This window comes from Anopheles ziemanni, chromosome 2 (assembly GCF_943734765.1).
Source record: "Anopheles ziemanni chromosome 2, idAnoZiCoDA_A2_x.2, whole genome shotgun sequence".
NCBI classification, from domain to species: Eukaryota; Metazoa; Arthropoda; class Insecta; order Diptera; family Culicidae; genus Anopheles; species Anopheles ziemanni.
The window spans coordinates 78063682-78207860 of record NC_080705.1 but is presented as its reverse complement, the minus strand read 5'-3'; the positions used below and the strand labels follow the sequence as shown (position 1 = coordinate 78207860).

At 44.5% G+C, this 144179-nt stretch overlaps 3 protein-coding genes across 3 annotated transcripts; all 3 read left to right on the top strand.

The window, feature by feature from the left end:
* Positions 1 to 35474: 35474 nt before the first annotated feature.
* On the top strand, positions 35475 to 37987 carry LOC131281546 (mitochondrial potassium channel ATP-binding subunit). Its single transcript, XM_058310889.1, is given in 4 exon segments — positions 35475 to 35539; positions 35614 to 35983; positions 36046 to 36143; positions 36203 to 37987. Coding segments are annotated over 4 exon segments (2184 nt in total). The 3' UTR covers positions 37854 to 37987.
* Positions 37988 to 40067: 2080 nt separating this feature from the next.
* Positions 40068 to 112980, top strand: LOC131283141 (tyrosine-protein kinase Src42A). Its single transcript, XM_058312717.1, has 9 exons — positions 40068 to 40476; positions 50143 to 50237; positions 106252 to 106373; positions 106450 to 106613; positions 111735 to 111903; positions 112001 to 112159; positions 112247 to 112415; positions 112498 to 112664; positions 112747 to 112980. Exons 1-9 carry the CDS (start codon positions 40201 to 40203, stop codon positions 112953 to 112955), a joined length of 1530 nt encoding a protein of 509 aa, XP_058168700.1. The 5' UTR covers positions 40068 to 40200; the 3' UTR covers positions 112956 to 112980.
* A 3559-nt stretch (positions 112981 to 116539) lies between these two features.
* Positions 116540 to 120628, top strand: LOC131282975 (GPI ethanolamine phosphate transferase 3). Its single transcript, XM_058312533.1, has 3 exons — positions 116540 to 116738; positions 116810 to 119857; positions 119925 to 120628. Exons 1-3 carry the CDS (start codon positions 116562 to 116564, stop codon positions 120117 to 120119), a joined length of 3420 nt encoding a protein of 1139 aa, XP_058168516.1. The 5' UTR covers positions 116540 to 116561; the 3' UTR covers positions 120120 to 120628.
* The last annotated feature ends 23551 nt before the right edge of the window (positions 120629 to 144179 follow it).

The window sequence follows — 144179 nt, the reverse complement described above, 5'->3', positions numbered from 1 at the left end:
CTGAAGTCGAGCTACGCCTAATGGAGGACGGCGTGTAACCCGACCCGCGGCGGTGGACAGGCAATACAGGTTGACACGAAATGGCTGCCCGATCTGCACGAACTGCGAGTAAAAGTGGTTCCCCGTGTCGTGAACGGGAGGCAAATCGGGTCTAACTAATAGCGTACTATATTGTTTTTCTCCTTCCCGTTGGCAATCGTGTTTCTGTTGAATCGGATTTTGGCGACAATAGACTCAATTTGTTTCATATAAACTAACTGATCATTTTCCACCCATGTATCTATCCATCGGATGAACTAAAGCCGCTCAAGCACCCTCGAGAATGAATTATGGATCGTATTCGACGACGAACGTCTAATATGTGCAGACAGAAACTCAATGAAAACGAAATCGTGAACTGATCCGGGGGAGGATCAAGTACGGCAAAAGGTTGAGGCTCCAGGGCTTCTTGTACATAGGTAGCGATTTGTTTCTAGTTTTACTTACCGTTTACCCACTGAAGCGCTAGTGAACTGGACTGCAAATGAATCAAAGTTTGGTTTATTTCTTCCCACTAAACCCATCCATTTTTCTCTAATAGTTTATTTTTAAAACCTCACGAAGTGGATGGCCCAAGAAGAACCGACCGGGCGTAACAGGATACGCGCAAAATAAATGAACCGACCTGGAAAGCAATGCCAAACGGGGGGCAAAAATGCGCGTGCGGAAAGTATAAAGCGCACCGTTCGGCACATGTAAATAAAGCGAGAGCTTAAAAATTTAAATGAGTTGCATTGGAAAATTTTCTACCGGTCCGGCGGATGCATTGTTAAAGCAGGACACACCGGGCTCGCGATTGCCGAATGAATTAATCAAACATGACTTTGTGTGCACGGTGGCACCGGGATTGCACATGATCCGTTTCATTTTGTTTTTAACCCCGCCCCCCCTTTTGTCGTCACAAAAATAATGTGCAAAATGAAACAAAAAAAAGGAAAAGGCTGCTTGCATAAGCGCTACCGTTTGGGGAAAACTATGGAAACGAAACAAAAGAATAAAACTGGCAAGTTAATCATTGAACAGTGTACTAGAGACGAAAAACGGGAAACAATCGGAGGAAAAACTCACTCGGACAAAAGTATGAATGGAAAATTGAGTGCAGAACAAAAACAGGTGAAACCGAACGCATACACAACAATATACAAATTAAAGCAAAGATCAATGGAGGAAACGCACAAACCGAACCGAATGGGACACAATTTTGCAAATGGTAAATTAAACGCTGAAAAACGTTGGTTGGGAAAACGAGTGTGCGTGTCTGCCATGCTGATATTGGAAAGTCCTCGGGCGATCCGGGAGAGAGAAGGAGAAGCGAGAGACAAGGCTCAACCCCGAATGAAACATTCATTTTTGCAATCCATTTCCACTGTCATGCATTCGAAGAGAGTGCCCTTCCGGATGCTTGCGAAAGGAAAACACATCGAAATGAAAATTCCATTCCCCCTCCCTTTTCCACACCCTCTCCACTGCCACCCGGAACACACATATGTCCACTTAATTCACCGAAATTTGTAAATACACCTTTTGTATCCTTCCATTAACCTTTCGATGTACGGTCAGTTGAATGATTCCCTTCCCAACGCCGACCTTATACCACCCCCGTCCCCCGTCGGAGCGTCCTGGAGCGAGCTGATGAACGAATCAACACAAAAGTGCATTAATAATGCATCGAGCCATGGCCACACGCTCTAGGGTGGAGTGGGGCGGAAAAACCAACCAGCTTTCAATAAGCCAAACAAGCGGTAAGGTCAGATAATGAACCGGAACGGCTCACTCACTCATGGACACACGGACTCGTTCACGCATTCCAATCAGCATTTTAACAAAAAGCGGCTCGATCGAATGGAGAAAGCGAACAACGGAGCGTGGTGGTGGGAGGAAGAAATGGGAAATTGCACACACTCCCGCCAGCCAAACGGGTCGGTTGCACTTGATTGTCCTTCTCGATTAACCCCGGTTTGGCGCACGTTTCATGTTGGGAGGGGTGGAAATTTGGATGCGCACTCTATTTTCTTAAAACTGTACACGTTTATTCAGCTCAACAAACTAGCGATGATCAAAGAGCGAAGTGGAACAAAAACTTGCTTTTGCTCGGATGCAGTTTTACAAATTTTCAATGTTTTTTTTATTTTTCCCCCTCACTCCAGGACGCAAACGCATTGCATCCTAAAGGTGCAACATTGGAATTGTCATGCATAATATTGGCTTTGGAAAACTGAGGGCCAGCACCCTGCTGCGGTGGACAATGTTCAAGAGTGGTGGATAATTTTCCATAATTGGAGCTTATCGCAATTAAACAACCATTAGTTTTGTTAATGGCGAAATACGTGTACGTGTACTGTTTTAATAACGGGCCCAAACTTTTTCAACTCATAACAAACATCCCCTGAATTATTTTTTCCTTGCTGGATCTTGAAATTGGAGCTTTTGAAATGAGCCCGTATCTATTAACATTCATCGGGAAAAAATTATATGAACTTTCTTCAACAAAGCTTCCATAGTTTGTTTTGGTTCTTGTTCAGGATGCAGAAAGTAATAACTGATTTATAATATTAATCTTAATATTATTTCAAGTTATGTAAATTGTTCGTTGAAGAGCTGTTGGCTTTTCTTGTTTAAAAATATATAATACATTATCGTTATTTAATGTTGTCAATACAATGTTTGGTAAACTTTTGACAAACCCGGTCATTTTGTATTTTTAATCGTTACCAGCATAAAGTAAAAATCAGTGGCTTTAATTTTGGCACCCCAAGCAAATGAGAACTTTCGCCATCAGCAACTCTTTGTTTCCATTGCATGAATAAAAAAAAGCCAAGTGGGGCAAACCAGTGCTTCCCCAAATGATCTTACCTCTCAACCACCCCAGTACCTTGACGTTTCTGCCCCGCTGTTGCTACAAAAGCGCAACAATAAAATACGGTTTATGAAAAGCTCTTCAGAAGTATAATGCACTGTTCGCTTTTTACCTCATTTTCAACCCATCGCAGTAAAAACCAACCCGAGGACCGATGGAAGCAAAAGTTGGAGCAAAAGTTGACTCTGTTGATAAATTATGTGAAAACGTTAAAGCTTCATTTCATTGAAAAAAAAAAACTCGCTCCATCAAGCGTCCCGCTGGGAGACCGCTTTGAAGCGCTTGAGAACGAAGCCAATCGAGATGTTTCCCATTTTCACTGCGTGCATTGACTTGCGATGGATGCTTTCAGACACCATCCGGTCGTTGAATTGTTTCCCCAAACCGAAGGGCAAGACGCAATACCGCCGGATCCGAGTCATTTTCGAGCGAAAAGGAATGAGTTTTCCTTCACAAACGGGAGCGTCGCTATAGAAATAAGTCTTCGTCCAATGCAAATTCCTTCCTTTGAGGGACTCGACGTAGCAACTGAATAAATGCAAACGAAAATGCATTTGCATTACTGCTCACATTTCGCGGGGGCATACTCAACCGGTGGGAATTATGGAAATGCTAAACTTTTCCGCTCGACAACGGGGCACAAATGCTGCTGGGAAAGTCATGAAACTAGAGTGTCCTTTTCTTATTTGTTTTTTTCCAGCTCGAAAGTTGCACAAAGGATGTATTTATGATTTTTTCCACACACGATTGTTCTCAAAATCTCAAAAATTTCAAACTCACGCGGAATCAAACGAGCTGTAATGAATGAAGTCCAGTTCACCAGCGGAATGGGAAGCGAGTGAAGGGATCGAATTAAAAAAAAAAGTAAACGATTTGTTTCCCATTGGGTTCCACTAGCGGGAACGGTTGGGAAAAGTATATCCTGTAAATAGTTATCTAAGGGAAATAATATTCCCGTGATTCAATAAAATTAATTTCAAAGAGCCGAAACACACTTCCCGATCGCTCCACGTTATCGAAAACATTTTGAACCAACCAACTGTTTACTTCTGTTGGGCAAAATAAATTAATTTTTTATCTATTGGGCAAAATAAATTAATTCCTACTATTTGAAGTTACTCACCTTCAGTTTTTCACTAGTGTAAAAACAGATACTAAACACGAAAAGTACATCGTTGCCCCTTCTTTCGTGTTATTTTCCGTTTCTTGTTAGATAACGTAACTTGAGAGATAAGGAGAAATTAAAGAAATTAGTTGAAGATAAAATAATAAATTTGTTGACATACCCTGGTGAGTCTAGCAGCAAAACCGTGTCTTTTTCGTCCGAGGACGTAGAGCACAGGAAAACGAAACCTATGTGGAGAAAACAAACGATCAAAACCCGAGACGCAAACATGTTCGTCGAAAATGGAAAAAAGGGAAAGGAGGCCGAAATAGAATGAAATACAAAACTGTAATATATTAACAATACATTAAGTTTGATTGTGCAAACTGTATGCACGGACGAAAAAGCAAAAACAAAACACTCTCTTGGCAGTGAATAGCCATCGATGGGAACGATGAGGAAATACTTAGAAGAATAATTACACCTAACGGTATTCACACAGAATTCATTACGAAACAAGAAATTGTAAAACATAATAATAATAAAACAAAAAACCACAGAAACTAACAAAATGAGCATCTCGTGAAACACGAAACATGTGAAAAGTAGCTAATTCTCTATGAGCAGCAAACTATGTTACTTGTGGTGAAAAGAGGAGAGGGATAAAACTCTTCTCCGAAACTAGCGATGGGAAGCAATGACGTTGGCAATGAGGTAGATTAAAGTAAAATAAAGAAACTAGTAAAATTGTGAGGATTGCTGTGAGCGGTCGATCATATGGCGTCGGGAATTGGAGGGTAGGAAACGAACAAAAACAAACAAGGTGGAATTTCAGCGCAACCCGTTCCGAGGGTTTGTTGCATTTATCACAGGAATTTAATGTAGAGAACAAATAATTTGTAGCGAACCGCAACACTATTGCCACACGTCAATCTACGCGACCGTGTAACCAACCATCGGCCATTGGCTTCGGGAGGCCACTTTTCCCCCCCGGGGCGGAAAGGTTGTACGAGCAAGCGATTGTCCCAATCCCAATCGAATCTGGTGTCGCGCGGGAACCAAAAAGTAAAAACAACACAAAACAAAACAAAAAAAAAATCGAACGAAGATAAATCTTAGGCACAAACTCACTGTCACTGAATTTGTTTGAAACAAACAAAACACCCTAGAGAGCAACGCAAATGGAAGCATGGGAAAGCCGGCCGACGGGGCAGAAAAGGTGTGTGTGTGTGAGCGCGAGGCAACCGACAGGAAAAGCAAAACAACAAAATCAGATTAAAAAAGAGTCTAATAAAACTGAACTTTCTTTTCGTATAAAATAATACAACGGTTTTTAGCGACTATTGTTTGTGTTCGGAAAGAAAATACTGGAGTTCCTTGTGGTGTAGCAATAGTAGCATATGATCTATTTTGCACACTACCGTTTATTTAGCAAATTTAGAAAAAAAACCTCAGTAAAACAAATTACATTTACCAAACCTATAACTTAACCTAACAAAACTTATTAGCTTATCTCCTATTGTTAGAAACACTTTTGCTTCTAACGCCAGCTGTCAATTCGTCTAAGAACAGACAGCCTGATGATATTGATAAGCCAAAATGGAACTTCATCGATCAGCTGACGGATCGGCTGATCGAGAGGAGCGATGACCCTTGGGGGGTTTAAATAGGGCTTTTGGCGCGATGACCGATTATTGTGCAAACATTACCTGTAGAATAAAGACTAATTTTTTGGTTCCGCGCCACAGCGGATCCTAAGGAATTCTTTTTCTTCTCTTCTCTTTGCACAACGTTGGAACAGTTTCCAACACCTATGCAAGATAAGTTGATTTATAAAGTTCATGCTACTAAATTCGCATTTGTAATAATTGTTGTAATTCAAATTTTGTAGGATCTTGCTTATTACAGATAAATTAGTTCTTACATGTAATGACCGTGTGCTGTACTATGGTGGTAGATTGAGAATTATTTTGAAAATCATGTTCCTTTTTGTCAGCAGTTTCTCATTGAATTTGAGCACAATTATTCCAAACAGGAGATGCGCAGCTAATAATGGGACGAAAAGATGTTTCTGTTCCTTTTGGTATCCTTTTTTAGTCTTGTTTCAATTGAGACAATATTGATGTTGTAATAAGATTGTCTTAACCAACAGGTGAAATGAATCCATATTTCTTTTTTTTTATGAAATGTGCATCATTCTTGAAAATCTCTTTTGTCGAAACGTTAATATTCCGAGCGATGTAATTCTTTAATAAAAAGATACATTGACACAAGGAACTCAATCTATCTTTCCACTAATCCGTTTCTTTTAAATGGGTAACATAAACGTAAAAGAAACTAGTACGGAACCAGATTAAAATATACACAAAGACATTCACCACAGCTAAAACCCCGTGAACACAATTTGCGTTTCACCCATCCATAATTCCATCCGGCCGCAAAAGTTTGCTCTAAATCGCAATCCTTCACCGTGTCGTGCTGCAAATCTCCTGACGCAATCTACAATGCCAGTTCCCGCTATCTACAGCGGAAAGCCGCTGTATTTCGCCAGTGGCGGGTGGGGCGGGGGAGGAGGTAAAAATCCCAAGCTTTCCTTCCCCCAAGACGAAAGTTTTTCCGGTGGTCGTTGGCCCGAAAATAACTACCGCAAATGAAATATTCGTCCGTCGTAAAAAAAAATAAAGGAAAACGGAAGAATGTGTGCATTGCTATTTTTTTTTCTTTTTTTTGCTGTTCTTCTCGTATTTCCCCCGGAAGTTGTTCATCGTTCATCGTTCCTCATTTTCCTTCGTTACGCCCGACTGGGTGTCGTCCATTGGTACTCAACGGGGTCTTTTTTTTCGTCTCTCTCTCTCTCTGACTCTCAATCCCTCCGAGCCCAACTGGTTGCCCTGGTTAACTGGTTGCCTTTTTCCCACCCGGAAAAATTCCACCCGTGCCACAACTACATTGTGCTTCGTACAAGCACAACTTTTCGAGAGGGAGGTAAAAAAAAGAGGTGTGTGGTATCTCGAAAGGCTTCCATTATTCGTATCGTCACGCGCGTGAAGAATGTCACCGACAGAGCAAGAAATTGCGCCACGTCGAGGCTGTCAATTACAAATTTACAAGTGTTCCACCGTTGGTGGCGTTGACACCTTCTGCCCCGGAGCTTCCGAACCGTCCTCCACCCCGTCGGTGGTTCCTGGAACCTTCCGTTCAAGGATTGAAATGCGCCCGACGAAAGTTTTTACGATCCCCATTTCACCTGATTACAACGCAAAGCCGCAGCCGCTTCACTGCGAGAAACAAGAAAAACCTACCACCCCCTGTTGCACCCCCTCCTCTCCGGTGAGCAAACGTAAGGGGTTCGGACGAATTCATTTTCGAGCAGTTCCATTAAACCGAAATCACTCCGCCGAGATTATGCTTAAGCCTTTTGTTTTTCTCCCTTTTTTACTTCAGGCCAGCAGCAGCAGCAGGAGCCACTCAACCAAAGGCCAATTTTCCTCCCGGCGAAAGCTACGGCCGGTTTGTGAAGGTGTTAATTAATTTTATTCATTTTCGACCCCTCCTGTCCACCCAGCAAACACCACTCCACTCGACTGCCAATGCTTTTCCAAGGAGAGAGCGCACAAGAGGAAGTGAAGGAGGCAGAGAAAACCCCGGAATCCGGTTCCGGTGTAGCGATGCACGTTGTTTCGTCAGGAATGTTGATTTTTGACATGTCGACCGGTCGTAAAACATTGTGGTCAAGCATTTGCTCATCATCGTCCAGGAATGGGTGGCCAAACGGGGGTTGAAAGCTGTTTCGTTTGTGTGTGTGTATGTGTGTGTGTGTGTGTGTTTGGAAACCTTGCTTAGGATGGATTATATGCAATGGTCGGAGGTAATGAGTTTGGCAAATGTTTGCACAGGCTGCAAGATATACTGAGGTAAGCAAAGAGTCTGAAAATATTTAATTTTTTTAAAACGACCTCTTCTCAAGCAAATATAGCACATTAAATTATATTCGAAGATATTTTGAAATTTAATCTTTCAAGCTCTTCTTTACAACAAAAAAGTTTTTTTTAACTTTTAAAAATATTACAGGAATCCTGGTGAACCTTCTCACAGTCCTTTGCTGTTGTATTAAACTTATGTATTTATAATTCTGTCTCAGGAAAAAAATCAAATAAACTAAAAAACGTCCGATAAATTTAGGAACTTCACTGTAAACGAAATGATGCAACACAGATACGTAAAACTTGGCCCCCTGGACGTAAAACTCACATATAAAATAGAAGGAACTACGGCTCCGTGCAACTTGATTAACAGGTAAACCAGGCCGATAAGGTTGAGCCGGGGCTGAAACAAGAAGCAAATCCTTTCCAAACCAGCCATCTTATAATGCGAGAAAGAAATAAGAATGGTGCCATAACAAAGTCATTGCAGGACATCATACAAATGTTCGCTCAAAGTGTGTTTATTATAGTGACAATTTTTTAACGTTATTTTTTTATAGGTGCAATATTAAACAAGATAAAATGTGGGGTTTTTCAAAATTTAAATAACTGATTGGATACCTGGTAAAATTTACCGACGGAAAAATGAGCTGATTTTCCCGTTTTTATTTTAATTATTTAATTCTTTCCCCTTGCTCCCGGGTCGAATGGTCAAACCGTGTTGCTGACAGCGGTGCATCAACAACAATTAACACGACTGACAGAACAATTTGCGCACGTTACATGACACATCGGTTGTTTGAAGTGGTTTTTGCTTCCGCACGGCAAAACGGAGCCGCGAGGTGCACCGAAAGTTAATTGCATTTTTTTTAAACGCGACTGCAAACGATACGGTGACATAAATTAAATTATTGGGTTGCGAAGGAAGTTATTAAAAATATGTTCTCGTTTCAGTAATAAAAGGCAACTTTATTTTGTAGGATCAATAAAAAAACTGGGATTAAAAAAACAAGAGCTAACCACTAATGGAAAGAAACAAACCACGCAACCTTGCCTTTTTTCGACAGTGTTTGAAATGTTATATGAAAAGAACGTAATTATGAGAAGATTAATAGCAAAAGGCTGTTTGTAATAATGATCATAAAACATTGCTCGGAAATACTGGAAACAATCATTTGCGTAACATATTTTTCCGGCCTCTCACCCAGTGAGGATTTTGCCTTCTAATTGTTGGAAATCTATTAAACATGGTGCGACTCGTTGGTGGACATGCAAAAAAAAATGCTGAAAAGTAAGAAAAGAGTCTTTTCATCTGAGATTAAAATACACATCAATCTGGAAAGATCCCAACCGTTGCACAACGTGTTGAAGATTGGTTGATTTGACTAATTAGTTAACTTATTCCTTGACCCTTCAAATGATTCTAGTTCACCAACTTAATGTAACAGATGCACCTACGGGATTCAGTTCGGGGTAATTTCTGATAGAATTCGCTTTCCAACCGAAAGGCGTCCCATGGGACGAGAGTACGAGCTGTGGAAGACTCATTCATGAACGATATTTGCCGTTCGAACAGTGTTCAAATGGTTCCGACTCTACTGTTTTATTTCGCGTTCGATTGCCTCAAAGTTTCAAAGTTTTGATTGCACCCCGTGTTCATGCAGTGCTGGTTCGGTAGTTTTCCCGAGTCCCGCACACCTCAAAATGGAAGAAGTACTCACTTTCGTATCCGACCATGCGAAAACCCATCACATACTTCATATCGGGTTCGCAAACTTTTCCCATCGAGCTCGGAACCCCTTCGGCCATTTTGACCATTTTCTCACGGTTCAGCTGCACCGGCCGGGGCAAACCTACAAACACTCCTCCGATGGAACGATTGTGGGAGAAACGAGCTTTGTTGAACAGTTAGACATGGCAGACAATCATCCCTGCATAAAGTGCGCTGTCTAAAAGTTTGGCCAAAATTAAACAAGGCACACATTCAGAACGTAAAATTCGGGCCGCACCGTGGAAGCACATTTGAAAATCCAATTAAGTAAAGAGAAATAAATGTTCTTCCCCATGACGAAGCATGTTATATTCATTCATTTTTGAATAAATATTGCAAAATAGTGATTAAAAATCAAATTTGTTCGAGCCGTATTGGTATGAATACTTTTTTATGTTTAAAAAGGAACAAGTTTTTTCAATTAAGTAAGTAGATATGATTCGATCAGATTGATCAAATTTATGCATTTGAATCCCAAACCCGGAGATAACAAACTCGTAGACAAGATAGTTTTCGATTCGATTAATCTCTTATAGTCCTTGCGGATGGCACTAGAAATTGCAAATACGGAATGGAACTAATCGTTTGAGAGAATTCGACAAGATCAAGGTGGAACTTAAAACGTTGCTATATTTGCATGAAACTTATATCTATCTCTATTTCCCCTTTTCACTCTTTTCCCTACCTTTTATTCAGTTCCGAATGGGGATCGGAAAAAAACTTTACTCTAAACTGCTTTGGCCACTACTTCTCGACCTCCTACATCTGTGAGACAAACTTTACTTGCACAAAGAAAACCGTTGCGAGCTCTTGTTTCTTGATGCACTTTGCTGTTGCACCGAAACTCTAGCATCAGCTGGGAAATCTAATTTTCCGAGGCTTTCATGTGCCGGACCAAATGTGACACTATCCAATTTGAGACGACTTAAGTTTAAATGTGGGGCACCGGCACTGTTTATGAACCAATTTCATTCCGATGGGGGAATTATTGTCACTAGACCGAATAACATTGGATTTTTTTCTCTTTTTAATGCATTCTTGTATAAGTAGAATTACTTAATTTATTATTTATTATTTATTATTGAATCCAAAGTTCAACTGTAATGGTGTAAATTTGCCACCTCTTTTCGGCAATAATGTACCTAATTGGTATCAATTGTAATGCCAGAAATAATTTGATCAGCAAAACTTCACATTCCGTTTAAAATCATTGCATTCAATGAACCCGTTAACGCATTTTTTTTATAAATTCCCTAGTAACCTGGTATCTATGTTTTTTCCCCCACTCTTGACGTTTCCATGACAAGTGGTTTCCATCAGCAAGGAACAAAAATAAAACATCAACGGTAGTTATGACAGCAACACAAACTACGGGAAATATGTCCGAATCGATTTGGGGGACTCACCTGAAAAACAAATCCCAGATAAAACCACCAACACCGACCCACCAGCGGTGTAATGAATATTCACCGTGACTTTTCGCATCGATTTCTTTATTTACACAGTGTGACATTTCTGGAACCTATCACGATGGCCCGCTCGCAATGGAAAAGTAAAATATAACCTCCACCATTCCGTTCGAGGCTCCTCCCTCGTCCTTGCTCGTCCTTCCTGGAGTCCTCCTTTCCACCTCCACGAATCCTGAGTGAGAGTGGAGCATAAAAGAAAACACCACGAAACTCCCTGAAATCAACATCCATAATACGTGCCTCATCCGCGCTACAAACACTGATCCGCCGTCGGCGGACGCGTGGAAAGATTTATTTCTTTCGCCTTTGCCGCGTTTCCGATTTTCGTCCCCCTCCAAACGCCCACCTTTCGCTAGCTTTTCGACCCCCGGAAATGCCAGCGGCACACATCGTACACACGCATGCAAACACACACACACACGCAAGACGCGTGCGAACCGAGATGTGCTGTTAGAATTTGAATACATCAGAATAATATTACGCGCGACATTCATAATGTGAAATATATAGCTGTCATAATTTCCCGCGCACTGCTGACTGATAAGGAAAGCCATTTTCTTCTTCCCCAGCCGACCCCCAACGCGCCAAGGCTTTGTTTTGCATGCCTCCGTCGGGGAGATTCTTTTTACTTTATTTAACTTTTTTTATTTTTGCTTTCCCCCTTCCAGCTTTTCATGCCATTTTGGAACGGCTTTGCGGTGAATACGGGCACATAGGATTTTTAACACTCCATCGGTGGATTTGGGGGTGTATGTTTTTATTTATTTTTTTTTCGTGACGCCATTTTTCGTTGCATATTTGATCCGTCTCATATTGATTCTACGCGTTTAAGTTTTTAATTTCATCTTTCGGTTGGCTCGCTTTCGGCGTAAGGATTTCCGCTCCGTCAAGAACGTGCGCACGAAATTACCGGGAATATACACATATTTTTCCGAAGGCACAACTCGCACTGCCTACACCCACACACACAAGACACCCTGGCAAAAAGGTAAAAGCCTGCCAAAGTCACACAAGAAAGCGAATGGGAAAAAAAAACGGTAAAGAAAACGGCATTGTGCCCGTTCAAGCGAAAAGAAGAACTTTCCTCGAGGCGATGTTTTATGCGTTTGGTGAAGGTAATGGGGACGGTTGGCTTTTTTCGCATCCTCCCAAACACCTCTTCTCGCTATGTCCCTATGTGTACGATTCCGTATACGCCACGGTTTCAAGAAAACGGTACGACAGACCCCTCCGTCGCACTGGCGGAAGTTGTTAATTAGGCAATGTTTAATGATGGATTTGTGTTGCCTTTTGCTTTTCCGTTTTGTCGTCTTGCTCCCACCCGTTTTGTCGTGGGCTTTTGGGAGAAATTTTATGGACCGGCAGGTACACCGGAGGACAGCCCGTCGTTACCCGGACGGCGTGAGATGAAGTGTCCTCTTGCTTGCCTTTCTTGGACGAGCTGAGAACGCGCCCGTCCTGACGGCGTTTAAAAGCCGCCTTTGCCGTGTGTTTCACTACTAATTAAACTCAACTTACTGCATATTGTCTGGTGATATTTTAAACATGCTCATTAAGCTAATGTTATAGCATAATTATCCGGGCTTCCATTGAGTGTTCTGCACGGTGTATCAAAGCTTGAAGGATACAATGTATACACAAGAATGTAATGGAACAGGTTGTGCTTCTTGATTCATGACTTTAAGTGGATTTTACTGGTGGAATTTTGCTTACTCGGTTAAGTCAAACTACCTAAATAGAGTAGACTGAAATTATATTTCTTATAGCAGAAAACGAATTCTTTCCAAAGTGATATAATGATTGATTTATTTCGCAAACCGTATTTTCCCAGCTATTTTCCAACCCACGGTAGGATAAACTTTTTCCATAAAACACTGTTGTTACTATAGTGCGATAGTTGACAGGTTTAGTGCCACTTAATTGGCTCACCCCTGTGCAGAGTTTTACTTCCCACATTTTTAGTAAAGTCTTCCACCAACTTCTTCTTCGTAGCCAAAACCGGTGCTACGTTTGATTTCTATTTAGATTTTTTTCTCTTCACCACGCCTCGATTGCTTTTCTCGAGGTTTCGTTTTCGTGAATATTCGCTAGCGGCACGCAAAATTCAAATTTATTTTTTCCCGATGCCATTTGACGCTTGTTGGGAAAACGGCTCGAAAATCGGCGGTCGGGGCGAGGAGCAAAACCGAACCGGAAATGTACCCCCAGTGCACTATGGAGCGAAAAGAGCAAATTGCCGGGATAAAATTCAGAATCAAATGTTTTGCAATTTTTTCATTGTAATATCGTGTAATACTATTATATTACACGAAATTATGATGTTTCGGGACAATCCCGCCAGGTGGCGCTGCAAAAACCTCATATTTTTGGAATTTTCTATGGGTGCATTATTTTTTAATTTTTTTTTTTATACTAACTTAAAGATTTTTTAAAGTTTGATATAAAACAAACTAAATTTACTACAAACTTCCATTCAAAATATTGTCATCTGGAATATAATTGATATTCAAAGCATCTAACGCGGACATAACGTCTCCTAACGAAGAGCTACTATCTGAATATTCTGAACTTGTACCATCATCTTCTTGGGTTTGAATTGGCAAGGGACTGTTACTATTTGAGGAGCTGTAATCTACGAAGAATGTTTTTACTGCGTCTGGGTATGGAATTTGTTTTTTATTTTTCAACGATTTAGCCAGAGATATTGTTGAAATGTATGGATCGGATGATTGTAATGCTCTCATAAAAATGTCTTTAATATTGAATTCTCGTGACATTTTACGGGCGTGTTCTCTTCTATCCCTTCTGTATATTTTATTTCTACCTTCTGCTGCTTCCTCTCATAAGGATCCCAATGGAGCTGGGGCATTTACAATGATTTCACCTACATGCGCAAGAACTTTATGGACAGTGGAAGGCATTTTGTACCAATTGTAATGATGTATGTAAAACTTGTATGTATCTTTGCAATATAGACTAATAGTTTTTGGATTTAAAGGCTGTGAACAGTTGATGGCTATTAAAATATTTCGAAACCTTTCTATGAGTTCTGTTTCTATTTGCAAAATATCGCTCAATTTTTCTATGTTTGAAAAAGCCCGACGACAAACATTTCCCGTCGTACTATTTCCACCCATTTGCCTTGGTTCATCTACTTTTACACCAAATTCCTTGTACATCTTTTCCAATACAATTTTTTTTCGATCATTGTACATGCTTTTAAAATTTTTAGTAACCTTCCATTTTTTAAATTCAATTCTGTACGAAATGTGAAGCAAGCATTCGAAAAATCTGATCCAACAGTGCAGTGGAGATATTCCATAAGATAAATTCTCAGGAGTTGGAATAAATCCATTTTCTAAGTGCTCTACACTGTTCATTTCGGTTGGTTTTGCACCACATATACAACATGTTTGCATAGATAGAGTGTCGGTTAAATATGCCAAAATTTTTCCATCAATTAAACTCATGTAAAATGAATAGTTTACCGTCACATTACTTGTTTCATTTAGCTGAATTGTATAAGGAACTAACCTGGTTATTTGGCTTTTGATTTCGTCTACTGTTTGTAAAACTTTTTCTTTTGACTCTTTCGCAAACTCGATCACAATTGGCCTGCAAAACCTAACACTTTGAGGCATCAAGTTTATCCAGATGATATCTGAATCGTCACTGATGAACGAAAGACGGATAGGCGTTAATGCCGATACTAATAAATCACTGTCTGATGCAGTATTTTCTCCGGAACCATGAAGCGGTTGATTGTAAATGCTGTGTCCACTAGATCCGTCAATGCCCCACGAGCACAATAATACGACGCTTAGTGAATCACACAAAGAAGATGAAAGGTGTCGCAAGATTTCTGCCTTTTGTATTTCAATTATTCTACACGCAGTGTGATTAACCAACTCTTGTAGATTAACTTCAGCTTTTGTTTCACTAATAGAAATAAAATCTTCACTTGGTGCGCAGGTTTTTTTAAGTTTGTTGATTTGGTAATATGACGGAAAAACTTTTTTTGATACTTTATGCAAATCATTATACTGGGATTTTGAGAAACTATTGTCTATAAAACATGCCAACGCTTCTTCGGCAGATACTAAAACATCACTTTTGGTTGTCATTGGCATAACACTTGAAGGATTTTTCAAAAACATGTCTATCATACTCATCAGCCTTAACTGCTTTTCTTTAAAAGCTAACAACCTCACTGAGTATAATTCCTTTTCGAGATTGCCGTTGATATCTGTCTCTTTGGCCACACTTCGACGTTTATTCCTCACGCAGAGATCATTAAACTCTTTTTTTGGCCGTCCACGACTTTTGTTTTCCGTATAGGCACTAATGTCAAATGGTTTGTTCAACCAGATTTTCGAATCCTTTTGAAAATTCTTCGAGTTTCTAGCACATTTCTTCAATCTAGCCTTGAAACTTTTTTCCAGTATCATCAACTTATTAGTCACTTTCAATTTATCACACGGTTTGATGCTTACTTTACTTTCAATGAACTGTAAAGCATACCCAATGTTTTCCTTGCAAGAAGCATTGTTTTTCAAAACGTTTATGATATCATTGATTATAAAGGAACCCATCGTGAAATTATTAAATCAATCTCAGATAGATTATTTACTTGAAAACTAAAAAAACGTTGTTCGTTCTCCAAGGAGCTTTCTGACAATTGGTGTTTATGCTGTTCAAGGTAAAGCTTGAATGATGTTTTTATAAACGAACGTATGTTATATATGTATCTTTTCAAATGCATACCGCTATGGTATGCCGTTCGAAGGTCAAAATTTTAACATCTACCTTAGCTGTTACTGTATGGTTAGGGTATATTGTTTTCAAAAGCAAATATTATCAAATATTTGTGTTCACTTCTATGAGTTATCCACCCACAATTAGCGGCGTTTTACCATTAGGGTAGAAAAAGAGTGACAGGTATATCTACCCAAAATTCACGGCTTTTACAGGTAAGGGTACAAACAGAACAAAGTGTTAGTGTAGGGTACATTTATTATTATTTATTATTTTAGTGTAGGGTACATTATTCCGAGGAATTTTGGGTATAAAAAAATGGGTTTGTGAGCTGTAGAACAAGTAAAAGCGACCTGATACATTCAAAGCAAACCAAACCAAGTTTCATTCTTTGCCAGTGACTTGGCTTGTCTTTCCCCTTTTATGTGATGTTCAATCACTACCCTGTTTCACATTTTTCATTGAATGAGAATTTCAAATTTGAATGCATTGAATGAGAATTCATATTTCTTACCACACATGATGCTGCATATGGCATGATGGAGGCGCCTAGTAGCTGATAAACTATAAGCTTCACATCTAAAGTACAGAATAACGTAAAGATGCGCGCGTATGCGCAAAAAAAACTATCATTTATTGTTACAAAACATTCTAGGCTATAAGTGGGTATGCATCATATTACAATCTTTCGCAATCCTTAGCGATGGCATAAGGTTAAAAACAGAAAATTGAAAAATTTTCCGGGAGTTTTGCGAAACAATGCTTAATATTTTGTGACATTCAATTTCAATTAGCTTAAACTGTCAATAATTTTAAAGCTTGATAATAAACCTTTCCAAAACTGTGCTTGGAATCCGATTCCGACCATTATTATAGGAGTTACAGACCTTCAAAGTTGATGGATTTTTTTCAATTTTTCACGCAATATTTTCACAAATCTTGACTTTGAGAGGCTGTTTCTCAGAACCTGGAAGAGCAGAGGCTCTAGTTTTTGGGTCATTTCTTAGTTTCATCTTGTAGTTTAAGAAAACATGTCTCTTTTTTCTGAAATCCAAAAATGAATTTTTGATTTTTATCCCGGCTTCGCTCCATCGTGCAGTGCCTGGTGGCATCGTGCGGAAAATAATGGATCGAGGCGGTGCGGGTGAGAAAATTACCACCACCAGGTGAGAAAATACCATTCCCGGGGTGTGCTAATTATAACTTTATTACTTTTTATTTCCCTGCGTAGCCATTTGCCTGCCAGGGAGGAGGGTATCGGATCGAAGAATCACTCCACCTCGCGGACGTTCATGCTTACCGACAATCCGTAAAAAACAAAGCATAAGTCAAGGCCACTAAAGCATCGCCTGCTATGTGGGGTTCGGGAACAAAGGGCTTTGAAAAATCTATTACTGCAGCAATCGGTTGATCGAACCAAACGCAAATGGGGAAAAAGCGTTTTCGAATGGCACCATTAAACAAAGCGAGGGTTCCATACTATTCCTTTTAAAGAACCTTCACTGCTCACGAACAGGCTTGACCTTGCTCTGGTGATTTATTGGGCCATATTTTACTTTATGGAAAGGAAGTATGTTTCTTTTTAGCTTTTCGTTTGCTTCTCTTTCGCTGTTGAAGATGAGTAGTATCTTCCTTTGCTGTAATCACGCGCTAACAACTATTTTCCTCGTCCGTCCAATTACGCACCTACCATCCTAATGAACCCAGCATTGTGTCATACTGCTTATCAACGCTAAACGCACGTGTTCCGTTGATCGGATTATGTAACGATGTGATCGTGCATCTTGCCGTCAATCGCGAACCAATAGCCTTGAGTAAGACAGCTTATCTCACGGCTTGCTATTCAATTGGCAACAACGTCACAAACTGCGGAAGTGAGTTGCGAAGGTGAAATGAATGTGATGAGCTTTCTTTTGCAATACTTTCGAAATCATTCTCCAAACATCCATCACATCCCACCACATCATCCATGCGGTTAAAGGCAGGAAGTTTGTGTACAGAATGTACTGATATTTGCGAAAGAAAGGAAGGAAAAACATACACACAGTTCCGTCAGAATATTTATTTATTCGAGGGGATCAGCGTGACTGAGCTGGAGGATAAGTTATTTGTCCCGGCTCAGCACTTGCCAATTGCCGCTGATTATGTTCAATTGTTCCACATGTCGAAAGATTCTCTATCCATGTGCGTAAGCGTACGAACAACGCTTATACACTGTTTCATCATTGAAATGCTACTTAATTAATTCAAAATTACCTTAGTACGACTGATAAATAAACTGGTTGTTTCAATATTCCATCCTACCAAAATTAAATTGTATTTAATTGTTTCGTAAGCATATTATCAGCTAACACGTCCAATTTTTACACCAACAAAAGTAAGGTAGAAAATATATAAGCTCCTAAAAGTCATTAAAAATACATTGCGTTACACATTCGTTCTCCGGTGACGCACATCGCACTTGAATGCTATTTCTATTCATTCACAGAAGCAGCTTCGTATGGCGAGCAATCAGGCACCCCGTTGGGTAGCGTTCTTTCCATCTTCCTGTCAGATGCAGCACATCTCCAGCACCACCAACGCCGCTTCTGCTCCTTGCGTCGCCTCACCGGACCGCACGTTTGGCTACCGTCAATCTGGACCGGTCCCGAACACACTTTATTAGCTGATCTTGTGCTTGCCCACCGCTCAATACCACCCGGGTGGGGTCCGGCGCCGTGACTGACTTTTCCGAGAAAGCGAAACTCATGCACGAGTACATCTCAATCGCACAAACAGTAAAAAGAAACGCCGTTCAACAGTCAAACGCCAAACCGGATCGGACGCGAAAGGCAAAGGTCAAGAGCAGCTCGTAAGATAGTGGCACACAATCACACATACACAAACACAGCAGAAGAAGCGAAAAGAAAACAACTGACTCTGCCTAGTGAATCAATGATTTTTTTTGTTGTTTTCGTCGAGAAGAGCTTCAGAGTAATTTATGCTTTGTACCGCCAGCGAAAGATGGCGTTGGTTTTTTCTTTTTTTTCTTTTTTGGTTTTGTGCCCTCACCCTGCCATCAACGTTCCATTGCCCCATTTCAATTCCTTCTACGCAAATACGCAAGGGAACGCCAGTGCAGGTCCCGTGGCCCTGAAGAGCCTTGAGGGGAACTTAATTAAATTTCCTTCACTCGAGCAAAGAAAGTGATGGAGCTAAACAAAGCGATGGAAAACAAGAGACCACTAAAACAAATCCTGCCACGAAATATGATTTTTATTTTTGTTTGGTTTTATGTTTTGCTTTCTCTTCTACCAAAAAGTAAAGCTCCCCCAGCGGGAAGCTTTTTAATTTTTATTATTCGACTCGTTTGCGTTTCGCTTCGATGACGCAATGCGTTTCCCTTTTTCCGAAGGTACGGTCCAGTGAGTCATTTTGTTCGCTTCACTAACAGTGCCGTTTAAGTTCCGATAACACATACACTGCTGCACCGTTTATCGAACGAACTCATAGTCTAAGGGTAGGTTCAGACCACTTACCTCCGTTTTTCCGCCTAATCTGCATCCTATAATTTGTTTTATCAGTTCCTTCTTTCTAAAAAGGCGCAAACCCGCGTTGAGCGTTGATAAAACGAACGAAATTTGGCCTTTTCGAAGGTGCGCCTTTTAAAATGTTAATCTTTTCCCCCTTTCCGCACCGGCGTTGGCCCAAAATATGCAAAAAAGGAACAAATTGCTTTAAAAGCGGTCTCACTATGGCCGGAATGATGAAACACGAAAATCACAATTCAATTCCGTAGGGGACAGTTTTAATTAAAACGTCAAGCAACATAATCAGCATCCAGCGAACCGGTGTGAGGCTAGGAGAGGACGCTGTGTAGTTCTTTTTTTCCGATGGTCACAAAGCAAAAAAAAATCTGTCCGAACCACACCCTTGAGAGCGTTTTCCCGAGCTCTGTGTTTTTTTCCCCCGCTCGGGATTCTATTTGTTTATTTCGGCTTCCATTATATTGCCTTTTCTTTCGTTTACCATTACTGGGCTGTTTAATTTTTACCTTACGTATATAATTATAATTTCCCAAAGATTCTTCGCCTCGCGGAATCAGAGATCGCCAACGGGAGCGTAAAACGTCCATGGCGATGACAGGAGGGAAAATACAGCAAAAATCACGACAATCACACTCCCGCCACCCGTGGGCTTTTTCCCTCCCCCCGCCCTAAAGATCCCTAAAAACTCAAGAATAGTCGCCTCGGCAGAGAGAAAAACAAGGTAAAGAAATTCAAAAAACAGACCCCAACATTACACACTCACTTGGAAGACGGACAACCATCGAGAAAAAAAAACAAAACGGCGAATTCAAACACAACTTTCCCATGCAAACCGAAACCATGACTCTGTCCGCGAAGATAACTAGGAAAGGAATGGAGCTTTCTGGTATTTCCTCATTTTTCCCGCGTGCAAGGGTTCGTTGCAGCAAAGAAATAAAGCATATAAATAATTGAAGGAAACACCAGCGACCGACCACGACCGATTGCTGTGCCGGGAATTGAATCAGAAACTTTCTAAATTAGCATAAAATAAACATTGAATGAATGAGCATGAACTGAAGAAAAACTATCTCACACACCTAAAGACACAAATCAGAATGGGCGACGAGAAGCATCGCAGCGTGGAATGCAATTAAATGTTCTATCTGCATACCCAACTGCAACGGGCGGCTCAATCGAAATGGTTATGCCATGTGGTTTGTTGGTCCTTTGCCATCCTTTCAGAAGCGAAGAAAGACGGGGGAAGAAAAATTGATCTCATCGGAAGTCACTTCCATCGCAATGTAAAATTGTGGAACTATCGCCTGAGAATCGGTCCGTTGTGACGGGTCATTTTATTACCGTCCGTCCTTTTTCTGCTGGCGAGACGAGATAAAGCCATTAGCAATTTGATTGCATTACAGTCATCACGGAAACTTATGATCATCCGTCCTGAATGTTTGCAAAACGAACTGGATCAAAGTAATTATGATTTTAGAATGGAAAGTAAAATGTCAATACAAAAAGGTAAAATTACCTTGGATAAAAATCGTAACTCTCTTGTATAAGTTTGAAAACATGCACTAAAATAACCGGTAATGTTAAACACGATTTGCATAAATGATATTAGATTTACAAACTTACAAATATTTACTTCATTACGTTCCTCATTCCTTTCAATCGTACGATTTAGTTTCTTCCGATAGCAAACATATCGTCAATCTTGAATCACAAAAAAACGTCTAAGTGTTAGCAGCAAACAAATGATCGGATCATAAACTGTTTTTGATTAAAACAACTTTCAAACAACAACCATCGACTAATGCTAACTGCTCATATTTGTTTGCCGCCTTATTTTACGGTAAGGAGAAAGTACGTTCCCAATTACTTCAAATACAAAACTTGGCTCAATAAAAATCGAATCGATCCTATCGCTTGAACCATATAATAGAGTCACGAGGTTTTGTGTGATCATGGAGTTTTAAAACCTTTTTTCAATTCATGTAACCGAATTCCGATTCATAAATACACATTTTTTAATTCAATTTGCTTTCGAATTACAAAGCATTGTTAAAAAAACAACAAATCCTATCGAAACAAGAGAGTAAACTTATATTCATTTTAATCTTTTGTTGTTGTATAACACCAGATAATGAAAGCTATTAAAACTATAGCTCCATGCACCTTAGTATATCACATTAACATAAAAACACTCATCCAGCTCCCGTTCTTTGGGTGAGGAAAAACCGGATCAACACTATGCGAAGTTTTAATTGAATCGAGAAGCGTGGGTAATAAATGATATTTGTATCACTCATTTTCGTACCCCCCGCTGGGAAAGTTTTTATTTACAATTTCCTTCACTTTCCGCGCGAACGAAACGTCTTCCACCATTCGCCATTTGGCACTCTGGATTTTTCTTTGATCGTCGTTTCCCGCCGTGCGCTTGCGATTCCAGTGGCTCGGTGCAATTTAATGAGTTCTGGCGTCTGGGCTCACTGGCACCGGATCACGCCGTTTGCTTGCAGTCAGATTTGCAGTACGTCGGAGTGGGACAAATGCGTACCAAAACAGCAGGAAACGTCAACGATAGAGAAAGATGGCGCAGCTAAATGAGGCAGCGAGTTGAAGATTTATCTAAAACAAACCGTTTCTCACTTCATATATCTTTTATGTTTCTACCGACTGATTCCCGCATGTTTATGGGCCCCTGCTTGTGCTGCCTTCTTCCAAGCTCTTCTTTACGTTTTTCTTTTTTTGCAGCCCCCCGAGAGTACTGTTTCTCTTGCACTACTTGTTTTTTGTGAATTTTCTTTTCTTTACTTTTGCGGCACCCTTTTCCGCCAGCGCCGTATGCAGCGTCCCACCCGGGACATTTTCTTAAAAGGACGATGAAAATGGGGGGAGTACGGAGGGTAATGAAAGCCAGCCACTGAATGGCACCAAGACAAACGCGGCAAGTTGCAGGCTGCAGGGCGAAAGGCTCAAAGCTCCACTGTTTGGACCGAAAAACCGCACGAATCCATTGGTGTTTGGGAAGCTGCTTTTTTATTACTTTCCTTCCTTGGACGCGCAAGCTAGGCCGGGGGTAAAAAGTGGCTTGGAAAAGCTACGAAAAAGCGCCCCCGACCTCCCTTCCCCCGGGAGCCACCAGCAACTGCCGAAAAGAACCGCAGCATCGGAACGCCTCGGGCGGAGCGCAATAATAGAAAACTGAAACAGCAGCAGTAAGCATTCGCTGTGTAACTTTCAAGAATACTCGTAAGAAAGAGGCACACCAACCAACAGCAACAACGCTCGGTGAGCTGAACAAAACCAATGGGAAAATGGAAAATAGAAGATGCGAAAAACACACCAGAAACAGTTTCAGTGCTTGAAACAGAAGAGTACCTAATTGTTCGGAATTAATTCATGCCAAGTACGGGCGCGAGTACTGGATTTTGTATTATGGTTTTTTTCTTGTTGTGTTGTTCCCCCCGGGCGTTTTTCTCGGTAACACACAAAACGATGCCTTGCTCCACTTTCATCACGCCTTCGTTTTTGTTCTTATTTCACATGTTCTTGTGTTTTGTTTCATGTTGTTTGTGTTTATTTGTATGTTCGGTCGCCCAAGATGCTTTTATCGAAATGAGGCTACATTTTTCACTCCGCGGCTTAGGTGGGGGAGAAGAGAAAAAACGGACGAAACCAACCCCATACCCATTTACCATTTCGATGGCTTTCATCCACCAGGATCCACCCCTCCCCCTTCTGCGAGGGTTTTCTGCTTTCTTGCGCGCGGGTTGTTTTGCGGAGGTTTAGGCAATCACTTCCAAGGGATTAGACACACAAACTCTCTCTCACACACACACACACACACACTCGCTTCCACATACCCACGCATGTTGAGACGTAAAATTCTTCAAACCGTTGATGCTCGGGCTCGGTAAGCGGGCATGGCAATTAATCCAGGAAGAGGCACATTAGAATTATTTAATTGGTTGCGATGGAGATAAGTCTTCGGAAAATCCTTCCCCACCGTTGCGTGGGATGGGAAGGCAGTGACTTTGAAAATGCTTTCATGTGATGGCGTTCTTAAAATATTCACGCACCACGCACGTCACACTTTCCACACCGCACGCGCTGTGGGTAAGGAAAGTTTAGATTGAAAAGTCATCCCACCCAACAATTGGTGGAAAAATCATGAATTTTGCTTCCATCATTCGGTCCGGGAGACGAAAAACTATCCCAACCGAATAGCAAGGATCACTCCCGGTTCGGTTTGACGGAAAAATGGTAAAACCAAACCATCGAACCAAACGCGCACCAATACGCTCACTTTTCGCTGAGTAATGGCCATTTGCGAAGCATCGAGGGCGCGACCCGGCTCGGCTCGGACATCACATCAGAGGGCAGGGAAAAAAAATACACCCCAGCCCAACCCAGATTGGTTTCCCATCCGTCACCATCGACGCCGGCCCATGGCACCGGAAGGATGATCCCGATTGCTCATGATGGGTGACACTGTTTAAAAATCGCCCCGAGAAGATCTTTATCTGGCAGGCTTTATGTATGTGCAGCACGGAACCCAAATGCACACGAAAACCCAGTGCATGGCTAACCGAATTTTTTTGTGAACATTTTCATCTACCATTTCCCTTACCCGGCATTTGCATTTAACTCCTTTCTCCCCGTGAGCTGATCCAACGCCGGAAGGACAATTGTTGCCCCGAACCAAAGCTGGAATGTGCTGGTCGAGATGGCTCCCTGCCAGCTAGTGTTACCATTCCAGGAGTCGGGAAAATCTGACACTACCATCCGTGTGAGTGCGTGTGTGTGTTCGCTTGTTAGCCTTCTCGAAGGTTTCTCAAGGGAGGGAGGACTCTACCCAAAATGAATTGTGAAACAAACGTCCTTTGCTTACACTAGTACGCGTAGCTAAAGAACTCAAAAATGATATTGTATTTATTTTCCAGATCAAATGAAAACATGGTAATGTTGTAATGGTTTATGTGTTACAATTTTAGAATCAAACAATAAATATTCTATGCGTAGCTAACCAAAATTTAAATCAAACAAATGACAATTGGAAAACAAGGCGGATACAAGGCGAAAACGGTTGGATTATGAACATTTTGTTCGTTTCCATTATTTTAAAGTACATGTTTGTGACTTTTTACATTATTAAATATGACTTTCGTAGTTTTCAAAAACACTTTTGATACCCTAAAAAATAATTGTATCTTCTTTTGAGTATACTGGTATGACTTTAAAAATAAAGATGATTTCGGTTTAGATACACTTCAAATTAGATTTTGTATGCTCGTGGCGTATCTTTACTTTCAGCGTCCGCTCTGTAACTGTCCCTTTCCGTGACTGTTCACTTGCCCGGTGGCTTCCGAGCGATATTACTTTCCTCTTCACTCCGTCCCTCGATGGTTGGTAATTCAAAAGCGAATTTTGGTGACGGTGCAGAAAACTGGGCAACGGACACACGATCTCATCCTCGCGTCGGTCCATTCGTCGGAAAGAGGAAAGCATAAAACGCGTGGGCTGCCTCCATGTGTGTGTGTGTGTATATCAAAGTATATGCTCCGGTTATGTGTTATTTATTTTACTGTATTATATTCATGCAATTTATGTGAAACATATGGAAATTCCTCGACAAAAAAGTTCCACCATCGAACGGAGAGAGAAAAGGCACGGTGGACCATAAAACGCCGGCCATCCGAGCGGGTTTTGGTCCAGCCAAGGGTCTTCCAGGCTGACCCCAACACCAACGCCTTGCATCGACATCCCTACAGAACGGCGTTGCGCAGACTAACGCTTTCCGATGGACGATTACCCGACCGGACCTTTTTACGAGGTAGGTGCCGAGGCCGAGGCCGAAAACTGCTGTCCGCTTCGTCAGCTTACGATTCCGTTTGGCTTCCCGCCTTCTGCCTCCCCCCCAGTCGGTCAGACCTTCCCCTGGAAACTACCCGTTCTGATCGTTTGGATTCATTAGGGCTAGTGTTCCAACAGTAACGCATGACATTTCCAATCGAAACCGAAACCGGCTTGCTCGTCCTTTCGGTTGTCTCTGCTTTTTTAGGTTTTTTTAGAAGCGTTCCGTTCCTCACTCATTGTTTTGTTTTATTTTCTTCCATCTTTTTTTTAAGTCTCCTTTCCGTCACGTACCTCGCACTCGGTTGAAGAAGATGCCGCTGTCGGAAAGGATCATCCATTCAGATCGGATCCTCGGCCGGCTCGGAAAACACCCCCGGTTGAGCTATTATTACCATGTCACATCCCATGTGAATTGAAACTCCGTTCCCGCAAAAGGCGCCCGACACGATGTTCCACACCCGGTTTCGAGTCTCTCGGAAGAAGAATGGTTAACGTTTTGGTTAGGAAAAATTCTCCGTTCAAACAATCCCTGCAACGGTGACGGAAACTGTTGAGATCAATTCTAGCGTTGAACTCAGATGCAAATCGGGAGTTCGTTCGACCATTCGACGAGGAGGGAGTGCATTTTTCGGAGCACTACAGGCCGAAATTTACCGACGGACCTCCACACCACAAGCGCATTCATTTTTCGTGTCGCTCAGAGTCCCATAATTTACCGCCACCGAAAGGTACTTTCTCACTCGTTTGTGATTTCGCTTGTATGTGTGTGTGCCGGGTCCTTTCACTTTTCGTCAACCACAGAAAAGCTCGTTTTCTGTGGGGTAGCACGAAACCGGCCAGTGGTTATATTTTCCTGAATGGTTGAAGATGGAGAAAACCCCGGTTTTCAAGGATTTATTTCCTCACGGAAGAAGGAGACATACGGAACTTACGGTTCGCTGCTGGCTGAGATTAGGAAATCCGGCCGGGCGCGTTTTACCTTTCGGGTAAGGGCTAACCATGAAAAGCATTTTATCGTAAATTGCAACTCCAAAACCCCGTCGACTCGAGTCCAGCTGGGAGATGACTTTTAAGTAGTATAAATCTTTCGAGAGAAATACGGGATCCCGTTTCTCATAACCCCCCCGAGCCGAAGCTCAATTACGTTCGGAATTGTAGTGAAAATACATCTCGCAAATCAACTTTTTTGGAAAAGCGAATAAAAGGAATGACGGATGGGTTTTCCGTTTGTCGTCGAAAGTGCGGTCATATTTTCTCTCAATAATGTCCTTTTGCAAAATAAATGAACTAGAAAATGGATAAATTGAGCATCCTGCTTATTGGACATTAATTTATCATCCCTAATGGGGTTCGGGTAGCCAAACATTATTTAATTTCCCGACGGTATCTCGACGGACGGATAGAAGGATGGCGTATTTCTGGGAAGTGGGATGCTTCTATAAATTTATTCATTCATTCCTTTCAAACATTATGCTTTTTTATGTTTTTATTACATTTTTATTTTTACCAGTAGTAGTAATATTCCTTTGCCTAAAATAGCGCTAGGGCTCTATGACGCCAAGTCCAGGATTTTTTTGTTTTCACAGAACCAACCTTAGCTCATCGTTTTACGCTTTTCTCGATCCAAAAACCCCCTTCAGTCGAGTTCAAACCAAACCCTCCGCTCCCAACACGAACCAATCGTTCGATGTCACTGGCCTGTTAGTCACCGGAAAACAAAAATGCCTGCCTGCTTGCGTTATGATATGGCAACCGGCACACTGCCGTGATTGTTTACTTTTCCTTTTTTACCACCACCATTGCTTAGCCCAATCGTCGGAAGTCATGCGTCTGGTAAACCGGGAGACGCCACACCAACGTCCACCGTCCGCTAGTTGCACCGAACGTGTTCAAAATCAATAAAAGTACGCTTAACATTCGGTTGACGCAGGAGTTTGCCGGAGCCGGCAGGGAGAGTCATTGAATGAAGGGAAAAACTGTGAATGTCTATGCAGCATTCGTTGCTGCAGTGGATGAAGCTTCCTTTTGTTCTTTATTCTTTCTGTTATGCTCTATGTTAAATGCTCTACTGCTTTGCCTTAACAACATCACTGATCAATCCTAACAATCGCTCTGGAAAGCAGCAAAACTGATTTCAAGAAATATTTCTTAGAATGTTATATAAATTCCATTAATTGTTGGGAAGTAGCATTATTGTTTCTTGTTTTGTTTAAAAATTGTCGAACTATCCAAAAATATAATTTAAGCTTAACTTAAGCCCGTCCGGAAGCATCGAAAAGCTCCTATCAAAACATTTCCATGGCATGAAAATTAATTGTTCTAATATTTTCCCAAAATCGCTTCAAAAAACTATCTTCATTAACCCACAATAATAATATATCAAATCAATTTAAACATACAAATACCTCTTTGTGGAAAAGAAAAATTAAAAAGTATTCCCAGAGCAATGTACGATACAATGTTTAACAGATTTACATCATAATAGCCACAACTCGCGAGCGATCAAACTGACAAAACCCGCTCCGTATCCAAGAAATATGCTTACGAAACCAAATTGACACATTTTTCAAATGCCTTACTTGTATGATAGATTGTCCCGGAGGCGGCTAACAGGGCACTGAGTTCATTCGGCGTAGTATTTGATTTTGTGTAGGAAATTCGTGTAAATTCAATGCTGGAATTCTCCACTATGCAGCGACGAATCGTTGGCATAGTTGCATCGGAACCGGACAATATGACATAATTCCGTAGAATTTCATGAAATTGTGTCATTTGGTGGTTGGCTGGAAGAGGAAACAATGCTACACGGCACGAGCGTGGGCGTTGTTCAATGACCGTTGAGCTGTACGTTGAAACAATGAAACCCCGGCTCCATTGTTAACCGGAGGCGTTGGATGAACGATTAAATTGATCGAGCTAATGAGATAGATTGGCCTGCAGATTGTGGGTTGCATAACAGTAGCATATAATCGAAGCAATTAACCTCCCAGTAATTCATAAATAATAACGCCATTTATTTGATGCCAAGCGATGCCTCAGACCAGTGAGAAATAAAATACACTTAAAACGATTCGAGTAACAAATGTACTCTCTGTATGACAAGCATGAATTTGAATAATCGATGTATTGTTAATCTCTTGTATAAAAGAAATGTGTACAATTAGTACTCACGGATCCTCTCATGTGTGCCGATCAGCTTTGAATGTTTCGCAAATTTATTTTGTAATAGCAGTTTCAACATTGCATATCAATAAAAAACACCCAAAACGATTAAAACACGCATGCATCCAAACAGATTATTCAATGAAAAATCTGAAGTATGAATAATTTTATTTCTCTTTTTCATTATCAAATCAAACGTAATGCAAAATGCGGCAGAGCCCAAATCATGAGCTTGTACGAAACGTTGCTAAGCTCGGGTAAGCCTCGGCACAGTCGACGATAAACCGGCATTCGACGAACGATGTCAGTGTCACCAACTGTGTCTAAATTCACCAAAAACGGTTACATCAACATCGACCGACTGGTACTTCTAACATCCCATCTAGCACATGCTTTTTTCTGGTGAAGTGTGAAGTACCTCCGATGCAAAGCGGAACAGTCTCAAACAAAACCAAAAATTCCTATCCTTTCCCCGAATCGAGTGTTGAAAGGCTCGCGGGCCGGAACAAAGGCATTATTAAAATTTCATCGGGATCATGCGCTGAAAATATTCATTACAATTTATGATTATTTTCCAATTCGCACAAATAGAGAGTACTTGATAGGTTTTTTGGCGCTCGCAGCTCGCCGTCGGCGGGGGATGACGGCCACGTGCACGGGTTAGGATGAATAATGGAACAAAAACAGACCCCCCAGCAATCCCACCGTGGACGGCGTGGTGAAAAACTGTGTAGAAGTTACTGGCACGAGCGAGTCAAACCGCACGGTTTCGCGGTGAAAAAACCGCACGAAACTACACCACGGGATGGAAAGTGAAAAGTCGATCCAGGCAGAATTGCGTCCAGCTGACGGTGCTGTTTTTAGCTGAGTGCAAACGTGCACTGCTGGTAAAAGATGATGGAAGTGCTTTCTTTTTTTATACATTTATCCGCAGAATCGACTGTTTGATTGGTGAAAGCTTAGCTATTCCGATGCATCAACTTGGAGAGTGTGTGCGGAAGGAAGCGATCAAAAGTGCATTCGTAGTTGAGTAGAAGAAGAGTAAAGCGATGAAAAAACTATATCATTAAATCAAAATGTGCTTAAAACGAGGCAAGCTTTAGAATTGCAGAAAATAAACGAATTTTCCGGATATTTTTAATAAGTGCAATGATCTTATCACTTAACCAAAATCCAACCTAAGACCATACTCTTTAAGGTAAAGATAGTTTTCGTATCTTTTACAACATATTTCAATTTAAAATATCGTTTTCTTTGTACGTTATCTTTCATAACAGTTAGGTAAGGTTATGTTAATACCTTTTTTGATATCAAAACTTTTGCAGTTTCTTTTCTATCTCCACTGTTTTATAGTTCCACGAGCCTGCGAACTTTTCAATATCGACGACGAGTGTTGAAACCTACCTTCTAGCTTACGGCACGTCGGTGAATTCCAGCATGTTTGTTTAACCACCGTTGAACCTCCATCAGCTTGATTGGGCAAACTGGTTGGAGGCGAGAAAACGATAACGCACAAGCGCGCACCGATGGTCGGATGCATGAATATTTCGAACTTTCAACCGACCTACTTCATTACGGAAAATTATCGCCTTTCTACAAGACCGATGCTGCTGTCCGCCCGCACACGCACATCTTCGCCGAACACTCCTCAAATTTGCTGCGTGCAAAGTCAACCAGACGAGCCAACTTTATAATTGACACGTTATTGCCCTAACCGCAACCCATGGGCCGAACACGATCACGCATTTTCCTCCCCACCCATCATGGGAGCCATCGCCACGTCGCAGCGAGCCGTAATATATTGTCACATTATAATATCTATCGTTCGCCGGAAAATTACGATCCCGTCGAGCCAGCCTACTCCGCTACCGCCCACCGCGCCGGGTTGTTTTGCGCCCCGTCCCGTGAGGATGGTTCCGTGTGGCCGGACGACCCTACTCTTTGCCCCTAGCGCCATTCAATCACGGTAAAATCCGACACACACATACTTGGACTCACGGCTGCCCGGGTGAGTTCTTGTGATTGTGGTCCCAGTTTGCACCAATGATAAACGGCTTGCTCGAACATTTTTCCAACCGTCTTACCACCATCTAGTATGCAGTGCTTTCCCTTCGGCTCTATCCTTCTCGCTTGCACTTCGGCCCGTTGCCCATTGTTTCTGTTTCCCTCAACGTTGACGTTAGAAAGCGGGCGAGAGAGAAAGAGAGAGCAAAATATATTCAACTGACTTCCTATTCATTCCCGTGCACCCGTCGACGGATGGAGGCGCCTAGTGGCCGGTGGATGTGATGAGCCGGATGGAGGCGCCCAGTAGTGGGTGTGAGAGGCATTCATTTTCCGTACAATCATCCGCCAGCCGGTTCGGGGGCAACCTTCCCGCCAGGGAGCAGGCAGCATGGTGTGGTCTTCCGTCTTCACGGTTGAAGAGTCAACCGAGCGATTCACAACCGTCCAAGTTGACGAGACGTTGTCGGGAGTGCGTGCGTGTGTGTGTATTTGTCCGCAGTCATATCCGGCCAACATCGATCGTGCAGACGCACGAGATGGTATTACCATTATTTTCCACTTTATAGCGCGCCAGTACGCAACGTTCCTCGAAGCAAACTGTCGAGTGACGCCCGAGGATCGCTTGCTCCTCCGCCCCAAAGGCCATCAAGCACTTTCACTTCCTTTGGAGTGTTTTGCGTGCTCCACGCTCGCCATCGTTAGCGGCATGACAAAAGGCGTTCGGACCACAGAAACGCCCGTTTTAACTGAGGCTGCTTCGACGCACCAGTCTCAGCAACGGCTCGGTCAATACCGATCGATTGGTCGACTAATGGGCGAGCACTTACTAACGAGGCGGATTATTTCGCACTTAATAAATATAAATGGCTTTCGAAGACACTATTCTTTCCAGCTGCATCGCGTACCAGCATCTCACGCGAAACCGAGCACAGCTTTTATCACTTTTCGAACAGTATGCGGTGAAAGGAATAAGGGGTGGTTCGAATGGGCGATAATTCCTTTTTCCTTAGCGCATCGACATTAAAACACTGCGGCAACGTTCAGTGCACAAAGAATGACAGATGATCGAATTAATCGAAAGAAAAATTATTAGTTCAATTCGGAAAGAAGCCGGTAATAACTGAGATAAATGCAATCGCCATAACAGCTCACGTGAGAGACGTTTCATATTTACGCAAACAATGCGTATTTGCGGAAAAAATCATACGCCTGTTGAGTTTCTACTATCTTAAAATTTAATTTACATGGTTTTGAAATTTGATTAAACTGAAGGTAAATATTTATAAAGGCAGGTATTGTTATTTATTAACAAGTTAGTAATGAATTGAATGCAATGGATATAGCACAATGTCAATATTGTCCATTGAAGTTCCATGAATTCGAATAAAACCATATTCGCGGAGAAACCACCAACTGAGTGGGGAGACTAAGCATGTGAAGTTTAAACAATATTTTTAATTCAATTATGCAATATCTTTACACACCCATTCGTATGAAATAAATCTTTCGATCAATAAAATTGTTATTTATTGCTAAAAGTTTTTAGGGCTAAACCTCAAACGGTGGTCGCAGTGGTGAGCGTGAGCCAGCCGTTAATTTCGGCTACGCAATCAATCTAGGGGTGCGGTATGAGGGGGGCCCAAGGGCCCCCCTTATTTCTCAAAATAATAACAAACTCTCTTTTTCGGTAGACCTAGCGCAGTCCGCTCGTTGCGCTCGCTGCGGGCGCGCCGCCGTTTCCGTGCGTTCTCACTGTCAGCACTGCAAGCACCGTTTGAGGTTTAGCCGTTTTTAGTAATGGTAGCTTCATAATAGCTTCAGTCTATTTTAATATTTAAAATTAAAAAACAACTTAATGACAGGCCAATTACAATGTAAATGTAAATGGAGATTTGCAAAAAGAAACCAATACAATTTAAATTCTAGAGTTCTACATACTGCTCGAAGTTGTGTTGAGTTTGATTTTAGAAAGCATCACCTTTTTCTCCAGCAGAACGGTGGCAAACAAGTTTATCCAAACAGACACAACTATCTTGTAAAACGCTGCAGTAGAGAGGTCCAACTAACAGTGGCTTTCAGAGACGGTCGATAGCGGTATTAGTTCTGTGTCCAACCGTCCCAGAACATGGGTTACAACTTTAACGCCACTTTGTAGCCCTGTGGGAAGGTGACGATTGAAAAGAGGTTTCTCAACGTACCTTTGGGAAGCAGTTTTCTCTAGCCTGGTAATGGAGACAGATTTGTACAGCATGTTATCTTTTTCTATCACTGTGAGGTGAGAAACAAAAGGAAAACTTTTTAAAGTCTGACACTTGGCTTTCGCTTGCAATGTCTCGTAAAAGAACGCGACATATTTGTAAGAGTTTTTATAAACCATATTTACCAACTATTTACCGATTCAACTGACCACAATGTGCGAATTTAAAATCCAATTACGTTACACAATTTGCACCCCGCTGCATACGTAAAGAAGGTATTGTTCTTATCACCAATTTAAATACCAAATAAATCATCGACTGTAAGCTCGATTATCGGCGTGGTCTCGCACTCACAACAAAGCAAAACCCCGGACGGAAGCAGTCGAAATGATCGTTATTAAATTATTGTCGCGTGAAATTGTCCATCCGCATTACATACACTTTCCGTCTTTTATGTCCATCGTGGGCGAGCAGAACATAAATAAAATGAAAATAATATCGGGCAAAAAGAGCCGTTGCCCAATTCAAAGCGTAATCGGAAAATGATCGAAGAGAAATATAGAACCACATGCATACACAATGAACGCCCTTTTTACCAGCACACACACACACACGAACAAAATGGTGCCGGCACAGTTCTAGCCTCACTTCACATTCCCGAAACCGTATCCCGGGTTGCGGCATTGTCCCGCATTCCACAAAATCGGAAAATATGTCAATTTGAAATGTATTATGAATATTTTCATATCATTTCATGCGTATCGAAATTGTTTGCTCGCGTACGCGTGACGCGTAACGGTTTTCCTGTGACACCACCAACACCACTACCACCCGAGTACTACCTCGTGGCCACTTTCAACAAACCGAAAGCGAATATGCAAATGAAAAAAGAAGAGACCGTGCATCGCTGGCAAACTTACCAATGCGCCCGTGCGTCCTGTGTTTAAATGCATTCCGAAATCGGTTACTGGACCACGTGGGTCCAGTGTAATCGCCGGAGAAGCGGAAATGGAATGGGGAGTCCAGTGCACGCGTCGTCCTAGCGATGCCCGGCGGACAGTGCCACAAAACCACAAAGGCCGTGTGTCAACGTGCGGTCCGTTCCCGCAGCCATGACCAACAAAACTAACATATAAACATGAGAAAAATTTGACCCCACTACTCGGTGCTTGAGCGGTAGGTGCTGGTGGTGGGGAGAGGAATGCACATCGAGTGCACACAGTCTACAGGTCGGGACGGTTTTGCATGCGTCCCCCGTGGGGATGGTGCAGGCCGACTCGCATGTGTACCCATAATGCACACCCCAAACCACAGCCGGCAGCATTCGAGGCAGTTCCCGATGTGAGACAATAATTCTATCTCTAACCCGCCTCCACCACACCCTCGCCCCGCGAACGCCGGATGTCCCATGAGTCTGGTTGCTCCGATACGGAACCCCTAGGGGAGCACACAGACATGGCTTGCTGTGTGTGTATGTTTGTGGGGGTGCTGTGGGTGCGTAAGCTCGCGAAAGCCCGATACCGGAATGCGAATGCTGACCAGGTTTTTTGGTCAGTTGTTTTATGTGAATTATTATGGGAATTTATTTAATTTTGCTAGACCGAAGGAAAAACATGAAACGCGTCATCCCCAACGAAATTTCCAGCATCCAGTCCCTTCCGGCTTTTGCGGGGCAAGTAATGGGAAAGTGAATATTGTGCAATTGAATTTAAGCACCCAGGATTGCTAGCCGTGGGCAAAGCAGTTCATTCCGCACTGCTGACAGGAATTTGCCCAATATTAGATACCGACACAGATGTACGGTGCAACTGTTGTAATTATATTTAGGCTCTAGTACCGGCCGTTGCTTACATGAAAAAGTTATTGTTATTTTCCGCTTTGTTGACAGAAGTGCAGGAAACCATAGACGTTATGAAATTATTTAAGCTTCCCTTCGTATGTTTTTATTAAGCCTTCTCTAAGGAATATGTACTCATATTATTATTTGATATCTTAGAATTTTTTTATTAAAATAACATTAATTGCAACTTACTACAGCTAACGGTCGATTTATAATATTTAAACTGTACACTAGCGCTAGTAGCGATCGGTCATAGAAGCTCACCATGATGGTGAATGCCACAATTAGTGATGGGGAAACTGAATCCCTACAGGGATTCGAACCTTTCGATTCAAATCCATTCTGAGATCCGGATCTTCGAACCCGAATCCCAATCCGTCATATCGTACATGCTCATCTAATGCCGATTTTTCATATGATGTGTTACTTTAACAATTGTACAATCAATGGTTGAATTGGTCCAAAGGCTAAATCGAGCTTGTGAATGGTCCCCAGGACCATCTGGATCGCTATCGCTATCCGCTCCCAGGGGGAGCTGTTTCATTTCAGTTCCGAGGAAACTGCCCACCACTACGCGCACAATTTGAGAGCGAAAAGAGAATTGAAAAATCAAATCATTGTGAGTCGATTCAAACAGTTAAGGTTCAAGTCAGAATCGAATCAAATCGAGTACCATACCAATCAAATCTGATTCGAATCCTAATTGAATCAAATCTTTAGAATCTGTCAGATGGGATTCGAATCTTTAGAATCTGTCAAATGGGATTCGAATCTTTAGAATCCGTCTAGGGAGCGAATCTTCGAATCTTTCGAATCCTGATTCTTCCAACACTACTATTCATAAAACGTAAACAATCCAACCGGCTGTGCAAGGAAGTCGTGATTCTGTTTCTCGGTTTCTTCGGGTTTCCTCGGTTGATGCCGCCAGAAGGCATTGGAAAACCAGAAAACCGGCAGAGGTGCCTCAAGGAATAATGCTTAAGCTTTTACTTACCCCAAACCGGCAAAGCTGCTGGCAAGGATTGGTACGGTAAGTTGCGTGGCCGGCAAACTGTTAACGATTGCATAACCTCGAATTGGTGTTTTTTTCCTTTTGGTACAACCCGAAAACAGATCACCGTACAGTACGGACAGTAAGCATGCGTTGCTGAGGAAAACGATCCAGTCCTTTGGTGTGGGAAAGTCGAGTTTTCTACAGACAACCCGCGGGAACAGTTTGCGGTCTCCGCTAAGATCGGCACACACCGTAACAGGTGGTACGTCTTCCCGTGGCTCACGAGTGGTACGGGTTCTGCTTGGAGGCACCGGAGTTAGTCTAACGTTGGGCTACCAGTACCGTCGGTGGTTTGTGCACTGCGAGGCATCCGCGAACCGTTTGGCCGGCCAACGTTACGCGCTTGAAGATGAGCGAGTTCGGTTTGATTGGTGGAAATTTTGGCGTTACCTGAAGCATCACTTGGGAAAGCTGATCGGTGCGATTTTGGTGAGCTCAAACAGCGTCTTGGAAGTATTTCATCTGTTAACAATGGGTTATTTTCTTTATAGGCCGCTCTTGCTGTAGCGTATTTTAACATTCAAATACCAAACCTTCTTGGTGTGCTAGTTAACAAGCTGGCTCGATATGCTGGAAGTAGCTTGCAGGAGTGAGTAACTAATTAGTGAGTTAACTACCTTTCTTATAATTCATCCCCCGCATTTTCAGCATCGATACGGCAAGCTTTTTCCGTGACATGCGAGGACCCGCCTTCCAGTTGTTTGGAATGTATCTGGCCCAATCGGGATTCACCTTCCTTTACATCCTGCTGTTGAGTCAAATTGGTGAACAGATGGCTGCTAGCATACGGCAGGACCTGTTCCGTCAGATCATCATACAGGATCTGGAATTTTTCGACCACAATCGAACGGGCGAACTGGTCAATCGATTAACTGCCGACGTGCAGGACTTCAAATCGAGCTTCAAGCAATGCATCTCGCAAGGACTTCGAAGCTTCGCCCAGCTTGTAGGCGGTGGCATATCGTTGTTCTGGATCTCGCCGCAACTGGCCAGCATTGCGCTCGTTTCGGTACCGGTGGCTGTGGTGATGTTTTCCCTGCTCGGCCGTTCGCTACGCCACTTGAGTAAGAAATCGCAAGCCCAGTCGGAACGGGCCACGTCGGTGAGTGAGGAAGCGCTGGCCAACATTCGGACCGTGCGAGCAAGCGCTAGTGAGTACAGCGAGGTGGAGCTGTTCCGTGTGGAGACGGACAAATCGGCCGTACTATCGCAGCAGCTTGGAGGTGGAATTGCCGTGTTTCAGGCGCTCAGCAATCTGTGCCTTAACGGAATGGTGTTAACGACACTCCTGCTAGGTGGACATTTTATGTCGGCGAACTCGATCAGTGCCGGTGATCTCATGGCGTTCCTCGTTGCGGCCCAGGGCGTGCAGAGGTCGTTGGCCCAAGGATCAATCCTTCTCGGCTCGGTCATTCGGGGAATGACGGCTGGTGCGCGAGTGTTCGAGTATCTCAACCTGGAGCCCAAAATTGACCTGAAACATGGCCTCACCATTCCTGAGGAAAGCCTGCGCGGAGAGGTACGCTTCGAGGGCGTAGAGTTTGTGTACCCCACGCGACCCAACCAGCGGGTGTTGCGTGATTTCAGCTTAGTCCTCCGACCCGGACAGACGGTGGCGCTCGTTGGTGCGAGTGGCAGTGGTAAATCGACCGTGGCTTCACTGCTGGAGCGATTCTATGAACCCACGGGGGGACGCATAACGATCGATGGGTACGAGCTGGCACACATCTCCCCCAGCTGGCTTCGGGGCGAGCTGATTGGATTCATCGAACAACAACCGGTGCTGTTCGGGACGACAATCTATGAAAATATCAAATACGGCCGACCGGGGGCAACTGACGAGGAAGTTCTCCAGGCGGCCAAGCTGTCACAGTCGCATGATTTTGTCAGCAAACTTCCCGACGGCTACGATACCATGGTTGGCGAACGAGGCATACAATTGAGCGGTGGTCAGCGGCAACGAATTGCGATCGCGCGGGCCTTACTCAAACAACCGACGATACTTATACTCGACGAGGCGACCAGTGCCTTGGATGCGGCGAGTGAGGCGGTCGTACAGAGCGCACTCGATGCCGCCGTCCTCGATCGGACAACGCTGGTTATTGCCCACCGATTGTCCACCATCCGGAACGCGGATGTTATTGTGGTGCTAAATCAAGGGCAGATCGTTGAAGTGGGCAACCATGACAGCCTGATCAAGCAGCGCGGATACTATTACGAGCTGGTCAAGCAACAGGAACGACAGCAGCAGCAGCAGCAGCAAGATCAGCCCTCAAAGGACTCCAGAGTGTACGGATAGATAGGAATGTAATTTATTGACTTGTCGTTCTTTCGCGCGCGATAGAAAAACGTGTTATAGACTGTAAGGGAGTGGGAGGGAATTTAGGCTTTAGAAACAAATTAAAAGACAAATGTTATCAATAAAGCTTTGAACGCGGGACTATTTATTGCCAATGGAATAATTTACTAATGGTTTTGTTTATAGCAAATTCGATTTGAGGGGTAAATTGTAGAAATTAGCTAAAGGATTGAAAAGTTTTCAACAGATTTACTATTTCAACGATGATTTCAAATCGTGCCCGAGGTGCTTGAAGCTGGTTCAACTAACCTTGGTAATAAGGTAAATATTATGAGCTGTCATGTTTGACGTTTGACGTCGAAATGGCGTTTGCAAGTTCGTCGAAAAGATTCAGATTCAGTTCTTGATCAGTCGTCGGATAGTTGATTTCATGTGAGGTGGAGCAGCGAATTACCTGTGAATCAAGTTTGCCGTCCGTCGATTGCGGGCAAGAAAGCCACATCAGGTAGGAAGGCCGCAGCAAAAGGAAACGAAACGCAGTGAAGAAGATGTGCACAAACGTGAGCAAAATCCACAACAAGCAAAGGAAAATGGGCGATTGTGGCTGGCCAGAAGGAAAGCAAATCAATTGTGGTGGCGGAGTGCACAAGTGAATGTGTCGCCATCGTCGTCGTGGCTTCTGGTGCTTATGTTGTGGATTGAAATCAGGTGTGGCTAGGAAAACGGGAATAATTTCCCGTACAACGAGCGGGTGGTGCCTCTATGTTTAGGATGCTGTGCGGTAGTGGTCTCTTTACAGTTGCTGGAATGCAATTGTGCACCAGTTGCGTGAGGGAAACAGTAAAATGCAGCAATTGATTGGTTCATGTTAGTTCAACAAACATGAAGGATAGTGAATGCCTGTAAAGAAATCCTACCGTGATCAGTGCGTGCGTTTGTGAAAGGGCACAAGAAAATGTATTGCCCAAATCGAGTTTTTTTTATTTCGTGTATGCTGTTGGACAGTGGATGGTCCAAACGGCTGAGTTTGACCATTTATCGTACCGCTCTGATTATTTATCGTAGAGAGTCATAATTTTGTTTGAAAGCTTGTGCCGTACAAGCAATTAAATGTTTTTTTCTCATTCACGATAGCAATCGATCACTATTTTGGTGTTATTTTTATTTTTGTTTTATTCAATGTAGCGACATCTGTATTCGCAAGTGAGAACTCATTTTATACACAGTGAAGTACGAAAAGTCACTTTTGCGAGTCGCAAACTGCTCGCGGTGAATGTCGCTAAACAGAACAGCAAACTAAACTATCGTGTCAAAAATAATTGTAAAAAAACAAAGCAGTCTTGAAAGGTATCTTTCCTCGAGTTAGTCCTTTTAATTCGCAACAACCAGCATGGAAAAATACGAAAAAACATATTCAAAACGTTATTTCGTCCAGTGACAAAGCATAGCTGGAAGTGTTTAAAGTAGAAACCGGCCAATTGAACGCCAACAACCCGAGGTTCAGTGATTTCATCCGCGCCAGATATGGATGGTCAAGCAACAGGCAAAATTGCCCTGCAAATTTTCTAGATTTATTCTTCAACTTCATCAGTTAACCTTGGAAAGTTAACAGCGAAATCAAAGTTCATCAATATTTGTTGTATTCGTTATGCTACAGATAACGATTTCCTGGAACTATGCTATCGCGGTCGTATTCGAGATTTGGTGACACGCCTAATGCTTGCTAGAAGTGAACGGCAGTACCATTTTTGTTCCCATATTTGTGAAAGGATTTCCTTGTTGTGCATTGTTTTCCTTTTTCGTTGTGACGTGCGGTTTTTTTAGTGCTCAAAAGTGATCCTGAAAAACAAGGATAATTGGTAGTAAACTGTGTGCACTATTTTAAACTAGTGGTCACATAGTTTACAGCTTATTAGTGACATATCTCTATTAGTGGTTGAATAACAGTGACGCGATTATTGGTACTCCAATTGGTGGAATTTGGTTTATTTTACGTGTTTCTATTTTTGGTGTATCTTTTTCGTCTAGGCAATTCAACGGCGTCGTTAAAATAGTGTAAAAGTAAAGTGTCCGAGTGTGTCTAAAATATTTCCCACCCGAAAACCAAGCAGAAAGGGAAAAAAAATCAACAGTATCAATGTAGCCACTGTGTTATTCGTTGTTTTAACAATCCATGCATCGCAAGTAAAGTGTAGTGATTAGGAGGAAAAGAATTTGGTTGCGGCCAGTGTGTGTGTGAGTGTGTGTATGTTTTTATTTGTTTGTTCTAAAAGATAGAAAAAACACCCTACAACCGAAGCCAGAAAGTGTTCCCGATTGTTGGTCGCGCGAGAAAAGTGCAGCCAGTATGGGCAACTGTTTCAGCAGTACGGCCAAGGCCGACCCGAAGGACCCGATCGGACCGGGCCCGATCGATAGCGAGCCGGTGCTGGCCGGCAATCCGGTGGCCACGCCACCGCAGGAGCAGCCAAACCGCCAACCGATTCCGGCCCTGCCGGATCCGGGCAACGACGCAATCAGCACTGCCAAAATATTCGTTGCCCTGTACGACTACGATGCGCGCACGGACGAGGATCTTAGCTTCCGCAAGGGCGAACATTTGGAGATTCTGAACGATACTCAGGTAGGTCCGTGGCCAGGAAGGTAAATGAGGTCACAGTGAGTCCTTTAGCTGGTTCTGATAAGTTTCTATGATAAGTTGCAGAAAGCTGTTGCATGTTCAAGATCGTTGTTATGTTCAACCATCTGGGAAAGGAATGCGGGAACGAAAATCATCTACAGAACCTCCTCTAAACACGGTCCAACAGCATAATAAAATTGACTACTTGTACAAGGAGGGAAAGTGAAGGTAGGGAGAAGACGATAGAGCAGAAGGAAAAGAATTCGACAAAACCAGACGAAAACAAACGGGAACAAACACAGATCCACGGGACCCGAAACACAGGCTCCGCTTGTGCGGTTTCCCTTTTTCTATTCCTTCCTTTCGGTCGGCCTCGAACGACCCAACAGAGGACCCGCCGTCCGTCGGGGATGTGTGTGGGAAATTTTTGGGCAAACTGGCCCGAAAGTGGGAGCGAAACGGAGACGGACGGCGGCGGTTCGGGTTACGATGCTGGTAATGTCCAAAGCCTATGGGCGATCAAAACATACATCCACCAGCATACAAAAAGGGCGTCTGGTTTGTGGGACGTGGATTCTGTTACTCAATGGCATGGCACGACGATCCGCGCACACAACAATCCCACGATCGACGGATTCGTCGTATGGTACGTACACCACTACGGTACATGTTGGTTGCGCCTATGTTTATGTTGTGTGTGGTATGCTTTTCCTGTTGTTGTTCCTTCGTTCGACCCATCCCCCGGGACACGGGGTTGGCAGGTCGAACGATTTTTGATCCGTCATTTGAAGCCCTCAAAACGATGCGTCGAAAACGGGTCATAATTCGATGTCGGAATGCATGTTTGATGTAGTTTTCATTCCATCAGGGTGTTTCTATTTTGTTTTATTCGCGGACAGAACGGTTGCCTTCACTGTCCGCGATCGAGCACACTGCTGCACGGAGAACCCGGAACCAACGCAAAGGGAAGGGTCACAAAATGATGCAACGCTGGTCGACTCACAGCAACATCTGGTTCCATTTGGTGGCTAATTTTATCCCAGCAACAGAATAGTTGCTCGCGACGGAACCGGGTGTGGTGACTTGATCTGGTTTCGAGGAAGTGGCGCACCTCTTTCACCTTGCCGTCCACCCTTGGAGGGCTACTGGAATTCCAATCTATTCCATTTTTTTCCCCACCACGATGTTACGATTGTTGTGATGAAGGTAATTACGGTCGGTACAGGAATTTCTCCCGTTTGTTGCGCCACACAAGACGGATGTTAAACAAGACGCGCTTCTTCTTTCGCTTCAAGTTTGTGCCCATCTTCTCCTTCCATCGATCGCCGTTGAAATGTGGTTTGAATTTTACCTTAATGTACATTTAATCATCCCATGGGCACGGGTTAGACAAAGGGAACCATTATTGTTACCACGTTTTTGGCCCGGGATAATCTGAGCTAATGAAATATTTTACCATCATTACTGTTTACCCACCGATCGCACCGAGCGCACCGGTTTGTAACAATCTTTAGCGATTTATGGGTTTTCAGTTGCTCTACGATTGGTACGATTTGGAAATCTCAGTCCCCGTCCTTCGTCTCACCCCGCCTAGTAGCCTCCTGTTGGGGTTTGGTGTGGTGCATTTCGAACCGTTTTCACCGCGTCTCGATTTCGTGTTGGTAAACGGCCGTGCCATTATTTGCCGTTGTCGTAATGTACGTACGTACGAAAGCTCTTCTCCCCGCGACGGAAAGCGAAAGTTGCTCGCTGCAAATCGCGTCTCGCGATATGTATGTTTCGATTCCGACACGCTTGAATGCCAAACCTCCTCTAGGGCACAGCACCGATCGAACTGCTCGTGGTTCAATGTTGCCGCATACTCAACTCTCTGGTCCATGTTGTTGCCGTTGTTGATATCGGCACGCTCCACGCGCGTCTAATCGCCAGGTCTTTTTTGCTGATAGGAGGGAGCTCTGACCGGTGGGTTTCGGGCCCGTGGTGGCAGTAGTGGTGCAGTTGTGCCAGGTGGCGCCAATTACTACGAACCCATTTTCGCGCTGCAATCGTGGCAGCAACCGTGATCCAACAACTTCGACAGTCCATTAACATTATTAGCGGAGGCTAATGAGAGTGAAGCCACCGACGGGGGGAGGGGGGGACCGGCCATAGAGGAGCCTTTCTCATCAGCGAAATGGAGAGTGTCCGAGCGTCTGTTGGAGGGCTTTCCGTACATCTTCCAACAAAGTCAGGCCAGAGCGATAGAAAGTAAACTTGGCGGGGGAAGCTTTTCCGGTGGTTTTTTTTTTGTTGAACCATATTTTCTCGGGGCCAATACGCATTTCCCATGGGACGCTTGTTAGATTTCCTGAAGATGAAAATCGGTAAGATAAAGAGGAGATTAAGTACGACACTGTGACACAATGTTGAAATTACTCATAAGGTGATTTCTTGGTGAAGATTAAAATGAAATAATGTGCCTTTTATCGGAAGTCCTGGTTGGTATTTTTTTTATCAATTAAAACTCTCACCGATTACGATGTCAAACATGAATCAGATAAAAAAAGACCCGGACGATAAGTTGATAGAATGTCTGCATCGCGTAAATTAGATAAGAAACATTATGTTCCGCAGCGTCACGAGATTTAATTGTGTAGGCTTTTAAAACTGCTTCAAACATTTTCGGGCGTGTGGTTCCTTCATTCATGCGAAATATCGTGACAACATATCGGAATAGACAAGCATTAAATTTCTTATTCTTTGTTTCGTCAAATAAAATTCGTCTTCTCAAAATGGTTACTAATGAATTGCAATCGTATCCGTCTCATGTTTGAAATCATTTCGTTCAACTGTTAGTATAACTTCAACACAGACCAAATTCGATACGAAAACCGTGGCTTCGTGATGTTTCCATACTGTTGGTCCATTTTCCGGCCGTAGATAGCGGAGACGGAAGGCGAGCAAGGGAGCAAAACAAAAAAAGAAACAGAAAACAAATTTGTATTGTTAGCGAATGCATCCGTGTCTTGGCATTATTATTTGTTGTCTCCGGCCGGGTTTGCGAGCGAACGAGTGTTGCGTGCATGACGAACCGTCCGCGATGAGGAACTGGGCCGTTGCGAAATAGTGCTTTGAAAAACGCGAAAAAACAGCAAAACACCCCGTTGCTGGAGCTGTCAAAATTATGGTCTGTGATTTTTTTTTTTTTGCAATAGGGTAGTTCCAGGTTTAGCTCACAGCAGCGGTCTGTTGCCTGTTGATTATTCTTTAGGATTATTTTAAACTATTTAAATCGTATTTTGTTGTACCAGTTAGTACATCTTGGTGATAGAACATTGTTTTCAGTGTTCGTTTGTATCAGTTTTGTATTTTTTAACGCTACTTTTATCTTTCTAGAGAGTTTTGTAACGATTACTTATGCTGTTTCTCATTCGCCGATTTGTATAACTCAGCAACAGCTCGACATTGCGGGGAAAGCATATTGAAGATACGCTGTAGTGCTTTATGGCGCAAACAATCAGGATAATCAGCTTCGGAGCGGGCAACAAAATGGCAAGATTGTTTGCAATCAGTGGCATCGTCAGTTTGTTTGAGACCATGAGCCGGCCATGATGATGGGTGCAACCCATCGACATAAGTTCGTAAACCGGAGTTGGGTTCTTCTTGGCTGGCCACAAATCACGTGCACACGTACACGATGCGCTGGCTGGTTGGTGTACCGTGCAATGAACCACAAGTATATTCGGTGGGGGAATCCGACGTGCGTGTGTTCAACCCACCGACCGAGTTTCTCTCCGGGGGGATGTTGGTGAAAGCATTCTGGGAAGAGACAAGACTCATGGTGACGCATTTTACTCACTTTTTGCTACTGTTGCTGTAAGACTTACGAGAAGAATGTTCGTTTTGATTTTTTTTTATGTGATTACAAGAAGTTGTATAAATTATACCAGCTTACCAGTTTAAGCTACTCTACGTATTTTTTACCAAAAAACAAAATGCTCGACTTGCTGGGGAAGCCAATAACATCACCATAGACATCGTAGCTCATAACTACCGCACTTCACCCGACAATGGTTTTGAAGAGCTAAGAAAGTTGGAAAAATAAAGCAGCAGCATTGGCCAGGAAGCGAAAGTTGTTCGCGCCACAGTGGGTGAGGAAAAGACGCCTTGCCGGGCGATTTGGTGCTCGTTGAACGGTGTGCGATGTCCTCCGACTGATCGTGCGGAAGAAAGCGGAAGGGCTCTCCGGACGATCGGCCGGCGCATGATTGACCGTTTCGTGGCCAATCCGTTTATCATCGCGCTTCGCTGATCCATCCGCCGCCCGGTCGAGAGATGATGGATTGAGGCTCCCTGGCTTACGGCTCACTGACTCGTTGATTGCTATGCTCCAGCATAGCATTTGGTGTGCTCTTCCGTGCGGCAAAAAACTTGCAACTGCATCACCACCACCACCACCACCACTACTACCACGAGCCTCGTTGATTAGATAATGGTGGTTGACGTTCAACGGTGATCTAAACTATGGCGGATCGCCGGCGCACGGACGTCATTGGCCGACATCGGAAGTGTCTTGATCGTCATTTTATGAAATGCTCATTAACTTTCTCCCCCGTTTACGTTGGTGGGTGCTTTTTTATTTTTACTTTTTCATGTAAATTTCTACATAAAAAAGGAAGTATTTATTATAGCGCTTTTGGTCGCATTTTTCCACGTTTTTTCGATAAACACCCCTGTCCCGTGATACGTCGCTTGTGCGGCGACATTGTTTTATTTGCAATGTTCTAGACACGGCGTAGAGGCTCGAACAAGACGAGGGCAAAGGGTTTTTTTATCTCCATCGTTCTAACTGATTGTGAATGAACGAACATTAAATATCTAATGGTGGGAAACAAAAGTTGACACGCGACGAACACAAAACTTCAACGTGTTTATATCATTGCCCTACTAACAACAGTAAACCGTTGAAAACGATAGGAAACTCGTCGCTAGTCGAAATCTACTCCGAACTCTAGATGGAAATAACCCATTCCTAGTCATGCTCGACAACGTGTCTAAGGTTAGAAAGGTTCGAGCTAGAGCTACTGATCTGTGAGGGATTATAATCCATTGCAAAACGTGACAATACGACAAATCCCTCCTGAATGTGGTAAGATTTTAGTCTGTCTTGAGTAAGTAATGTGAATGTTGATTTCGAAATCTTGCGAATAGATGAATAGACTCGAGTTGCTCGCGAATAGATAGATCGAGTTGATAAAAATAGTTACAAAGATATTTACGGTTTATTACGGCTTTGATGAACACAGTGAATAAGAACGTTAAATTAATCTCACATAATTCGTTGTCATTCCTTTTCTTATTAATTATTTTTAAATCTTTATTATTGATCAAATCTATAATTTCGTTTTTTGTTTTCGAATCATCAAACAACTAATAACTTAATCGCTTTTATATGGGGTTATGTGTCCTTTCTATGGTAATGTTTATTCAAAGCGTTACTTTGCTGTCGTAATCGCAATGTTTTGTACTATCTTCTTGCTTTTTCTTTTCGCTTATTATTTGACATTTTGCCGTCAAGCAAAACGTATTTTTCTCATAAGGTTGCGTATTTTCCCCCACGCTATAACCTTATCGGATCTATCATCCCGTAAGTCATGTCGGACGTCTCCGGGTTCTACACCGATTGCCGACGAACGTGAGAGAATGAGTCGAGTGACGTCTCGCGATGCAGCAGTCGCACTTCCGTCCAAACCGGACCCGTCCTTTTGTGGACCTACCCATATGGCTTCTTCCCCTCCCTCTGGCCCTTGTCCCTCATGGCCCCTCCCTGTTTTGGTCCCGGAAAGTAGTGACAGCATAATTATGCCGGCATCGATTGTGCCCAACCCTACGGCTTGGACTTTGCTACTTGTTCTCTCGCCGGATGTGCAACCTCGCCATCTTTGTGTAGGGTTAGCGGCACATCGTGGACACACATACACAACCATAGAAGGTGCACTGCAGCTATGCACTCAACCTGCCACGGTTCCACTTGTGGAGTGTAGTGGAGCATATGTTCCAGTGTGTTCGGTTGGGGTGTTTTGTTTTCCATGTTTCTTCCGTCCAATTATCACCGGAGCAATTTGATGAGTTTCTCCGCGTTTTGCATATAGAGCACACGGGAGTTGGTGGACGATGGGACCACGGGGGGGTTGTTTTGATCTTGCCTCTCCACTTAACCACGGATAAGCCATCATCATAGTCGCCATCTGACCTTACTATGCTCGGGAAGTCCGACAACGCGAATCCGAATCCAACGTCGACGAAGGGAACCGGTTTCATCCAAGACGTTCAATTGCCTCATCTCCGAACGGGGCGGCTTGTTTTCTGCACACGAATCCACTCACGTTATGCCGGTGTGATCTGTTCTGCGAATCATATCAATGCCATTTCTTTTCCGTTCCGATTTTGTGTTTTATTTATGCCATCCCAGGTGGGCTTCAGATTCCGTGCCTTGTTTGGCGGCGATGACGGGAACAACCTGCTCGCTGGAACATCGACGTCGAACCCGTTTCTTGTACTGCCATTTTGTATCGTTCACTTTACATGACTTCTCATACAACAACAGCGTGCGCTGCTCTTCTCGTGTGTGACAGTGGAAGAGCCGGAAGATAAGGTTTGGTTCAGTAAACAAGATTGCAAATTGTTTCACTCAAGAGTCGTTCGACGATCGGTTGGATAACCGATGTGATAGTGTTATTCACAATACAGGAAAAAAAATCATAAGTATGCTGCATACAAAACGTTGCCAAGAAAAAAAGGAAAACACGGGTTGGAAACAAAAGTTATTTACGGAAGAGACGAAGCAATCACTTCCATTGTACCCGTGGCATCAAACAAGCAATAAACCGCCAGAACACGATGTCCAACAGGAGGGAAAACGTTCCGGCAAAAGAACGAAACATCCCCCCACCGGACGGAAAATCACCCTTGTGGGTTGGCATAGTTCTCACGCCCGGAGGGCAGCCGATCCGGTGTGTTGTTGAATTGTTTTACAGCGCACTCCTTTGTGTCTGTTCGATGATAGTGTCCAGGGTGGCAAAGAAAAAAGGTTGAAATAAACAAATCGACGGGCGACACGGGGAATTTATGCACACACGTTCCGTTTGGGGCCAATGGTTGTGTTGTGTGCCTTCTAGGACGAGATGTACGTTAGCTCTTGGCGCTTTCCAACAATGCCTTTACGGTGCCAGAGGAGGAAGGGTGCGCTGGGTTCCATTCTATGCTGATGATAAAATGGTGCTGACCACTCATTCAAGGTCGGATGCCGGTTGACCTGGAGCATGTGTCCACCTACGCAACTTCCCGGAAGCCCCACTGAACCAGTCTCAAATGCTGGATTTTTACATCCTCCCTTGCAAAGGTTCTTTTAGATACACTTCGATACAGGGTTTGCTCTATGCCAGCAACAGCATAGTAACTGCCATTATGACTAGCTTTAGCGATGGAAACGATTTTTCCACAGAAGCTTACGTGTGCACACGTTCGTGGCGTTGGGTTTATCCGCAAGCTTGTTTGTGCAACTCTTCCTGCTACCACACGAGCCAGTGTGTACTTTTTTATTTGATTGAATTTATAGCTTCGCATCGTCCATGGCTCGTTGCCGATGGTTATGCAAAGTTGCATTTTTGTAGAATAAGTCCCATGATAGGTATTAATATCGAGCCCGGACGTGTTGGTCTATTTTAGAAGTCCATCAACGGTCCGGTCAACGGGTTGAATACTGCATGCCATCGAGTTTTATCCCTCACTATAGACAATTTTGGTTCATGTCTATTCCTTATGTATGGTTAAATACCAGCATTTTAAAATTATTTTATTTACGAAACGGTAATCGACTTAAAAATAATTATAATCATTCAGTAATATAAAATGCCGTGTAAGTCGTATCGAACAAACAATCGAATCAGTGTAATCGAATAAATTTTCCAAAATACCAGGCATTTTGATTTATATAAAGTTACAACTAGAGTTGTGTAATTCAGATTCAGATTCATGAATCTGAATGATTCTTTGCGTTTAAGCGATTAATGAATCTTCCGATTAGAGATTCATGAATCCCAAAGATACATCAACTAATGAAAAGTGATGGGCCAAAACAGGGTTGAGGGATCTCTCCTTTTTTTCGTCACATGATCCACGCCAATCACATTCGTGACGCCAATGACATTCGATGACATGATCCATGCGTTGGAGATTCGTGACAGATCCATGAAAGATTCATGAAGATTCATTAGCGTTTCGAATTAAGTTTTAATTTCGTTTCATTAAGGTTTGAAGATTCGAATCCCTAGAGATTAATGAATCCATCTGAATGAATCTTAGGTGAAAGACTCATACGAATGAATCTCGCTAAAAGATTCGTTAAGCACAACACTAGTTACTACGCATTGCGACTATTTACAGTTTCTTTTGATTAACGGATGTTTCCAAAATATTTGTCGTTTAATACCAATCATGGAATGCTTTATACAGTTTGGCCTCTTATACCAAACCCTTACTAATATGACAGAATGTGTGAAAGGTGTCCTTATCAATGGACCAAACTTAGCTGGATCTTTACTGCTGATTCACGGCTTTGTCAAATTTGTTATCTCTTGTTTGTGATCTTTCTTCGCACAATTAATGATTTTGTAAAAAGATACAATAACAGCGCAAAAGAGTACGCAATAGAGTGTAGCAATAGCGAACCGCCGTATGTTGCAACCTTGACCGAAAATGAAATCGAAATGGTTTGTTGTTTGCTTCCAAAATCCATAAACGGCCAGACGGTCCAGCAGCACGCGTTTTCCGCCGAATCAAAGCTTTTCCGCAACTCTGTGTGTTACAGTTGTTCAACAACCCGTCGACCCGTAACCGTGAGCGTAATTGAGGAGCTTGTTAGTTGTGAGCTATTTTTTTGTTGTTGTTTCTAAAGCTGGTGTAGGAAATGTCCGGGCGAGCCCTGGTCGATCATTATGAAGCGTTTATTATTATTTATCTAACCCCCACACCTTCGCTCGGTTTTGTGGTGTTGTGATTTTTTTTTCTTCGTGCCTCAGTCACGCACACGCTGAACGCGATTCTGTTCACGTTCCACCCCGTACGAGAACCGTAAACGCAACCACCACGACCACCGTCAGCGCGTCAACAAGTGCCGACTTCCGGTTCGCGAAAAGATAGTGCGGCCAAAGTAGTGACCCATAAGTGGTGGTTTCGTGGAACACCGTCGAGCAAAGGTCTCGCTGCTCTCCACCACAGTAACACGACAAACCCGCAAGTGCATTCACTTCAAACCGGTGGTGGAAATACAGTTTCGTTTGTTCTTTTTCGTTCCCAAACGCCAGAGAATGGCGTCTATTTATTTCGGTGCTTCGATTTCGTTCGTGGTGCCCTCCTCGGCCTTGTCCTCCGCTGGTTCAGCGAGAGATCAGCGCGCTGATGGACCGTTTTCCACCCCCCCACCGGGGTTTTCCGCACAATTAATCGCCGGAGAGAATCGACGTAAGCGAGGGCCGGAGAGAATGAAGTTAACGTTCTAATTGCCGGAATGTCAATCGCTCAAGCCTGCCGTAGACGAAAATCGATTTCCAAGCTACTGAGCTACTGCTCGTTTGTAAAAGGTTTCTAATTTTGGTTTCTTTTTTTTTCTTCTCTACTACACACATACAGGGAGACTGGTGGCTGGCGCGGAGTAAAAAGACCAGACAGGAAGGCTACATTCCGTCAAATTACGTTGCCAAATTGAAATCCATCGAAGCTGAACCGTAAGTATTGAAACTTCATGATTTTCCCCGTCGTTTATTTATATCTGGTAACATTAAATTCTTCGTCTGTTCGATTGCAATCCATTCCATAACCGGTTACCTTCGTTGCACATAACTAACGCGCGATGTCGTTTGTACGATAACGATGATTGATCTTCACCTTTAATCGATTCACCAATTTCAGTGGACGCACCGCGCACCGTGTATGCATTATTCATCCTTTTAGATGTTGTTAACGTCCTGCGCATTTGTGCCATCACTTAAATTGATGCTGCTATACCGTTACCCGTCCGTCGTAAACGATATAGTCCAAGTTTTCCACCCCGAAAAACGGCATTTGCTGGAGGAAAGTGGTTTAGGCCTCTAATCCTCATTTATCAATCACGCTCCGATAACGCGCTGATGCTTATGATTTTTACGACGCAAACCGCCTACCTTTCGCAACACCCTCGGTTCATGGCCACCCCCATTGGGTGGGGATGAAAATTTGTTCATCATTTGGAGTGGTTTGTGATTTTTTTTTTCTATACCAGAGATTTTCCTTCGCTTCGGCATATGCAGTTGATTCAAAGGGATGGATCTACGTTTGTTTTTTGCATTTGTTAAATATGTGCAACCATTTGTTTCAAGTGTGTACTACAACTACACGCCGTCGGTTCACGCTCGAAAACAAATTTGCTCAACTCCCTCCCAAACTCACCAAGAAGAGCACTTTCTCATCGGAGCCGGCGCACGAAATCCGTGTGGAAAGCTCGAAAGTGCTGGAATTTGGAATGTTTCCCTTGAACGGGAGGGTGGTTGTATTGGTGCGGGTGCTAGGAGGGTATGTCGTAAAACTGAAACTCGACCCGTTGGAAAAACTACACATTCCAACCGCACGGCGAGGAAAAATCCCCCATCCACCGGCGGGGCTACGAAACAAGATGCGCAACGACGACCCGCGCGCCGCGATGATGAAAACCGAGTGAACCACGACGGTTCTGCCGCTTTAATCTCTCGGGCGGGGCGGGCGTGTCTTGGCCGTGGCCATTTGTTGTTCGCGCTCCGTGCATCTGCTCCACTGCAAAGTGGAGCAAACGAGATGCGGCTGCTTCTAAATGAAAACGCAACAGCCGCCGCCGCATATTTTATGGTAGCGAGATGAAGTCTTAAAGATGCGATCCTCCCGCTGCCACAAAACAAGGTGCCACTGTTTTCCCCTCTGCCCCGGGGGAAAAAGTAAAATATCTACCCCACTATCTTGATACCGACGTGCACATTTTGGTCAACATGAAAATGTGAAAGGAAAACCTTCTCCTTCGCCACGCGTTGACCGTGGAGTTGTAATAAGTTTAACATAAAATTTTAAACAAAAATAACCATACCAGATGATTGTTGTGTGCCGCCCAGACGGTGGTTTTTATGTATGCTTCAACCGTCAAAAGAAAGAAAATAAAAACGAAAACCCCAAAGCCCCAGACAAACAAACAACTAAATATGCAACGAGTGAAATTTCCATGACGGTTTTGGAGTTGGCCAATTACTTTGGAAAGCGAGAAGAAAACTGTGCACACAGCAGGAGGGAAAACCATTTTCGACGCTTGGTTAAAGCTTTCGCCCGGTCCTTTTTTAATGCACCCGTTGGTTTTTGGTTGTCTGAGGAAGGGACAGAGAAGGAAAATCCCAACCCCCGGGAAGGATGCACCACCGGGAGTTTTGCGCTGGAAGAGAAGGGTTGTTTTAACAAGCGCAGGCTATTGACACTATCGTAGATGAATAATTAATTTTTCGATTTCGCAGCTGAAGAAAAAGTCGTTCATGAACCCAAGATGGGGTCATAAACACAATCAAAAATGTATACTGGGTTGTGTTGTTAGTCTTCTTAGGAATGTAGAAAGGTTCGCTTGTTTAAAGAATAAGTACAGAAATATGCCAAATGAATTATCTGCAAATGGTATTAAAATATTGATTCAAATGTTCAACAAATGGGTGTAAACGAGTGTCATGTTTTTTTTGACACCTTCACTGATGAGTTTAACATTGCATTTTGGTATATAATTTTCGTGTACTTTCCTCCCCGTTTCCATCGCGCTTTTTTCCTTTTGAAGTGGCGGCGAAAAAGTGAAAATTACATTGCAAGCTACCCCCGTTTTCCACCGCTACCAACTGACACTTTGCAGTGAATGGAGCAGAAGAGCCTTTGCAGGAAAAAAAAAATATGAATAAACGCAGAAAAGCGAGGAATGAAAGCGAGAGCACTCCGCCAGCAGATGAGCGGAAAAAACCATTCCGCATAAAAGAAGCAGTCCGAGGAAGTGCATCGTCATGGGAGCATGGGAAAATGCTTGAGGTTTTTTTTCGGGTTGCATTCACTTTTCTTTCTTCTGTTATTTTTGGACTTGATTTCCGTCCACCGGTTTTATTGCTGCTTTTGTTTAGTTTGTTAAAACCTCAAATTTTGACGAACTTTTCTTGCATTTAAAGCTTGACTAAAATGTTTCCGGAAATGTTATTCATCATTATTTGCAGGTAATAGATAAGATGGATAAGGGTTGTATTACAATGTATCATATTATTGACTTTGAATAATGCGAACCGTACCAGTATCTGTTCAACGGTGATTGCAATCAATGTCAGTTGATGAATGAAGATATAAATCGAGTGTGAGTAACATGCAAAAAAAAAAAAAAAATCACACACAAGCTATGAAAACAGGTTTCTCGGCGAGATTGACTCACGATAGCCGGCCACGCACTTGAGGATCGAGCTGCGATCGGATTTGTGGAAACTATTTTTGAACGTTCCTCGATAAATTAACAGCAAACCTAGCGGCTGCAACAACAGGAACGAAAACGGTTTTCGGTTTCTTCGGAATTAGAAACGGAACGGAAGCATCAATGCCAAAGATGTTTACTTACTCTCGCACAGCATTGGAATGGATTAGCTCGTTTGGAAATTTGCTGAAATATGTTCTTGGCCAAGAAGAACCACAAACTGTACGACGGATGCGCTAACTGCCGAACAGTTAATCTAATCGATACCGTTAGGTTAGTTGATTAAAACTATTCATTCAAATTTGAGGCAAACATGAATCAAATGGAAAAGCTATCCAGGTTTTGTTCATTTCTTTGGCTTATTTTTAAAATGTTGCTTTCCATCATCTTTCGCGTGAAAGATGGAGGTATTGGATTTGCTTGATTAACGTTTCATTCGTATATTGAGTAAATTGAACGTCTCATGTTGCTTAATATTCAAACATTCATTCATCGTTCACTTCCGTTCCGTTTCGATCATATTATCTCCTGCTCCGTAGCGCATGTAGTTCACAGCGCCAATTTCATGTTTCATGAGTCTCCCTGCAGAAACTTGCATTTCACTCCTGCCGACTCATTTCTTTTTTTGCCAATGCATCAAATACACCCTGCAGCGTGTGATGGAATAATCGACTACGTTTTGCAATATTCATTCAACTCGCTCGGTGCACCGATTTTTCATTTAAGTATGCATGCCTCTAGGCACGTCCTTTGTGGTCATCCAATCGGAAAACACTAGCGCTCGCATCCAATTTATGCTACCATTGAAACCTTGCGCCACTCACTTCCCTATACGATGTTTGATGCTTTGTATATAATACTATCTCCAAGAGGCTAGCGACAAATATAGGCTATTTCACGAATTTCACGAAAACTTCTAGACATGTTCAGAGGATTGACTATGTACACAAAGGGGAAAAAAATCTTGTAAGCTCTTAACGGGAAGGCATGACCAAAACGTCGTTGCATAATACATTTGTTTAATTATTTCGTAGGATACTAGGTGAGGTATATTGTTGTTAAAATAATTTTGATTGCTTATTAATAGTTCAACTGTTGTTGATGTGTGACAAACGAAGTAAAACGATTACTTAAAACTTATGCAATGTTTAAAAGACACGGAATCGTATCATGCAGATCATAGCTCCTTGTTGGCATGTTCCCGCAGGGGGTTGAGTAGACAATAAACGTAACCTTCGACTGCTTGACCATTACATTCTCCGGCAACACCGTGATCCCCAGGGACATTATCTAAAAACAAAAACAAAAATTAATACACTAAGTTAACACACACTCCACGAGACGCTGATGTCTCCTCTAAAGGACCTGGAACGATTTACTTAAAGAAGGAAAAACAAGTCTCTATTGGTACAAGTTTTTAAAAACTTTAAAAAAAACGAGAGCAAAGGAAACCGTTGAAACTAAGCCGAAAACATCATGCAAAAGTTTATTTCAAAAATTCAAAATATCTCGCTATACCAGTGCCATCTGTATATCAAAATGCGAAGTAGATAAACGCCGTGAGGTAGGCAAATTACAGCACACGTATATCAAATCTTTAAACGAACGTTGATATTAAATCAGCTGGAAGCATATTTGTTTTGCCGTATCTAGCTATGGTACATAGGAATTGTTGTACGTTTTTATGTTGTAATTTTGAACATGACAGACACTCTCTCAAATTCACTATCTCTCATTGTCTAGGTTATTCGAACATTTCATTTAACATACTCTGTTGCTTTTACATGATGGGTACAGTGTCGCTTGTTTTTATCATCAAATGGTGCGCTTTCAATTCACGTGAGACATTTGAGGTGCTCACCTTTATCGCAGGATAATTGTAAATTCATGTTGCATCCTCCATTTCAGAAGCTTTGAGGTCCTTAAGAATCATCCTTTACCGCTGTCGATGGCCTCTTCTTCCTATTTCGACAGATAACGACCAAAAACCTTTTGACCTCAAGGCCCTTTTCGCTTTCTTGTGGTTGCGCAATAAAATGCTCAACATGACCGGCCTTTACGACCTTTCTCTCGGTCACGAACAAAAACCGTTACCAACTCCCTTCGGCTCTGCTTCCATTTTCACTGCCAAGGGCAGCGTGTCCTCCGCGAGTAGCTTGCAGCCCAGCCCGGCCCCGGGTGTGTTGAGCGGTGACGAACGGCTTGTAGCAAGGACCGAGGGCCCTTCCAAGTGTTGCCCTCCCCGACTTGGGGCTACCATTCTCGCCATTCAGCCGGTCGACCTTTTACCGTGCCGGCATCATTTCGGTGCGAGGATTACGATGGCGACGAAACCACTCTCGAAATGTAAAAAGACGATGGTTGGAGTTGGTCCTCGTGGCTCGCTCGCTCGTCGTCTCAGGTCACGCCAATAGCCGCGGCCCTGAAGTCGGTCAACGCCGCTCCGCGGAGATCAATCAGCATGATTGGGGATTTCGAGTCAGCTGACGATGGCGTGAAGGAGGTTGCCTCGTTGAGGCTGTGAACGGTGTAACGAGTCCCGAGGGGGTACTCCGTAGTAATAGGGTTTTCCAATTCCACTGTTTTATGTACGACACACTTCGCTCGGTAAGAATGAACTTGTTTAAAGGGAAACGTGAGATTATCCCTTCTTCAGATAAGAGAACGAACAGGAGAGAAAAGGTTTAATATACAATGACACTTTAAAGTGTGTTGAAAGAAAAATTAAACAGAGTATTTAGTTCAGAATAAACGACTTACCATGTTTCATATGTCAAATTTTGTTTTGATATACTTAAATGTCGTTATGTTGTTGTGGGATTCACATTTTGGGCCCAAAACTCGGCTGTCCTTATTTAGCTGAATCGGCATTCCACTCCCGTCCCGACCCGACGCGATTCGGCGTCCTTGCGGCTATCGGAAAACAAATGGTACCGTCCATTTTTAATTTCTTTAGCAATGGCCCGCAAAGCACCTTCCGCGCGCTCGAACCAATGGCAAAATAAAGCAAAACCAATCGAATCGCTTCTTCCGGCGCACGTACGCACACATTGCTTCGCGTGTTGTCGTCTTCATCAAACTGCCGGATTGTTCGTTTTCGAACTTTCGATGTCAACACGAATATCCTGCGTGCCGTGCATTTACACTGGTGGTTCTAGGAGTTCGAGCAGTTCAGGGCTAGGTGGTGCCTCCAGCTGGTGGCGTGATTCCAGCTTCACCACTCTGTGGTGTGTGTGCATGTGTCCGAAATCTGTGTCCGAAAGTAACTCCCAACATCGCCGTTACCGAACAAACAATGTAACGCCCGTTACAGCCAATTTGCATTCCAATCGCGGGTGGTTGTTTGGTTGTTTTGGACGGTTTGTTTATTGATCGCTTTGTTTGTGATATAATGAACTTATGCGTCGAAGCGTGCGGCGTGTAGGCACTCCCTCCGCAGTGTGTGGAGGGTGTCCTGAATGCCCACCGATGCTTTGCTTGCTTGCGTTCTTCACTGCTTCGTCGTCTCAGTTCCGGTGTTTGCTGGCGGTGAATATATTCTTCTTCGGTGCGCACGCGAGTGGAGTCGCTCGTTGGGGTCACTGTTGACCTTCCCGGCCCCCCGCGGACACCACCGTGGTGCGCTACGTGCAGCAACGCGAATGTCACGACATCGACCGCAGTTGGAGTAGTGGTGGTGGTGTGCGGCAGAGCAGAGTTGGTTTTGGCATTCAGTCGGCAGACGTCGTCGACGAGCATTCCGGATGGGAACACGATCGATAATTGTGATTGCAATTCAATCGTGCCGCTGAACGGAGATGCGGTGATTTTTTTCACAATTTATTTTGCTTCCGGTCCTGGGAACGACCGGAGTTCGATTCGGTTCTCATCTCGCCACGGCACAACAGACGGACAGCGTTCTTACACCAGCGTCAGAGATAGTTCGTTCGTCTAGGATATAAATTAATTATGGTACTGTTCACCCACCTACCCTTCAAACTTCTTGTCCACGGTAAATCCACCAAGGCCTTCGACCCTTTTTTACGCTCACACCTGCAGACACCCGCTTTTCGCTCGGCGGCCATTTTATTATTGATACGGCAAATTTAACGGTACCTTCAGTCGGTTGCCGAATTTTGCAAGCACCACCGACCATTTTCATATTTCGAGGTTAACCATCCCGGGGGGAGGGCGAGATGTGTGATCAGCGAGCGTGAGTTTGCGATATGCTGACCGACCGTATGATTTGTCTTCGAATAGGCGCCCTCCGACGATGGCGTCGTATCGGCATTTATGGGGCGTTACGGACATTTCGGGCCTAATGGACCCGCCAGCGAGAGAGTCGAGCCGGCCGGGTTGTGGTTTGTTTGGTTCAACGATTTGAAACCCCTTTTTGAACGTCGGTGAGGAATTGGTGTAGAATGTTTTCAGAAACGTTCCAAGTGAAACTCGTTCCATGCTGCTGGTTAATTTAAATGAAAAGCACACACACACATTCGGTCCAACCAATCTAACGTCGGCTTCCGTTTGGCCTATTGCTTGCTGCCAAACGTCAGTGCTCGACGATGCAACTCGGTCTGTAAACATCATTAGAACGCGGGGTTTTGCGCACATCCAGCCATCTGTTAGCTTACATTATCATAATTAAAATTATTCGCCAACCCTGGACGCTTTAATCCCGCGTCCGCCAGGGGGGAGAAGAGGGCACAACCTCTTAATTGATTCGTTTATAATTCGGCCTCGTCGCACCGTGGTGCAACTCTCTTCCTAGTGGACACAATTGTATAAATATTTTTAAGCTGGAACTTGCACGAGAAAACGTTCCACCCGACCCGTCAACCGTCGATGCCAATGTTTTCGATGGCTTTCGGTGCCGATCGTCGGTGCAAATGCAAATATTTGTCCTTCACTTTGCTGCAAATGTAATGTGTTCAATATTTTTTCATACGTTTCATCTTTAACATTGAAACTGGCCTGCCCTACCGGTTGCGAGGGGTTTACATTTGCATTCTCTTTTCATTGCACAAGACGTGAAAACTGTTGTTGATCTTTCATGAGATCTTTTCAGAAGTTATCGTAAACATTGGCAAATAACCGTGCAACCGTTTGTTGTTGTGTCGTTTTCCGAAATGGTACGAACGGTTCCTGTGTTATGTTGTGTTTTTATTATTTTCCCCCATTTTATTTATCATAACACAATTGACATGACAATAATAATAGTTCAGCATTGTAGCGCTGGTTAATTATTTCCGGATCAGAAATTAATATAATTATTGAAAGTTTACTTCAGTTGAATGAATCCTTGTGCAAACACGCACACATCTATCGTTCCCTGTGATTGGGTGCAACATGAAGAAATCTCAGGCGTCGCACATGTGCAATCAATAAATTACAGACTTGCGCGAAGAAAAAGGGAATCGTCGCGTCTTGCGAGCCGATCGTTTGCCGGCGATAACAAGGATCGGTACGTTTTCTTCTGGAACCTCCTCCCTTCGCTGTGCAACGGCATGGTGTGTATGGTATGGCTGTGTTTGTTTGAGTTCAATTAAATTGCAATCTCATCCTTGACGACGACCTCCAGCCACTGGCCTCTTATTCCTCTTTCGCCAGACCGTAATGCACGGTATGTTTCTATCGACCCGCCGAGACCAGACAACCACCCCTCCTCCTCCACCACCTCTTGCGGGGTGCCATCAGGGCGAAACGATTTGTCGCGAGTAACGGCTCCATCTGCCCCCCTGCCATCGATGACGACGAGCGGGGGAGAGAGAGAGCGAGATTGCAAGCAGCTGAGTGAAACATTTTAATTGAAATCAATTCTCGAAACACCACGGGATGCACTCTCCAGGTGCTCGGGGCGTGATACATCGGTCTTGGATGTTTCTTCTTCGTGTTGTTGCTCAAGGATTTCGAAGGGGTAGCCGTCTCCGGAACACGGCCGGTCGAGAGACGTGGTGGTAAATTCTTGCGATTAATTGCTTTCGCGCCATTTGCGCAGACGGCGACAAGATATCACGCTTTTTCCCTGGAAGGTGTACTTTTATGCGATAGCCTCGACGAGCCCGGGAGTCGGTTAGCCGCTCGCTCGGATCGATAAACTTTATGGCATCTAGTCGCCACAACCACATACGGTCTTTTCTCGTGTAGGAGAGAACGGCATTTTCCCTCGTTTTGTTTTTGCTTTCTTTTTCGTAGCCACGAAGAGAAGGATGATGGATGGTGAAGGATTCATTTAATGTGTCTCCGCAGTGTTTAAAAGTGCTTTTACTATAATTTTATTTATGAAACGTCCGTGATTGCCGTTTAATGAATATTTTGACTTCTGTACAATCTTCTGCTTTTCAGTAGAACTGCAGTTTACTTCTTATTTATGTTTTTGTATGGACTGTTTTCAGTACTTTTAATTTGGGTCAGCTTGTTAAAATATGAAGAAAGGACATTTGCGTTGCAATTTCCCACATTCTATAAACGGTTCATTTTTCCGTTTTTTTTTTTAATGACACCAAGTTATCTTTATACAGTCCCTTCTCGCTCTTTCCCCCCTTTTCTAGAAGTGTTCTTTTCATGTAGAGCCCCCCTTTTGGTGGTTAGAAAAAACGAGGGTTCGCCCTGATTAACGACCTCATTATTCACGTTGCACGGCAAAAAGGATAGGGAATGTTGACATCCGAAGAAAATCCTTTCCAAGCCAAGTGAACTGAAGTGCATCTTTTCCTTCATACTGTCGCTTGTTAGGATGATTTGCTAGATTTTCAAGTGGTGCCAACGTTCGCTCAGGTGGTTTCACAATAACAATAATGGCGGTTTTTCTCTCATAAAACAACGTGTTCTATCGTATAGGCGTATCAAATCTGTGTTTGATTTTGCTTTGGAGGAACATATTCGCTTTAAACAGGTGTTCTACTTTTTTTTCAAAGATACAACAAGATGGCTGCATTAGTCATCGAAGGTTTTGCCTTTGACAGTTCTTATTTTTACTTTCCAATATAAAGTTACTTTATATTTAATGGGTTATATATATTTTCGGTTTTAATCAAATCGTTTATGTCAAAAGTCGATTAAAATTTTAATTACCTTTTTTTTGGCTCGTTAGATTCGCTCGCTGCATCCAATGACTGATTGATTGTCTTATGCAATCCGCAGCAAACGCAAGACAAATCATTCCCCCCTTTAAGCCTGGTTCCTCCACACCGTTCATTAGATGCGGTTCCGATGTAATGCAATAATCATTTGCTCCTCGTTGCCATCGAAGAGGGATTTGTTAATATCGGCGATGGTATTTGCTTGCCGGCTGTTCATCCCCAGCGGATGGTGAATGCACTGTCATTATCGTCATCACATCGCTTCGACCCACGCGACAATCGAGAAGTGCATTGAACGGCCAGAAGCTGTTCGCGAAACAAGTGCGCCATCGATCAGAATCGGCGATGACGAGTTGCTAATGATCAATCAATTAAATATTATGGCAAATCGCGCCTCGGCAGATGCCCTTTTCCGTCAGCTTCGCGAGAATACCACCCATCGCGAGTAAGTGAGAATCGATCAATCTTACCTACTGTATGTTTCTATTGTGCGCCTCTTCGATTAAAGGCGAAAGAAGAAGGTGCGTTTATGGGGGTAATGTAATGCACTGGTGGGGATTTCCCCCGGTGGGCAAAATTGATACCGAGTATTTCTAGAAACTTCTACCAGTAGGTCGGATCAATTCTACTTTTCTTGTCATCGCGTCCTTCCACTTTAAACTCGTCTTTTGGTTTGTCTCCCGCAGTTCCTCTGTCCTCTCTATTTGGACAGTTGGAATCGGGTTGGCGGGATGTTGGAAAATACGTAAAACAAGACGCTGGTCGTGTTTTGTTTTTTCACCCTTTTGCCAAATGTCTTCCAAAACTGAGCTTTCCGTTTCGCCTCGAGGGAACCGCGAGCGCAAATAAACGTACAAGCGAGGTAGTTGTACTTGTGTAGCTGGCTTTTATCGCGAGCTATACTGCCGGATACGTTGTAGGGCGCGGGTGCCGTGGTGTTTTTCTCGTGACGTCCTCGAACTGGGTGGGATGTACTACCTTCTTAAAGGCTGAATTGTTTGCTCAACTGATCGATAAATGATAAATTTCGTACCTAACAGCGTTAATAACTCACTATTGTGTCCGATGGATTGATACGTTATGGTGGTTGATATATTCTTTATTGCAGGGTAGATCGAGATGTAAGAATTTGTATGTTTTATTCACCCTACATATAACCATATAAATTGCTGGTTCTGTTATCAATATGGATTGTATGCCGCGTGTTGCTTGAGGGACTTGTTGGAATGCAATCCTTGAGGGACTTGTCGATGCCGGTTGAATGTCATTAGCATGAATGCATGACTTGATCGTAACCATAACCTATCTTCAGGAACTTGCCTATTATTCACAGGATGTTTGCTTAATTTTTAAGTAACGTATAGTTGACTGAAATTTCCTTTTCCATACTTTATAAACATTGAAAAGGGGTCTCGTGTTCATGAAACTTTTATATGACTGTAGAATTATCGTGTGACAATTATGAGCAAATGAATGTCAAACCGATTATCGTTACAAAAGCGTACGAGTTACTAGTTATTAATTTGCGCCACGACCATGGTTACACTAGATCCTAGGGCCGTCTAGGTTGAATAAACAAGCGATAGGTGATGCCGAGTGATTTATAAAATTAGATTTAATTAGATTCTCCCGGAGCAGAATCCTTCTAATGATACATTTCTCGCAGTTTTCCATCCAAATTGAATGACCTTCGTGATGTTTTTTCTCCTAATACGCTCGCGGCTACGAATCTTGTCAATGCAAACGGCGGAGCCACGGTTTCTTAGAATCAATTGGGAATTCCCAACCGCCAGATGAACACAGGTGACTTTATGACACACTTTCCACCCGGTCCACCCAGATTGAGGGCGCGGCCAGATGTGTGTGAGTTCATTTTCATTTCATCCGCCCCGGAATCTCTGAACCAACAGGATGCGGTTCGAATTAGCACGTTGGTGCACACCCCAATGAGCATGGTTTGGGAAAATGAATTGGGTCAGTCCGTATCTGCGGCGCAATAAATCTACAATTTATGATTTAATTGTTTGATGCTAATTAAAACATCGTTCTCCCCGATGAAAGACACAAGGAACAAATTGTTAGAGAAGGAAGTGACACTAACGGTGTTGACAAAAGGCGTTCGTAAAGACAAATACTAGTGATCTAGAGTTGAGAGTTAAATGGTTAAAAAACAGCCATTCTTTCGCGATCACCTGATCGCTAGCGTGTTATCTCGAAATTCGAAATATTCCTCGTACGTGCCTACGGAGAAGAATTTCTCTATGCCCGGACCTCGCGATTTACAGACAATCCATAAAAACTGTTTTTGCTTTGCATATTTCCGTTTGCGCTCCGTCCGCTGCGATGCTTCGAATGATTCATTGGCCGTCAGCGGTTGTTTGCGTTTGCTCCTATTGTTGAGTTGAGTTTTGGAACTACCTATTTGTGTTCGTCAACAGTACGGCGGTAGAAGAAGGAAGCCGATAGAGTAGAGCATTGTGTGGAGCAGCATAAAAATGGAACGTTTGAATGAGTAACAGGCAACCGGGTAGAATCGATTGGAATAACTACAATCCCTCATTTTTGCATGATCGCGTGCGTGCTCATTAGGGAAGTTTTTTTCCCTCCCTAACCCAACGGCTTACCAGTTAGCTCGTTTGGCTCGCTCATGCTATTACTCATTCCGATCGCCTAGATGACATTGAAAAGGTAACGGAAGATCGAAGCATATAATAGATGTTTTTTACCGCTTTTCCCAAAGCAATACGATGAGGCGAGTTCGGTTGAACGGTACGGAGGTTCCATTTTTTAACCTTACCCTCTGTACAAACATCCCTTGGCTTATTGCCGAAAAAAAGTGACCAATGTACATCGCAGCCCGGCAATGCTCCAGGTCTGCAAACATCTTCTCGGCAGCGGCGTCTGCGACGAAGTTGTGATTTCGTCCGCCATTTTCGTATCACGCGGCTCCAGATTGGCGGCACGCGCTGGATTACGTGTGTTTGTGTCAAAAAAATAATACATGGTCGTACATGATCGAAGCACTTTTCATGGAACGGTGTTCTTACGATTGAAACGCTATTTTCTATTACGCAATTTAAAGCACATTCGATCGTTCGTTAAAGCTTGTATGTTTAAATGAAGCGTTTAACAAGAAGGTAACATTTGCAGACGTCTAGAAATGTTTCACTTGGCATTTAACACCCATCCCATCATACCGACTCGACTCATACTCTGCCGCTGAACTCGTTATCTCATTTCTAACGCTAATTGAGCTGTCGAGCAGGGTTTAAATTGATATCATGGAGGCAACAACGCTGGGAAAGTCTATAACATTAGACAGAGGGAAAAGGGGACCAGGAGGAAAAGGACAGCTGGACAGTCGTCTGTGGCATTAAAAAGCTCCATCGTTTTCCCCCCGCGTTGGTTCGGTATGCGATTATGTGTAGAGGATATTTTTCCAGCATCATTCCTCCGCCTAATGCTTCTATGTCTCTTCCGTGACGGCACGCGGAGCGGTCAATGTCGTCGGAGGCATCTGTATATATCGTGAGCCGGGTGCACACATTGGCGAGTGTGACGATGCATACCGATGTCAATGACATCATTCCAAGGAGCAGCAGTCGTGCTTGCGACTGTTCGTCGTGCTTCACCCACATCAGTCGTTCAGAAATATTACAATATCCTGGTCGGGTTTGATCCACGAGCGTAATACGATGAAACAAATGTGATCGATTAGGAAAAGGAGTGCCTCTATACAATCTTAATTCAATTTAAAACATGTTCTGGTTCATGGAATGACATTTAGATAATTTGTTGCACAAAAAAATTGTCAATAGGCAGTAACATTGGCATAAAAATACAAAAGGCAAATCATATAGATGACAATATAATATTTAATTAATTATGCTATCCAAATTATTGTATGCACATGTTTAATATATTTTTTTCTATTCTTTTCAGGTAAGTTTTGCATGTTTTGCCTAGCGAGCTCTGCTTTATAAACATAAATAAGGCATGAAAGTTGGGTAAGCGAAAAATGGTGGTCATTGTATACCTAAATGTTTTGATATTCGAACAATTGATTTTCCTTTACCATTATCGGTTTCAAACATTCTGGATATGGATCTTTTTATTCGTTTATTTTCTATGGAGCATAAAACTGAACCCACTTCCACGATTACTTAACTGCCGAGAAGGGTGACCTTAGGGTCCTCATGATCGCCCTTCCCCGCGGCGGGGGGAGTGAAAGGAAGCAAGACGAAACTGCAGTGAAACTGAGAAGCATATCGTACTAGCTTTTGCTTGTAATGCATAAAAGGTTGTGTGAATTTTTCACGCGTCCTTCAGCGTGCAATGTGCATCTTCGGTGACGTCGTTCACCGCGGGCTGATCGTTTGAAAGCTCCTTGAGAAGCTTTCGTGAGCAATATGTAACGTGAGAGAGAGAGAACTAAGAGAGGGAGAGTTTCAAAGAGCATGAGCATAGAATCTCTCAAGTTTGTTCTATTTGAAGGCGTTTACAAGAGAGCATGTCGAACCAAATATCAGTCGTTTCTCAACGAGGATCAACCTGCACCTCCATATCTGAGAAAGCTCTCTCAACGATCGCTCTGGTATTCTCTCGCCATAGCTATGTTGCTCTCGCGAAAGCCAACTGCGGCTATGATCGTACGAGCGATGCTCCATGCGCCGTCAGTCAGTTTCGGAGGCGCGTTCAGTGAAGACGTATGTCGTCTGCGTCGCGACAGTTCTACGGTTTTTCCAAACTTCAAGTTCTTCACCCCCGTTTCTGTGTAGCTTTTCCTACGCTAGCTTTCCACCCGAGTTAACCCCTCGGCGAGGCAATTTGCCCTTCTTTTCTTCATCGAGTGCACGCGTGCGAGTCGCCGACGGTTTCAGCGTTAGTGTTCTGTTTTTCGTTACAATTTAATAATCAAAAAATTATCTCCCGCGTGTTCGTACCGTCCCTTCGGTTCGTACCGTCGTCCGTGTCGCTGGGCCTGCTTTCGCATAAAAGCATTGCCATTGCACTACGGCCTCCCTTCTCCTCTCCACATTCCCGCCCGTCGTTCTCGCCGCCCAACCGCCCGGCCGCCCCCCCTGGGGGCATGTTTTGTGAGTTGCGCGCGTGTACGTGTACCTTTTAGCAGCCATTTTCCACCGATGTGTTTGTGAACCGCCGCCATTTTTCACCACTCCGCTTTCCACGGACGCGGAGTGACACAGTGTGTTGGAGTGAACCAATAGTGCCGTTTTGTGCATCTCCACATCTCCATGCCGTCCGCGTAGCCTACGTGCCTTCTACCTGCGTGCCGCTGTGTTTTGTGTTGGTGTGCAGATATTTACAACATTTGATACTTTTTGCGCGAGGTTGTTGGACGTGAAAAATGAAGAAGCTCCGCGGGAGGAAAATAAAAATGACGACCAATCCTCCAGGTCCAGTTTGATGGCACAGTGAACCTAATGGCCATCTGTAACACGACGTCTACCACCCGGTACAGCGAACTCTCGGTGCAGGGACCAATCAAAATCGAAATTGCCAAACAAAAGACTTCAGGCGACGAACCCCCGCGTTGCGTTACTACCAAACATGTTTGGAAAAGGGTGGAAAACGAGAGGCGGAAAAGAAATTTCAATTCGTAATGCTTGGTTGATTTGCTTTTGTGTGCTGTTTTGTAAAGTTCAGTCCATACGTGCTTGGGGTGGTTTGATTTTTTGACGTTCCTATGTTGACATGCGCACGGTGGGAGAATAAAATTATGTGGCGTATTTAGTGCGATAAATTATTGTACCACATGATGTAATTTTACACGAAATATGAGATGTAAAAGTTTCTCTTTTTTATGGTGTTTGTCCCAGACGTTCAGTTTCGTTTGCCGACAGAAACTCCACCATCTAAACACCGTTTCTGAAGTGCGAAAAATGAACACACCCCTCAATATTCATACATAATTCATCGCTCTTCAGCAGCGATTCTACCACCAACCAATTCTGGTTGTACTGAACAGCAGGGCTTCTGCTGTCGATGGAAACCAGCTTTCGGGCGGGTTTTTTGTGTTTATGTTCGCGGCATGATGAGGTTCGTCTCTTGCAAAGCTTTGCTGTCACTAAGGGGGGACTTTAGCCGCCTTCGCGTGGGGAAGCTGTGCGCATGTACTTTGTGTGGCTTTTTCAGCACGATCCGGTTTCGAAGACCGTTCGGAAACTCCACTAGCCACCCGAAATGTCGGGAGAACCGGTGACGCAGCGTCAGAAGAGCGTTCAAAGTAGAATCGTATGGCGATCATTCTCCTTCGGAACCGCATACCTCCTCCTAGCAGCATACAAACCCCTTGGAGTCAGCGCATGAATTACAGTTTTCAACTTGCTGCAATTTACTTTGCCAAACCCCGGCACACCCTCACCGCCACCACCGAACGTGTGTGTGTACGGGGAAAATTGTACTCATGATGGACAAGACCTCTAATAAGTGACAGCAACAGCGTTGCCCTCCGCCAGCCTTCCCTTCGGTGTTCCGTGGAATATTCCATATGTTTCTATTTATGCGGGGTGTAGACACACCCTTACGCTTGCGCCCAGGCCCTCTTCCCTGGGATGGACGTGTATTGGTGTGGTCTTGCGGTCGCTTACCATGCCTCCAGAGCTCTTTTTCCGTGATTAACGGTGCACCGGTCGAAAGGGTACAACCGATCACCCCTGAGGGATCGGCCGTCTGCAGAGCCGTGTTGATGTTGATGTTGATGGCATCGAAGAAAATGAACCGCGCATGAATGCACGATCGAGCGAAGAACCAACCAGTGGAAGCTGGTGTGTGTTTTAAGTGCTGCGTGCCTCTTGTGGGACGCTTCTCATGTTTTGCTCGTCGAGAAAGTGTGCTAAGGCTTTGGGGATCCACAGCTTCCCGTTGATCCGTTTTCCTCTCGCACTCGAGGAAACCAAACTTTGGCCTCCCTTCCATTGCCACACGTTGACCTTCAAGACCTTTGACGATCAGGGTTTTCACGTTGAATATTTATCACATTGGTTTCCATCAATCATCTGGTTCCAGTCCAACGTTTTTCATACGTTATTTTTGTCTTTGGTCTTTGACAAGGAACTTTGACGAGAAGTTCTTTCCTGTAAAGATGCGCGTTGGTGGACAGGGATGGATCGAATGTTGTAGCTAAAAGCAGAACGATGAAATAGTTGTGTTTCGATTTTTGCACGTGCAATCATACCCCTTGGTATGAAGGGAATCTCAATGTTTCACGGTGTTGCCCCCCGGGGTTTCTTATGTAAGCACAAGCTCAACCTGCTTTCTTGGCACACTATTGTGATTCGTTGATTGTGTTGCTTTATGTTTTGTTGCGATGGATTTGAATAAAGTGGAACTGTTAGAAAAGAAGTTTGTAAGAAATTTCTCGGAGTGATTGAAATAGGTGACTTTTTACCCTTGGATTGGTTTTTATTTACACTCTTAAACCTTAGTGTTTATTATGTTGTATATAAAATTAAATATGAAAATTGTTGCTTACCACGTTGAGCAGGAGAAAATATATCTATATGTTCGTAAATAAAAGCAAAAGTAACCACCAAACCCCCACTTACCTCCGTTGGTCAACCCTTTACTCTTTCACTACACGTCTTCTCCACCCCCGTTAGTGCCGCCCCTGTCCTTTCTCGGGTATGCTCATTGGTCAGCCGGGTCTAGTGGAGGAGAGCATATGTGACATGACTTGTAATGTTTCGCGTGCACATTGACCGCAATGAGCGCCTTTAACGATTGGTCAGTATTCCTTGCACCGAATCGTGTGCCATTCAACTTTGGACTAAAACCCACCCTACCCACCCTACCACCGAAACCGCCGCCGCCCTCGTTTAGCTGGTTGAGGTTGATTTTGTAATACAATTTGCCGGTTTGCAGGCCGGCTGTAGTTCTCCCTAACCCCTAACGAGCGAAGTTTTTTCCCCTCCCTCTATCCTTCGATATTAGATTCTCATGTTTGATTCAAGGAAAGGCGAAAAACAGAGGACGAGGAGTGTTTGGCACTGAGTTGTAAAATTTTAAATTTATTAGAAAAAAAAACTACTAGCAAACGAAATTAGCTATAAAGGCTCATTTTCTTCTGGAAACGAGTTTTCGTAGACGCCAATAAAAGAATAAACGTTTGCCTACTTTCCAAAGTCATCGCGCGTCCCTGCCAAATACCCCGATGTGGAGTTGACATTATTATTATTCCTTTACCTTACGCACACGTCCCGAACAGAGTGGAAGATTTATTTTTATTGCACCACCGGATGTGTAGGGGTCTTTTTTTAGTCGTTTTGTCTCTTATTTTTTATTGCACTTTCCACCATTTCAATATTCACCCACCTCAAGACGGATGTCTGGCGTTTGTCTCAAATGGGTGTCGCAAAGGATTGGCGTTTCCTTGGGGTTTACTTTACCCGATTTGCTTCGCACTAGAGACACTGTTCTGTAAGTTGTGAGATGAAAATTTGCGCCGAACAAACCATTGCGTGACTCATAGCGAACCGATTCCCACGCACTCCGGAAACTCGTGTTAGTTCTCGTGCTTGTAGGCGATCGTAATAAACCAAGTTAGTTTGCTCCATTTGGCTTTGTTGAAAGAAAGCATTTATTTTCCATTTGTTTCATTTTTCCTGATGCTATCTGCCGCATTTGCGAGAGCCGAGAAGAAAACAACCGTTAGTTGTTAAAGTCGATAATTGATTGCTCGCCATCAAAAGCCCAGGTGGCTGGATTGACTAACGTATCTACGATCAGCATAAGTGCACCTGATCGTTTCCTGCTCATAAGCAGCCGGCTGTCGATCAACGTGATCGCGTCCCGAGCTCTCCTTTACCGCATTGTACTCACCTCGGGTGTGTGTGGTTTCGCGCGGTGTGCGTCTCACTTATCAACGTGATCAAGGTTTGCGCGAATGGTGAGAGTTATTAGCGAGTTTGATGTTTGCGTCGATGGGAAGCGTCGCTAGGGTTGCGTTACGTTCTGCTCCAGGATCCCCGGAGGTTGATGGTTTAAGTTTGCAATCAAAACGATATTTTTATGCATCCCCATTAGTGTGCGCGCACGGAGAAGGACGGTAATTGCCCGCCGACGGCGAGAGGGAGGAACCGTCCGTGCCGAAACGAGAAGTGTGCCGTGCCCGACCCGTGCCATATCGTTCGTGACCACCCGTGGGATGCCATTTGCAATGGCGCGACTAAATGACTAACCTTCCAGGGCCGTTAAACGACGGATCGCGCTGCCTGATGAAGGATGATATGGGACATGTGGGATGGGTGGTGGTGCGCATCTGCAGCACGGGATCGATGGTTTTCATGGCCTTGAGGGGTGAGGGAAGGGAGGGAGGGAGTGGGAAGCAAATATGCGAAGGGTCACACATTCCTGCGTTTATATCGCAATGGCGCCGTAGATCCTAAGCAGTCTGGAAAGCATTTAATCTAGTGCGAGAAAGCTGACTGATGCAAGATTTCGAAATTCAAGTTATACTATTTGAAATTATTAAACTGCCCTTGAACTATATTTTGCTTTGGTGTAAATTGAAAATTGGAAAAAATAGTGTTGTGCTTTTGGCGAGATTCATTCATATGAATCTTTCACCTAAGATTCATGCAGATGGATTCATGAATCTTATAGGATTCGAATCTTCAAACGTTAATGAATCTTTCAGATCCTTCATGAATCTTTCATAGAGCTTCTACGAATCTCCATGATTCTTTCAATGGTGTGGATCATGCGACTAAAAAAAGGGGATTCCTCTACTTATTTTTCTCCCTCATTACTTTTCATCAGTTGCTGAATCTTTCGGATTCATAAATCTCTTACCATCTTTAATGAATCTCTAAAACGCAGGGAATCGTTCATGAATCTGAATCTGAATTACACAACTCTTTGGAAAAAAACTTGTGAAGTCGAGTATCTGTCTCAGATTTGTTCTCATTGTTTGTCCTACCTAGATTCAGTGGGTAATAATTGTTGACTCATGGTTGGGCGGAACTTGGATTGAATAGTAGCGATTGCAGAGCAAACTTTTGCGGCTCCACCCACAGATTTGTTTAGGGTTTTGTGCGATTCTATAGAAGTTGATTAGACAACAAGGCTAGACGAAAACAGAGAACTCGTTGAGGCACAATTTAATGGATAGAATAAAATTTTTGCGATATTCCACGTTATGCTCATTCATGAAACTACTTCTGAACGTATTTTGTGGTTGAGATTGTATTTCTGATTGCATCGCTTGTATTTTACGATCTATTGGTTCAACTACGTCCGGTTCGATTGAAGGAGTTGTAATGAAATGGAATTATAGCACTCTCCGAGCCGTACTTTTATCTCGGTGCCTTATTCTAGCACCAACAACGATCGAGTGTGATTTAGTTTATGGCTGCATCTATTAAGCGTAAATTGACAACAATCGGACCTCTGTCCCGACGCTTGAAAAGATCCTGCTCGACGTTTGCAGCAAAGGCGATCGATAGCTTGGAAAACAGTTTCCCGCCAGTAATGGTTTAGTCGAAGGAAAAGAAACAACCCTTTTGCGATGGATAGCGAAAAAAAAGAGAAAGGATAAATAAAGTGGCCCGCTGAGGGTTGATAATTTGCACAGAAGCACTTAGCGAGGCCTATGTCGAACAGAGGGAACAGAATCTCGATTGAGCAATTTTCCCCGCAACTCGCTGCAAACGCGTGCAATTCTACCACTTGCTAACTTTGTGAGTTTTATCAAAAGAAGCCCTGAACAACACCAAACTGTTCGCTCTTCTATTATTATGGCAAGCAGTGTAAATTAAGGTGTGCGCAAACGCGAAACCCTTCAACGTTCACGTGTTCCGTAAAGGAGAAACGGCGCGAAAAATGTGTGGTACTTACAAACACTGACGCCAGCGTGAATATCGTGTAGTGTCTGCAGAAACAGCTGACTCCGCTGCCCACGATGCAAAGAGCCGCGACGGTTGTTGGCGAGGGGCCATCGCCCAACCAAACAACCACCCTTTCGGTGGAAACATTGATTTTCAATCAACGCGCACCGGCTTCTGGTACACAAGCGTACTTCTTTTTCCCGCTGTTGTCGAGCGCTTCAGCGGATTAGTAAATTATGCTCATCGTTGCACCGAAAGGGAAAAAAGGGCCCAGGAGAGGGTGTGTGAACATACGTTTTGCACGTTCGGGCACATACACAGTCACCACTAGTTGTCGGGAGTTGATTTTTTCGGCCCTGGAGCTTCCGTGCGTCACGGTTCGCGGTTGACAGCTCGGTTGGGGCATGAGCTGCGTATGAAACTTGTTGAAGTCTTGTTGCGTTTCATTTGGATACCTTTATTCTTTTTTCTTTTCTGTTGTCGAATGCACACACTGTTGTCATCCGCTGGTTAATTAGTAAAAGCCGTAGTCGTTTGATAGGGGAGTTTTGTAAATTTCTAACCTCCTCACGCTCGTTCCACCGACACCGTCTTAGGGGGGTGTCTTTGAATCCGCAGCGAGGGAAATAAAATGCGAAGGCAATGCCGGCTCGGCGGAGGGTTTGGTTTTCCTCGCGCAGGGCGTGGATCGAGCTAAACTACATTCGGTTTTCTTTTTCGCTTCATTTTGAAATTACCAACGCTGTGAAGCGGCTCTGCAATTAAGCTTCCGGTGTTCGTTTTCCGTTTTCTGCGAGCCTAGGGCTGGATGCCGGGAGGGAAGGAAATCTGCCAAACCGTTGCATATCATTTGCATGGCGAGCGAGCGGGCATGGAATTGTAGATATTTCTGCCAATGCAGATTATAGGTTTCCCCTCTTCAAGAGTGTCCATTAAAGGGTTACGAAAGACGTGTGTTTGGCTATGTAATATGTTGTGCTGTCAGACAGAGTTGGATGGATTTATTTGTAACTTTAAAATCAGATTGAAAAAGAACTCCATGTCGAAAATTATGAGTCCTTCCTTATTCTCTGGTTGTGTTATTTAAAAATATTTATGTTTATATTTAAATTTATATTTTTATATTTAAATATAAACATATAAATTTATACGAAGTAGTTTCCAAAGCCTCTCGCTCGTCATTTCCAATGTTGTTATTCTACAAACGATGTTCCACTTTCCACCGGGCATAGATCTTTCTGGTTGACAGTGAATGTCTTCGTCCGTTAGTTTTCTTTTTCCTCCTCCCTTCCTCGTGATCATGCAGTTTTAGATTGGTTTCCCTTTTTTTTCAAGCAGCGCTGCGAAGCAAACGTTTTCCTCTTCAACGTGCATGCGGTATTTACTTGCACATTTGCACGAAGCGATCCATTTGGTTGCGGTTAAACAAAACCAAACCAAACAAACGAAATAAAAAAAACGCCTAAACGAGGACATAGGTCGATTGAATAAACAAACATCGCACATCCAGCGGGGAAAGGGAAAACGTTTAAATTGCATGTGCAAAGAGCACCCTAGGGCCCTTGCTGGGGTGGGGAAAAACCCCTGACGTTAAAGGAAAAAAAACCGGGGCGCCATTGAGAGGGCGGGAAAAGCTCGTGCTTAGGGCACACGGCTGTTTCTCGTACATTGTTGCAAAGGGCAGTGGCTAATTTCACCCAGAAAGCGGTTCCGTTGTGGCGCTTTACCCTGTTGTCACCTTGTTAAATGTGGTTTAGTTGTATTGATTTGTAAGATATAACATGAAAGTCAATTTTAATCCCAATTTCTTTGATTGATACTCCACTTTTCTAAATAAAGTTCCCATATAAACATGTTAATGTATTTCAAACTAAAGTAAACCTTCAAAAGGAGCATAAATCAAACGACGAAATAATTTAATTCGCCATTCCCGGCTACTGGATACTAAAACTAACACAATGCAGCTCGTAAAATGGGCGATAAAACTTTACCCCCTTGCCCCTTCGGGGTGGAAATCAATTAGCATAAATCTAATAAATTCAACGGGCTTTTCATCCCCTCCTTTGTGCACTTCAGTGGGTGTGTTTAAAAAGATAACTTCTTTCAACTCCTTTTGCGTGTATTTCAAAGCCCTGTGTTGCTCGTAAAAAGATATCCAGAGTTCGATTTTATTTCTTATGTCGTGCCTCACGCTGTAGCTGCTTCGAAGTTCCTTTGTCGCGACACGAAACGTTCACCCATTGGCCCTCCCCACCCCACTCTTGGGGACGATGGAGGTGTAGAAAGTTCATACGTCTACTCGCGGGTCGAGTTTCGCGAGTATCCTTGAGAAACAGACTGTGATCGAGTTTGTTTCCCACCCGCCTCATCACCCTCTTTTCGAGCTGCCTCGACCCAACACACGCTGCTGGTTCTTCTCGCGGTTTCCACCCCATCGAGGAAGTGACTGTGTTGGGTGTGTTTTGGTATGCGTCTGCCGCTGCCGAGGCTCGGACCGAACAGCTGATTTAACTCAGCGCTCCGTTTCCAGCACACCTTCGTTGTTCGCTCAGCCAAACACTTGTGTAGCGGCTTATTTGGCTCGGAACCAATTGGACAAAAAAACACTACCAAACGGTGCACCAAAAAAAAGCCGATACCACCGAACTGACGATCCGCGAAACGGTCCGGATGGACGACGCTTACCGGTTGTCGTTGTTGCCATTTGGAGGCGATTTTCGGTTAGCGGTTTTATGACTTTTTCATGGACCGTTTACGGACCATTAAGTTATTACCCGCGGTTCGTGTGTATAGGTGCCAAATGTGAGTGTGCATGCGTGTACGATTTTCGACGCACTTTCAAGGTTAACACTTCGGCCGGTTTGTGGTGCCCATCTTAAGCATCACCTCCTGCCGGGCCGAAAAGTGAGCTTAAATGAAAAATAAAAATATAGTAAACGACAGGATTCTCGCCTTTCCGGTGGGCGACATTTATTGGATGGAATTTGTCTATCCCTCCCGTCGCACGAACGCCGGTTCCAACGTTGTGAAATAGTCTTTTCTGTAGAGGACAGCTTAAGAATAAAAGAAGAGCAACATGATATGTCTCTTTCGCAGATGTTTCTCTATTTTCTGATCAAAAAGAAGGAAGCTCTAATCGTCTTTCAAGTTTCAGCGATGATTTATTAAATTATAATTTCAAATTTTTGCATTTATCAAAGTGGTTCGCTAATTTATATAACAAAATCCCATGCCAGGAAAGCGTTCAAGCTGCGTACTGGGAGCGTTTCACGCAAGCCGCTGCTGATCACTTTATAAAATAATCGGCCCCACTGGGGGTGGGGGATTAGAAAATGTCGCGAAAACCAGAACAACTTCCCGTCCCCGTGGCGGCCCGCAATAATCCCACCTGCCCCCACCGTTCCCTCCACCAAAGTCAAGATACTATGAGTCAACTAACATATTTTCAAATGCCTGCCGGTAGACGTCGCTACACGTCGTCGTCGCTAGCGGGCAACAAATTAGCTCCCGGAGCAGCTTCCCCGTTCGGAATAGTATACGGCTTTTCTTTCCTCTTCTCGCGCCGCAAACTCGCACGCGATCTTAGATGCGTATGCAAATCGGAAAGTAATCTTGATTTTGCCACCGTTCCCCCGCTCCCCATACACACCCTTGCGCGCGGTGCTCGTTCATCGGGGGCAAGATGTTGGCTTATGCTAATGATGATTGTTTAGAGCGACGCGATCCGCACCATTCGTCAAAGGTGACAACGCGTCGATTCCCAACCCCCGTTCGGTTCTAGAATACTACCATCCCTTAAGGGTCTGGGAGAGGGGACGTTCGATGAGATGAGCCACACGCCGTCTCGGAAGGCAGACGTTAGTGCGTACAAACTACGTCGATATGAAGTGTGTATCGATTCTTTTCCTCATCGTTTAAATATTCCCTTTTTTTCTTATGTGCCATTTTTTAATTAAATGGTTGAAATTAATTTCCAATGAGCTTTTTTCTTAGCAGTAGACTAGGAATAAATAAAAGAGAATAAATGCTAGAAGGCAGCGCGATCGTTTAAGCAGACTTAGAATTACATATTAATGTTGATGTAGGGCTCGATTTCTAGGAATATTGTTTCACCAATCGATACACGAGGGTTTCGTGTTGGTTTCAGTGAATAGTACTTACCGGTTCGGTGTTGGTGGGGTTTTCCAATCCAGCGCAGCCATTTTTGCAACGAATACTACATACCGACGAAAATTGGCGCTAGCATGCGATAGAAAAAAAAATTGGCAAAGGCAAAACCATTCACGACAAGGTTTCCTGCGTTCCGCTGGAAGGAGGGAGGGAAGGTGCGAGGAGGACAATCTGGGTGGTTGGATCCGCTTCACGATGCTGCGATTTAGATGGGAGTTGCGGAACGAGTCGTTGCAGAATTTAAGCGGGACCGCCATTCTCTCCGCCCAACACAACCCTCCGGTTTCGCGGAATGGCGCTTGCTCTGCTCGGCATATGATACTTTTCGTGCTTTGTTGTGCCATCGAATGTGTGCGAGCGCGCGGCATAAAGTGTGTGGCTCGCGGTATGAAACTGTTTCAAGGTCACTGGACTGGAATCGATTGTACACCCCGGCCGTAATGGCGCGCACATGCTCCTACCCCTGCGTCGAAGTGATCAAGTTTCCTCCCATTTTCCACGCGCCACCACCTTCGTCGCCTCCAGAAAGTTGAGGGGGTGCCAGTGCCAATATTGCAGTTCGGTGATCGTGGTTCATGATCGAGGTTTTCTGCCCCCTTTTGCCTTCGGTCGCTTTCGTGCATTCTTGCAACTTGCAGGAAAACGAATGGGAGAGTAATCTAACCAACCGTTTTTAATAGTAGGATCTATCGAGCTTGTCCTTAGAAAATTCAAAGGAATCTTAGTCAAGAATGAGATGGTCATTTTAAAACAGTTTTCAAAGTTTATTGATCGTAAAATTATTTTGGTCAAAGTAAATAATATTTTTTTAAATTGTGACTTTTTGTTGTCAGCAAACATTTTCCACCGCGCTTAGTTCTTTTTCGCTCTTCAATTGTTACGAAACGACACCATCGCCATCCACGGTTCGCCGCATTATAGTGTACGTCGTCGGCTAGGGGAGTATGCCCCTCGGATTTTCGCGTATGTTTTTCGCCTCCCTTCCTCCGCTTTGCAAACGGATTTCATGCCATTGCAGCTCAAGAGCTCGCGCGCGAAATCCTCCACCTCTGATCCTCTCTGCGTGCTTCCTCCCGAGCTCAAATACGCTGCGATCCGGTGAAGGATTTCCACAGCATATAGCCGGCGGCGATTCGAAAATTGGCCAATGGCTCACGAGATGGGTCGATGCACACACCAACACACGCAGAGTCCGGTGGAACAAACATTTTCTCAAAGTGAAGCCAATGTGGAGGGAAAACAATGTCGCAGAAAAGGCGCCCAAAATATTGCGAGGACTTAGACAAACAAACAAAAAAAGGGTGTCCAGTATTTGTGCAATATGTCTGAGTGTCAAATTTAAAGTTCGATTTCTCATGCCAACTCCAAACCGTACCATCCGTCCGTCTTTTAAATCGGAAAAACATAACCCTCCCGATGCAGACACCGATGGTGGTTAGTGTTTACTTTTCACGCCTCGGCGAACAGTGAAGGGGGTGGGTGTCTTCGAACTCTATGCACCTTCTCAATAGCAGATTTCGCTCGCCCCAAGGAAGATCCATGGCCACACGAACGGTACCACGACAGACCGCTGCTAGAGGAAAAAGGTTGATGGCAGCAGACGAGTAGTGGTATTGCAATGCCAAATCGTGCACAGGGCTAATCGAACCATCAAACTCAATGTGGGGTCTAGCAGAAGGAGCAAAAAAAAAACAACAGCGACAGCCATTGTGGTGAAGTTTGATAGAACTCATCGCTGGAATACTAATCCCCAAGCGCGCGTTGCGTTGTTACGATCACTTGCAAACGGTTTTATTTTTTGAAAGGCACTGCACGCCGCCAATTATATCGCGCCGATAGCCGAACGGGCCGATCCGCATCGAAATATGCAAATGTGTGCCGTTTATAATTTATCTGCAATGATGATGAGTTCGTCCCAGTTGCGGGAAAGCAATTTGTGGCAGTTAAGATTACTGAATCGAGGAATCTACGAGAAGAGTTACCTCAAACTTTTGAGACTTTTGAGATTGGGAAATCATATTAAAAACTATTTTGCTTTGTTTAATGTGCGTAATACTATCTCGAACGACATTTTTTAAGTCCCGAAAAAAAGGTCTGTCAATAAAAAATTAAATCATGCGAAATGACTTGGGTTCGTCGCTTGATCTAGTACAGTCTTTCGTATTGCTCAACGTCCATATTTGCTTGGCTTTTCCTGTTGCTTTTCTTCAGGACGCTGCATGGTGGGGTGATTAGATGCAAAACTCTCACCACCGATGCCGGGTTGTTGCTCGTTGTCGCCTTTGAAAAACGCCTTTTCGGTAATGGCGCTCGGTTCGCCGCATGTGGTTTGCTGAATTTCAACTAGCGCCGTTGTTGTTGCGGCAAGATGGTGTCACGTAATTAGTTATGTTAGATAATATTTTGGCAATCGAGGTGCGCGCACTCGTGTAGCGTAGGTGTACGTTTAGCATAGCATTTACCGCCCCCGAAACACTCGGCTCGGTAAGGTAATTTGTTCGGTGAATGAATGAATTGAGGAGACCTGAATTGCGCCAGAAACGACCGCGAGGGGGTTGATATATTGCATACCAATTTTCTCGCCGACAGCGGCGATCTATATTTAGACGTTTTCATAAAGTCAATCCCCCGTCCGACAGCACATCAACCTAGTTAACAGTTTGTCGTGAAGTGTACAACAAAAAAGTGTTTCGTTTGCACACCAACACAAAACGCATGGCATCGCGAAGACGGTACCGCTTTCGTTGGGAGTCGTTATATGAAAAAAGCTTTTGCTCCCGGAGTGTATCTTATCCTGTTTATCTTTTTCTCCCACGCGTCCTCCCAACAGAACCTACAGTAACACCCTTTAAGCCTCTAGCGGTGGCAGAAATGTACGATCGAAAAGAAAAGTGATAATTTGTATATCCCGCAGTAAGCGACGAACCCTTTGAAACCCTTTGGAGAGTGTCCTGCACGATCCTGTGTAACATCTTGCCATTAGCCGCAGTTCCTTGCGACGACAAGCATTGCGTCATACGTTGTTCCTAGTGTATGTGTTGTGTGTATGATTGCAATCCGCGTTCGAGTTTGTTCGAGTGAGTGAAAAAAACAAGTGTACGTAAAAAGAATAATCGAATCAACAGTGAAACCCGAGTGTTCCAACACTTGACCGACCCTTTCCCGCGTTTGCAAATGTGACTGATACGCACCGATACGCCCCGGATGGCATTGTTTGAGTAACCGACAGATAGAGAGAGAGAGGGAGAGTAAAAAGAAAAGTAAAAATTAAAAAAGAAAGAAAGAAAGAAGCAGCAACAAAATGTCCGCGGTGCCGGTGGTTTGGTGCTCCGATCCGAACTCGTCGGACAAGAAGCAACCGTTCGCACTGCAGGGCATCCAGCTGCAGGGCAACATCACTGAGAAGCATGTGCTCGCGATGAAGGAGCTGATCAATGCGGCGTCGGAAGGTCGCCTGCTGCTGCCCACCGACGGTGCCATTGTCCTGCTCGACTGCGGGCTCAGCATCGGCAGCATGGTGATCGAGGGGAAGGCGGGCAAGGAGGTGGCCGCCGCAGCCGCCGCCAATGCCGCCAATGCCGCGAGTAATAATAAATCAATTCTAGCGAACGGCTGTCGTCCCGCCCCGGCGAGCAATCAGTGTGATCCGCCGACGGCAGAAACAGAAGCCTCGCCATCGGCGGCGCTGCAGCCGATCGACGAGGGAGGAGACTGTAATAATCATAATAGTAGTAGCAACGGTAGCAACAGCGATGAGTCTGATAGAATAGCCAACAGTAGTAGCCGCCGAGGGAGGGTGATAGCCGCCGCCGGCGGTGGTAGTGATAGCAGGCAGCAGCGGATCGAGGCGGCGGACCGGCTGCGGGCGATGCTCGAGCGGCAGCTCGGTGCGGACATTGATCCGGGTGAACCGAACCCAACGGTACATCATCAAGATGGCGCCGAAGCAGCAGCAGAAACAGCCGAAGAAGAAGAGGAGCGAACCTGCTGCGATGGGCGAGAGATTGATTTTCCGATCGAGGTGGACACCGAGGCGGCGGCGTCGGTGGAGGATGAACCCAGTGAAGGTCGGCGCGGGGAGGAAGGACTCGCCGTGGGGCGTGTGGCCACCGCAGGTCCCGAGCTGCTGTACGAGTTTCTGTGCTGTGCCAAATGTATGAACGATCCGACGTCCAGCTGCTCGAACCTGCCGGGTAATCGGAGCCGCAGCTTGACCGCGCTCAACAACAGCTCGAAGCTGCTGTCGCGCGTGCTGAACGGTCGCGCCAAGGCCCGGCTCTACTGCGACCCGGTGTACAGCATCTCGAATCTGTACTTCAAGCGCTTCATCAACTACAAAATCACCAAATCCCGAACCGAGCACGGGAGCAGGCGGCCGGTGGTGCGCAAGGGCTCGGGACGCAGCGAGCGATCGGGCGGTGGAGGAGAGGGTGCGCAGGCGGACACCGGCAAGAAGAAGCACTTCGTCGACGGTGCTCCGATCTACGCGACGGTCAATAAGAAGCTTAAGCTAAAGTCTCGGCTCGATGCGCTTCGTCGCAGTGGTAACATGCTGGAGGGCGCTTGCACTTCCGGTGGAGGCCCGGCAATGCTTAGCTCCACCGGGCGAAGGATACGCCTCGGCGGGGAGTCTGCCCATACGCTCCGTGCACGCCGGTTGGCCAACGTAAAGGCGCTGGTGGAGCAGCAGCAGCAGTTGCAGCTTCTCGCCTCGCAGACATCGGAAGTCGGGGAGCCATCGCCGCCGGATATACTGGTGACGCCACCGGGTACCGGCAAGCCATACAGCAGCACCAGCCGCAAGACGAGCTTCGACTCGACGTGCACGGTCAGCTCGATGGACTCCGGGTTCATCGATCAGCAGCAGCGGCAGCAGCTCAAGCAGCAGCAACTTCTGCTGCGCCAATCGGGAGTTGACGGTCCCGAGGCGCCCGCCAAGGTGCCGGACCCGCAGCCCACGGAGGAGGAAGAGAAGGAGGACGACGGGGCTGATCAGCTGAACGACCTATCCCGACTCCAGATCAAGGAATGCCTGGTGACACAGTCCAGAAATAGGCGCAAATCGTACGAAGAGTTCAAGTCGCTCTTCCGGCAGGAGTTGGCCGCTGGCGAGGTCGATGGTGGACACGCTGGTCGTAGTCCACCGCTGTCCACGCTAGCTCGTGGGAGTATCAACACCGCCGGTCTGCCCCTGCCGAGCGTGGATGAGAAGGAGAGCGTTAAGGCGCGGCGCAAGTCGTACGAGGAGTTCAAGGCGTTAGTCAAAATTTGTGATACTAGCTTTAGCAGTTTGAAGTCGACGGCGGAGGAGCCGGAACCGAGGCAGGAGGAGCTCGAGGGCTCGAGGACACGACGATCGGCCACCCTGCCGGCGTCCGCCTCCCCTTCCTCCCCGTCCTCCACCTCCTCGGCCGTGGGGAATCTGTTTAAGATGAGGCGCAAGAACTCGCGCCGACTCAGCTTGAAGAAGCTGAAGCCGACCGGTGGTGCGGGTTTGCTGCGGTCGGAGTCGGGTCCGCCCGGTGCGGCCGCTGACGAGACGGTGGTGAAGGGGAGCACTATTTATGATATACTGAGGAGCGACCGGAAGCAGTCCAGCCCGGCGGCGATCCCGCTGATCAAGGACCTCGGCTCGCTTGGGCTGACGCGGGAGGAGATCTACCGGAAGAACTACAAGATCTACGACAAGCTGCTCTCGTACGGCAGCAAGGCGTACAAGCGCTACGACAAGTACATGACGTACGGGACGATCTACGAGATCCTGCACCGCAAGTCCGATGCCGCCGAGGACGTGTTCCTGCGGAAGCGCGCGCTCTCGGAGAAGTTCGCCAAGCGGAAGCACACCGGTGGGGGCGCTAGTACGTCACCCTATGGTTCGCTCAAGCTGGGCACGATCTACGACATCCTGCAAGGGAAGCATCAGCACCAGCTTTCGGCCATCGACGCATCGGGCTGCAGGAAGCCGACGAACGGAGCAGCGGTGACGGGTGTCGGTGTTGGTGGAGATCTGGAAAGCACTCCCCCAGCCACGCTGTCTACGATATACGACATTATCCACTCGAAGAAATCGGCCGACAGCTCACCGAAGCAGATCGCCAAGAATCGGTTTCTGGTGAAGAAGATCACCGAGGAGGAGCTCCATCTGAGCAACGAGAACGATCGCAACAAGTCGAACTTGGCGGCTGGCTCTACCCTTTCGGAGGCCGGTGGAAGCTCACCGAAGTCGGAGGACCGTGGAGGACCACCGTCCCCGGACTATACCACTCCCAAGTCGGTGGGCAATGGTCGCAAGCCAGCGCGCACGCGCCGTTTCTCGAACATTCTCTCCTACACCGCCTCACCGAAGTCGACAACGACGCCTTCAACGACGGCGATAGCGTCACCGGCACCTGCCCACGAGTCCCGCCTGGGCAGTCCGCGCCTGAAGCAGATAGCCGCCAGCGACGAGGACCTCTACAAGAGCGCCACGGCAAAGCTGAAGGCGGCCCAGCAGCAGGTCGAGCGTCACCAGCTCTCGGTGGACGAGCTGTACGCACGCATCGGCAAGCTGCGCAAGTCGGCCACCGTCTCATCGGCGCTCTGCGACAAGATCGACGAGGTCGCGGCCGAACATACCGGCGACGAACTGCACCACCACAAGCATCAGCATCGCCAACAGCTGCACCATCAGCCGCTGCATCACTTCTTAGAGATTCCGCACCAACGAGCTGACAACGAGCTCCATGAGGATGACGGACTGCGGATGGTGGCGCCGGCGGTGGTGGTGACGCCCGCCGTACCGCAACCCGGCCCGATCTTCAAGTCCAACTCGCTGGACATGCTCGCGCCGAAGAAGCTGTCGCGGACGGCGCGCTGGTCCAAGCAGATGCAGGACGCCGCCACCGGCTGGAGCGGCCCAATACGGAAGCTCTCGCCACTGATCATGCCGAACAAGGGCGGCTCGCAGCAGAAGAAGAGCACCCGCCGCCTGTCGGAGTTCACACGCGGCGAGTTTCTCAACGAAAAACCGTAAGTATTGCGGTGTCAACCCGCTCGGGTTAAAGGCTGACTGCGTGCGAAATCTTTTAACAAAAAGCTTGCAGAATGCGAAAGGCGTCGACATTTCTAAATCTATTTTATTTCCCGTTTACCAATTGCACTCATTTCTCTAAAATAAGATACATTTGAAAAAGGTAGTATACTTCAATACCTCAGATAGTATTAGTTAATTTGTTAGTGGCTTGTTCATATGTTTTGACAGCACACGAAGCAATTCATCAATTTGCAAAATTAGTCGTTTTGTCCAAAGTGGATCAACATACGAGGTGGGCTCATCATCGACATTTTTGGCAATCGTGCTTAATTTTCTTTATGTTTTCAATTAGTCGGTTTTTGTTATTTTCAATAGTTGTTGTTATTTCCAATAGTGAGTTCACTCTTAAGGGAATGCCGTTTATTCCGTGTTCAACTACTTTTGGCAAAAAATAACGTGTAGATTGTGAAAAAGCGCTTGGTCAATGTTATTTAACATCATTTCCAAGTAGATTAATTGAGGCCGTTGAATAACCCATCGCCCATCGATGGAAACAAACTAAGAGAGGCACACGGACCGAGGCTAACGTTGTGGTGTGCTTTTATTGGTAAACAAAAGTGAGAACGATTGTCAAAAATGAATTGCAATATGGCTGCCATGACGAGGCTTTTGAGTACACCTCTCTTAATATCCACCATGGTTTTGTCAATCATTTGATAGAGCAATGGAGGCGCACGGTGGCGCTCATTTTCTAAAAAAAAAATAAACAAATACAAATGTTGGTAAAAAATGTATCGAAACAAGATGCATATTTCTTCGCCTTACGAGTTCTTCACTTAAAATACATTTCGTTTCATTTTGAAGTATTTTATTTACTTTTAGCCTGCATTTGCATTTTGGTGACGTTGTGAAACATCTCTTTTTGTTGAAAACAAAAACCGGGGTCACTATCCTTCCTTTTCGAAGCGTCTTACAAATCTGGCAATCAGAACCACCACGCGTAATCATCTTTTAAGCCCGCTTAAGCCTGCAGGGGAGCGACATGGTTGAGGCTCCATTTCACACAATCCTCCACGTCGGGCTCCTCCTTAAAGAAATATCGTCCCAGGAGGATATTAAAAAAGGAAATAAATATTTGAAAACGCAATCATCATCCCCTCCACAGAAGGGACGCTTTTCTCTTCCTCGCTCTTCCGCCGCATCAATCGTAATAAATGGTGCGAAAGCGAACGAAATGAAAAGTTATTACTTATGGCCCCCCAAAGGAAGGCAAAAATAATCACTCAAAAGTCAATGTACCACCCCTCGTCGTCTTTGCGTTGCCAATCCGCTGTTCTCCTTTGTGTTTTCCTTTTGCATCCGATCGGGTAGAGGATGTATTTTTGGAGCAAAATTGATATTTTTAGACCTCGCGGGCTTTGGAACATTTTTCCTGTTTGCCTTTTTTCAAAAGCTCCCCACGGCGCCGCTTGACCTGAACATGAGTTGCAATAATAAGAAGTTAAAACTCATAAAAAAAAACATCCAATGACTCTTGACCGTGTTCAGACGTCGAGGTCCCAGAAAAATGCTATAAACGGGAAGAACATGCAATGACACAGGCATGGAAACAACCAAAAAATTGCCCGCTGGCTTCCCGCGGTTGTGCCGAAAAAGAAACTTATATTTTCTGGGAAGGGATAAAACATGATCTTGGCCCTGCGTTTACCTTTCATGGGCAGGCGTCCTTCGTCCTTGCATCTCGGGTCGGTCCCGACTAGCAGAACCCCCCCATTTTCCAATGTCGTTTCTTTTCCCATGCTGCCTTTTTTATGTCTTACCGTCGCCAATTTCCAATTGCCTTTTGGCGATTTTTATGAAGGTTTCTTCTCGTTGCATTTTTGCGCTCCGACCAAAGGGTCCGTTGAGGTTTCGGACGTGCATTCGGAGCCCTCCCATCGATTTTTAGAAACTGGTTTTTCTTTTTTCACGCATGACGAGGGGTGTATTCAATCCTGTCGAAAACCGGCCCGAAATGCCGGCACGGTCAAAATGGTGAACCTTGACAGCAGAGCGGTGCACCAGGACGGTTTAATAAGTGGTGGTACCCACCGATTGCACCAATAAGTTGGTGTGTGTTGTCGGTTGGCCGATTTCCCTCAAGACGCGCCCCAGATGCGTATTCGTCTTCGGCTCAAGTTCGATTATTTAACAGCGCACAATATAAAGCAGGAAAGCCTTGTCGGTGCTCCAGTTTTATTGACTAGTTCCGCATGACCTTTCGGAAGTAATAAAGACACTCTAGTGCATTCATTGCACTCGACTTTGACTGTAAACGACCTTCGTCGTACAATCAGTTGAACGTGTTGAAGAAAGTTTTCTTCGTTTTGTTTTTTTCGTTGGCATGTTGCTACACTTTTGATATTGATAAAAAAAAATATTTCAATAAAAATATCGTCATTGACAGTTTAATATCTTCGAATTTCCTAACTTAATCAGTTTGCATTTGCAAATTCCCCGCACATCTTTCATTATGCTGTACGTCTATTTATCTTTCACCACGCTGACTTCTTTAATTGTCACCACTCGTCAACTCATGAGGCATGCTGCGACTTTCCTTGGGTGTTGAAAAGATGAAAAGAAAAACAGGCTCAGCACTGAGCCACTCCTCGCTCGGACATGTGACATTCCACTGCGAGCGCAAACAAATCCTCAGCTGCATACTCACCCCGACTGGGATGGCAGAGATTAATCGTTTCAGGGGTAGACACACAGACGAAGGTGACTGCTTTCACTGACGATCAGGCTTCTGTCATTACCGTCACGGCCGGTTGGTCGTGAAAGGCTGCCGAGGGAAAATATATAGGTTAAAAGAAATTACCTCCATTCTGAAGATGCACCCATGAACACAGGCTGCTTTCGGTTGGGTGTTAGATACGATTTGTTAGATACGATTTGTGGTTTGATACGACGGGTTGGGTGTTAGATACGAACAGGTCTACCATGTCTTTTGGATGAAAGAAATTCTTTCTCATGCACCAGCAAATGGTTTTCCTTCCTTTTCCGATGAACGAGGAAACCACAATGGAAGATCGCTATCGAGGGGCTTTAAGGTAGAAGTAGTTTTATTTTTGTACACTTTCGCTCGTTCCACAGACGATCGGGGGGAAGTGTGCGAATTTGTTTAGTCGAGGCAAGGCTGAAGTTCCCTTTTTAGCTATGTTTTTTGCTTCTTTCTCGCAGAGCGTTCTTGTCCGGGTTTGCTTTTCCTTTCGAAGACGGTGAGACATTTGAATTAATTCACACATTTGAAAATGTAGGGCAATGCAATAACCGAGCGTCATATTTTAAATCCCTTGAGTCCGCTAACGTGGCGCTTCGCGACCCGGAAACGTAGAAGTTGTCCGCGTTTGGGGTTCCGTGGTCATCGACGTTTCCTAATGGCGGCGGCACCTTATGCTAATGACACGCGCATTCCTCTAGGCCCCATTCGGGATGCACGCTGAGACAATATGAAATTAAGAGGAAAAAGCCCAAAATGCGTCGCTTCAAATGGGAATTTTATTCTAATGAACCAGGACCCATGCAGGAGAAGCTGGTGAACCGTTTAATAACCGGCATTTTTATCTACCTGCACCGGAGTGGAGCATCTTTCCGGGCAGGGTGTGTACAGTTTGAGATGTTTTTCCATCCAAAGATAGTAATTCTCTGATGGTGGAGGAGAGGATTAGGCAATTCCAGATCGTCGGTTACACTTTCATAGCTCGCAGCATCACCTTGAAGAATCTTCATATTAAGTTTTATCGACTATCCAGGCGTAACATAAAAAGCGCATCTTCGAAGAACCTCGGTGCTAGCGCATAGTCCGTACCTAACGGCAATGTTTTATTCTGCTTTCCTTCCTCCGCTTCGCCACGTCCTGCACGACGAACACGATGCAAAAAGGCTTCACCGTAGCATTGTTATGCGATCTATCTTCAGCAAATCGATGACCAACAACCTCTTCCAACCGAGCAGGGGAGGGGTGTTATTATGCAACGGTGCAAGATTCGATCCGGTTGTGCGTCGAGCTATGGCTTCGCTGCGCCGTCTTTCCGGATGCAACCGAGTCACTTGCAGCGAGGAGAGAGTGGAATAAAAAAACGGTGCTGCCTCGCACGAGCTTTAGCTAGCCAGCTAGCAGCCCCCTAGGGAGTGTGCCTGTGTGAGGGGAAGGAAGTAGGAGGGCCAGGTTGCAGGGGAGCGGTTGGCTCGGAGTGGAACAGCAAAAGTTATGCCATCGATGGGATGCTGCTAGCCTGCACGGAGGTGCAACTCCACAACAAAGGCGCGCGCTGGTGGACGTTCGCGGCCAATAAACATACTTTAGACGACGCCGGTACGGCAAACCAGTCTCGCCGCAGCACACAATCGAGAGGGTGCATCGTTCGACTGCATCTCCTTTCGCGCGCCCCGCTTTCTTTGCGTGCGTCGTCACGTGTTCTCGTTCGGGTTCGTCGCTTGTTGCATCAGACAAATCTTTCGTTCCTTCGGAGCAGCTCCAGGCGTTCGTTTCGTGCCATCCTTCTACGGGCACTTTTTCTTCTGCGTCCAGTTCCGTTGTTCTCGGTCTGTGCGCTTGTCTTCTGGAGCACTCTTTTCCTTTCCCGTTCGCTCTCCTCTTCCTAGGAAGGATGAGTGCAAGGGCATCGCATTCGCCGTTTTGTAATGCTCTGGCCGCCAGGCATCAAATCACATTAAGCGCATCATAATTTATAACGCACAAAGAAGAAGGGAACGGTGGCCGGTCGTCGTCGTCTCGGGCCCGCCATTAGCCTTGTCCTTCGCCTTCGGGAGGCATATCGAATGCCACGCGTGTTGTAAGCCCTTCGCCATGGGCTTTGCGGATCGACATAAAATGCAGCTGATTCTTGTCGATACCGCAAGGGTGTGCAGGGATTGTGTGTGTGTGTGTTTGACAGGGGGTATTATTTCCTTAGGGGGCAAATGAACTTCGACAGCAGATCCTCCCTGTGTGTTCCACGAACTGAAGGCACCGTTGGAGGATGCTTTTTTTTGCCTGGCCGTGTAGAATGGCAAAATTAATATCCCCATGTTAATTCTGGCGAAGAGTGGATATCGCATGCAAAAAAGTTGCTTATTAAAAAAATATTCGTGATCGCGATACATTGTTGCTACTATTTTCTGCATACGCTTTTGATGGTCAAAACTTCGTTTCCTACAAATATCGACCAGTTTTTAATTAGTCATTTTGGTACTTAACAATATTTCAATGTATTTTCTTCTCTTACATCCTGGACCAAATCAAAATTCATTTCCGCTTCGTACAACCCTCGTTGCATCACGTCTCGCACGTTCATAAAGTGTGAAATGTTGCCAACAAACTGTTATTTGGTGATGACGATGACGAATCAAACAATTCAGACACGAGGCATCTGCTGCTGCGTACCTTAATAGTGCTAATTTGTTAGTAAAACATGAATCTGCAACACTGGAATTCGGCACGGTTTCAATTTGCTCTTCCACTTCCAACGGCGGCGTTAATTCATATTTGTTTTTACTCGTCCTGGGTATTTACCCACGTTTATCGTTACGATTTCGATCGGTATACTTTGTTCCATCATATTTTGTTCGTTGTTGGATTTGAGTGTCTGTTTGTTTACAGAATTTATTTATATTTCGCTCGTTCGACCGATGACTAATGTCTTTCCCTTTTTTCTTTTTCTCTGTTTTTTCTTCTAGGTAAGTTCTACTACATTCCACCGATCTATGATCTGAAGCACAATATGACTGTAATGGGTAAGGAGGTTCGAATGGTGATGACGGCGTTAGAAGAATTTTCCATCCTTCGATGAAAATGATCTCGAAACGGTAGAGAAGTCTACCCACATGGTAATGTAGGGCGAATTCAACCAACCTTCCAAAACTAGCGTCAACAACAACAAAACACTGTCGTGGTGCTGATGCGATGGCAACGAATTCCTTCGATCGACGTTCGCCGTGTCGTTCAACCGATAAGGCACGTAGGACATATTAAGCTGAAAGCTTCTAAAAATAAACTCCCCATCATGATCTTGGCCAATTCTCCGCGACCAAACGGCCCGGTACGGTAACTCACCGAAGCGAACGAACCAAAGCGAAACATTGCACCTAACTGTGTGGCTTCTTCGCGGGGCATCGATCACCAGAAGACCAGTTTCCTTCTGCGAGGCATCATAAAATCTCTCCCCGCGCCCGGTGGTTGGGTTGGAAAACTGGCCGCCAGCCGTGCTTTCGTGCCGCTTGGCGAGCGAAGAATCTGCTTTCCATCGTGGTGTGGATCGAGAAATGGATCTAAAAATAGACGCTCATCGAACTCGGAGCAAAAAGGGTGTACGGCAGGGAAGGATCACATCTTCCCGATCGATTTGCTGAGTGAAACCATGATTCAGGGCCACATCTCGGACCGATGGAAAGGGGGGGAGTGTAGAGCGATCGAGGACGGTAATTAGAAACCACATACGTACGTCGTGTGTTCACGTCCGTACCGAGACGCCCGCCTAACGCTTCGCCGTCCCGAACCAGGATGTTAGGATGAGGAAGCATTTCTATCGGGGCGGAATTGCAGGAGGACATGGCAAAAAAAAAAATAAAAACGCAGAAACTGTCGGAAAAACATTCCATCACTCTGCGGCCACCAACACCGTTTGTAGGGTTGAAGTATGCCGGCCTGGGGGATTGGGAAGAGGAAGAAGCAGTTGTGTGGTGCCCGACGAAGCATGCCGGTTTGAGGTAAATTATTGCGGGCAGAGCAGCGGAGGAGGGAAGCAGTACTTTTTTTTCCACCCATCTTCCTATCGCCTGGCATCGTTGGCGTCGATGCCTTTTTCTTCCAATCTCCGCAACACCACCGATGGCTAATCTTTCATTTAATGGACATAATTCTCCAAAGTGGCGCATACGATGGTGGTGGTTGGTGGTGGCCGTTGGTAAAAAATACGACGCCATCGTGGGGCCTTGGGGGAAAGGGACAAGGGTGCGGTGAAGATGTCTACTCTCTGTGGCGACTCTTGGACTCTCATCGAGATCCGCTCGATCCGCGCGAGGCGGCCAACGCGATGGGCGACGGGTGTGAAGGCAGCAAGATAAAACAGTTTAATTATCATCAACTTTAAACATGCAGTTATCTGGTCAACTCCCCCCCCCCCCTCCCCCCGTTGCGCAGGATATGTCACTTATGTGCGCGCCTCATTTCCTGCCGCCGTTTATCAGCCGCAGCCAATCGAGGACGATCGATGAAGCGCTGTATTTTAATTAGAAAAATGCATCGCTAAAAATAGACCCCAGCGCCGCCCTGTGGTCGTCTTGCGGGTCGTCGGACGGCTCGGCATTAGTTCCCCGCTTCCCCCAGGCCACCATATCCCCCGTTGACGAGAAGGTGTTCAGTGACCACATATCATTGCATGAATTAACAACATGCTTCGCTTGGGCTCCTCGTGGTGGTTGGAGAGAGATCGATCGGGAATGCCGGAGCTCTGGCAGGATCGGGCGCGACCAAACGCGTATTAGTTATCTATTGCATATTTATCGATGGCATGGTGTCCGTTCGTTTATTGGTGCAACTCCCGGGGGCGCTCGTCGTTAGGAAGGTCCGGTCCCCGGGATCCGTTGTAAACTTGTTCCGTCGTCAGTCACACTCGAGCGAACATCGGTAGACAGACACTGTGTGCCAGATGATTGACGAGATGGGTGGGAATTTGCCCTCCCGGCCCTCCCTTGATGATGTGGCGTCTCACAAACGCGAGGCGAAATAAAAAAACGGCGGTTAAAATATGCCGAACTGTTGGACCTTCCTTCCGCGCCGCCGCTGGGGGGAAAAGAACGGGCTGATGCTGATGGAAATGGACGTGTCTGCGTCGGTTGAAATTGCGCCGGATATAAAGCGAATGACCTTTCTCTCCTGGGAAAGCCCACGTTACAGCTGGTTATGTTGAGAGAAAGAAAAAACGGATGTTTTGTTATTTTCCTATCGGAGGGCACCCTTTGCCGGGAATGTGTGGTTAATACGTGATACCGTTGATTTTATGATGCGGTAGGAAAAAAGGTTGTTGAATTTAGTTCAATTCTTTTTAGAATTCAGTATACACAGGGGGGGGGGGGGGGGGGGGGGGTTAAATATAGCTATATTTTGTTATGGTATTGGAGTATATGGAGGCCAAAACTGATTTTTTTTTTTTTGCAAATAAGTGAGCGTGTTAACCCTTTGCACTCGAAAGCGTTTTCGCCTGCGCGAACCAGCAACTCGAGGCGAAATTGACCAATTTGGTAAACGCCTAGGCGGATTTAACGGTGCTGAGACTAAGTGGCCGCGGTGGGCCCCGAGCTCGTAAGGGGGCCTGAATCTTCAAGGGTTTTCTTCATATTTAAACAAAATTTCTATAGACTTGATCAATTTTATTCAAAGATCGACAAGTACTAAATTGTAACCCAGGGATGTCAAACATGCGGCCCGCGGGCCACATGCGGCCCGCAAGAACATTGGGTGCGGCCCGCGATCCCTTTGAAACATTACATCGAAAGTTTGGATCCTTGAGTATTGGCTTATAGCAAATACCAAAATATTTAATGTAAATTCGTTCACGAACTGCGAATTACAAGAGAACTGAACGAATGTCAATTTAAACAATTTCAATAAGAAAGTGTATGCAACTTTGCAGCAAAGGTTTTCAACAGATTTTTCTAGACAAGTGGATAAATAGTGTATAGAAAACAAACGTGATGAACTACAAGACCATTCCAAACAAAATAACAAATGCGGAGCAATAAGTTAGCTATTGTAATTATATACCTTTACTTTTCTAAAATCATTAACAAAATACACAATAGTGTTGAACTGCAGCATATATTTCAATAAACTTGATTTGAATTCGTTAACATTTGGAAAACGATTGAGCAACAAACCCTCTCTTTTACTCAAAATTGTAAATTCTATAAGAAGTAATATAATATGAAAAAATGTGAAAATGTAAAACATGATTGACTGTTAAGATAAAACCACATTGATAAAAACATATTTTCATCACTCCAATCAATTATATGGTTTGGCCCGCGAGCCTATTTTGGGAAAAAATGCGGCCCGCGAACCTATTTTGGGAGGAAATGCGGCCCGCAAGGTGAAACGAGTTTGACATCACTGTTGTAACCGGTCAATAACAGAAAATTTTACTGTATCCTACGAAAATTATTGCCAAGAACCATGACGAAATAATGGAAAGATGGTCCGGTATATAATCAGAGTTGAACAGTATCAATTGTAAACAAGCATGCATTTGCAAAATACCAACAGAATTTCCGAATATGTCAAGCATAAGCAGTTTCAATGAAAGCAATGCGTTTTTGACATGTCCATTAGATGTTGCCACATTCTAAAAAGCTGCAAATAACGCAGGAAAAGGTTACAGTTATGTAGTTCATTCATCAATTCATCGTAAATATAAAAATGTCTCTTTGAACGTTGAACCGCATGGATCAAGAATTGCAAATTAAGTAAGACTTGAAGCAGGTGAGCCGATCAACCGGCTTGGCGCCGTAGCAGCGCCGCTCGAGTTGGTGCTACGCTACTGCTGGGCGCCGTATCGGCACCGCTCGAGTGGAAAGGGTTAAATTTAAAGTGAAGTTTCAAAAAAGCATATACTCATTTTCATTTAATGGTAACCACACAATAATATAATATTTGATGTCCTTGCTTGCTTCAATCTATTCTATAACTTTAAATTATTATTTTTGTGTCCAAGTTGTTTTGTGGTCTACGTTTACCTTTTTTGGGTTTGTCAAAATAGGTGAAAAAATGAAACCTTCACGATACACAACTCCAGCTCAAGTTTGCCTCATTCCGTGTTTCATCTGTCTGTTGCTCCACGATCGATGTAAGCTGAATTAATTCATCTCCGCTTCTGTCGATTTGTTGATCCGGTTGCGATAACTTTCATTTTTATGCATCCTTTTTAGAAATTATCGATCGTGGAAGCCGGGCATCATCCGCTCGGTCGAAGCTATCCATCAAAAAGGCAAGTGAAATGGAAATGGCAATCGTTTTCCGTGGGTAAAATGGTGGAAGGTTGGTGGAAATGGCTCTCCCTTCAACCGTCAGTCATTTTATTAGAATGATCATGCTTTTGATCCACCCGTGAATTTTATACAGCTGCAATTTGTAACTAACCAAAACAGCATTGTGAAATAGTTCCGTAAAAGACCCATCTATGATTCTATCTTTTGGTTCACGTTCAAAAATGTGTCGTACGCAAACATGCGATTGTCTGTTGACCCTGCGCTAGTTGTTCTGCTTTCAAGGAACGAAAAGGCAACCCACTTCTTGGCCACTTATACGAAACTAATAAACTAACATACCTTAACTTAGTTTTAAGCGAGCCTTCTAAAAATATTGCGTGCTTCGGGTGGTTTAGATGGAAGCACAGCTAATCATCGCACATCATCAACGGCGCGCGGTTCGCGATTTACCGCTAATTGAGTGTCGGGTTTCGTGATTCATAGGATTTTCCCCTCCACCAAACCTAATTTATGCGATAGTGTCGTGATCGCGTACTTCTGCCGGAGAAATCATCAACCGCTTCCTCTGTGCACAAACACACATACGTGTGGGGGGTAAAATAAACAGGTGCTTGGTTTCATGAATGGAAAATAGAAAACGGTCAGCGGTTCGCAGTTACTAAGTGTACATTTATTATAAACACGAAGCGGTCCGTGATCGCCGTTCTAGATAACCTAATCGTATATTTACGAGTGTCAGCTAGAAAAATAACAATCCATTTCGGTTTCCAAAGACTTCAATATTTTATAGTTCTCAGAATAAAAAAGCAATAATTTGATGGCGGATGTTTGGTATTCGAAACCCGTTTATTAAAACCGAATTATCCTTGAGCGGACTATCTTCAAGCGAACCAATGTCGCCTTCAACTTGAACCAAGTCAACGCGCGTAAAATGGATACTGAAAACTACTTGCTTGGGATTTTCCGAAACCATCACCTTCGGCACGGGGTTTTATTTTGTTGTTTAATTCTCAATTGGTGTTATTCCTTTCCTGGCCCCGTGAATAAAGTGGTTCACAACCGGTTCTGTTGGAGAACCAAACGCGTAGGAATTCAGGCGCGGGGAAATATGTTGATCTGGGATTTTACGGAGTTTAAGAATGGTTTTAAGATGTGGGAAATAACTTTAGCTGGTACGTCTTTTGTGATCGTTTAAATTTGTCTCTGTGAAATTAAAATTCGCCTTATCCCGAAGTGCAACAACACCGGGAGGCACAAACCATCCTAGGTTCCACCGTGCACCAGACGACACTGCCGTTGACAGGTTGATAAATGTATCCACCACGAACGAACTGTTACGCAACAACGGCAACAACCGGCAGCAATGTTGGGGAGCAGCAGGCAACAGCCACTAGCCACAACTATGCCGACCATTCCCCGGCATAGTTTCGCGGGCCGCATGGAGTTTTGTTTCGCTTTGGCGATTTTTGTTTTACCTTTGCCTCCTCGCGTGCGGTTGATGATGATGATGGGGGGGGGGGGGGGGGGGGGATGTTGTTCGCGTACAGAAATTCAATTTCTTCGGCAAACGGTTCAACTGGGCAAAGCATTTAAAGGTTATTGCAGGCGTCGTACGGTGTGCGGAGATGGATAAATTGAGGATAGCCATTTCTTCACAGCTGATACAAATCGGTTGGCACTCGCTACGGTGGCGCCTCGAACTCGAAGCCGCCACTCTGCATCGCACATATGAGCCTTAAGAGAGTGTGTGCAGTGTTGGTAATAACCGTGCGTTGGAACATTCGATCGCGTTCGATGCAGGTCACCGATGCGGCTTTGGGGAAGGCTATAAAAATAAGCGAAGGGCAATGAAAGAGCTAGAAACTAAGGTATGGGCGGGTGGGAGGGAGGTACACGTGCGAGGAAATTGAGAGTGCGACAAATAGAGTGAGGCGGTCCAGCGTACTGCAATCGACCGAAGGTACAATAAAAATGTTATTTGTCTTCATCAAGCGTGATCTACGTTAGAATAACACCCCGAAACAGTTACACCACGAATAGATTGAGCCCAGTTTTACTTTTTTCCTGCCCGAGCTTCACTCGACTTACTTTCGACCGATCGTCTTGAAATGCGTTGTTTATCTTTGTGTCGCGCGAACAATTTCGCGCATTGTGTAACTCATAACCTTTCGTTCGTAACCAACCCCAAGCAGTGGCCATCGATCGCGATAAGCTGACGCAGAAAATGACTTTATAATGGTTGCAAACGACATGTGCGTGTCGTCAAAGATAATGATGTGCCGAAGTGTCACAATGTAGTTGTCCACGACATGCTTCCCCAACCGTCTGCGGGGTAGGCCTCGGCGTCGGAAGACGGAAAAGAATAATGAAGGATTTCACTTATTTCCTGCCGCGCTTCCCGTTGCAGAAATGACTTTCTCCATTAGCACTTTTTTTTTCGGATCGCGCCAAATGAGACACGCTATTCACTCCCGACTCTCGTAGAGTTCATAACAAGGAATAGTAGTGCTATCCATCGTTAGGAAATTTCTTAGCGGTACATTTTTGCGCAGACATTCCCCGCCGTAGAAAAAAAAACCTAAACCCGGACTTCCACCCAATGTTAACAGCAATTCATCTCCCCCCGATATGACACGAGAGTCATCTGTGGCACAGTCATCTGCGTTCGGAATTTCGCGGAACAAACCGACGGCCACGGCGTGTGCGTATTTCCCCAGCGAGAAATTAGTTCATCGCCACTGCGACGCCGAGCCGCGACCGTCGCCGTGTCCGGATGGATAAGAAACAACGGCCGACACAAAACTACTGACACGCATCTCTGTGGCGCCTGCTCGCTCGCCGCGGCCCTGGTGTGGTTTCCGTGCAGCGTTCAATAAACTGGCATTTCGCGGGTGCGGTAGCATTGGAAAATAGCAGCATCATCATCATCGTCAACAGCCACAAAGCAGCATCACCTGGATTGCCATCGTAAGGTGAAGCTTAGCGGAGGGGAAAAAAAGGCGCACCATTGCACAGCGAGGTCGTACCAAAGCCGTTTGTCCACCGGACCGTCGTCATGTCGGAACTAATCTTTGGACCGGGAGAAGAATGTGTGCCGGTATCGAAGTATCATTTACGAGAAATTACAAACACCCCCTTCTTGCTCCGCTTGATGAAAGATGCTTTTTCCTTGGTTGGTTTTTTTTTATTCATCTGTTGCCTCATTCCCATTCTCCCACGATCCGGGGAGGCCTTGAGCGTCTCAATGCGGTTGTTGCTGCTGCAGCTCGATCAGCAATCCAGTAGATCATCAGTTGTTTGGCGCCATGCTTTCACGCGCCGGCTGCTACTGGATTGCGCGCTGGATAGGGGAGAAGAAATTCTTCAGGTGAAATTATAACCGTCTTTGCGATCCGCTGTTTAGCAATCCGCGCGACCAGGGACATTCAGTTCTTTAAACGTTGCTTTTGTGTAAATTAAGCTAATTTTGTTTTTGCCTTGTGGAATTATAATTTCAATTTTTTTCGTGCGATTTAGTTGAATATTAACTAAATAAAAATTGATTCTGTGATTAGTATTTAAATTATTAATCGAATTACAACAAAAGACTTGAATGCTGTCATTTGCTAAATAAGCGACGAACCCCAAACACTATATTTCTTCAATTGGACCACGTATCAATTATAGATATATTTGGTTTGGATTGGTTGTTTTTATTGGATTAAAAAAAAAGGTTTTGTTGGTTTTTTACGCAAATAAACATGAAAAGGTATTTTGTGAAATTCATAGTGAGGAAACGGTTTTTTGTCAATTGGCTCAGAGAACTCCCCGGACGGTTCAGTTCTTTGCTGCTTGCAAGGGCAACTTATTTCATTGCGCATTAACCTCATTTATATCCGCGCCTCCCGCACCTCGCCGTTTCCCGCTTTCGAGGCGGAATGGAATGCGAAGATGGTCGGCTATATAAGCGCAGCATTTGCGGACCATTTGCGCACCGTTCGTCCGCAAGTCCGTATCGGGACGCAAACTTACAGCGTTGATAACATGATACGGGTGGCACGCGAAACTCGATGCGCCTTCTGTGGCCTATTTCCGACCCCATTCCCGCTGCATTCCCGGACCACCAAAGGATGGCAATGTGCTTAGGCGGTGGCTTGTTATTTTGACCATCTTGAAGATGTCTGCTCCGTCCTTGCACTGTCTTCCAAACCGGGGTATATTTTTTTGCGATTCAGTTTCGCCCAGCCTATTGGCTACGATTGTGTAATGCGATCGCCTCGCACAGTCGCTCGCCCCGCGGGATCGATGAAGGTAGCAATAATTGCGTGACCACCTTAAGCCTTGCCCGGGCGTTGGTTGCAGCTCGTGCTGAGGCCACTCGCAGGCTGTATCTAAACACACTCCTAACGGGGGTTTTTGCTGCGTGTTGGTAGCGCCAAAACCACAACCTCCCTTTGGTGCGGTCCAAGTTTGACCGCCGTCAGGATATATCGCTCGCTGTGATCGCCGCATAATTGTCGCGAGTAATTAGAGTATCTCCGTTGGGGCTTTTCCCGGTGGCAATCGTTCAATGTCCTGCCGAAAACCAATCAGTGACACTTAAATTGCATTACTCAATCGGTCGGGTATATCGCGATATACACGTCGTCGGCGTTCAGAGCGGAGGAAGGGGAGGAAGCAGAGGGATGAGGTGCGACGACAGTCGTTTTGCGACGAAGAGGTACCAGACATGTTGAACATGGGCACGTGAATGTGATTTGCTATTTTTAGCTCAAGCGAGTCGCAATTCGCAATTTGTTCAGTGCCTGACCATTTTTCCTTCTTCGGCATGAAAACAACACGCCCCGGGGGGTGGATAGTTGAAAAATGGTCCATCTTGTCCCTCCCTCCTCCCCGTTTACAGCCTCCCCGTTCGGCGCGATCTTGTGGTAGCTTTCTTCCTTCCCCGGGGCAATAATGTTGGCGGCTTGTCGTGCGGTGTTTTCGCGAAAACGCACTTAATTCGCTGCCAGTCCGTCGCATTTCTCCGCGCGATGATTTCGCAATTCACACCTTGCCCGGGGAAAAAGGTCGACCGGCGCGGTTTGTTTACTGCACTGCCCGCTGCATGCGTTCGCCTTTCGGTAGGATTTGTGCCAGATTTTATGCATTCGAGCCACTATCGATCATTGATCCTTTTGGGAGGGTTGGAATTTGTGTGCCACGAAGAGCCGGAAGCGTTGGGTCCGACACACACGACACAGCAGTCGGAATCGGAGAGAACCGTGATCGAATCGGCCTGACTGGCGCACGACCACTCACACACGGCTCGCCGTCTCTAACCCCCCACAAGCGGATGAAGAAAAGTGAACGTAACCTAGTTTTCTTCGCAGACGAGCTTTTGGGGTAGACGGATGGGAAACGCGCGCAAACGAACGAGATGGCTAGCGAACGGCCGGTTTTCTTATCTTACCGCGACCCGCGACGGACGACGCTTCTTTCTTCCACTCGGTCGGTTTAATGCGCACAAATGGGTCTTTACGAGCGAGACACACACATACACACACACGGACGGACGGACGGAGAACGAAGGCACCGGGCGGCCGTTCTTCGTGGACGAAAGTCGTTAGGGTTCGGTTCTTTTCCTGCGAGTTTGGCCTAGTCTGGTAGTCGGGGTAAGGTAGCATAATAACATTGGCAAACATATGTAGCTTCACGACCCGCGTCAAACCCCCTTCATCAATCAACAGAGAAGGGTACGTTGGTCGCGCCTTCCGCTGAAAATGTGTTTGCTAAAGGTGCGAAAGTAATGTTTGCGTTGTCTGTGTTTATTAGAAATATTAGAAACTTATGAAGAAGGTAAAGGTAAAGAAGGTTCGTCATTTTGTATTGTTTCAAAAATTTATTTAAAAGTTTGTATATTTCTTATCTCTGCGTCATTATTAAATAAGTCTATCCAGTTCAAAAAACAATGTGGCATGTTTATTATAATAGTAAATGAATTCCGGCACTACTACTTGCTTCCACTAAACAGCAAAGAGCTTTCTTTTCCGTTTTTCCTTGACGGCAAAAGATAACGCTTGGTCTATAAATACGATCGTTTCTATCGTCGCATTCTTTGCGCTTTATCTGAGATCACCTTAACTGCGGCGCATTCCAAAAATGTACGCTTTTTAATGGCTGGCACCCGCTGCTGCTGGGTGTAAAATGTTGCGACTCAAGCAACATGATTGCGCTCCTACGAATGAATCTCGTTTAGCTGACCGTTTAAGGAATTTTTCGCCGTTCCTGTAGCTGGCGATTCGACAAACCGTTCGCCGTTCGATCTGCGCTTCTGCGGGAAGATTGCATTAGCCTGGTCCAGGATTGATGGGCCATTGTCCGCTGGGTATCATAAAACTACCCGAAGATACTACCGCCAAGATAACTACTCGATTGGGGAAAGCGTCTAATGTCGGCGTCTAATGTTTGTGCTTCCAGCGCGAATGGGTTGCTAAAATAGGGATTGCACAAAATGCGATAAATGCGGTTAAGATTTGTGGCAACGGAATATTCCCGCTGTTAGATCCTACGACGGTACCGATTGTGAACATTCAGCGACGCACTTGGTGTAATTTTGCAAAATCTATTATGGCCTGATATCCATCCTCCCTTCTGTGCGTGGTTTTGAGGCGGCCTTTAAAAGCTCATTCCTTTCCCTAACGCCAAAGAAAACGTAAAGTATAGATCGTGCTTGCTCCACTTGATACGAGAAAAAACAGCTGACGATCGGCTCCACACGAGGACATATCTTTCTACCCTCCCCCCGGTGTGCAACTTTCGAAGTTTCCTCTCACAACCGACCTGTCACTTCGGATCTTGTCACAAGTGTGGCGCCCAGAAAATCTTGTCGTTGGGGCTTGAGGCTGTGGGATGATTTTGAGGTCATCATCATTCGCCATTCCTTCGCCGCTCGTTTGACACATGAACGTTCTGCTCTTCAATTTCATCCGTCGTTTGCTTAAAGCGTTAGTGTCTCGTATTTCTATTTCTTTTTTTTTTTTTTTGTGGGCGCTTTCTCAAACTCCTTGCTAACCAAAACCAGTGTGGCGCTAACCTTGACCACGCACGGCGCAACGGACTGGAGTGTGCTTCATCATAAAAAAAAACGTATGGAAAAAGTCCATTCCATATGCTAATTCGGTTCAATGCGGATCAAACTGCGCTCAGGTTTTGTTTTGTTTATTCACTTCCCGCCAACGTCTCGCTGGCAAACGATCGTGTGTTTAGGAGGCGTGTGAATCGTTACACTTATCCCCTCGGCTCGGCATCATTTGAGGTGCGCAAAAAAGTAACGTAGCACAATAAAAGTTGGTTAAACACGAGTACATATCAACCACACACGTTGCATTACGCACCGCGAACGGGAACGGTTCTCAGCAATTATCAGCATCACACTCGGCACGCAGCAACGACGGTTGTGGATCGGATCGGAGGCAATCTGATAAAATTCCCTTATCGCCACGAGCGACTCATCTGAGGCGAACGTGTTCGGGTTGTTTTTTTTCCCCTCCCCATCCGATCGATTAATTGAATGAACGTCGTAACGACGCATCTTTTTAACTGCACCCGAGCGAACTGCCCGAGGCAAGATGGGCATTTAAGTTGGTCGTTAGGAATCATAGGAATAGAAAGAAAACGGAAAAAACAAAAGCCAATCAAACCAAACCACGTTTTTCGTCAGCCGACGTGGTTAAACGTGGAGCACAATGTGACTTTGTGTGCAATTATCGTTCGTTTGTGGAGTTGGGTGCATCCTTCCAAACCCTAACCTCACCTGCAGAGCGCATCGGTTTTCGTTCCATCTCCGCCTTGAGGCTAACGAAAGTTGTGCACGATCCCTTCGGTAGTCTAGTTATTAGTCGGAACAACAACGAGGTAATAACAGTGTAGCGTTGCTTTGATTGATTCGCCACTTGCCTCCTCGTGGCAACTTGTTACCCATCTTCCCTTTCTTTCGATCCCTGCAATCTTTATCTTTTATGATGATTTTTCTCGCCAGCAAAAGGTCGTTTTTACAGCTCAATAAGAACTTAGAAGCATTAGAAAATCATTTTAAACACATCTTTTGTGTGTGCTACTTCATGTTATTTTGACGATGTATTTTCCACACATATGTGTTAACGTTAATTGTGTGTTGAAGTAGCATCGATTGCACTTGTGTCTCTAAGACATGTTTCTTTGAGAACTTAGAAAATCATTTCAAATACCTTCCTAATGTGTTTTTCATGTTCTATAGTGTGTAATCATTTAATTAACCGTATCATTTGTAATATCCATTTTAGTATCTGAGATGCCTATTGCTATCGCGATGCAAAAATTGGGTCATTTAACAAAACATCAAACATAAAGAGTATAAAGAACATTAGACAACTTCGTGGCAAAAATTTTTGCAGTAGAGGTGACAAATGATGTCCTATGTCACAAATAGAAAACAACAAGAGACAATAATTGGGTCTTTGTATACACAACTAAGTGACAGCGGCTGTATATTTTTGTTACGCTATATCCACGGCATTTTAAAAATACCAAGTGTAATAATTCTTCATACTCATTGCGAGCTCGATGTGAATTTCGCGGAATTTACTGCCGCTTACGTCCTTGCAAATGAATTGCAGTGCCATAAATCGTTGCCGGGCTCTCGAGTGCTTAAACGCCATGGAAAACAAAAACCACAATTTACGATCAATGACAGACATCAGCTAGCTTATCTGTGCAGCTGGAACAGATATCTCTGCATCGTCCAGCAACCTTCCCCCGCGCAACTATTGTGAGCGCAAAATCTTCCGAGAACTTCGCTACGAACGGTGATGCAATTACGACGGGGGGGTTGGATTCAAAGCAAAGGCAAACGACGACGACGTTCCTTTCTTTAGCGGCTATGCGTCGCGTGAGTGAGTGACACATCATCGGTCAACTATCAGGTCGCAGACAGGCAAATGACACACGACTCTGGCACGAGCCATGCTTCGGCCGCCATATCGCCCTCCCGGAGACGACGGTTCGCAGGGACGATCTTCTCATCACCGAGCGAACCATTACTCATAAATATGTGACCACGTGGCGCAGTTGCCCCGTCCGTCGGTTGATGGCGGTACGGTGCTATATGCTGAATAAAAAAAAAATAAAGAGTACACGGTTGTCGGAACGAGGTCAGTCAACGCACAATCAACTCGCATCCACGTCACGCTTCCATCAACGCTACCTCTCACTTTTTACTCTTCTAAATAGAAGAGAAATCCGCGAGCCGGTAGAATGGTTCAAATTTCACGCATCGTCTAATGCGCTGCTCGTTTTCCTACCCCGCTAGCATCGGAGGGTAAGGACCGGGGAATGCGTACAGGGCAGGGACAGGAAAATTGCTGCGCCCTTATTGCGCCGGTGGAACCTTCTAAAATGCGGCAAACCAAGCTCTCATTAACTGCATGTTTGCGTGTAGGTAAACGGTTGTGCGATATTTGGCACAAGACTCTCTTGCACCACCCGTACGATGCACCTGCATGTGCATCATTACCTCTAACCAAACGGTACACACGAAGATTTTATCGCATAGTTATGGCTGCCGTAAATTGGTCCATTTTCCACTGTTGTCGAACTGTTAACAGTTGCAATGACATTACAATGAAGAGGAGCAATTTTTAGTTACCATTTCGGGTACTTGCTTTGTCGTTGTTTGTTTCATAGCGTTAACTGTGTTATCTTTGCTTTGCTGCTATCAGCGTAGATTTGGTAGAACTTGCAAAGAACCGGTGATTACTACCGTTGCCTCCAGAATCCACGGTAGTTAAATGTACTGAGTAATTAATAGCATGTAATAACCTTCTTCTCGTAATGTAACATATAGTTTTGTGTTGAGACAAGTTTAAAGTTGATTACAGCGTCAACTACAAGGTCATACGGTGACCAGCAAATTACAGAAATTAAGTTTTTTGCACATTATGTAAAGTTGTAACTTTATTTAACAGAACCAATTATATTCGCAATGTCACAGAATTTCGACATATTGCTTAAACGTTTATCTTGTGTGTTTAAGTAAAAACTGCTTGCGTAAAAATAAATACGTCTAATTCCTTTCCCTACATTATATATGTTCGTTCGCTATTAGCGGAAAGAAACTACGTTTTCTCGGCAAAATAATTCAATTAAACTCAATGATTTTTACAAACTCACTAATCGGCCGGTGATTACTACCGTTTTCTTGCGCCGATTTCTTTTTCGAATCTGTCGTGTCTTTCATTCTTGTACGTCATCTTCCCTTCCCTGCTTGTGGTATACCGTCAGGGTTCGCCAATGATTAGGTAGTTGATTCGTGTTTTTTATGGTTTTGCTCTTGTACGCCGGTAATGAGTTGTAACTCTTGCTTTTTGATGAGGTTTTTTTTTTCTTGTTGATTTTTGATTTGCTTTTTGTACCTTACGATTTGCACAATCCATCGGTATTTCGATAGAGAATCGTCCGGGAACGCCTTGCTGACTTGTTGCTGGCCGTAGGCATCTACAAACGGATTGCGTCAAGACGGATGTACAAGAAGCAAACAACATTAGCATGAAATCGAACCAGAATGAAGGAGGGAATGATTTGTGGGAAAGGATACAAAAGATTAAAAACCAGTTGCGCGACCAGTGTGTTCAATGTATGAGCTCAGAAACCCCATTCTGGTACGATGATGCAATGCTGAAAATATGTTTATTTGATTCAACCACAATTGCGCGCAATAGAATATGATCCCGAACGAACTAAACAACCCAAGTGCAGGAATTTGGTGACCTACAATTACCGAATTGTATCTACATTTGTAGGCAATATGCTAGAAATGATAAAGCGAACATTGTTCTAGGTCATTTTTATACGGCCTTAATTTCTCTTCTAGTTTGTTCCAAACAAACGTCTAACATTTGCCCGCGGATTGGTCGAAACCCACCCACTGCCACATCTCTCTATCCTGTTGTGTGAAAATGTTCTGGAAAACAGTGGAAAGTTTTAACGCCCTATCGGTCGTCAACGATCGTCACCATGCGCTTGGCAGACGATGTTATTTTGGAAATTTTCCACGATAAAGTCGTGAATTTTACGCTCGAGGCGCCGACGATTAGGGTCAATTAGCCAGATCATCGTTTACAGCAATTCGCAGTCACGGGCAGCAGGTGCTAGTTCCGTACGATTGTGATCTTAAATTGCAGAGAAGTACATCATGCGCGAACACGATCCAAATGTTGATTATGCACGCAATTGCACGGGTTTTAGCGTGGAAAAATTAACTCTTTGACGTTGCTTTGTTAGAGCAAAATTGTTTAGCTGTTTTGTAAAATCCTATTTATTATGATAAATCATGTGTGTTTTCCTACAAAAAATACACCTATTAAGAGAAGACAAAATTCATTCACGAAAGAAAACCCCTCAGATGATTTCGGGGGCAAACAAACAAAAGATGCTGGTAGCAACTGGTAAACACCAATCGGAACTTTTTCATGCAACTCATCCATCTACTCACACCACCGTTGCGTGCAGAAAGTCAAGCTTCTGGAGTTTTTGTTTGTTAAAGTTATATTGCGAAACAACCGTTGTTGTTTTGTTGCCAATATGCAACCTCCTGGCTGCGTTTGTTGTTTCGTTTTGCTTGTAGTTTGCACAATAACAAATTACTGGTCTGTTCTCTTGGCGCCAGCAAAACGCCAGGCAGCCCGCAGCAGCTGAATGGTATTTTAATTAAACCAACTCAGTCTCTTCCCCTATCCTCTTGAGCCTATCGCAAAGCATTCGGGCTCAATAATTTGTCTTCTCAATGATACACCTATCTGTTTGGTGTTTTGCCAATTTATCTGTAGAGGAGAGGTGAGAAAAAAACGAATCATCTGCCACATGAATCGTCGTCAGCTTCTTCTCCGCCGGTGCGGTTAATCGTGCCTTCATCACCTGCAGTCACGACTGTTCGAGATGAATAATCGGTTGTGGGGGTGCTTGTAAATTAGCCACCCCGAGTCGCGTTGATCGGCCAAAAAGAGAGAGCCGATGGCAAGTGTTTGCCAATTGGCTCGATGGTGTCTTGTATCTGGTTAATGAGTAACATAAATTACGCCAGATGGAAAGGAAGAAACAATACTTTACATGCAAAGTTTCTACGGCGTTCCAGAAACGTAGTCAATAACTTAGAGAATATTCAATGAAGATCTAAACAACAACACTAAAGTACACAATGAGCACCAAACAACATTTCGAACATTACAAATTTACATATTTACAAAATAGAACACCTTCCTCGAACATCCTGGGAACCCGACTGGCTGACGATTATTCACAAAATTACATAAGAAAGTTCTGGAACACGATGCAGCAACACGCAACGCGAAGTAACACCTTATTTGCTCGTATAGTCTCTATTCTTCTTCTAATGTCAGCATATTGCCATGTTGATTCAATTTTTAGTCCCGTATCGGGTATAACAATTCAACATGACACGATCAACAACCGAAGCGGTTTTAAATAACCACATTTCCCGGCTAAATGCGGCCCATTATTCATATCATGGTTATTGGTGGGAACACGTTGAACGATCCTTTGTTGATATCAAGTGGATCCTCACATCACGGATCTAGCTGAAATTGTGCATGTTTTTTTTTAAACACAAAAGTCGTTCCAGTCCATTGCGGGAAAGACCTTAAGTGTCCCATCAATTTGTTCGTAACAACACACTTCGCACTCCGAACAGCTCCCGCAACCCAATTAAAGTGGAATAGTGGCGCACCAAATTGGCATTAAAATATGCTAAACGATATCGTTCGGTTTCGCCCTCTGAGCTAAAAGCTAAAACGGTCGTGTTTTTGCACCACCATCATCATCTCCCCTGGTGAAATAGGCTGTGTTTAGGTGGTAATGATAAGCGTATACCATTTCGAAGTCACACTCCTCCCCCCCCCGTTTTTTTCCGATCAAACCCCCCGTGTATGTCCGCCTTGGTTTGGTTATGTTATGCGTATTTGCGACTTTGCAACATAAACGATAAAGAGCATCAATTGGTGCATCATTTGTGGCGACGATAAGTGCAGTTTTGCTATTTTTACCTAAGCACAAAGCGTGCATTAAACTGGAGTGATGCTGTGGGACGAGTCTCTTATGTCATCTGCGCCGGTGGGAAACGGCGGTTTTGTTTGGCGCTGCGCGTTACGGGTGAAAGTGGGGGAAAATGGGCATCTGCCAATTACGGGAACAGCCACCGTTGCAGCCGAGCCCTGGGTGCCAACGCTCCGTGTCTCGGCTTGCGAATTATTATGCACCATATTCGTGCGCGATTAACTGTTTGCTAACCACACTAGAGATGGATGGATGGATGCAAGCCTGGAGGTTTCCCTTTGCCGGGTGGCCTGTTTCGCTGCTCTGTATGTCCGTCGTTATCACCGACACGTCCTGGCGCACCATAAGGGATGGTAGGGCCTGCAAAGGGTCGTCGTCGTCTAACGCTAGCGCGATACGGGAAATGTTTAACCATCAGCAGCACCCGCCCGCCCGCCCGCCACCCACCCAGCTTCCACAGTAATTATACACTTTCTTCGTAATGAGCAGTGGGACCCTTTGGGCTACCTCCACCACCACCACCATCCTTTGGATATCGATGCCTTTGGCCAATCGTTCCGCGAACCCACACCCGACCGCGAGGAGATAGAGGTGGCCAAGTATGGACTGACTGGCCTGTGGACTGTGGCCGCCCGTATGATAGTCACCTGTCCAAAATGGACACCTCCGAAGCCGAACACCACCCCGCACGAGGCTGTTTGCTTTTGCCGGAGGATTGCATGGCAGGCAGTAAGTAACTCGTAGTCGGGTCTACTTTGTGTACCATGAATCCCTTTGATGCGCTGGAAGTAACGGCCCTAGGTTTCCCCAACCTCATTTAAATTCATGTGGAAACTTTGTCGGGTGGGTGCTTTAATTGGGAGCAGTAAATAGTAAAATTCGTTTGAAAGAACTGAAAGACTGTTTTAACGATTCTCATGCGTTGATATTCGCTAAATATTTTATGTTGATGAACCAATTTTCAAAACTGTCAGTACCATTTCCTGGTCGATTATCTTTTACGGTTGTGCGAAGCCCACTACTAGTCTTGTTCATTTAATTAATTCCACTATTTTTCCGCATTTTTCTTCTTCACCACAGATGGTACTTCCGCAAGATAAAGAGAATAGAGGCAGAAAAGAAGCTGCTGCTGCCGGAGAATGAACACGGTGCATTCTTGATCCGTGACTCGGAAAGCCGTCACAATGATTATTCACTATCCGGTACGTAGTCTTCCGCCATTCATCGGCTATGTTGTCCACGCCAGTTACTAATTCATTTTCCTCCACTTGCTTCCAGTGCGTGATGGCGATACGGTCAAACACTATCGCATCCGGCAGCTCGACGAGGGCGGCTTCTTCATCGCCCGACGGACCACATTCCGCACGCTGCAGGAGCTGGTCGAGCACTACTCGAAGGATTCCGATGGTTTGTGCGTCAATCTGTGCAAACCGTGCGTACAGGTAAGGCACCGTTTTCCCCCTCCCTTTTGTTTTACTTTCTTGCATCACTACGCTCTACTTTTTTACAGCAACTTTACGTTTTAAGAAGCATTTGAATTGTCCATTCTCGATTGATCGTTTGCTCCTGTGCCACAGTGGAAAAGGCATTTGTTTGTTTCAGAAAAAAGCGCGAAATGTCACGTTCGTGCCCGTGTGCTGCTTTTACTGTCGTTCTATCTTTTGGCTGTCTCATGTTTTGCGTTCCGAACTCATCATGCTTTCAGTGTGTTTTTGATCTGACGAAGAGTGAGACGATTTCTTACTTACGGTCCTTGTGCTTTTCGTTTGAAAGTTTTTACTTTACACTTCTCAGCATTTAGTATGTAAGAAATTTTCTCACTCTCCTAGACGGAAGCGCATGGTTGTATATTTCTCTTTCATTATTTTTTATTTCTGCTTTCTGTACGTTTGTAATTTTTTCTGCATTTCTGCCGCTTTTTAGAAATGACTTCTCTCAATCAGTCGCCCTCATGCGCATCAACAGCATCGCTTCATTTGTGGAAAGACACGCAAACACTCAAACATTTGCAAAAACAAAAACAAAAATGAGAACCACACAACTCACACCCGTCCATTTCTGTAGGAAAACTCGCCTCCCATAATACCACTTTGATTCAGCTAATCGACTGACAGTTAATTCCCTGTGGGTTTCAAAAAATAAAAATCCAATTAGGCAAAATCATAAACCTGACAACGCGGATGCCGGAGTCCGGTGGTCGGATCCGTTAAAAACCAGGAGAGACAACCCCCCCTAAGAGGCGAGCCATTAGTTGACCGAGTGACTAGCTCGACGAGTCTTTTGCACTACATGACGCTTAATCTTACGTCAAACGTTTCCACCGGTGGCCTCCACCATCAGCTCGGTGTCTGAGTGATCCGCGATTCGGTAGGAGATAGCGCTTGTACACCTGTCAGCCCAATGGCCGAACACTCACTCCCGGGTCCCGGGAACGGGAAGAAGAAAGAATATTGATTCGCACAGGCGTGTAGCAAACACGGCTTTTAGCAAAAGCTGCCAACATTAGCGCGCCCAAAAATGGCCTAGCTAGCAATAGGACAGCCCCCGGGGGCTAAACGCTTTCCTTCTTCTAATCAAATGTGTCTCTCTTTCTCCTTTTCATTTTCTTCTCATCCTTACTTTCGGTTGCGATTTTGCTTCGTTTCACCTTCACCCTCACGACCATTCTCAACACAACCGCGAAACAATAATAATCACCCCCGGAATGAGAGGTTTCTTTCGCGCGGATAAAATAAATCACAAACTGACTCTGGTGGAATGTTAATCGAATCTCCTAACCAACATCATACTATCGCTCACAATTAAATTAAAAAAAAAAACAAAACTATGAACATCTGTGAACATCATCCATACTTTTTTTTATATTTGTTCTGTTGCGCAGTCAAGTCGTTACTATCAGCTGTTTGAGGTAGGAGGAATGTTTGCTGCCCCCAAATCCCTGTTCAATCCAAAACAAACGAAAAGAATTAGAAACCATTCCGTTTTCCCTGTCAAATAGTTGCCCTCCATCAATGTGCTAGTAGTAAAGACAAGCCACATCTCCTTAAAAATGTAAATATGTACATAAACGATTGAATTTGTCTAATCTCATCCCATGGTAAACGTTGAGTATTCCAGTTAATGAACAACATTTTTGATTCGTGTGTGCTAAAGCATCGTTCTCCTTGGTTGAAGTTCCGATACATCTTCATACTAACGGTACCTACCTGTTTCAATCTCGTCGCCGGAGAACGTCATCATCGTCATCGTCACGATCACGACCAACGTCCTTGGACAGAACTGGCCCGAGGGGACCGTGGTTTGTGGGTGAGGGCAAGGAAGAATAAATAAAACAAACGTACCGATGCCATTTTGCTGACGAACCGTTTCTGCCCACGGAACACATTCACAACACATTCTGCGCACGTTTTCCATCGAGCTTAGCGAACTATCCTCCCCGTTTTGTTGTGGAGCCTTATCTCATTCAGTATTCGATGTTTGACCCATCCATTCCGTGGTGTTCGGGGAGGCTTTGTTCGGTGAGCCACAAGATGACGATACCGGTGCCATTAAGGCTAACTGATTTGGTTTGGGTAGACGGTGGGCTTGCTCTGAATTTGAGTGGAGGGTGGTGTGAGGCCGTTTGAAGGCTGTTCTTTCTCTGGTTGTTGGGGATTCCCGAAGCCATCAGGCGCATCGGAAGTGTTCCGTACTTCCGTACATAAATTGGAATATTGAACTCGAATCTATGAAGTGTTACATGCCATGGTTCTAGCTTGAAAGTTGGTGTTCTTCCCTTTCAATAAAAATTATTCTGAATGTAGACTATCCTCTAATGGAAAGATCCATAGACAAACATGGTTTACAATTTAAAATGAAGGATGCAAATGGGTTCTAAATATGAAATTCTTTCAATCCCCCCAGGACAATCCGACCTTCAAAGGAGGAAACAGATTTGTACTAGGTTCTTCTCATATGTTAACCATTGCAGGAAGATAAATGTTACTTCGAAAAGCATGCCCAGACAGGGGCATATTAATTTCACCTCTTGGCATATTACCCGTCATAAAAATATGGGCACGTAGCGCCCATCGTACCGGACAGGGTTGGAAGGGCACCGAAGGTAATGGTAGTAACAGTCCATTAAACATACTTTACACATGTCATATGTGCGTTGCTTGTGAGGGCACACGCACAGACCCACTGTTGCCTCTGTTCCAGTGCGATAGCAACGAGAAGTGTACCATTGATTGAGAATGGCTAGTGTTGTAATTCATTACTAACAGCGTGCCGCATAAGATATGAGAGTTCTTTGTTCTTTCCCTTGCTCTTGCCGAGCAGCAGACGGTTGTGATTCGTTTACCTTCCGCGATGCGGAAGCAGAATCACACACAGCATAAAGTGTGAATATGCACTCAAAGGTGGTAATCGAAAACGTGGAATTGAAATTTAAATACTAATATCCCACAGGCAAGCACAAGAAGGGGATTGATAAATGAACGGCCATTTATCAAGCAAAGGAGAGAAGTAAAAAAAAATGCTCAAGAACGCATCTGCAGAATCCTCAGAAACGGGTAGTTCATTTGTTTGGCACGCCAGGGGTGGTGCATATGTTCCTTACTTCCTGATCTTGTGTGGGATATGATTTTTTGTTATCTTTTGGCTTTGCAAATTAAACTTTGCACAGCATTTTGTTCGTGGATTTTAACGTGATAAATGGTGATGGAGTAGCGAAATCATTAACTTCGTATTATAGCAGTTTTGCTGCATAAAGAAGGAAACAAATAGAAGCAACCTTTAATTAAATTTGTATTCTGCTGCTAATTCTCGTATTTTATTTGAGACGTCGTTCATCCAACACTCCCATGAATCTCCAAAGTATCCGTTTCACATAAACCTGCTTCAGTGGTGGGACGTCTTTCGAGATGACGTCCGTATGACGTCCACCCGAACCACCGGCGCAAACACCGATCGTCTAGGATCAACAAAGTGCATATTGCTCAACGACGCGCTGTCGCGAACTCCGGAAACGGACGTTTATTCAAATGCAGCTTACCCCTCCCTCCGTACAAACCATCTCACCTCGGTGTGGCGTGATGGGTGTGTTTTCTTGCAGGCGATTAAAGTGGACAATGTTGGCAAGAACTTTGTCGTTGCGCACAGAAAAAAAATGCACTATTTTGTGCTATTTCATACCACCCGAATAAATAACGTCAAAAAGCCGTTAAAATGCAGCATCAAAATTAACATTATTCCAACCCGACGGTGGCAAATGATTGCGGAAATTCAAGAGCAGCCAAGAAGCGCTTGGGGCGCGCTTAACATTCCGACGAACCACCACTCCCCTCCAAAGTCTCGATCTTGCTTGTTGTGTGTTGCGAGCATTTCCATTTTTCATGTCTTTTGTCTACTTTTTATACCGGAAGAAACAACTCCCTTGGGGCGCGAATGAAGAACCCACCCTTTCAGGTGTCCCCCTGGAAAGGTGAGGAAGTGCGAAGAGGTGCGCAAGTTTGATGTTTTAAAAGTTGACGGGTTGTGCGCGCGCGCGTATGATTTTATTTTATTTTTCATACCACCGAGCACGGTGGTGGGTGGTGGGGGAGGGGGAAGGGAACGGAAGGGACGTACGGGCGGGCACATAAACCCAACCAGACACAGGCGATGGAAGGGACGGTTGTTTTTGCCGCTCCTCACGTTTGTACAGTTCGCTCAGGTAGTGCGGGTGAACGCACATTTGCATTCAAACGACTTTCTTCCTCCGACGGAAGGAGGGGATGATGATGCTGAGCGGCGGAGGGGTGGAAAAGCGAACGGCAAAGAGCTAAAGTGTCTAATTGCACCACTTGGCGTTTGGTACAGCCGAACGAACGCGCTCTTCCCGCGTTGACAAACACTGTATCTGACGAGATCCGATGTGGCGAACGAACGTTTACCAACGTTTGTCCACGGATCGTTATATCTATCATCAACGATCGACGAGAAGAGGGTGTCACTCATGTGTTTGTGTGTGTTTGTGTTGACCTGCTTGCTGGCCATTGACCACCGACGACGGACGACATTCCCTTCGGCGTCACATCGATCACAAATTTATTTATTGATGCAAACTCACGATCATCCTGTCCGATCTGCATCCATGATCATGTCACCACTCGTCCCGTTGTTGTCCTCTCCGGATGACTTCTGTTTGCTCGATTTGGTCCTCTCTTTGTAGTACACACTTATTCATCAACATTAGAATATCTGATTTCCAAGCCCCGCGATCCCTGGTCCCAATCAGCCGTTTCCTACATGTAATAGAATAAAAAAAAAACCAGTAATTGCTCGCCTTCCTCTATTTATCGATGTGTTCTCGCTAGGGTGTTTGCTATTCCGTTTTTTACTGCCATGTCCTGTAGCGGAAACGTGTTCTAAATATGTTTTAAGTTTACCTCGTTATTAATCGTTCGCTTGTTTTTGTGTGGAACCATGTGTACATCCCTTTTCCATTTGAAACCGTATATACTAGCCTTTGTCGCCATCTACTAGTTTTCTCACGTGGCCATCTCGTTCCATTTCTTTTTTCCATCTTCCCCACCGAGCAGATCGAGAAACCCGTCACGGATGGTCTATCTCATCGCACACGCGATCAGTGGGAAATCGACAGGACGTCGCTCAAGTTCGTGCGCAAGCTCGGCTCCGGACAGTTCGGTGATGTCTGGGAGGGACTCTGGAACAACACCACACCGGTGGCCATCAAGACACTCAAATCGGGTAAGTAAAGCACGGGTGTGGCGCCATGACGAATGGCAAGTTGGTATGCTTAAACATCTCTCCCTATCCTTTCTTTCCCTTCCCCACCCCCTTTTAGGAACGATGGACCCGAAAGATTTCCTTGCCGAGGCACAGATCATGAAGAAGCTGCGACACACCAAACTCATCCAGCTGTACGCGGTCTGCACGCTGGAGGAACCGATCTACATCATCACAGAGCTCATGAAGCACGGGTCACTGCTAGACTATCTGCAGGGTAAGTTTGCCAGGGAACGGTTGACTGGCGTCCCCGCCACATGGACTCTGGTCGCTAACGGATTTCTTTTGCGTTTCTTCCTACTAGGTAAGGGTAGATCACTGAAATTCCCACAGCTCATCGAAATGGCGGCCCAGATTGCTGCCGGTATGGCGTACCTCGAGTCTCAGAACTACATCCATCGTGACTTGGCCGCACGCAACGTGCTGGTCGGTGATAACAATATCGTAAAGATTGCCGATTTCGGATTAGCTAGGTAAGTGACCCTTTTGTCTCTGGCTAATGGCCGCCAAACGGAGAACACCTCGTCTGATTTGGTATTCCACTCTCGCACGCAGATTAATCAAAGAAGATGAATACGAGGCACGCGTCGGGGCACGGTTCCCGATCAAGTGGACCGCCCCGGAAGCGGCCAACTACAGCAAGTTTTCGATCAAATCGGATGTGTGGAGCTTCGGCATTCTGCTGACAGAGCTGGTCACATACGGCAGAATACCGTATCCGGGTAAGTGGTGTCGCTAACACCGAGTGCCTATTGGTTATCCTGCAGATGCATTGCTTATTGTGCCATTCAATTTCGCTCGCAGGTATGACCAACGCCGAAGTGCTGACCCAGGTCGAGCATGGCTACCGTATGCCACAGCCACAGAACTGCAACACTCCACTGTACGAGATCATGCTCGAGTGCTGGAACAAGGATCCGATGCGGCGGCCCACATTCGAGACGCTCCAGTGGAAGCTGGAAGACTTCTTCACCATGGACCCAAGTGAATACAAGGAGGCTGCTCCTTTCTGATAAACGCCTCGTCCCCAATACCCCCAACCACCAGCAACGGCGCCAAGAAGCAGTAGCAGAGGCAGCATCTCATCTGGAAGCAAACAGTTTTTGGGCGAGAAGCGCGTGAAATCCGTAACATAAACAGACCACTACCACCACCACCACCATCTTTCAGCCTTCCATAAAACGTATTTTCTTTTCGCGCTGTCGGGAAGCTATTACCTTCGGTGAGCGCGCTTCTTTTCACGGTTGCACAGAACAGCAATGGGATGCGGACTCTCTCTCCGCGACCGTGCCCGTCAATCGTCGTCCGCGTGCGTTCCCATGATTGGCTATTTATTTAGGTTTCTACGATGCATTCACTACACATTCAGTCACATTAGCTCTCATACTGCGTATTACATAGGGTTATAATAGTAATGGCACAACGCGGGCAGAGGTAGGCAGGCAGGGCTACTAGAGACCGAAGGCCGCCAACACGGGGAGAATTATGTTAGGAAACGTAAGCACAGCCGCGCATAATCGCAACGAAATTCGATTAGGATTGGAGGTGTGGAAGTGTTGTGAATTTCCCATTTCCCACAGGCCGATCAATGCGAGATCAATCAAAAACGAAAAAATCTGACGAAAGGCTATTCCGCCCTCCCCCGGGGCGTTCGTCGAGTGCAGAGGGAGGGAGGCGCGATATGTGTTATTAGTTGAATTTTGTTCGTTTTTTTCCATTTGAAGTCCAAATGTAATTTTTTTGAAAGTTTTACTCATCTCATCTGGCAAACGATGCTTTAGGGCCACGCGAAGGCAACGAAGTGAGTGTTTTTATTCCAGAAACGGGAAGAAAAGAGGCTGGAATACATGTTTCAATATTGTCATCTGCCAGATGGTGACGTTTCGCCTCGTTTCTTTTTATTGCAAACCGGAATTCACTTCAGCCGAGTACTATCCTGACACACATATTCGCTGCTACTGAATCTTCCCGGTAGAATGCAACAGCTTTTCGCTTTCGATTTCGCTTCACAGATGATATAGCTAGTGGTTTTTGTTCTTTCCGTTAGTAAACGCAGCCCGCTCTATTAATTTTTTGTTTTCCGTTTCATTAGTTTATTATACGAGATGTTCCGTGCCGTGACACTATTTCTTATTTGTTATGAAGTTTAAAGTATTCGTGTCCAATCTCCCCTCAGGCCGGGGCCGGGTCGAAACTGCTGCTTACGCCAGCAAACATCACAGACAACGGTCGTCGTTTTTGTTTCGCCTCTCCAGACACGCACTCTGGATTTCTTTTCATGCATTTTTGTTAGCTTTCGTTGTCTGGTACCTTTTAAATGTATTCGTCATTTTTTCGTAAATGCAGCGCAAACAGGAAGAGCTCCTCGAACATATTCGTCTTTTCGTTAGTGACAAGGCCTAATGTTAGCCGGTAGGCGGGGACGGTGGCTTACACGTCCGAAAGAATCACCTACGGAGGGTTATCATTCCGTTAGTTACTCTAGTGGTAGCGCGTGCGGGAGGAGAGAGGGTGCATGAAAAATCAGATCGAAATTTACAGCCTCCGGTTGATCCGTTGGACGAAACGACTTTAGCAAGGAGGAAAGGTACTGATTTTAAGGTAGTTTCTTTCTGGGGAGGTTTTCTTAATGTTATACTGTTTTTTTTTTTTTTTATTACAAGATACTCTAGCATCGATCACAACGACAGTAGACACTTTATCGGGGGAATGATGATGATGATGATTCGAAGGCAATATTATAAAGCACGATCGGGAAACCGATGGGCAAAACAATCAATCTCATGCTTAGGGCAAAGCAATCCAACGTGCGATCGTTCGCTCGTCGTCTACAAATGCGGGTGCATTTATGTTTAAGCGTATGTTATCCGATCATTCAATCGTTCTCTCAATATCGTATTGGTAGGGTTTGACCACGGAGCTCGTGCGATTGGGGCGTATCGTAGTGTAAATATGTTGCAAACTTTTGTGAACTCCTTTTCCCCCTCACCCCACTTTGTCTTGCACTTGAGAGATGAAAACAAAAACCCCCAACTCGAAAAAGAAACCCGCAACGTCGCCATCCGCCCCAGTAATGTGGTAATTTTATTTCATTGGTCTCAAAACATTAAAAAAACGATTTTTTCTCGCCTGTCTATTATATATATATATAGTCTTTTAACGACGAAACAATTACGGATAAAGATTAGGCTTGGCTTCCGCGAGAGAACGTGAATTGCGAATGCGGACTATGCAAGGTAGTGAAGAGGGCAAGATATGCAAGATGATAAGCGAAGTGAGCATCACGTTAGAAAATATATCGTGATCTACAAAACATACTTCTTCCTTCGAGACGCATAAAGTTAGACAAACAAAAGATACTTGTATGATGATCAAACTATTTACAAACCTTCCTTCAACCTACCAGAAACAATACAGATAAATTTGATATTACTCTAAATAAGCACGAGAACCAGTTGCACGCAAATGTAATTGTTTGTCGTATGTGTGAACCCGAGCGAGTAAGACGGTTGAAGGAAGAAATAAAGAAAAAATGGACAGTTTTGAGATTAGGGAAAACGTTGCCGTAATAAATACAAAATCAGGAATGTTTGACAAAAGAAAATTCAAAGTTAGCTGAATTCACGCAAATGATGTAAAAAGCTTTGCAAAGTTTCATTCTCTCGTAACTAGGCTCTCATTGTCGCGCACCATTTCACCTCTTTACAATTGCTGCGGGAAGAAGGGAAAAACACGAAAAAAATAACAGCCGACGAATACGCACTTTCTATGGATATTTTGTAAGTGTAAATGTGTTAAACAAACTAAACTGATTACGATGATGATGAACTCTTATATTATTGATAACGAGAACAAAATACATTAGATACACAACAGCATATAAAACACGATCGAATGTGGATCCCATTTAAATGATGCGTAAAACTAAAATAAAACATAGACATATATGACATTGTATCACATTTTCTACGTGGTTGCTTAATGCCTATTAATATCCATTTTCATGCTTGGAACAAGAAATCGTCATGTAAGTATTTTCCATGCGGGTCGATCACATGGCGGACTGCGAACTGAACTGTACATATTTCAATCTCCCGGAGAAGGTAACCAAATTGAACCATGGAAAGGAAAATGTTGATCAAACTGAAGTAAATAGAAATTGTATTTCGTTTTTATTGTCCTGTGGAATTGTGGGAATAATTTCTCTTGGAACACTTTTCACTTAAGTTTCCAATAAATTGATTGAAAGTTAGAAATAAGAAATTATTTCAACCGTCATTTCAACTTGTCACCGTTGGTGTTTGAAGTTTTGTTCAATACACCTTGGTCGTCTGGTAAATATTTGGCTCTTCTGCAAATGTCAACTCCACTGACAGTTTCGCTGCCGACGAAAAGAAAATCAACCGTCTTGCAGTTCAGTCCTACTAATATCTTGTTTTATCGCCTCAATTAACACATGTACGCAACTTATTTGTCTTGATAACGGATTAGACACCGGTTGGCGCATCGAGTTAGAGTGTGGAACGCCGTAAGTTGTGCAAGCACGTCTAATTACGACATTGTTTCATAGATGCTCTGAATCAGTCGCCGTTCCGAGCGCACGCCGGAAGATTGTCGGCATGATGGCGAAGAGCAGAAATTTCTTGTTCGTTCTTGTCTGGCTATCGCTGTTGGTCAGTGCCGGTATACATCTTTTCTCGAAGGGGTTTCTCTTGACCAGAGTTGCTCAAACCGAAAGTAGCTCGTGCGTTAAATATGAAGACTACCAATGCGGCCATACAGCGTCTATGGGAAAGGTATGTACTGAGTCAGTCATCGGAAGAGGTATTTCCGTTACAAAACGCTCTTTCCGCTCTTCACTTTGCAGGGAGGTTGCAATGGAACCGAGAAAGTCGCTTCGATTCTTCGCGACGTCAACGGCTCGTCGGGGATTTGTTTCCCTCCGAAGGCAAAAGTTATTCTGCTCGTAATCGATGCGCTGCGATATGATTTTGGTCTGTTCGATCCGACCAACCGGCAACCGGCGGCGTACGAAAACAATCTTCCCATTCTGCAGGAGTTGCTGCGTAAACATCCGGACCATAGTAGGCGTTTAAAGTTCATAGCCGATCCACCGACGACTACGTTGCAGCGACTGAAGGGCATAACAACCGGTAGCCTGCCAACGTTCATCGACATCGGTTCCAACTTTGCCTCGCCCGAAATCAACGAAGACAATCTGATCGACCAGCTGGTGCGACACAATCGAACGACCGTTTTTCTCGGTGACAACACCTGGACGGAGCTGTTCCCGAATCGGTTCACACGGGAATACGCCTATCCGAGTTTTAACATCTACGATCTTGACACGGTCGATACGGCCATTGAGAAGTACTTGCCGCGGGAGATGGCACGCGACGATTGGGATATGATTGTGGCACACTTTCTGGGTGTAGATCACTGTGGCCACCGGTATGGACCAATGCACGAAGAAATGCGCCGAAAGCTGGGAGAGATGAACGATGTGATCAGGAATGTTACGGAGCAGATGGCTGACGGTACGACGCTGATCGTGATCGGTGATCATGGGATGACGAAGACGGGCGACCATGGTGGCGAAACAACGGAAGAGGTCGAAGCACTGTTGTTTATGTACTCCAAGGGAACCCCATTGCTGGCACGCGATTACGATGGTAACAGCGATACGATGCAACAGATCGATCTCGTCCCAACGCTGGCTACCATAATGGGCGTTCCGATCCCGTACTCCAACCTCGGCCAGATCATATTCCAACTCCTGCCCGACACACTCGTCGATTCGTTCCTGCGCTACCAACTCGCACTTGTTCATCTGTGGCAAAATACGCGACAAATCGAACGATACTTCCAGCGCTACGCGGAATCAAGCGCAGGCACGTTTGCCGTCGATCATCTCGATGAGTTGGATAACAAATTCCTCATACTCACCCAGCGCGTTAACACCGTGTACACCGAAGCGGCCTTCCAGAGCTTGTCGAGCGATTTGCGCGGCTACCTGAAGGACATACTCGAAGGCTGCCGGGAGATTTGGGTCAAGTTTGATCCGAAGCTTATCCTGCACGGCCTACTGATTACATTTTTAGTATGCTTTTCGATTGCCATCCTCTTCATCAACTCCACGCCGTACCAGCTGGGCCAGATGTTCAATGACAGCGTCATATCGTACGCCCTGCTCCTCACCGCGCTCGCCATTCCAACGGGATACTTTTTCTACGCCGATTTGGGCCTCAGCTCGGCCGAACACGGAGCCATCCTGCTTTCTGCCTTCGCCAACGTTGGGCTGTTCGCGTTCGTACTCGTCCAGAACTGGGTGGCGATCGCGGAGAATATGGCCGATTTGAAGCGTGCCGCTAACGTGTTGACTCGGGTTTCCTTCGTTTACACCACGTGCGTGTTCTTTTCGAACAGTTTCGTCGTGGAAGAGCCGCGCATTCTGTCCTACGTGCTGATGGGCTTCTTCCTGGCCGCACTCTACACCTTACACGGACTAGGGGGGAAGTTTGCCATGCCACGGTTTAAGTTGACGCTCTTCCGAAAGTCCATGCTGGTGAAGCTCGTCGGCTTGACGCTGTTTGCCGTTGTGTTGATTCGACTGTCCAAGAACTACTACCGATGCCGCGAGGAGCAGGCCAACTGCACGGATTACCTGGTGAAAGCGCCGACTCCGACACCGGACGGGCAGAGAAAACGGATCGCTTCCAGCGCTGACTTCCTGCCGATCGTAGCGCTCGTAGTTTACGTCGTTTGCTCACGGCTGTACCTGCGAGCGTGCGGGAACCTTACCGGGATGGGTTTGCATGTGCTGATGGCTCGCTATGGTCCGACGGTGGCAGTTGTGTGCGCCTGTGGACACTTTACCATCGCAAAAACGAACGCCCAGGGTATACCTCAGCTGCACGTGGATGCCCTCGCTTGGGTCGTGTACGGACTGTTGATTGTGCAGCTTGTCATACTGGCCGTCAGGCCGCTGCTTGTCTTCGTCCTTCCCAAGCGCAAGGAGGTGATGAACGTGCTGTACAACGATCGCAACGTCGCATCGGAAATCTACAAACAGTTGAAGGAGAACTACAACCGCTCGGGTGGTGCCCGTACTCCCGCCGACGTTGCCGAGATTCCTATTGTTTGTGGATTGGCAACCGTTTATTCGTCGGTGTTTGTTGCTACCGGCACCATCCTCAGTGTTGTGCTGGCCATGCTGCTCGGTTCCCATGGCACGATGGGGTTGATGATTGTAATTGCGGTCGCCGTGGCGTACGGTATCCTGGCGTCGATCATGCAATACGAAGGATCCACCAACCTGCAGAGCTTCATCCAACCAACGTTCCGCACGCTACTCACGTGGATCATCCTGCAGCAGTTTGGGTTCTACGCGACCGCTCATCAGCCGACACTTTCGCAAATCGATTGGAACGCAGCTTTCGTTGGGCGGACGTATCACTTTGACGGCAGCAATGTCCTCTCCGCAGTGCTGGTGCTGCTCAACACCTACTCAACCACGTTCCTCCTGTCGGTGCTCTTCCCACTGATCGTACTCGTGCCTTTCTGCGTGTACACCATGTGGCCCTCGCTGACACAGCAGCGAACACCACCGCAAAGCACCAAAAAAAGTCCCTCGGCAGGAGGGGGCTCGAAACCGGCCACCACCAACGGAGAACCAACCGTTGTCCGCAAGGTCGGAGTGGACGGTGGAAGCGTGGAGTATCGAAGTGTCACTGTAAACCAATCGGAAGAAACGGCTGAAGCAGGATCAGAGGAGCCTGGTGTAAAAGCTACTACCACCAAAGCGGTCGACTTTGATGTCACCAAGGGCGAGCTTAATTTGTACGAAAATGAGAAACTATTTCTCGGTACCGTGTTCAAGACTGGTTGCCTTCTACTGTTGCTGCAGTCCATTAGGGTAAGTAAGGCCGCGAAACGTCCGGTGACCCACTGTAAACTGTCCTCTGTTCACCTTTTTGTTGCAGATATTTTGTGCCATGTTTGCCTGTGCGCTGCACTGCCGCCATCTGATGGTGTGGAAGATCTTCGCACCGCGCTTCATCTACGAAGGTATCGGCAGCTACGTGATGTTCGTCGGTCTCAATCTGGGCTTTCTGCTGCTACTGCGGGTGCATCGCTCCGTTGGCGGACTGATAACGGCCATCAACAAGAAACGATAAAAGGAATGATGAAGCGGGCGGCAGTCAGGGAACGACGGTGGCGATGAGATGGGCAATCTCGACGTAGGTACTTCTCATACCGACTATTCACGCCCTCCATTCGAATTTCCCGCCATCTACTTCTCAAGTTGCCTCTTTAGTATCTCGCTGGTAGGAGAAACGAGGAGCGTAAAGTAAACTACATCTCCGATCGTCGCCTTCCTCTGCACTGCGCCACCGACGACGTGGTTGTTTATTTATTATATCGGAGCGAGTATAATCATCACCATCCCCCCGTTTTGAACCATTGATTAATAGTACGGGAAGAAGTTAGGTTGTAATTTGTAGGTTTATTAGAGGACAAAGCTCATGCGAGCAAAGAAGTCATGGTATCCGGAGCGGAATTTTTCCGGGACGCATTTGAAACTATATCGTTGAACTATCGGTTTTTTTATGTTTATCATTTGATTGAAGTAGTGGCAACGGAAGAATCGATTAGTTCTCTTCGTTATTCCTAAGTTAATGCTTAATTGTTGAGTTGCACAAATAAACGGTGAATTGCATTGAACTAAATACTTCGTAAAATGCCCTTTTTTATGCAACTTATCAATTTAACAGGTCTTTCGGTCGATTAAATTGACTTGCAATTCTGTTCCGTACAGAATCTGTTGAAAATAGAGTTGTGTAAATCAGATTCAAATTAATGAAACTGCTTTATTCTCTGCGTTTTAGGGATTCATGAATCTTTCGTCGCGAGATTCATGAATCCCAAAGACACACCAACTGATGAAAAGTGATCAGCCAAAAATGAGAAGGACTCTTTTTTTGGTCATATGTTCCACGCCAATGAAAGAATCGTGGAGGTTCGAGGCAAATCCGTGAAAGATTCATTAGGGTTTTGATAGATTAATCAGCTTTGAAAATTCGAATCCTTAAAGATTCATGAATCCATCTGAATTAATCTTAAGTGAAAGATTCATATGAATGAATCTCGTCAAAAGATTCATGAAACACAACACTACTTGAAAAGCAATGCACCTTTGTCATGTGAAGCTTGGTTAAAGTAACTTGAAATGGTACATCCCTGTTTAAAGTATCTTGAGTAGCAAACTGCTCGATTTACAGAGTTTTGCATGACAACCTTACATGTTAGCAACTTCGAAATTATTTACAAAATGTAATCAGTTTTACCTAGCTTTATGGGTAATGAAGGAGGTGCAGGGCACTGGGTGATTATTTGCCCTGTTTTAGAAAATATTCCATCTTAACCGGAATATAACTTCAACCGGATCCATATGGATTCCACCGGAGCCATCCGGATTCAACTGGAGTCAACTGAATTCTGCCGGATCTATCCGGATTAATCAGATTTAACTGGATTCAACTGGATTCTTAAACTTCATTGGATTCATCGGATTCACTGGAATCACCGGATTGTTCTGGATTCAACTGGATTTACCGGATTCAGCGGATTCAACTGGATTCAACCAGATTCACCGGATTCAACTGGATTTAACCGGATTCACTGGATTCACTGGATTCACTGGCTTCAACGGAAATCCGGATTCACTGGAATCATCGATTTCATCTGGATTCGCCGGATTCACTGGATTCAACTGGATTCAACAGGAATCACTGGATTCACTGGATTCACCGGAAATCTGGATTCACTGGATTCACCAGATTCACTGGAAATCCTGATTCACTAGATTCACCGGAAATCCGGATTCACTGGATTCAACTGGATTCAACTGGATTCACCGGAGTCACTGGATTCAATGGATTCACCGGATTTATCTGGATTCAACTGGATTCAACCGGATTCAACTGGATTCAAGCGGATTCACTGGATTCACCAAATTCACTGCTACGATTCTGATAATAAACATGATTTTAAGTTATAAAATTAACTGGTTCTGTTAGAATATCTTGTGCTGCTATTAGAATAAATATTGCTAATGTAATGATACCGTCCGAAAATCCTTGTATGTTCTGATTCAATTCACGATACCCAAAAGACGATCGTCATCAAAATTCTTCCCATCGACGGCTCGTATGCAAAGCAAACGTCCGCCTGATCCTGCACCCGATCGGGCCTGACTCATACGCTGCCGACAGGTTTTGTCGAGCTGCAATTTGCTATGCATCACGTGGTGCCATCAATTGTGTCAACTATTTTGCACGTACGCACCCTCCCCGCACTCGATGATCTTGATTGGTGTAATGTGTTTTTCGGTACAATTATCATTCTTCATCTAGACTTCGACAGACGGAGAAGGTGGGGGAGAAACCGGCGGCTATCCTGGTGAAGACACCGTTGCAACGCGAATACTACGTGCCATTGCAAACGATGAGACAAAGTTACTTTCCCGGTGGGTGCAGCCGGTTGTAATTGCATTCCTTGTCATCGTCTAGCTTAATGTTGCATCTTTAAGCGGCCCTCCACCTACGTCGATCTTTATGACGCAGAAACCACCTTGGCTATGATTTTTTTAAGCTCAGTTCCATTAACCACATACTTGAATAGGAAATCGGCGGGAATCGAATTTAAAACATTTTTTCCTAGGCTTATATTATGCTTTTGTATAGACGTTACAGAGGAATGATTAATTTTCGTTCAAAGTTTACAATATGCAAAACTGCACGACCTCACCTCAGCTGCTGACGGTTTCATGGAGGTGTTTTAATTATACGAGCGGAAATTGATGGAATCCACATTTTGCACGCTTCGAGGACGAGGCGATGATCGCGCACAAATCGATAACACTTTGATAGCACGCTGTCAGCGCCAGGCGGGCTTAAACGATTCCATTAAATGGACGGTGTACCACGTAATCATGGCCAAAGATCGGTGTTTGTTTGATACATGTCAGTTCGCAGATTCCGGCACCTTGCAGGATAAAATAAAATAAACACCTTGCAGGATAAAACAAGGTTAGATTATTTGCAACAAATAGATCGTACGATAAACACCATACCGTTTGGCGAATGGTTTGGATGGAAAAGAAATGTTATGCAGCTGTGTCTGGCAGTTTTGCATTTTTCATGCGTTCAGAATTCATTCGACTCAGACCCAGACTAATGGTTGGTTTTATAAATAAATTGAATCAAAAGTAACAACAAATAATACTACTCACAGGACCACATGGTATTTAGGTTTATCAACAAAAACAGTTATTCTATTCACATGAAATTGACTAAATTTTTAATCATCTTCTTAAGATGTGTTAACCCGTTTGTCGTCGAATTTTACCACAAGTGTATTCAATGTGTGGCAAAAACATTGAACCACCCTTAACAATCAATCTTGTTGTTCGCTCTCGAACCAGACCGAAAATATCCGATCTCGATCCGTGCCTTGATAGTTTTCCGGCGGCGTACGAAAACATCTGTGAAATTTATGTCCCTCCATTTCCGCACGCCGATTGCGCAATAAACAATCGCACCGAACGGTCGACGGCCGGGGGTAGTGCCTTTTTCAATGTCACCCAAACGGCTGGGTGCACCCTTTCCTTTTCCGCCTTTTCCACTCGGATGTCTTGGACGGGAGCATTCACAATCATATGGTTTCAATCCGGTGGCGCATCTGCAGCGATAGGCACCGAGTTCCAAATGTTGCCACGTGGCGGCCAGTCCGGAAACGGATTCGGGGTGATAAATAGTTTTACTTCGGCAGAATGAAATCCTGCAAGTCCGATTTAAATGACACATTATCTTCTCGCTCAGAGCCGGGGATTTGTAAACTTACTTCTTTCGTGTTGGATAATTGATTGATTATCGAAATCCTTGGTCCAACTAAACCGATCTTGAACAAGCGAAGAAGTCGAACGAATATTTAGCAAAGCAACCCCACAAAGTTTGCGAGGGAATTCTGTCGCGTTCTAATCCCAACCAAGATCAAGATGTTTGCGACTGGAGAATGGAATGAACGGGGGATTTTTTTTCCTTCTTCCACCGAGCGTTCGGTTTAGTGCCATCTTTGCGCAGGAATGCGGCCAAACCATCTGGGGGTTGTTAGGAACATTTTTCCCCCGATGCTCATACGAGAACTACGCCTTTATGGCATCCCCCTGCTTCTCCTCCCTGCCACCCATTTCTCCCCGATGCAAACACTTTCACCCGTGCGGAAACCCCGCGAAGCAAAACAAACGGCAGTGTCAGTGCGGGAAAAAGAAAAATCCTTCGGATTGCAATCTCCCCGACGGAAAACCGACACATGCGTGTGCGATTTAGCTCTAGCCCATCAGAAGACTGGGCCTCCTATTTTTTTTTGCTGCTCCCTCTTCCCCAACCGAAGTGGATGAGTTATTAACGGTCTGGGAAAGTGAAAACACAAAAACTCATCCGTACGGAATGTGATCGCCACGCCGGCAAATCAATTTCGAGAGGTGTTGAGACTCCCGTATCGGTTTAATTTGTTCTCGTAACAACGAAAAAAAAGGCACCATGAAAACCACATCTTTTGCGTATCAAACAAATACATCATGCATCCGCGCATACGTCTTCACAGGGTGTGGAAGCTGGAAGTGTATTGGAAGCGAATGTTCATGCAAAATTACGCAACAATCGACCTTCATGACTTTCTGGAAGTTTACGAAGCCAACGATGGACAGACCAGAATGTAAGTCAATGCTGTCGACAGGAAAATGTTTGCATTTCAATGTCCTTCCCGGAAAGTTCCCGGAAAAGTGCTATGTTTAGACACGAGACTCTCCAGGCAATAGCCTTGTAGTGTCCTTTGCAAAATTTCATTCATGGAATGTGTATAATCATGAAGCATTGGAGTTATTCTGTACTGTGTATTTAGCAGTTAATTTCCTTGAAGAGCCAACCGATATGGAAAACATACGTTCAGTTCCATTCGAATCATTCCAGAGAATAGAGAAACCCAAATATTTAGTTCGTAGAACCTTCTCTTCATTATGGTCAGCAATGGTCGGCTGGGAAAGACCTTTTATCCCTCTATGTGCTAATATTAGTTAACGCATGGCAAACCCAAATAATGAAGGTAAAAGCTATATACATTTCAAATTAAAGGATGTGGTTTTGATAATTTTTTTTTTATCAAATCAAACCTTGATTAGCAAGAAACAATAAAAAGATCCAATAAGGTAAATGGTGTTTCTCGTTAGATTTGAAATATTTAAAAGATTTATTTTGTAGAAAAATGTTTGAACTTAAAATATTACTTGTCTGTTGATTCGTTTTTTATTCATCCAATGAGATAAATTTTAGGTAGTTAGTTTGTCTGGAATGTATGAGATGTTCAAGTTATTTAAGCGAAAATAAATGTTGTTGAAATTTCTTTACAATTCAAACGAAAATCTTCTCGAGAAATTCGTGTCGTTTTCATCCGAAGCGCAATCGCAGCGTCTGCAACCGTTACGTAACGTAATGAAAGGGAGACGTTCTTCGAGAAACGAACTTAAGCGAAGTGCAGAATGCAGCGAAGATGCACATTTACCCTTGCCCTGCGTCACTCCAACTTCGCAGCGGTCTCGAGGCTATGACCCCAAAGAAAAAAGTGGGGCCAAGCAGAAAAGAAGAGAAAACCACGCATTATGCCGGGCGGCCGCAGACATCGTGTCGTGGCAGCTCACGCATTTATGTGACGGACAGATGACAGCTCGCCTCCTCTCCCCAAACCAAAGAAGAAGAAGAAGAAGGGCTTGAAAATAGAACGTCCAAATGCCTTCCCGTTCCTTGACTCGTTTGCTCCTTGACCAAATCAACCGGTGGTTTGCTGCCACCGTCTGTCACTCTGTATCCCTTTATTTTTTCGTTTTCCATCGTGTGTTTTCGTTAATATTTTCCTAAACGTTTCCTTTCTTTTTGTGCATACTTTTCTCGCCGGCCCGATCATCTTCTGAGCCGAATGTAGCCGTAGCCGTTTGACTCACGATGATGTTCGACGGTGCATGGGTTTAAACAGCGTGGCCTCGCACGAAAATCCGCGCACGCTCCCAGTGAATCATCAACCGGATTGCCGGCGGAAAACCATTGCCAAACCCGTCTGCCTTTTCCCCAATTTCCTTCCTTCGCCGTCAGCTCAACGTCGCCGGGTGGTTAATGATGGTGCGAAGATTTGCGAATTAGCCCTCGAGTGTGCGTAATAATTTTTGGAGGAAATTAAATTCCATTCAAGAAACACGTCCACGACACGTTGAATGTTTCCCAAGAGGTCTTTTATGCCCGGAAGAAGTAAAAAACAGTAATTCCTCCATTTAGCACGTTCCGATCGGTGTACTTTTGGCATCTTGGGTGGGAACGGGATGATTGATAGTTTTAATTGAAAATTTATATCGGGGTGTTCTGTTTTATGATGTTCTCTAACCGATGCAATTACGTCAAGAGCCGAACGCATGTTGATATCACGCATGCGGGCCATTAATATTAAAATGGGATGAGAGATTTATATTTCCGTATTTTTGTGTGCATTATATAACGTCCCAACATTGTTGACTTGGGTTAGTAGAAATAAGAATTTTTGTATATTTCTTCTTATGAAAGAATTTTAGTTGTAGTATATTGGTCAAATTATAAACTGTATGGAAGAAATGGAAAGGTTTCCAATCGAGGTATTCGTTGTTTTTAAATATCAATCCTATTTGTAATTCTTATTTACTTCAAATCTAACGAATCACATTTTCAAAATGTTTTTATAATTCTTTTACGTAGTTTACAATCTTTTTAACCTTTGTCGAAATTAAAATTATTGTTTTAAAAAGGGGGTGGTATAAGGAAATATGTAACAAAATATTCTACTTACATTTATCTTGCATTTTCTCTGTCGATGAGTTAAATTTGAACTAGTTTTGATGAATCCCAAACGAACTGTTGCTACATTGTGTACCCAGGATTACATGAACGAAAACGATATACTTGCCTTATCAAGATAAAAGAGATTACTTTTATAAAAAAATAAATCATGTTTGATCTATAGAAATATATGCTTCATCAAAACCGGTGAGCAAACGCTTTGGGATACGATTCGTTACGAGTCACACCAAGCGGGACAAATTACCATCTCGCCATCCATTTGCTATCGGATAAATCAAACAATTATCGACCGTATCCAACGGCGGCACCCTTTGGCGCCATTTCGGCAAAAGGTGTACGACCGTATCGGCATTCGCGATCAAATTGCTTCATATCGCCCATTCGATCTCCGTGGAACAGAAATGTTTGTAGCTCTGCTAAACAGAAACTGGCCTGCTTGGGCAGTTAGAAGGAAAAACAAAACAACCAATCTATAATAAGTGCCATAACATGTTCAACCTTCGTGGCTCGTGGCAACCGAATGACGATCCCCAAAGTGCACCGAGTGCAACAATTTTCGCGGTCGATGCCGTGCCGGTGCACATGAAAAATGCCGCCAACATGACGCAATGACTGTTGCCCGCTGAGCATTAAGACGTCGTCGTCGTCGTCGTCGTCGTCATCGTCGTCGTCGTCGTCGTCGTTGGCGTCGTCGTTGTCGTCGTCGGGTTTGAATGCATATGCAAATGCATTCTGTTGAATGCACTTTTGCACCACGACCACGTGTCGAACCTGTTGCGATAAAAGCGTATGATACTGTGGTGGCGATTTCTTCTGTTCTTCTCTCACTCTTCGTATTTGATGCTTTTATGGAAATAATTCCTAGGGTCGGTCTGTGGGTCGTCAAGTGATGATTTCTCCGAGCTTCAATCCCTAAATGGAGGTTCTTTTAAGCATAGTTCTATGCCATTCTATGCGTGGCGAAACATAGATTCTGACACCTCGAATCGCTGGATGACAAATTGTTTGGTGAGACGTTGTAAAACCTTGTGTTTTCTATGGCGTAATGTGTGTCAATAATATTCTTTTCAAACGTCCATCGTGTCGGCGCAATACAAAACGATAATTTATTCTCACATCCTTGAGATTTTTATGACCCTAAACAACTTACCTCCAACTCAGTAAACTCTATCTTAGTTCGACGAGGATTATTATAAAACGAAATTCATTTTCTACCCAACTGATGAATCGCACGGTGCAGCAAATGCTTATCCATTCCTCAACAAACATTTCCCGGGAAAGATGTACCATCAATTTGAAGTGCACTGAGAAAAGGGATCCACTCCTAGCGCGGCCCATTTTCACGCCATAAAGTGAAACGGGCCGGAAAGTGGTCGGGAAAACGGTGATTACGGAATTTAATAGATCCAATATAGCGAAATAGATTACGGCGTGATAAACGGGCTGCAAAACGGGCTTCTTGAGGGGTTTTCCTTTTCCTCGTTGCACATTCTGCCTCGAACATACATAATCATAACCTGGGAACCGAACATCCGAGTCGTGGTTGGAAAACTTTTCACGCCGAGAATAGTTTCCAACGGGTGGGAGTAAAAATGGCGCCTCGCGGAACCGGGAGTTTGATTTTTCATTTTGTACGGCTTTCACAAGGCTCAATTTCCCACCAACGCTCGCGCTGGTGACTTCTTAATTATCGTCGAAAACATTTCCTTCCAACCGACGATCGTGCGCGCCTTTCGCAGGCCACGACATTCCCGGCGAAACTATGGTTTCGATACCTTTCTGGAAAGGGTGTGATTAAAGTGTACCCCCATTTGCCGTTTACTGCGGGCTACACTCGATTAAAGCACGATACGGTGTGCGTTTTTCATCTTCTCCAACGATCGGAAGGTGCAAGAAAAAAAAAAGAGCAAGTGCACCTCCTCAAACAGCCTGGCTCTTTGCAATGCAATCTACGAAACCGGCAAAGGGCAAAGAGAAAACCTCTTCAGCTGGCGCGAAGTGTTGTTGGCAAAGCTGATAATAATAAAACTAAAAAAAAGGAGAGAGTGCAACCTTAAGCACACATTAGAACAATGTTGTTGAAGTACCGCAATCTGCAGAGTTTCACCGAACAAGAGTCGAGGAACGGAGGACCGTTCTTGGGAAATAAATATTCTGCCTTGGCAGTTGGATAAAAGACGGAATGTGTTTTTCCTATTTCCGTCGAAAAAAGAGATTTCCACTTCTTTCAGGTTGATATTAAAGGTTCAAGTTAAACAAATCCAAATAGGTTTTCAGTGAAATATATCCGAAAGATTTTTGTTTGAAGCGAACAGATTTGTTTGTTTCAAAATGGTTATGATTTAATGCAGTGACAATTTGTGTAGCATTTTATTCTGACAAAATTATTTTTATGAAAAATTAATTGACACTTTTATTAATATATTTTAGTGAAAATAGAATTGCAATCTAAGCGAAAGATGATATATTATAACTTCTACTCTTTCTTTCTACTACATCACTTTCATTTAAATGCTTTCAATACTTGGGACCTGCTCATAAATATGAATTGCTTCTTTGAATTTCTCCTCATACCAGCACAGTATTATTTATATTGGCCAACCGGAATCCGATGGACAACTCCCGGGAAGCCGGTTTCATCCATTCTAAAAACGTTGCAAAAAACAGCTGGAGAATTGAGCGCTCAAACAAAAAACAAGATGATCCAGACCACTTCAGCTGGATGATATCCCTCTCTCTCGTCGAAAGTGGGCAATATCGGCTGGTGCAAGTGCATTTGCAGATGGGGTCCCCATGAGGGAAGCATCACATCACGCTGCCATCCATTGATGCTGCAGTCATTCACGCGTTTAGAAGCCAGAACTAGAGCACACACAGCACTGGCTCGGGATCGGGATCGGGGCGAAAACGGAACGCGAGCTCGTGCGATCAATTAATTTATTAAAAAGAGATATAAATTCATTTCCCCAAGCGCGGTTGGTGGATGGAGGGAGGGAGGGGGTTTATTGAGGGTGTGCAGAATGGTTTGTTGCAGTGAAAAACCAAACCAAGCCGCCACCCGGCGAATGGATACTAAGCCTCCGAGCTCTTATGTGAGCTCTCCTCCCACAGGCCGCCGTTTGGGTCTTCTGTTCTGGCGCGTTCATTAAATAATTGCACTCGAAAGATAATGCTGACGGCGTGTGAGGGAGTTACTTTGTGCCACGAACGATGCAGTTTTCGCATTTGTTTTTCTTTTTGCAATCCCCCGTGCTTTCACTCGATGGTTGGATTTTCTCGTCAATTACTTGTTTTTCTTTTTGGTTGGTTTCTCTGCAAAACCCTATCTTCATTGATTTGACTCTTCGCCCCCTCCCGAAGAGAGCGCTCTCGGGGGCGGGTGGCTCTGGGGCGTACAACGACGACACGCCCGGTACACACCGATACCGATACATTTGAATTGCCGAGTCATGAGCCACGGTGTCATGAGCTCACCAACGGGGCAATCGGTGATGTTTTCTTAATTGATATCGCCATGATTCGAGCATTCGCATTCCTGATGCCGATTACCGATGGTCCAATTTGTCGGCGGTGTGCGTGCGCGCGTGTGCTTTACGAGTTGGATGATGGCAGTTGTTAAGAATGCCATGAAGCGAGTAATTATATGCAAAGGAATGTTTATTATCAATTATTTCTAGAACACAAATTTTTCTGTAAATTTATTTAAAAATATTTCACCTCCTCCGAAGATTGGTTTCGAGAGGACAAAATACCCAAAAACACCAAACGGGAATATTTCTATATATCAACAGCAGAAATTTCTTTAATCTCACACTTCCCGTCCCGGTGCAAATGATGCACCCGATTTGCAAATAAATCTAGTTGCCCGCGATCTGTGACATATTTATTCGAAATCCCGTCGGACAGGTCTTTTATTCCCTCAGACAGGTTTGTTAATTATCGGACGGATTTTTTTCATTCCCTTTCGGTTTGTTGAATAATCCACGATGCCATATCCGAGTGAGATAATATATTTTCCGACGTTGAGGCATTCCGTCACGATAGGATTTTTATTCCTTTCTTTTTTGCGTTATCGGTTTGCCTTGAAGAAATTCTATTTCGAAACCCTCGGCTGTAAACAAGCTCCAACAGGGGCGGTCGAATAAAACGTGTACTCCATTTTTCCGAACACAAACAAAAAAATTGCAAAGATTCCAACCGAATTGGTTGATCGAATGATTCGCGTTTGGTGTGTGTTTTGCCCTCGAACTAATGACGTTCAAATGTCGAGTACAACACAAATCAAATAAACAAGTGTGCCCGCTTGGTACTCGCTTCCCAAAACCCGGGCCCGGAGGTGTATTTATAAACTTACAAAATACGGTGGAAAAATACTGACCGACGCACGGCGTGCTACATTCTACACGCATGCTGTCAAGTAGTGCATGAAGCAACAAGAAGAAAAAAATGTAATGGCCAGCAGGGCAAAAAGTGTGTAAGAACATGCGCGAAAAACAGGCGAACATCTCGGGCCATGTCTAATGCCACCAGGGAGCTGGAGGATGAAATTTCGCATCGACCACCCGGTTCGGTGGAAAACGCATAGCTTAAGCTAATTCGCAGCTGAATCGGCGCAGCGGTGGTATCGAATGGGGTGAGGAAAGAAAAGGAAACGAAGAAAAGACTATTTAACTGGTGTCGCTCGCTAGAATGCAGATGCTGTGATGTTTTTAGTGGGAAATTTCACGATCATGAGCAAACAAGCCCCGAACATCACGACGCTTCGTGTTCGCTGCAACGCCGATGGGGATGATATCATTCGAAAAACGGTTGGCGCATTTCGAAGGACAACCAAATGCGTGTAAGTGTGTCTGCCAATGGCCGCCGCGCGTTAGTGTCCGGTTGCAACGATGTTGACTTAGTTGTGACTGGGTGAGTAAAAAACGAACCAAACGAACGATGAATGAGAGTGGACCATAGACATTTTTACACAGACTTTTTCCCAGAACCGATCACGTGTTCGATGGTAGTTTCCTCCGTCTGCTGGAGAACCGTTTCTGCACTCGAAACATTTACATTGATTGATGGCAAATACCATTTTCTCGAATTTTCTGTGGGGTGTTTATTATAGAGTTGATTAAGTTAAGTATGCTTTGTTACACATAGCGAATTTCAATTTTCGGAATTATCTTATCTGAACATCTTTCTTTTGTTTTTGTTTGATTTTGTATATGCTACAATTGTTCTTGGTTTTGTTTGATTTTGTATTTTAAGAGGGTTCTATTTTGATTTTAGTTTTAAAGTTCGTTTAAGCCTATCAAGGGGAATTGCAATGAAAACTAGGGCTTGTATCCTTTTTTTATCTTCTTTTGAGCGCAATGCAAATAGGGATTTTGTTTTAGATACTAGATAATTACCTGTTCTACGTTTGTTGGTTAGTTAGTTTTGTATATTTATATTGAAAATATCTAGTTAAAATATTGTTTAAATAGTTTGACTCATGATTTTGATTAGATCAAGCCTAGATAATGTGTGTTCCACGAAATCAAGAGATAATTAAATATGATAAAATCGCTCACGATAACGAAGGTAGCAAATTCCCGAACCTTGCACGTGATACCCACCGAAAATGTTAAATATTTTGGTGCGGCCAATAATAACCAAACGCCACCATTCGGTGGTGAATGTATGGAGCGCCAACTTAATTCGATTACCACTTTTGCTCGTTAGGCGACGGGCGCATAATTATGATCGATGATGTTGACAGCCTTGATAGGGCCATCGCGTCGAGCGGTTTGCGTCGTCGTCGTCGTCGTAGTTGGAGGTGGAATTTCGAATCGAATGTACTGAAGAGAAACAAATAGAGTGATAAAATGCCGCCACACGTACACGCACGGATGCGTCTATGATGCCATTTCATAAAGCGGGTTGAAACAACATCTCCATCCTCCTGCCGGGGTGTTTTTTTGGGTAAATAAACTCCCCCGAAACATGTGTACCACCATTTCTCTAAGCGATGTTGGCAATGTAAAGCAAACAGCATAGCGCGACTAGAACAACCAAACGCCATTTCTTGCGTCGGTCTACAAGAAACAACGCGTGTGTGTTTTTTTTTCTTGCGTTGCCATCTTCAATCTAGAACGGACACTGACGCGAATGTAATTTATTATTTATTTGTGTCGTCCATTGGGATTGTGTGTGCGTTTTTTTTTTTGGCCTTTCCCCTGCCATCATCTCCCTCGCGAACCGTTTTCCGAAGCGGACAAATCGGCTCCGTTCCACGCGTTTCCGCCTGCACGGTAGGTCAATAGAGCACGTCGTCGCCCAGTCGGCTCAAGTGAGCGAGTTTTCTTTTGGATGTTTTTTGCAAGATTTATGATTCCCGAAAATGTTTTCCTCTACTGCCCTCGGCCTCTCGCCTCCGATACCGCTCCGATCTAGTCTGGTAGGAGAAATTTTTAACCGATGACTTAACACAACCCAAGAGTGCCGACCCTGACCAAATGCTCGTATCTCCCCACCCAGTGTCCATCTACTTCGAACTCCCTTCCCCCATCGTCGATCTTTAGCTGCAGTTTCATTCTGGTGATCGCGAACGCGAAACTCGTGGCAAGAGACGTCGGATCGAACGATCATGATGTCAGCAGTGTGTCGAGTTGGTTTCATGACGCAATAGAGCGCGATTTAGCGCCATCATTGGCCAACTTTTTTTCCCAATGTTTTGGTTCGCTTTTTAATTCCCAACGACGCTGACGACGTAACCGTTATAGCCACGACGACGTCCCGCGTACTTTGTGTATGCAAATGAATGAATTGGAATGGTTCGTAGAATCGGACACCGAACCAGTTGGCAAATGAACTCGCACACTCATCCGCACGTGGTCGGCCGGATTGAGGATCATCTCGAGTTTCACAAGAACCGGAAGTGATTCACGCCTGCCCACCTTGCGTTACAAGGAAAGATCACGTGATTATGGCGCCAAAAAGGGAATGAGTAAGATGTAAAATAGTAGAATAGTAAAATTCATTGAGACGGGGTATTAATTTGCAATGAATTGGATTTCGTTTTAATTTAAATTCTAATCCATAATCTAAATAACATTGTGCTTGTTTTATGTGGACCACGAAACATGACCTACATTGACGCTATTCGTGCGTCTTAAACGGATCGTTAGTCAAACAGTCGAGCAAAAGTGTCATTTACGACGACAGACAGCAGCCTCCGGAGGGCAACCGCGGACGGCACGATCGCCCGATTAGCTCGGAAGGCAGCAAATTGTCAAAAGTTCAAAAATTTATGTCTCAATCGAGCCGAACCAGTGATCGTTAGATCGAGCGGCACGAACTAGACGTGTATAGTGACAGTCTCCAAAGAAAAAAAAAAGGTCAATTAGTAGCGGTCGATCGTTGGTGGTTTGCATTTTCATTGTTGCCATTCCATTCACCACAAACGAAGCGATCAATAAGGAAGGAGGAAAAGGAAGAGAGGCGCCCCCAACAAGACAGTTGTCTATGGTTGTCTTAAAAAAACCTGGTCGTTCGCCTTCGGTTCGGAATAAGATAGCAATCGGGACGAGAAATGGGATCGAAAACGCGTTGCCCAAAACGGCCCAATCTAACGCGGCCACTTCTTGCCGGCGCTAGAAAACGCTAGGGTTCAAGGTTTGGCACGGACCCGAACGGCACTAATCAAGCGGCAAATTTACTGAACCCTTCAACAGCTTCTTCCAGCGAATCCTAGGATCCTCCCGAGGCGCAGCGACAAGTGTTTTCACACCAGCATCGTGCGCCCGGGAAGGCGGACGGGTTTTATTTAGCTTTTACGATCGATTGTTACGAATTGATTGTGGCTTGTTTTTGGCACCGATTTTTATAACCTTCCCCGATGAACTGACGGTGTCGATGCTAGGAGCCTCCGCTTCGTGGAACCGTTCCATGCGACCCCGTAAGGGCCACTTGCACCTTTTTCCAAGTGATAAAAGTTGTTGAAACCCGAAAAGTTTACCACCACGCGGCCGAACGCCATTGCGTTGAAGAATGTTTTGCAAACACCGTTCCGAAAATATGAAACCGAACACTTCACAGGGCTGTAAAATCTTGTTCGAAAACAATGAACTTTTACCAGCACGAGCGCAAGTTTTATGCCAGCAGAGGTGAACCTTTTTTATGATTTCTTATCTACATCCAATTAAGAGAATTAGCTTCGAGTGAGTTTTGTATGGTTTTCTTTCTTATTTTATTTTATTTACATAATAGCATTGGATGTCAGGGTTGTTGCAGTTCTGTTTTAACATGATAAGAAAAAAAGAAAAATTTCTTTTTTTTTAAATGACATGCTCAGCCTCTATGTTAGAATATATTAGTTGTTATCCTTCTATAAACATTTTTAGAGTTTTTTTGGGTTAGCACATACTAATTGATTTAACGTTTTTTTGTTTGCAACTTTTTGTTATAAAATTTACTTTTGTTTTTAAATGTTTGCACTTATTTCTTTCTTTCTTTGCCAACATGGGAATGTAAAAACTATCATGTATCGGTTTATAACTGAGGTTTATTTAACTTTATAGTCATTTCCTCATTCATTGTTTTTCTGTTTCCCAGTTGATTTTATGATAGTTACAAATGAAAAATTACTAAATTTTATTACTTTCCAAGTGTATGTAAGAGTTGTTACATCTCTGTCTACCAAAAAAGGTTGATTTATACTTGGAGTTATTCATTGATTTAATGTTCTTTTGCTTCTAACTTTTCGGTAATAAGGAACGATAACGTTTTTTTATTGGTTTTTTGTAGGAACGACCTATTTCGCCTTTTTCATCAACACTTTAAGATACTACCAACGCAAATTTAAACTGAACCCGACCAACCTCCTTGTGCTCAATAGGTTTCACGCTATAATGAACTACTGAAACATGGCAGTTTTCGCGTCCATCGATCAATCATCCGTTAGCCCGCTCCTCTTAACCTTTGCGCAGGACCGTTCCACAAACACATTCCCACCCCCTTCCCCACGTTTCGGCCAGCGCCCGTCGGTGTGTCGATTGATTTGGTCCACGGACCCGCTGCGGCCTCTGCTGTCCACTGCAAAACGTCAGCGTCTATCCTTCACCGTCCCAGCGCCCGGCGTAGGCGATAAAAGTACACCGAATGCATCGAATGCACCGGCATAGACAAACCCTTCGGTGGGGTGGGCTTCGGTGCGATTCCGTTACGCCTGTTTAGATCGGCCAGGGTCCCGGGATCGATTGTTCCAAACAATGCGGCACTTAAGATTGCATCTGGCCCTCCTCCATCGATCCACCCCGCGGAGGTCCTCGTCGATTCCGTTTGCAATCGATACGTCCGAGTTATGATCTACCCCTCGGTGAGCGTGGCGCAGCGCGATAAATAAAGCCGATAATTATTCGCTATCCCATTCGGTGCTTCTCTTGATCTTGGGGAATGGTTGTGTTTCTTTTTTTTTACGCTACTTACCCGCCATTTGCTGGTTCCGGTTGAGGTCAACGTGGCAGCCGGAGGGTGGTAATTGGGTGCGGCTTTTGGCAAGCGTTTGTCCACCGTTCAATCTCTTTTTTTACCCACCAGTAGCCTTTTTCTGATTGCAAGCGATGGGATAGTCTTACACCTTTCTTTTTTCCCCCTCTCTTTCTCTTTTACAAAGTTCGCCCACCGTATGCTTCTTGGCATATTTTCCGTTCTTTGAGAAACAAGCCGTTTGTGCCTTCCGTTCTACCACCGCACGGAAGATTATCTTCCAGCGCCACAATTTTGATATGCAACCGGATGCAGTTGGTTTAAAATTATGAAAAAGATACCATTAAAAGGAGAGGGGGAGGGAAGGCCAAAGTTTGCGAAAGGTAAATTTGATGCTTTGTGGATCAAACAAAAAATTGTGTTACTTCAGGTACTTTCAACGAGGCACGACGATATCAAGCGTCGCTTTTCGACCGGAGCCATAACTCATCATGATTTATTGGTGGTGATTTATCCAGCGCTCGGATGATGGCATGATAAAGTTTTCAAAAAATAAACCGCCCAACGTCGCCGGTGCGGAAAAGAGCCGGCCCGGTATGTCCGGTGTAAATGAAAGACGAAACTGAAGCTGTGTAACGGTTTCCACGGTGCAGGTCGTGACGAGGACTGAGGGAAGCGTGATGCGATGGGTGGAGTTTAAAGTTAAATTCAATTACAGGAAGCCTCAGTCGACTACTTCCGGCGGAGTATGAAAATTAATGTACCCTCGAGTGAAGTATACGTTAGCGGGCTGACCACCAGTAAGGACTCTTCAAATCAGAAAGTTTGCGGATCGTTAAAATGTTGTTTCAAGCTCCAGGAATTGTCATCCCTCGTTTAACGGTTTAATGCTGTACAATTAAATTGAGTTATTGAAATAATTCAGCTGGAAAATATTCCTTTGCACTTGTAACGCAATTGTATGGCATTAAATTTCGAATTCTCTTTTTCAACCCCCGTGGGACATTCGAATTTTCACCCCACGGAGAAAGTTCCGACAAATTTCTCTCCAATAAATTAATTCTAAATAAGTCACGAGCGTCCAATCGAGCGAGGGTGAAAAGCCACTTGTTGGAAAATATCGAGTTGAAAAACCTAGGGTTTTATTTGTTATTCAGAATACGAGGAAAGGAAACGGTATAATCATTAAACATGTTATTGGTGGTCAAAAAGACCACCTGTACGGGAAATGTTCAAGGATAATTTTATTCTCTTGCCTCCCTTTTTCTATCACCCCTCAAACAAGGCTACGGCGAAGCTCGATTTCTCGTACCGCAAGGGGAGGCTTTAATTGAATTTATGTGTCAGGAAATGTTTTCTCGTGATCATCGATGTCATTCTGGGGGGGGGTGGGAAAATAGGAAAAATATATTACCCCCCGAGGGCATTAAGTCATGGCGAACATGTGCCGGAATACGATATGATTCTTATGCTGGTCTGGTCGGAGGAGTGGAAAAGTCCTTTTTTGGCCTTATCGGATGAAATCATTTCGATCGATCGATTGATCTACTCACGCCGCATCGTTGCACATTTATGATTTCCCAGCCCCACTAATGTCTGACGTCTGCCATTCGCCACAGCTTCCTCTAATCTGTCGAGCGTAAGGAAACGCTCAGTCGATTCTAATTGCCACCAGTGCGATAGTTTATGCAAATGCTCTCCAGTCCCCTAATGACCGAGCAAACGAACGTGCCGTTTAAGAGTTGCGTTTGGATTGTTGCTCCAAAGGACAGATTTCTCATGCTGAACAATGTTGGCGGTGTTCTTGGGGTTGTAATAAATAAAACAAATCGTACACAGTAATTGTGCAATTAGTGACTCCATGCCGAGCAGCGCTGCACATATTTATTTCAATTGAAACTTCCAACGGTTGACGTTTGTTTGACGTTTGATTGTTGTGGCGAGTGTGTCGTTGTTTAATTTAGCACCGGCTCCAACGGGTTGATCGAAGGAAGCGTGTCGTCGGTGTCGAGGAAGGCCTTGGAAAAGCGGATTGCTGATAGATGGTAAACTAGCACGAATGTGTGATTCGATTGTGCGCTAATGAGCAAAGATTAATAACGAAGGAGTTTATTTAAAATAAGTGTTTCTGTTTTTATAAACCATGAAAAGAAAAAGGAATTTAAAACGAAAAGTGAATGCTACTATCTTGTTTATATGCAAGATGGACGGCTATTTGACTGCTTGTGTCAAGACTGCTCAAAATGGTGTGACTGCGTGAAGCTAGGAATTTTCCTGAAGCAAAGCGGTAAGTAGGATTGAAACTAACCTAATTAATCCGAACCGGTGGGAGGTGTTTAGATTAAAAAAAAAATCCTTCCTAGAACACCACATGAGACATATTCGAATCTTTACGGCCGCCCGAGTAAGACGAATTATTTGTTTATGCCCCCTCACTATATTTCCCCTCCCAACGACTCTCGTTGAAGGAAAACTTCAACTGAATTTCACCGGAAAATAGAACCGCTCCGCCTTGCGCCTGTATTTGTTTGTCTTAAGGGTACCGTCCGTGCGTTAGAATAAATAAACGACCGATCCATTCCTGTGCTGCTCCGTTTGGCCACGATTTAGGGCCCGAACTTTCGCAAATCCGGTTTGGAGCCCTTTTGCACAAACAAACTGACCATTGAGTGAGTAGAGCGTTCGGACGACCATCAAATATTTGCAACTTTCTTGCAGTTAAACTCCGTTTCAATTGCATTAACGCTGCAATGGACAGCGTGCAGCCAGCTGAGGTTTGATCTTTTGGGATGAATCATCGTCTTGGTTACCGTTTCAAACTTCCCTTTTCAATCTACCATGGAAACTATAAACAAAAAAAATAGAGTGTTAAAAATGCAACGAAATGACGCGTTTGAACTTTGTTTCTTCACCACGGCGACGCATCATAGTCCCGTAATGAAGTGCGAGTCGTAAACGTAGGCGATCGGAAGAACTGCTTTCCGGTTTTGATCCCAAAGTGAGTGTTTCCATAAAGTAGAGCGCCGAAATCAATTTGGAAGTGATTTTTACGACTGCACCCAATTTTATGATGATTAATAATGATGATGACGCACCAGGCGGAGTCCGAGCTGGGTGAACTGGACGGCGTAAATCAGTGATGTCAAACTCTGTTGATCTCGCGTTGATTGGTTGGATTCATGAAAATAGGGTTTTATCAGTGGGCTTTTAACATAACAATAAACCATGTTTTAAATTTTTAAGTTTTTCATGTATCATACTACCTCTTATAAATTTTCTATGAATAATATCCAACTTTTCATAAGCTGTATGTTGTTTTCTTGAAATAAACACTATCATTAAATGAGCCATTTCCAGTAAAACAAGGCATAATATGATGATTCAGTATGTCTGACTGCGAATACTTAGTGTAGTGTACAATTTCTATAAGAAAGTCATACTCCATATTACGCCAAATAGTACAAGCGCTTACGACGGAGTTCTTGCTGCTCACTGTTTCTAAGGAAAAAAAATGCTTTCTAAAACAAATTTTAAGTAGACGTTGATATAAGCTGGCTGAAGTGCAAATTATAAAAAAAATGTCATCCGAATTATTCAAATTTGATTAAGATAGACGCATACATTTTATCGATTTTTAGAGAAACATCCTTTTATCCTGAGCCACTGTTTTTTACAAATGATTAAAACAAAGATCACGGATAACTAATGATCATTTTTGTATCGAACTCAGATCGAATATTAATAACACGAACTTTGATGTCACATCGCTTGCACGTCACATTTAAAAAAACTCGATCTTTATTGTTGGTTACAACAGTGGTAAAAAAGAAACACTTTCCTCAGCGCGCTAAAACACATTAATTAACAAAATATATTTGTTCTGTTCGTCTTTCTGCAATTTATTTGAAGTATTTGTCAGCTATAGGTCAGGTCAAATATTTTTTGGCCATCCAAACGAAAGCCAATACTAAAGGTTTAAAACGTTCCATGAATTATTTCACAGAGATCGCGGGCTGCTTCCAACGTTCTTGCGAGCCGCATGTTTGACATCCCTGCCGTAAATGATCTAGAATTAAGCGATCGTAAAACGTTTTGTTTATAGACGCTTAGACACAAGTGCATCGTTTGACGCGACGGGAGACGGTGCGGTTAACGAAACCAAAGATTGATGAAATTCATTTGAATGTGTTTTTTGATGTGTTTAGAATGATCTGGTTAAAATATACATTCAAACCATTCGATGTGGCTCGTTTTCTAAATTTATGTTTGAAGGGCGACACATTTCCATATGCTTTCGTTAGCGATTTCATCAAAATTCTTTCCGAATGACGACAGCCTAGTTGGGCCAAATGTCGGTCCGCGCCTTCCAAAATATGGTTTTCACCAATAAATCTTTTCCCGACATGGTGCTCCCCTCATTCTGGGACACTTTTATAAATGCAAGATAATTAATAATCACTATGGGAACTATTTGCCCCGTCTTAAGTGCATGTTCCGCTTTTCAAAAGATCGAGAATTAGCAATTTATAAACGTTGCCGAACGGGTTGCGGGCGCTCTTGGCCTATTAAAGAAAACATGTGAAAACTACCCTAGACATATCAAGGGCACGACATTGTTGTGGAAAACACATGTCACCAGCGTGCCGCTTCGTTCGCCAGTTTATAGTTCTGACGAAGGGACTCATAAAATGGGATATTGGAGCGGGAAATGGTCGCATGTTCGAGCGTTGGTAAACAAACCGTAAGCAGCTTGGCGTCGCACATTGCGATCCCGATGCGGTAGTAAACTGTAGCAACTTATTTCCCAACGAACAATCTACTCGAATGTAATTCAGTGTGAAGTGGAAAACAAACCAATCGTATTGCATCTTCATTCGGTTGGGGCATTAATTTCAATTATTATGCGTTCTGCAGCGGTCGACTGCATCCGGTGCAAGCAACATTTAAAACATTATACGTTGCTGCCAATTTCCGAATGTCCCGCCACCGGCTGGGCTGACTCATCGCAGTTCGGTAGAGTTTCGCCGATGGCATAAGATGGAACAAATAAACAGAAAATCAATTTGAACGCTTATCAGCGTGCGAATGCACAGTGGAAGTTATTCGGACCGACACAACGGTTTGGGGCAGGGATTCTACAAGGGTTCTAAAAATAGACATGAATATGCATCGTCTTTCGCAGAAATGTGCCACTGTGTGTTTTCGTGTGTGCTTGCCTCTCAATGCCGTGGGATGTTAAATGTTCCGTAAGCGAAGGGAAAGCAACAGTGGAGCAACAACGGGACTGGAGAGATGATGCTTATGCTGACAGTACAAAACAATCGTCCCATTCGGTTGAGAACGTTCCGGAGGACGATGGGGTAATGGTGGAAAGCGGTGGAGCTAAACCAGCTGGACACATCCCCCCCACCCGGCCAGGGAGGGAAGCTGGGAAAACGAATGGTTGGGTGAATCAAAACAGAGAGTTTCCGAGTTCGATTTCTCTCGCCACGGGTTTTCTCCATTTCATTCTCGTCTCCGTCTCGTTTTGTCGCTTGTTGCGCCGAGGTCGGATGAATTTCCCGAAGCAGCCTGCATCAACACGAAATGCCGTACCCGGTCGCCGTTCGTGGCATCCGCGAGATAAATTCATCATCTTCGCGAAAAGCAAACCGCTGATGATGCACTATGAGCGCGCGGCGAATAAAATCGCGACAGTTCATGCGGCGTTGCGCCGTTCATCGCGTACATCGCGAGATACATGAACGTGAAGTCATGCCGTGACTCAATTTAACTTTGGAAATTTGTTACAACGAACATTGGACAAAATTACTACACACATTTAAGTAAATCTTAAATTTAGTCAATTTGATAAATACCGCATAACACAACATTTATGTGTTTCTACACACCCAATGTTTTTCAAATATTTCAAGCAAAGTTAGGTAGGATTAAACTGGTCAAACTAGCTAACATTGAAAGCAAAAGGATAAAAATGGATTTTTGTATTATGGCAAATATGTAAAAAAAAATTATGTAAGGATGTGGCCGCCGATTTAGCTAGCTTATTAGCATGGCTCAGAATGAAATAGCCCTAATTGATATGAAGTCTTTAATTCATTTCTGTTCTTTGGCGTAATGACCATCGTCGGTCATGCATTCCCATTAAACGCGTTTCCCTTTAGTTTTATAGACAATCAGCTCTCTCCTACATGGAACTGTCTGGGAATCCTTGAATGGTAGATTCAATTTTCAATAATGTACCCAAATCGGCTAGGATGATCTTTTTAAACCGAGGACGGATATACCCGTCCATGCTCGAGCATTCGTTCTTGCGCGTTGTTGACAGAACGAAGGTCATGCCCATGTGTGGCTCACCGAGTAGCAGCACACGGAGCTGGTGACAGCAGAAAGTTTTGCTCAACAAGCTCCTGTCAATAAAGTGTACAGAAAATAAATACGGATGGCACACTATCTTTAACGAAGCAAATTCCCCAAAAATTCACGAATGATCTATATAATTTTCAACGACAACTGTTACAAATACCCTAAACAACGAGGACAAATTCTTGTTGTAATTTTGTCCTCTCAATTCGTTGGTTTTCCAAATCCCAACCCGCATGTTTGTCCCATAGTGCGCGCTAGCGCCACCCGCACCCGGCGGGAGAAAAAGGCTCGTGCAGAGATCTCTAGGAGAGCGCACAAAGTGTTCATCCACCGACCGCGTGTTCATCCCTTCGTAGTGAGAGCACGAGTCGCGGAGTGGCGTGCGTGTTGGGCCCACTTCGGCCGACGTAGAGTCAGCACTATATGCTCGCCTGCTGCCCTAAAACGTGAAATTGTCAGATAAAACGAATCAGTTGCTTTCCGGCGTTCGATAATTTCGCAGCTCGTAGCTGGCAGCTTGGAGCGAACGTGTCGTAACTGGCCAGAGAGTTAGTCAGTGTGATCAGTCTCGGGTGCCCGTGGTGTTGTGAATGTGCCAAGGAGGAAAATATTGTATTGTTCCGTATCCTGTGCTGCTTGCGTGTGCTCACCGTTGAAGTGACCGTTGCGGAGTGTCGCGGCTTTTTGGCCTCAGCCCGGTGCCGGGTGGGCCTTCTGAAATCGCGCCAGTGTTCACCCACGATCGTGTTGCTGGATTCATTTCCGTGCTTCCGGTGTTTTTCCTTCCCCCCGTCCCAAACGTTGCCCCATCGGGGAGTAGTGTTTCACATCGGGGTGGAAAAAGATAAGGGAAGAAAAGTTACGGAAAAGTGAGCATCGATTGAGCGAAATTTTGGTGGAGGCGCAACAGCAAGTACTAGTAAAAACTGACGACGTTAATTTTGTCATCAGATCGTGCAGAGAGTTTGGCGCAGCTTCCACTTTCTGTCCTGCCTGAAAGAGGTAAAGTGCTATTTATTTTAATCAAATACAAAACAAGCTTTAGAAAAGTGGTTCTTTAAAACGATGAATGTGATCGGGAAAATGGTAAAAATACGTATCAAAAATGACACACACAAGATAGTGAACTTTATTCACGCCCCCTCAAAGCCAACATTGAGCCAAAAAAAAAAAAATCGTGCCAGAGGAAAGTGCGCTTCTTTTCGTTGTACATAAATTCAACACCAAATTGAATCGGGCAGAGCAGTTCCGAGTCAAGTTCACGGTCACGACTCCGTTTTCCGTCCCTCATCAACCCAACACCGTCCGGAAAACGCTCTTTCCGGAACGCCGTCAAGTGTTCCGCCTCGGGACGGAACTTTATCTCACGCTTCCCTTTTTTGAATCCCCAAGTGGGGTTGCGGGAGGGGTGGGGCGAGCAGAGCAAAAAGTTGGAAAACAGTACGAAAATAAAGTACACCCCAAGTGCTCATTTTACATCGT

Coding starts and splice junctions, on each gene's coding strand:
- LOC131283141 (XM_058312717.1), top strand. CDS start 40,201: ATGGGCAACTGTTTCAGCAGTACGGCCAAGGCCGACCCGAAGGACCCG. Junction 106,374..106,449: donor CAATGATTATTCACTATCCG/GTACGTAGTCTT, acceptor ACTTGCTTCCAG/TGCGTGATGGCGATACGGTC. Junction 106,614..111,734: donor TGTGCAAACCGTGCGTACAG/GTAAGGCACCGT, acceptor CCCACCGAGCAG/ATCGAGAAACCCGTCACGGA.
- LOC131282975 (XM_058312533.1), top strand. CDS start 116,562: ATGATGGCGAAGAGCAGAAATTTCTTGTTCGTTCTTGTCTGGCTATCG. Junction 116,739..116,809: donor ATACAGCGTCTATGGGAAAG/GTATGTACTGAG, acceptor TTCACTTTGCAG/GGAGGTTGCAATGGAACCGA. Junction 119,858..119,924: donor TGTTGCTGCAGTCCATTAGG/GTAAGTAAGGCC, acceptor TTTTTGTTGCAG/ATATTTTGTGCCATGTTTGC.